Raw genomic sequence first — 143,015 nt, 5'->3', positions numbered from 1 at the left:
GGGGTCACGGCAGTGAATGAGCCAGAGGGGCTCTCCGCTTTCACGGAACTTACATTTGGGGCGTGCGGTGGGGGGTTCAAGGTGAGAGCAGAGAGTAGGCAGGGCCAGGCCTGGCGGAACCTTGAAGGCTGGGGGAATAGGATTTGCATTTTATTTGGTGTTATAGGAAGCCAGTGGTGGTTTAATCAGGGGGCCAGGAGGATCTGATGAACATCTTAAAAAGACCTCTCGCTGCTGAATGAGAAACAGAATGTTGTAGGACGAGACGGGCAGCTGGCCAGTCAGAAGGACATTGTAGGGGTCCTGGTGAGAGGGATGGTGGCCCAGGGGCTCAGGGAGGGGAGGGAGGAGGTCGTCTGGGGTAGAATTTGGCTCTGAAGGTTTGGATGTGAGGGACGAGGAAGAGGAGGTCCCAGCAGGACTCCTAGCGTCCAACACTCGCTCACCGTGTGCATGTACAGTCTGCTTCAGTTTGGAGAAGCCCCTAGGCAATAGGCTCGTATCCACTGCTACACAGAGTGACCCTTTCCGTGTGACGGAGTGATGGCCACGGATCGACGCAGTTTAATAATCACGGCAATCCTCAAGAGAGGAGCTATCATTATCTAAATAATTTGCTCAAGTCACTCAACTAGTTGCCCAGGGATCCTGGCTCCTCCAGAAGACGAGTCTCCGCAGTGGCTGTGGCCCTTTCCTCCGGCCCCCAGCTCAGAGGGAGCTTTGCTCGTGCCCAGAGCTAAGGGATCAGGTCCACAGTGGAGAGTGTGACATGTGCCCTCTGCTCCAATATGGGTTTGCAATTCCTTTATGAGCTTGCTGAAAGCTAAAGGTACCACTCCAACTGCCTGTCTCTTAAGCAGGAGAGGAGACTTACCCCGCAGAGGGCTCAGGGTGGCAGGGCTGCCTGGGACCTCCCAGGGGTCGGGGCTCCCCTGCTGAAGGGCCCACTAAACGATCTGGATTCCCTGACCCTGGAGACCCCAGCAGTCTCTTTGAGTCTGGAAGTTTCTGCAGAACAGGAGGGTTCTCCTTCAAGTGGCCCCGTCCAGATGCACAGGTGCAGAGGCTGCTCCGATTTCTTTGCTACCCAGCAGGGAGGGCTCGCTGACGGGGTCAGCTCACAGTCACACACTGCCACACTGGTGAGTGTCACATGCAGGCAGCAGAGGAGAGAGGGGCACCAGGTGATGAACGCTGGCCTCCAAGCCCCCAGGCCCCCTCCTTTATCTTACATTGAAGCTTCGCCCCAGAATGTCTTTGCATGGATCATTGGGCCAGGTACCCGGTCATAAAGGCCTGCTCTTCAAAGTACAGAGGGACGTGCCCGCTCAGAGCCTCAGGATGAACTGCGCACGTGTGTGTGTGCCCACACACGCTAAGCATTGGTGCATGTGTGGAAGCACCCACGGCTCCCCTGGGGACGGTGAGAGTGGGAATAAAGAGGCTGGCATCTGGGGCATTCTTGGCAGAGAATCAGATGGTGGTGATGCTGAGATCCAGGTCAGGGAGCAAAAGGGTGTTTTCTCAGGGTGGAACGGGGCACCGTGCACCTATGAGTTAGGTGCCATCATCTCCGCCTTCCAGAGGAAGAAACTGAGGCTCCGGCTGCCAGCAGCACCCACAGCAGGGCTGGCGGTGCACCCCGCTCCCCTGGCTTGCCTCTTGCCGTCACCCCTTGCCTCCCATGCAGCTATCCATTGTGTTAATTGAGTGTTTCAACAACGTTTGAAGGCTGGGTTTTGTGCTTGAATATATTGCCACATTAATAACTTCAGAACATTTCAGGCAGTGTCGATATAGTAAATTAGGACACGACGGGCCGTATATTCAGGGCAGAGAGCTGAAGTGCCATTTTATTACTTGTGCCACGGAATTAAAGGCTTAATTTTCTTTTAAAAGATGGCAATGCATCATTTCCTGCAGCCAGGTAAAAACAGTTAGCAGAAATGATTTATCCTTTGTTCCATTCAAAAATAGGGAACCGGAAACCCAGGATCTCGCTCTCTGTTATTTATCTCTGCCTGGAGGGCACTTGAAGTTGTAATCCGCCATTCTGGCTTGAAGGACACGGCCAAGCCCTGGGTGTGGTCAGGAAAGGGAGGTAGGATGGAGCGGTGGGTGGCTGTCTCTGTGGGTTGGGGGAGCGGGGCTTCAGAGAGAGGTTCAGGAGGCAGGCAGGTACGTTCCTCCCAGGCTTGGCCACAGGCTGGCTGTGTGGTGGGGCAACCGCCTCTTGGAGCCTGGTTTTCTCATCTACAAAGTGGAATAACGGCAGTTGGGGCCGGCCCGGTGGCCTAGTGGTTAAGTTCACTCTCTCCTTGGGCAGACTGTTGTTCGCCGGATTGGATCCCGGGCGCAGACCGACACACCACTCATCAAGCCATGCTATGGCAGGTGTCTCACATACAAAGTGGAGGAAGATGGGCACAGATGTTAGCTCAGGGCCAATCTTCCTCAAAAAAAAAAAAAAGGAATAACAACAGAGTTCCTCGTGGGGCTGTTGTCAGGATCTCATGAGATCACAGGAGGAAAGAAAGTGGGCCTCCAATGACTCTTGCACAATTATGTGACATTTGCAGGCAGAAATGTTTAGAACAGCTCTTTTACTCCCTGATCATAAAAGCAATACTCACTGAGAAGAATTTGGAAAATACAGAAAATAACAAAGAAGAAAATAGAGAACCTATTATCTTATGGCCTGGAGATGGTCAATGTTATTCTTTCCTTTTTTTGCATACTTTTAAAAACAAAATGAGATTCATATACATTTACAATTTAATATTCTGGTACTCGGATTTCCAGCTCTATATTATAATGTGAACATCTCCCTCATCATTAATGATTGCCCACAAACTCCTTTTCCTGGCTGCATACTATTCCTTTGGATAAATGCTCAGGACCTACCCTGATCCCATCTTGCTGAATCTTTACATTCTTTTTATGAATGCTTCTTTTTTTAGTCTTCTGTAACTTATAACTGCCAAAGGTAGATATTATTAACCTGTTTCATAGGCCACTGAACGTGTTTCCTGTGGCTCCTGGAACAAATTGCTTCTAAGTAAGGGGTTTAAACTGACAGAAGTTTTTTCTCTCACGTTCTGGAGGCCAGAAGTCCAAGTTCAAGGTGTCGACAGAGGCGAGCTGCCTTCAAAGGCTCTACTGGGGGAAGCTCTTTGCCTTTTCCAGCTTCTGGGGGCTCTAGGTGTTTCTTGAGTTGTGGCCAGATCACTCTACTCTCTGCTTCCATCTTCACGGCCTTCTCCTCTCTGCAGGCCTTCTCCTCGGAGTGCCCCTTGTAGGGACACTTTGTCAGCAGATTTAGGGCCCACCTGGATAATTAGGAGGAGCTCCTCATCTCTAGATCCTTGACTTACTTATGTCTGCAGACACTCTCCAAATAAGGTCCCATTTACAAGTTCTGGGGGTGAGGATGGAAACGTATCTTCTTGGGGGCCACCATTCAGCCCACGGCAGCCAGGAAACCAAAGGGCTTAAAGAAGTCCAGCCCCTTGTGTAGGGTCACAAGGCCTTGGGTAGTGGAGCTGGCATTCTAACCCAGGCCTTTGGCCTAAGCCCCTTTATTTTGTCGGAACATCTTCTTATGTACACGAGAGTCATCTTTTACAATTTTCGCTTTAATGAACTCTCGTCGCCTGACACTTGGTCTCTCCTGTCTGTCCTTCCCAGGCCTGGTCACCCTTGAAGGCAGGCGCTGCAGACCTCAGCCTCAGATCTGTCCCCATCCCCGGGCGGGGCCTGCCTGGACACCTGGACACCCAGCTGCTGTCTCCCCACCCTCCTGTGGGTGCCTGGGTTTTCGCATCAGTTCTAATGGGAGCCAACACTCGTAGTATGGCTGGCATGAGCCTTCCTCGCCCCTCCCCACCCCCCGGGTGGGATTCCTGCTGTCCCCACCCACCATCCACCCCATCAGATGCCTCAGGTATCGGCAGCACCACCTGGATCCAGACCATGTTCCCCAGCCTTGTCCTCACTACTTGTGGGCTTCTCTCCTGTCCCAAGGAGACCCGTGAGAGGTCCACCCTGCCTTCTTGCTCAGCTCTATGGGGCACCGCCCCAGATAGCGCCCTCCCCAGGCACTTTGACCTCCCCACGTGGCCAGAGTTTCCTGAGTGGCGTTGCCCTTCCACTGCTTTGCAAACCTGACTAATACACGAGAAAAGTTTGTGGGGTTCCCTGGGGATGGATGTGGAATCAGGGGAGGCGCCTCTGAGAGGGCATGGCCAGCTGGCTCGTCCCCTTTCTCCTGTGGGCCTGAGGGTCCAGCTTCGTAATCCTCCAGGGCGTTCCCAGCTCACGTTGTTTTATGGCTGTCCACGCCTGTGACCAGCTCTGGGTTCGAATCCCGCCTCTACCCTTCCTGACGGGGCCTGTGCTGTGGTCAGTAACATGGGGTAGGTCACAAGGAAGACGGCTGGATCCCAGGAGCTCGCTGCCTGGGTTTCTGCTCCCCGGCGGTGGCCTGCGGGGGCCTAGCGCCCACAGAAGGTGGCCCAGCACACAGATGAGTGGTGCAGGGGAAGCTCTCAACCCTAAGCAGCATCAGAGTCGTGGGGATGGGGCTTCTTTCAATCGGATCTGGGGAGGGGCCTGAGAAAGTGCCCCTCCAGCAAGGTCCCAGGTGCTGCCAGTCTGACGCCATGGGAACTGCTGGAGGGCATCAGGGCTGCTCAGAGTGGGTGCTCCAGAAGTGCATTCTCTTCCTGTCTCAAGTCCCTGGGGCTGGTGGGGTTCTGGAGCCTCCGTGGACCTCAGGGGTGACCTGGTGCATATTCCCAGCCCAGGTTGACAAGCTCCTTCAGCATCCAGGGCCTGGGGGCTGGCTGGAGGATGGGCCAGGGTCTCTGGGCCAGAAGCTAGCTGCAGCATGCAGTATGCACCTTGCCTGGTTCACTGCAGCCCCGGCCGCGCCCTCACAGTCAGGCCAGGCCTCCCGCAAGCTGTCATCCCACCTCTGCTCTGCCCGGCAGCCTGGCAGGGCCATGCCTGCGAAGGGCCTGGGAAGAGCATTTCCAAAGACCCCCCTGGGAGAGCGGATGCAGATGAAGCTGACGGACACCCACACGTGCGTGGGGAGCCCGCATCCAGCCGTTCGTGAAGGTGGAGGTTTGCAGATCGGGCTGGACACCTAGGGGCACAGCCCCTCCCTCCGCCTTCCTCTCGACCTGCTCTGGAGATGTACATGCGTGCGTGTGTGTGCACGTGAGTGTGTGTGTGTGTGTCGGGGGGGCCCTGCTGTCGGCTCAGTGCTGGTGCAGGGCGGGTGAGGGGCCGGCTCCTGGGGCTTCGAGAGAGTGGGTGCTGGGAATGGGCACCCAAGGGGGCGATGGAGCTCTTCTCTGGGGTGCTTGAACATGAGGAAATGGCGTCTGTTTCTCCAGTCTCGAGGTTGTAAGAAAAATCCAGGCTCCAAATGTACCCATTTTTGGAGCCCCCTGTGCCCCCCGCAGGCTGAGGGCAGTGTCCACACACGCACAACTGCCCTGCCATGAGGTCGCCAGCAGAAACTCTCCAGGCTGCCTGGCAAGGAGACTGAGTGCCCGCCCCATGGTAGCCTGGGAGGGGCAGGAGCCGGGGGGACCTCTAGGAGGCAGTGAAACAGCCTGGCAGGTGCACCGAGGGCCTGACCCAAAGCAGCGGCGGCGGGAGGCGGGGGTCTTAGAGGGAGGCAGCCAGAGGTCCAGGAGCAGGTCCTGACAGTCAAGTGGACGTCGGGGTGGGAGATGACTGGCTGACCTCCCACCTGGGTGCTCCGGAGAGTCAGGGACATGGTGGGGACGGTGTGTGTGGTGGGGGGTCAGGAGGAGGATCGAGTTCAGTTCTGCCTTGGTGGGATGGTGCTCCCTGGGCGGAGGAGTGATGGCATCTCCTCAGGCCCTGGAGAGACCGTGTCGGTATTCGCTGCCCTCTCTCCTCTCCCTTCTGGGAACATCAGCTTCCTCAGGTCTCCTGGGTCTTGGGTCCACCCTGAGCCACATCCCTGAACTCACGCAAGGTGGGGGCTCAGGGCAAGTGCAGAAGGGGGCCTCCTGCTAACCCAGCACCTACTATATGACGGGGGCCCGGCCAGAGGATTAATGATCAATGCCCTGTCACTCTGAGTCTTAGAGATAATTACACCCATGTTAAAGATGAAGAAACTGAAAGGGGAAAACGACTTGTCCAAGGGCACATAAGCAGTGTGGTTCGTCATGGACATGCTGGGTCCTCTCCCACAGACAACGCCTGATAGATGCTATCTTGCGTCTACGTCTACGTGAGCTTGACCCTGAGAAGGTCACAGCCGGACCTCTGCAGAAAAGAGGGCCTGACGAGGGAGGGAGAAAGACACAGGTCTGGTTTCAGGCTTGGAGTCCAGGCCCCCCGGCCACGACCAGCTGGGCCAGAGCCCAGAGTCAGGAGGAGAGGGTGGAGGGGCGTCTGTGGGCTGCAGGTGACAGGGCCCTGGAAGTCCCACGTGGCTGCATGAGTGTCCCCATGAGCGTCCCCAGAAGACAGAGGCCAGCCCTGAGTGCCCAGCGCTGCGCTGAGCGTCCCATGTCACCGGGCACACAGCTGGGGTGGACTGGGCCCCAGCAGCTCCAGCAGACTTTCTAAGGATAAGTTTCAACAGAAAAGAAGGTATCTGAAGAGCTGGAAAGGGAGCCCAGGTTCTGTGGATGGGGATTGGTGCTTCCGTCACACCTGCTGTCCCATCTAACCTCCTCAGCTGCTTGGTGAAGTGGGACTTATTATTTCCATTTTACAGAGGAGGAAATGAGGCTCAGAGAGGTCGAGTGACACACCCAGGGTCACACAGCAAGAAGGGGATGGAGCTGGGAATTGAGGCTTTTTGAAATTCATGCCTTCTGAACCCAAGCAGGTGAAAGGGTGCCCCCATTCTTCTTCCTGCTACAGCTGCTCAGTCAGAAATTTACTCCTACAGGGATATGTGTGTAAAGAAGCACAAGGCTGGGGGCTGGCTTCATGGCTGAGTGGTTAAGTTCACATGCTCTGCTTTGGCAGCCCAGGGGTCGCTGGTTTGGATCCTTGGTACGGAACTACACACCGCTCATCAAGCCATGCTGTGGTGGCGTCCCAGATAGAAGAACTAGAAAGACTTACAATTAGGATATACAACTATGTGCTAGGGCTTTGGGGAGAAGAAAAAAAAAGAGGAAGGTTGGCAACAGATGTCAGCTAAGGGCCAATCTTCCTCACCAAAAAGCAAAAAAAAAAAAAAAACCCAAAAAACAAGTACAAGACTCAGAGACGTGATGTGGTCACACATGTGAATGAGGTAGACCTCCTAGGTGGGTCAGAGGCTTCCCCTGCAGGGGAGGAAACCCTGCTGCTAGCTCCTAGCACCCCTGGTGCGGGAGAGCAGGGCGCACCCAGACGCAGGCCTGTGGGAGGGGCTGGGTAAGGCAGCCTGTGTGCTGTGACTTCCTGTGGACAGCTGTGTGCAGCATCAGATGGGCTGAGAGTGGACCCTGTCCAGCTCAGCCACTCATCAGCAGAGTCTCTGTCCACCCACAGCCCTGGCACTGCTGCACAGCTTCCTGCTGTCCGTGGGACAGCCCGGGACCGAGACACCCCCCCAGTGCATCCCTCCAATGTGGCCCTGCCCAGAGAGTGGCCTTTACAGTGAGAAACACAGGGGAGCACAGAGGCCCACTCACCATGACAGTGTCCCCTTCGAGGTGGCTGCAGCGTGGTGGGCACAGTGGCCACAGACAGGACGCGGGGTGCCCGCCCTGGGCCCTCACACTCCCTCTCTGGGAGCGGCAAGCAGGCAGTGGGAGACAATCCACTCCCACCCAGCCGGGCCTGCCCTTCACCCCAGACACCAGATATGACTTGGAAGCCAGCTGGACATTCCTGCCTTAGGCTGTTCAGGCCTGCACCATGGCCCCCTGCTCAGAGAGGCCCTGGGTGCCCCTTCTTCCTGGTGGAGCACAGCGCTCTTCTCCCAGACGCCCCCTGTCTCGACCTTGGCCAAGCCCTCGGCGGACCCTGCCCCCGCCCTCCGGCTCTGTTCATTTATAAATAGGCCCATTTCTCATCCTGCTCCGGCCCCACACCCCAGAGGCAGACGCAACCTCGGGATGCCCTGTCCAGCCAAGGGCAGAGCAGGAGCGCTGGACGCGTGGGCCTGAGCGATGAGGTCACACGTTCTCCTGTAAACTGCTGCTCGCTGCGGACAGTCAGAAACTCACGTCGGCTTGTGTGCTACTTTCTGCGGCCGCCCTGACAGAGGACGCACGCTGGGCCGCTTAAAATGACAGAAGTTCCCCTTCTCCCCGTCCGAACTCAAGGTGTTGGCAGGGCCCTCTCCTTCTGAAGGCCCTGGGGGAGAATCCTTCCTGCCTCTTCCAGCTTCTAGTGTCCCCATCCGTCCCCTGACTTGTGGACACGTCACTCCAATCTCTGCCTCTGTGGTCACATTGCCTCCTCTCTGTCTGTCTCAAATGTCCCTCCACCTTTCTCTTAGAAAAGGACACTTGTCATGGGATTTAGGGCCCCCCAGGATTCTCCAGGATGATCTGCTCATCCCAAGTCCTTAATTCTATCTGTTGAGACCTTTTTGTCTAAATAAGGTCAATTCACAGGTTCCAGGGGCTAGAACGTGGATGTATCATTCGGCCCAGCTTGTGGCAGAGGAAATTTACAGAGATGGCCATTGACAGGTGGGGCAAAGGAGGAAGCCTGAGAAAAGGGGTTAGCAACAGAGCGATGCTAACATGCAGGGGGGCCTGCGGGGCCGCCTAAATCCTGCTGATTCCGAAGGCGGCTCGGGACTAACACCGGCTAAGCCGAGGGCTCCGGAGCAGGCTGGGTGTCGTCTCGGGCTGGGTGGCGACGAGTTTGTGGGTCAGCCGCCCCACGATCGGCTGGCTTAGGGCATCGTCAATAGATCCGGTGGCGTGGAGACAGCTGGAGCAAGCAGACCACACAGACGCTTGTTATTTTGGCTTTCGCGGTGACGTGATTTGTAGCTTGGCCCTCGGCCACGGCCAACTCGCGAAGCCCGGTCAGCTGTCGCCGTGTCACGCTCTTTGCTGAGGCAAATGACCTGAGTGTAATTTCACGGTGCATGGAAAGGACGGGGCGCTGCAGTCACACAGACCCCCTGGGTCCGTCCCTCGCTTCACGCTGCCTGTGGGAACATCTCGAGCCTCCATGGTTTTCTCCTGAATATAATGGGGAGGGGCAAACCCACTTTGAGGCATTGTAGTCACGAGGCCGGATTCTAACCGGAGGGCCTCATCCAGTGCCTGGCACGTAGTAGGCGCTCACTGAATGGTTGTTTGGATTTCAGGGTGGGGGCTCCACCATCCACAGAAGCCTGACCTGTCTACTCCCTTCTCCCCCCCTTCTCCCTCTCTCCAAGTCCTGTCTTGACCTCTCCCTTGGGTCTCCTGGTTTGGGCCGTGTCTCCATTCCCCTGGGGCCCTGCAGCAGCTTCCTGATCGCTCTCTGCCTCAGGCTCCCGCTCTGGGTCCCCTTCACGCAGCAGTCAATGCTGGTCACAGCTCTGGTTTGGTTACGTTCCCTGCCTAAGGGTGTTGATGATTTCTCACCCCTGCTGGATCTGAGTCCCTCAGAATCAGCCCTGCCCACGTGGCAGCCTCGGGTGTCACTGCTCCTCTTTCACACCACACATCCCAGAGAGGCTGTCTCCTCCCCACCGCCTCTCTCTCTCCCATCCCTCTTTTCTCTCTCCTCTCTCTTCTCTTTTTTTCTCCCTCCCCTCCTCTCTTCTTTAGTCCCCTATCTCCCCTTCCCCTTCTCCCGTCCCCTCTGCTCCCCTGCCCATTGTCCCCATTGCCGTGGGCACCTTGCATTTCCTATACCCACACTGTGCTGAGCCTCTTGACAGACTGAGTGCTGTGCTAGGTTCTGGGACTTTGCTGTGAACACAGCACTGCCAGCCTGCTCTCCTACGAGATGCCGAGGGTCCTGGTCCAGAGTGTCTGGGATTGAACTGCTGTGTGACCTTGGACAAATCACTTCACTTCTCTGGGCCTGGCTTGCTTTAGCTGTGAGTTTCTGCATCTTGGGGTTGCCGAGAGATGGTCCACACAGAGCGCCGAGGACAGTTGTGTGTGTGAGCCCGTGTAAGTGTGAGCTCTTTCCATTGTGGAGTTTACAGCTTGGGGGACATCGGACAAGTCGAGCAATCACGATGCTGTTTGATAAGGGGAGCGTGGGCACAATGAGAGGATGAGGAGGGGCGCCTCACTAGCCAGGGACACTGCGTGTGGCAACTGCCTTCCTGGAGGGGCCACACGCTGCTCAAGGAAAAGGACTATGTCTCGGTCATTGATACCTTTCATGGCCTGGCGCCCCCTGCTTCTGTGCTGTTGGTCGCGTTTTGAGCACCACGCCCATCTGTCGGTCCACACCTTTGACTGTAGCTGTGGCTGCCTCGACCTGTGACAAACAAGCCCCAGGGGGGATGACCCGTCCCCTCCTGGACCCCACACCACTGCCTCTCACTTCCTATCTCAGGCCCTTCCTGAGGCCAGGGCGTGTGGGGACAGCTGTGGGAGCCCACTGAGCTCTCACACAGGTGCGGTCCCAAAGCACAGGGGTGTGTGTACCTGGGTCGCCATTGACCTATGGCAAGAGGACAGCCAAGAGATGAGCTGTTCCCCACCCACACCCCAGGAGGACGATTCTGAAGGCATTTCAAAAAGCTCTTAGGGAGGTTCCAGTCAGGTGGAGTAGCAGTCGTCCTCAGCAGCGGGTGACCCGTAACGCTTCCTTGAATTGTGTCTCATATTTTATCTGCCTACCCCGTGGTCCTACACGCCACATCCCTAGGGTCCTCCCCAAATACACTACCCGCATCAACCCTTTGACTTGCCCTCTGCTGGGACCACCCAAGACAAGATTCCCAACAAGGATTTAAAAAGGGCTGACTGGCTACCACAGCCAGAGAAGGTGGCCACCTCCCCCAGTGCCTCTTAGTAAGTAAGTCTGAACATGCCATTGGTGCCAAAGTGAAGAAGTAAGGAGGGAGCAGTTCAGGCAAGGAGAGAGACACTAGGCACTGGGTCCAGCCACGGCGGATCTGGCTGAGACCAGAATCCAGGTCAACGACTGGAGACATCCAGTTTAGACACAGTGAAGTGTGAGAGACCACCTCCAAGGGGCCAGTCCAAGGCCAGAGCCAGCACGTGGGTGACAGGTAAGGGCTGGTATCAGACAGATCCCAGCATCTGGCATCCAGGGGCTCTCATGACCCAGGTAAGAAGTGAGATCTTAAGAAAGCAGGTGAAATTTTCATCTTGCCGAAGGACCTGGCTTTGAAAGAAGGAGTGCCTTCTGGGAGGTGACCAGCTGGCCTCATAGATGAGGCTGTGAAGTGGCCTGAGTGTTCTGAGTTACCAGGGTCACTGTCACTGCAGGGTCAGAGGACCCCTCACGAGGTCAGGGCTGTGGGAGGGACAGCCCTCCTGATCCTAAGGGCTGGAAACTGACGTTGGATGAGGAAGGCGAGGAATTCTGAGGAAATGTGGACACAGACAAATACAAAGGGAAGACCATGTGAAAACAGAGGGAGAGGGCAGCCATCTACAAGCCAAGGAGAGAGGCCGCAGGGGAAACCAAACCTGGAGACACCTTTCTCTCAGACTTCCAGCCTCCAGAACTGTGAGATGATAAATTTCTGCTGTTTAAGCCACTCACTCTACGGCATCTTGAATGGCAGCCTGAGCAAGTTAATACAGGTATACCTGTGTGGGGCCACTTCTGGGTTGTCCATTCTGTTCCACTGTTTTATGTGTCTGTTCCTCCACAAATGCCACTCTGACTGCATTACTGTAGCTCTGCAGTAAGCCTTCATATCAAGTAGAGTGATTGCTTTCATTTTATTGTTGTTTTTCTTTATTGTTTATTTGGGGGTTTGTGTCTTTCAACATAAATTTTAGAACAACCTTGTCTATGTCTACAAAAAAACGTTGCTGGAATTTTGATAGGCATTCCATTAAACCTGTAAATTAACTTGGGAAGGACTGACATCTTCAATATGTTGAGTCCTCCGATCCATGAGCATGGTATACCTCCCTTCTGTAGGTCTTTGATTTCTTGCCTCGGCATACACGTCCCACGCATGCGTCGTCAAGTCTAGAGCCAGTGTTTCATTTTCTTTGGAGCAATTGTCAATGGTGTTGTGTTTTAAATTTTGGTTTCAAAATCTTTATTTGTGAATGTAAAAATGCAACTTATTTTTGTGTGTTGGTCTTATATTCGGCAGCCTTGCCAAACTCACTTATTAGTTCTAGAAGTTTCTTGTGTGTAAGTAACCATATCGTCTGCAAATGGGGACAGTTTTATTTCTTTGTTTCCGGTCTGTATGCTTTTTGTTTCTTTTTCTTGCCTTGTTGCAATGGCTGGAACTTCTGGTACTATTGAAGAGGAGTGCTGAGAATAGATATCCTCGCCTTTTTCTGAGCCTTAGGGGTAGGGAAATATTCAACTTTTGCTATTAAGTATGGTAATAACTGTTGAACTTTTGTAAATGCTCTTTGTCATGTTGAGGTGGTTCCCCTCTATTCCTAACTTATTGGGAGCTTTTTTCATTGTTGTTATTAATACTACCATCATGATAGAAGGGTGTTGGCGTTTGAGAAATGTTTTTCCTGTGTGAATTGATATGATCGTATGATTTTTCTTCTTTAGCCTGTTGATATGGTGGATTACATTGACTGACTTTTAAATGTTGAATAAGCCTTGCATACCTAGAACAAATCCTTCTTGGTCATGGTGTAATTCTTTTTATACATTATTGAAATAGATTTGCTAATGCTTTATTGAGGGTTTTTGCCTCTATGTTCATGAAAAGTATTGGTCTGTAGTTCTCTTTTCTTGTGATATCTTTGCTGGTTTTGGTATCAAGGTAATACTGGTCTCACAAAATAAGTTGGGGATTGTTCTCTCTTTTACTTTTTTGCCAAGATTGTATAAAATTGAAGTAATTCTTTAAATATTTGGCAAAATTCTCTGCTGAAGCCATTGGGCCTGGAGATTTTTTTTTTTGAATTTTTAATTGCAAATTTGACTTGTTTAATGGTTGTAGGACTATTCAGGTAATCTATCTTATCTTGGTCGACTTCTATAGTTGTGTTTTTTGAGAACTTGGTCCATTTCTTCCAAGTTGTTGAGTTCATGAGTGTGAAGTTGTTCGTAGCCTTCCCTTATTATCTTTTTAGTGGCTGCAGAATCTGTAGTGGAATCTCCTGTTTCCTTCCTGTGTTGGTGATTTGTGTCTTGTCTCTTTTTATCTTTATTGGTCTACCAGAGGCTTATCAATTTTATTGATTTTTTTAAGAGGTAGATTTTTGGTTTCATTGACTTTCTTTATTGTTGTCCTGTTTCAGTTTCATTGATTTCTGCTCTTGTTTCTTTCTTTCTTTTTTTTTTTTTTTGGTGAGGAAGATTGTCACTGAGCTAACACCTGTGCCAGTCTTCCTCTATCTTGTATGTGGGACACTGCCACATCATGGCTTGATGAGCAGTGTGTAGGTCTGCACCCAGGATCCAAACCCATAAACCCTGGGCTGCTGAAGTGGAGCATGTGAACTTAACCACTACACCACTGGGCTGGCCCCTCTGCTCTTGGTTTTATCATTTCCTTCCTTCTACTAGCTTTGGGTTTATTTTGTTTTTCTTTTTCTAGCTTCTTGAGGTAAGACTTAGATTGTTGATTTGAGACTTTTCCTCCTTTCCGATGTAATCCTTTAGTGCTATAAGTTTTTCTGTGGAATAGTTTCATTGGATATAGGATTTGAGATTGACAGTCCTTTTCTTTCTGCACCTGAAAAATGCTGTGCCACTTCCTCCTGGGCTCCATATTTTCACACGAGAACTCTGCTGTCATTCAAGTTGGTGTTTCCCTATAATAAAAGCATCATTCCTTTCTGGTTTTGTTACAGTTTTTCTATTTTTAATTTTCTGAAATTTACTTATAGTGTATCTTGGTGTGGATTTCTTTTGGTTTGTCCTATTTGGAATTTGCTCAGTTTTTGAGTCTGTCAGTTTATGTTTTTCACTAAGTCTGGGAAGTTTTCAGCCACTATTTCTTTGAAAACTTTTCAGCCCCACACTCTTTCTCTTCTTCTTCTGAGACTCCAATGATGCAAATGTGGTATCTTTTGTTATTGTCCAGCAGGTGCCTGAGATACATTGCTTGATTTCTTTGTTTGGCTGGAGTGCATTCTCAGGCAACACATAAAATAGAGTGTGAGGCAAGCACAATTTCTAAATCGTGGCATCCATAAAAAATGTCTTTATTCTTCTCTCATATTTCACTGTTCGTATGAGTAAGGAATTTCAGGTTGAAAATAAATTTTTCTATCAGGATTTTTAAGGCATTGCTTCATAATCTTTTAGCACCCAGTGTGGCTGATGTGTGGTCAAAAGCATGGATGGTTTTCCTTCCTTTGTCGGCGACTCAATTTTACTTCTCCTTTCTGAAAAGTTTAAGGTACCCTTGTTTATTGTTATGACCAAACCACACAGCATTGATTACTATAGCTTCATAGTAAGTCTTGAAATCTGATAGTGTAAGCCCTTAAACTCTGTTCTTTTTTTTTTTTCCAAGATTAACCAACTACTCTAGGTCTTTGCATTTCTATGTAAATTTAGAATCATTTGTCAATTCCCACAAAAATAAAACCTCCTGAGATTTTACTTGGGCTCAAAGTAAATGTACGACTCAATTTGGAGAGAATTGATATGTTACAAAGATTGAGACTTTCCCTCCAGTAACAAGGCATATGCCTTTATTTCTCAGGTTGTCTTTTATTTCCTTCACTAATATTTAAGAGTTTTTAAAAAATATAGGTCTCATACATTTCACTTTGTTAATTGATAAATATCTTATAGTTGTGGTTTTGTGCGGAGCTCTTGACCTTTTTGCATTTTCTGACTGATTATTGAGATCTTGCCAGGGCCCTGGGAGCTCTGGGCCCTTCTGAAGTCCTGGGCAGTGAAATAGACGTGTCTCATGAGGACCTCTCAACCCGGGCTCCCCTTCATCAGGGCAACTTGACTTGGCACTATGACTTTCAAGATGCTGCAAGCAGGAAAGGGACATGGCCCAATCTAAGTTGAAGGAAGAGTCTTCTGACTAAAGTGTGTGTGTTCAGGGCTGTGGGGGAAGGGACCATGCCAGAGGCAAGGACATTAGTCTGGAGACCATTGTCAGAGCAGTGGCCCTGCCTAGATTACCTTGTAGTGGGAGGAGGGGCCTCTCCCTAAGGAGGTCAGTTCAGCGATCCTGACTATGGCTGCTCCCCGAGCTGTGGACCCTTTCTAAGTGCTGGAAGAACGGGCAGAGCTCCTTCCCCACTAGAAAACTCCATTCCCCACTGGGATGGTTTGCTCTCCATCCCCAGTGTGAACCTCCATGACTCTCTCCTTTCCTTGCCCCCTCTGTGTGGCACGTTTGCCTCCCTTGTCACATCGGACCCAGTCACATCGGCTGTATCTCTGAGCTTGGCCCTTCACCACCAGCTCGGCACTGCTGCCCCACATGGCATGGCTGGTGGCCGCTGATGCTGGCCGTGCCGAGCTTGAGGTCATCACCTGTCCTTGGACTCTGAGCTTGGGAGAGGCCCACTGGGGAACTTAACTCAGCGTCTGTCAGTCGTTACCCAGCAGTTCCACTCAAATCCAAGTCTCGGCCTGGAAGAACAATGTACCTAAGATACAGCAGATTCTCATATAAATCCAGATCACTTTCCATTGAAGCTGGGCTGGAGACTTTCCAGAAGCAGGCACGATACAGTTTCATCGCATGACAGTTTTCTCTTGCTTCCCTTTTCCATTGGAGAAGCAGAGAAAATACAGAGCTGGTGGAATCCACTAGCAAGTGCCTAATTGGTCTGCCATGCAACCAAAGCTGCTCTCAACCCACCATACCCAAACAGGTAGCAATGTTTAATCATTTTTCATAGCCTCTAATGAAAATAGCGCTCCGTCTGGCCAGGCAGTGCAAAGTGCCCGACAAATGAATTTTGAGTCCCAGGCGAGAACCCTAGATCTGGAAGGTCTTGGATCAACTAATGACACACCTTGTGCAAATTTTAAACCTCCCAGTAATGTCCGTGCATGCGGCCTAATGGTACTATCGAGATTTTAGGATTGGTACATATATTAGTCACTGTAATTAAAATCCTGGAGTTATATTATATGTTATTTGTATGGCAGTTTGTGATGTGTTTAATGCTCCCAGTTTCGAAATTATTAAAGCTACTGTCCCTGGGCTGGCCAAAGTGATAAGCAAAGTAACAATGTGATCTTATTCCCTCTCGGTGGGGTGGGTGGGGAGGAGGACGCGTGTGGGATATTCTTATAAAGGGACCAAATGCCAAATAAAAGAATTCCAGCTGTGCAACAGGAAAGTTGAAATGGTTTGTTAGGATCATTAATATTGCAATGAAAACTAATTAAACCTGGAGCTAGAAGGAGTTCATTAGTGGTTTGGAGGCGAGGATTCTGCTTCTGCAGCGTGGGTTGCAGCACTGGGGAACTGGGGAGGCTGTCAGCTGGGCTGAGGGTCGCTCTCTCCTTTCTCTGGCCTCTGGAATTGGCTTGGCTCTAACCGTAGGCACCTGGCAGATGTGAGCCCAGAGATTTCCCTGAAGTACCCCAAGTACCCTCAGCTCCTGTCCCTGGAGGGGACCTGGGCAATGCCACACCTGTGTCTGGGTGGGCTGCCCCTTGCAGGCTACTAAAAATGGGCTTTTGAAGATTGGGGAAGGGTGGAATCGGCAGGTTTTCTTTGCAAGCAATGAGAGACGTTTTCACGTTGCATTGACTCCCTTTGAACCACCAGAAATAAAAGTAACCCAAAGCTTTGGCAGTAGATCTGTGCGACCAAAGTACTTACATACACGTCTCGGTGGCTCTTCTCGATGGTCCTCATAACATTGCTTTATCATTTTCCCCCTGAGGTGGTTGTCTGAGAGACAGAGGACTGTGTTGTTGCGGGGCGGGGTCCCCAGGCAGCAGATTCTGAGATGGGGCTTGGCGGGCAGGAGGTCTATGAAGGGGGGCCCTTGGGACCTACCCCTGTAGAAAGGAGTGTCCAGAAGCAGGTGTGAGTGGAGGGAGAAGTCAAGCTGTGATTCCACCCAACCTTGGGAAGCTTCAGAGCTGGAGTGGCCCTTCATTGGACCTCCGAGTTGGGTTGAGATGGCAGGTTTTACATACTTGAGTTTTGATGGGTCTGTAGATGGGGTTCGCCCTGGGAAAATGGGACCATGGACCAGGTGGCTCTGGGCTGATGTGACCCATGAAGGTGCCGACAGCTAGAGGCCCCCGCCCACAGCATCCCCAGCAGCTGGGGCAGCAAGTCCTTCCTTGAAGGGGGTTCTAGGCAGCACATGGCAACATCCTTTGCAGTTTTGTTCATCATGATCTCCCTTGACCCGAGCATAGTACCTGGCACATAGTAGGTTTTTACCAGATATTTATTAATGTAGATAGAATATTTGCATTTCACACAGAGAAAACCAAGTCTTAGGAAAGCGAAGAAAAAGGGGGAACGAGAGTTAGAAGGAAGGTCCCTGACTCCAGAATCCCAGCCCCGGCCACTGTCTCTTACCCCTCTCATGAGTGATGAAGTACAGGAATGGGGTGATGGTCATCTGGCCTCTGGTGAGAACAAAATCAAGTTCACCTTTCAATGCCCAAAGAAGATAGCTAGGTTTTCTCTCTTTCAAGGCTGTTCCCTGAGTCTCCAGCCTAGGCCAGCCTTTGCAGGTCTCAAGAGGAAGGACAGGGGCTTGTCCATCAGGTTGAACAAACTTGGCCTTGAGTTCGAGGACCCCCAGAATGAAGGGCAGGCCCTGCTGTCCACACTATGGCTCGGCAGCTTTGGCCAACCCAAGGGGCCGCCTGGGGCCAGGGTCTGGGAAAAGGGGCCAGAGCCTGTGGACACAAGGCCCAGGGTTGCAGGGAAGTTGCCCTGAGATGCCTGTGGATAGTCTGTCACCAGGTCTCAGCCCCTGTGCTTGCATTTTAGGAAAAACCAAAACAAGCAAGTCAATCTGATAACCAGACAAATAAGGCAAAAATGTTTACATTTCTTGATTTTGTGGTCGTTGAATTCGGCACCTCTCAGCGTGCCATGAGTGGGTTACGGAGGTGCCAATATGTTGTTCCCCTTGGCCCTGGGAACAGCAGGCACACAGAGAGGGGCGGCTGGTCAACTCCAACCACTGGCAGCCTCTTCTGTCTATTCCCATGTGGTTCACGTGCCATAATCTAGAAAGGTTGGGATGGCCCACCTGAATCCCTTTGCTGGAGGGAGCGTATTTTGAACATTGGAAGCAAAAAGTGCTGGGCATCTCTGAGAAGGAGATAAAACCACTTTCACATTGTGGTAAAAATCTTTCTCAGTTTTCCAAGTCAAATCTCACGTCCCAAAGGAGATGGCCTTCTTCTCCCAGGGTCATGCTTCAGCTGCCAGATCCACAAGATCCAAAGGCTCCTGGGAGCATCTGGCTCAAGCCCGTCATCTTACAGATGAGGACGCCGAGGTCCAGGAAGACAAACCTCTGGGCAATGGTCATAGAGATGAGGGAGAATTAATTTGACATCGTTATTAACCCTGCTCATTATCCTGGAGTGATCCCATAAGAGCTCGTGAAAAATGGTAATTATTTCATTGCACACTTTACCTACACGGTATATTTTCCGCACTGTATAATTATGCCACCATAATTAATGGTGGTTAATTCTTCTGTAGCTGAAAGCGGTCTGCTGAAGTGGGTGTTTAAATATCTTTTCTTTTCCACTTCAGGGTTAAGCCTAGGCATCCTTTTGCTTTTAGTTTAACCACAGGAAGCAGAGAGAGGGCACAAAGAACACGTTTTCGGGACATCACTCGCAGACCCCAATTCTTGATGGTCAGCCATCATTTCCCGCCTTCGGGGGAGGAACACATCTCTGGGACACTTCAGGATGCTCCACAGCTCCTGGAGACTCAACCTGACTTCACTGTAGGCCCCCAAATGCCACCATGGCAGAGGAGCAGAGAATTCAACAATCAGTTCTGAAGCTTCCTTGTCCACCTTTCAGGATTATTGACATAATTTATAATGTTTTGGATTAAGTTCAATGGCAATAGAATAGAGAAATCTAAAATCTCAGTAGCTTACAAAAGTCTGGATCCAGGCAGCCCAGCGGCAGAAATGCAGTTCCACGGTGTCATGCTGGTGCGGGCTCCCCTCTTTCTTCTTTGCACCCTGGTATGTAGCTTTCATCCTCAGGGTCACCTCATGGTCCAAGTTGGTTGAAAAGTTCCAGCCATCATGTCAGCATTCCAGGCTGGCAGCAGGAAGGAAGGTGGGGGCCAGAGGGAGACTGAAGGTTGCTCTTCCCGGTTGAATAGATTTTCCAGCTTTCCCGTGGAACAATTCGTTTCCATTTCATTGGCCAGAATCAGTCACAGATGACCTTTAACTGCAAGAGAGGGAGGTAGATAATGATTTAGCAGGTGTATTTTCCTCCAGGATTCTATAACTATGGAAGAAAGGAGGTTAATGGTTGGTGTAGACGATTACCACCTCCCTCACGAGGTAACACATGTCAAGCCTTTAGCACAGTGCCCAGCACGAGTTTAGGTCCTTGTTTATTTAGCCGTTATTAACGGAGCGCCTCCACCTGGGAGGGCAGAGCCGCAGAGAGAAGGCCGTCCCTGTTCTCGGGGAATTCTTATCTAGCGCTCAGCCAGCACACGGAGGCACAGACATTCTCTAAGTGGACAAAGCCTCTGATGGATCTGCTTCCCGTCGATGGCACCTTTGTGATTTCCAAAGCAGGAGGCTGCAGAGCCAGTCAGCCAGTGTTTTGAGGGTCCCTGTGGTCTGCCAGGTCCTTTTGCCATAAGAAAGTTTTGGGAGCTGCTGACAGAGGCTGCTCGTGTCGGGCGGCATAGTTTGGTGGGAATGGTACAGGTTGCGAGCCAGAGAGTCCTTGTTCAAATCCTACAATGATGCTGATGCTGGCCCTCAGTGTGGCCAACCTCAGGTTCCTGGTCTGCCACATGGGGATAATGACCCTTACCTGGAAGGACCATCACGCAAATAGTGCCCAGCCCAGCTCTTCTTGTTAAGATTTTGCTGTTGTTATACCTGGCAGGGCCACTCTGAGAACCCCTGATTTAGGGAAAGTGCTTACCTTTATAACAGATTTCCTCTTCTGTCAAAGGGGAACACAATTCCTACATTTGAGGCTGTTTGCAGATCGAATGAGAAGATGTGTGAAGAGCAACCTCATACAACAGATAATCCATACATGGCCCCCTATTCGAAGCTCCTGCCTGATGCAAGGATGCTTTCTTTGACATTCCAAAGCGAGGGCTTGCATCCTCTGTTTAAAACCTTCTTAGGTCAGGGAATCCAGGGGCAGCCCCTGAGAGGAGGTTTTGTTATGGAAGTGCTCCCAGGCGAAACTGGTAAGGGAGTTGGGAGAGGGCAGGGTAAGGGAGGAGGCCAGCCAGGGAGTGACTTCAGGTCAAGTCCTGCCAAGTCAGGCGGGGGTAATCTCAGCCTGATTCCAGGGGGCTCTGGAGGGTTCCATCTCAGAGTTGTTCCAGCCTAAGGCCAAGGGGCTGGGCTTCCAGTCTCTTGTACCCCTCAGCTCCTGCTAAGGGGCACTTTGGGTGCTCCCTGTGCTGGCACAGGAGCTCCAGCAGCCTGAGGGCAGTCTTCCTTCAAAGGCGCAACTGAGTTGGGAGGTGGAGCAGAGATCTGGTCAAAGAGATCCGAGGGGCTCTGGGCGGGGCGCCGACCTGTCCACGGTGGGAAGTTAAACATGCTTTTCTGTCTGGGTCTCACCCAAAACCACAAAACCAAAAACAAAGGTGTGAAGTGCACACATATTCTACCGCGAGGGTCTAGACCTATCCACACAGACTTGCCATGACCACTCACAATGGGTCCTGGTCCCTTTAGCCAATCACCAACCTCTAGTGCATGTTCAGGCTGGGAATGGCTCAGAGTAAGGATTCTTTGAATTCGGAGGTTGTGGGGTTGGCCCTCCCAGAGTAGGGTACTCTCCTGGCTCAAGACAACTGAAGGGTACTCGGGCATACTCCCTCATGTGGGGAGTGTGTGCAAGAAGGGAAATTAGGGGCCAGCCCGTGATGTAATGGTTAAATTTGGCATGCTCCTCTTTGGTGGCCTGGGTTCCAGGGTTTGGATCCTGGGCAGGGACCTACACCACTTGTCAACCATGCTGTGGTGGCATCCCAGATACAACATAGAGGAAGATTGGCACAGATGTTAGCTTAGGGCCAATCTTGCTCAGCAAAAAAAAAAAAAAAAAAAAAAAAAAAAATTGACATCTCCCCTCTCCCACCTATCTGGGTGCTTCCTAAGCTTAGAAACTCCTAGGCCCCCCTCCCTGCTATAGGAACAGACCAAAGGTGGGGAGAGAGAAGAGGTTTTAGGAGAGCTTGTCCTGAGCATCCTGGAGGGCCTGGGGATAAGGCACACAGAGAACAGCAAGAGGAGAGGGAGGGGGAGAGAGGGGAATAGGGAGGGAAAGGGAAGAGAGAGACAGAGAGACAGAGAGAGACAGAGAGTCCATGCACGCCCACAGCACAGCTGACAGGAGGGGAGGGCATCAAGAGACCGCATGGAACCCCACAGCAGTGGGAACGCTGTTCCTTCTTCCTACCCCCAGCCCTGGAGGATGCAGAAGAAGCAGAGCCTGAGCAAGAAAAGATGCACCAGGCCCCTCCTCCCACTGAGCAAAAGGGAGAAGATTTTAAACGGATGAGAGATGGAGTTTGATTTCCATTGGACAAAACTTTTTAATACCCAAAACACAGATGATGGAATGCCTGAAAGTGATTGAAATGCTAAGGGACGTGCTCACTGTTGTTTGGGGCAAGCAAGGGAAACCTGACCTTCCCTTCCTGAAGGCAGTGGTTGAAGGGAAAAAATCATTTTCTGTCTGTACCTTTGAGCCTAGCTCATTGAGTGTGCCAATTACACATAATTTTTAATGACATTGAAACATCAGTTAGCTAAAATTTATTTGATTATTTCCCTATTGTTGGACATTTGAATTGTAAGGTGTTTTAATTTTTTTTCCTTTTAGGAATAATACTGCAAAACCTGTACGTAAATGTTCATAGCAACCAAAAACTGGAAACAACCCAAATGACCTTCAGCGGGTGAACAGTTAAACAAAATGGTGGTCCATCATACCGTGGAATCCTACTCAGCAATAAGAAGGAACGAAATACTAACACTTGCGGCAACTTGGGTTATCTCAAGGGAATTATGGTGAGTGAAAAAAGCCAGTCCCAGAGGGTTACATACTGTCTGATTCCATTTACATAATGTTCTTGCAATGACAAAATGATAGAGATGGAGGACAGAGCCGTGAATGCCAGGGGTCAGGGCCCTGAGGGGAGGGAAGTGAACATGGTTCTAAAAACACAAGGGATCCTTGTGGTGATAGAACGGTGCACAACTTTTCACTGCTGGTGCCACTGGTCTATGTGTGATGACGTTGCATAGCCTTATACATCCATGCAAATAAGCAAGTAAAGCGGGGGAAATGCGGATAACAGTGGTGTTTCAGTGTCAATTTCCTGATTGTGACATTGTACTACAGTTACACAAGATGTTGCTATTGCGGGAAACGAAGTGAAAGCAACACTGAATCTCTCTATTGTATCTTCTTATAACCGCATGTGAAGCTCCATTACCTCAAAATAGAAAGCTAAAAAAATAAAATCTTCTAACTGAAAAATGTAAATCGATGTAAAGAATGTATTAAGTAATTAAAAGTAAAAGTATTTGGAAAAAGGAAAACACTGTATTGATGGTTCCTGTACTTGTATCTTTTGGTGTTTCTCGGCTTGTTTTTTCTTAGGATAGATTTGTAGAAATGGAATTATCGAATCAAATGGTATAATTTCTTTAAGGCTCCTAAAATATATTATCAAATTCGTTTCCAGAAAATTTGCAGTTTATGGACCCACCAGAGTTTGTGCCCACAGCAGTGTTAATCATCTCTCTCAACATTAAAAACACGAACAAAAATAACTCCCTTCCTTGTTGCCAATTCCATATTCACTAGGAAGCATCTCATTGTTTTAATTCTCATCCCATTGATTATTAGTGAGGCTGTACCTTTTTTTCATCTTTTTATGGTTTATTGGCCATTTGCCTTCAGACTTAGCTCATATTTCTATTGGGATCTTGATAAGTTTTTACTTTCCGATTTGTAAGAGTTCTTTAAATTATGAGACTATTAACTCCTTTATCATATTCGTTGACAATATTCTCTTTTAGTTTGTCTTGGCCTTTTAATTTTTAAATGTGGCATTTTTGATATAACCTATATAGGATATTCATACATAGACTTTGCAGTTTAATCTACCAGTATTTTCCTTTGTGGTATTTTTAAGAGCTCATCTCAGAAATGCCTCCACCATCCCCGTCTCAGTAATTATCGGCATGTATTTACTTCTTTTTTTCTAAAGTTTCATTATAAATAAAAATCCCATTTGTTGACTAATCCATTCTTTTCCCCTTGGGTGTGATGTTCCCTTTGTCTTCTCAATTCTATATATTTTTGAGATTTCTTTCTGTTCTTACTTCATCTGTTCCATTGATCCGTTTGAAATTCTTCTGCCAATAAAACACTTAATTGTTGGAACTTTCAAATACACTTTAAAATTTGGCACAACAGTTCCCCTTGCTTTTTAAAAACTCTTCCAACCTTTCTCACTTGTTTATTTTTTAGATAATGTTTAGAATTATTTTATAAATATTTCTTTCATTAAGAAATTCCTCTGGCATATCGATAGCAATTGTATTAACTATTTAATCGGAAAGCAGTTAACATTTATTTATTTATTTTTGGGCCTATTTATGGGACCCAACGGCAACTTTGCAATATCATTGCATTTTTTCCTCCATTTGTTAAATTATTACTTTACACATTTCAGTAAACTGTCATGTTGACTACGCATGGATTATAATAGTTATTTGTGGTTATTTTACGCTTTAAAAATATCTTATGAAGAACTCATTTTCTTATTATTCCTTTTTAGTAGTCGTCACTGGTATTTAGCAATTTTCTTGATTTATGTCTATTTATCTTGCGCCTGACAATCTTATTGATTTAAACTATTTTTTTTTTTGGTCCATCCTCTTGAGTCTTCTTAGTTTATAATCATATTGTCTGTAAATAACATAAGACTGCACATTTCTTTCCTGGAGTCCTTCCGCCTTTCATTCTTCATGCTTCTGGCACAGCCAGAATTTCCCAGCCTGAGTTCGCCAGTCCTGGTGGTCGCCAGCTTCGTTCCAAAGGTAATGAAGCTGCGTATTAGCAAATTAAGTATTATTTTGGCTTAAGGTTGGTTTTTACCGTTCAAGAACGGATCATTCCATTTTTAAAATCCTAAGAGTCATCTTTATGCTCAGTTTCATCAAATGTCTTTTCAGTATCTGTTGATACTGAAAATTCAGCATGAATATTGTCCCCCCAAGGTTTCCTAATTTTCTAAAGCCAATTTTAATCATTTGGTTTTTCTCCAGAAAATTGGTTAACTTTATCTGGATGGATCTTTGTACTTTTTGGAGTAAATTTCAATGTAAGATTTCATAATCATTTATAAGTGATTATGAAATTTCCTTACTTTTGCTATATCTCATTTCACGTAACTAATTATATTTATTTGTCGCTCTCTTTCCTTGAGTAGATTTACCAGAAATTTCTCTATTTCCCTGTGATTTTCACCCACCCCCACCCCTACACACAAAGAGCCCCCTTGAAGAGGATTTATTAATTAATTCCTCTTAGGATGGGAGCCTTTTCTGCTTTTTTGTCTTATTTGCTGTATTGATTTCTGCTTTTATCTCTATTGTTTCCATCTACCTGTTCTCCTTGGGCTTTTGTTTTCTGCTAACTTCTCACTCTCTTGACTAATCTTCATTTTTACATATACATAATGAAAGAACTTAAGATTATAAACTTGTTTCTGCTTCCACTTTGGGCTACATTCCATATCCTTTGAAATTCAGTGTCTCTGTTTTTGCTGTTTTTTTCCCCAAGATTCTGCAATTGCAAATGTTACCTCTATGATCCGAATTAATTAAGAGCCTCCTTCTCTTTCTTAAATTTTCACATTTTTAAAAACATTTCCATGGGCTAAATTTCGTTGGTTTGTTTAAACTTTGTTATCAGCTTCCAGGTTTGCTGTACTCTGTTTTTAAAGCAGACTTTTGCATGCATAATTTCTGCTTTTTACGTTTTTTTGTCTTCATTTATAAATGTCCTAGGATGCTTGAAAAGTAGCAGTATTCAGTGTAGGGCACAAAATCTAAACTCTACCTGTTAATCCAGTCTTATTAAATACAATCCTTATTTCCATGTTCCTGATTTTTAACTGCTTGGTTTGTCGAAGGTTAAAAGATGTTTGTTAAAATCCATTGCAATCATTTTCCCTTCCAGTCCCTATTTCCATGTTCCTTCCAGCGCTTTATTTCTGCTGTGCTATGTTATCCTGCAGATGAAATTTCATGGGAGTTACGTATTTACCCGGAATAGTTTCTTTCGTTGGCTCCAGCATTTTCTTCCAAAGCGGCTTTTTCTAAGCTGGCACTCTGTTTTCTTTAGAACGCTCTCCGCCATTTATGATCCATCCCTCACTGAGTTCCTCATTGGCCATCTCCCCCTTGATTCCTCACGGGTCCTGAGAGCAGAGCCTGCCTGCCGTTCACTTTCTCCCTGCGCCCACTTGGCCCTCGGCACGTTTGGTACCCCCGATAAACATATAGTCGAGCAATGGACAACAAATGACAGTCTTTGACACGTGAAATTGTTTTATGTTTTAACCGCAAATTTAATCTTATCTAGAAATAATCTGATCACCCCTGCTTGTTCTTTCCTTTCCCTCCCGTGGTTCCCAGCAGGAGAGGGGGCGGTCATCGGGCTGCCCCTCGCTTGGGGTACTGCAGCTGTCCCCTGTGAACAGCCCCACTTTCTCCTCCCGTTTTCCTCCCCGCATGTCTGCCTGCCATCGCCTCTCTGTTCCCTGCAGGCAGAAGGCAGAACGGAAGGAGCACTGGCTTGCAGTAGGTGACCAGGTCACAAACCTGGCTGGGCCTGCTGAGTGACTTTGAGGACACTATTTAACCCCTCTGGACCTCAGGCCTCATTTGTGTGAGGATAAGCAAGATGCTGTGTGGAAGGCACGACGCTGCTCAAAGCGGATCCTCCGTGGTCCTTCCAATCCCACTCTTTAGGGGAAAATGGTAAACACCACCTGCCGGGAGGCTGCTTGCTGACCTGTGGGAGGGCCTGACATCTTGGGACTGTTGGCTGTTAGATGTGCCAGGTGCCACTCCTGGGCCTGGGAAGACAGACATAAGTGCTGTCACAGCATCAAGGAGTGACCCAATCCTGGAGTAACATGAGCCATGAGCCCATTAGCTTGTCGGGCATCTGCCTTCCACACGGTGGCAAAGTGACAGCGATGGTTATCCCCAGTTTATCGTTGGGAATGGGGTTAAGAGGTTCGTTCTGCATCACACAGCGAGGGGGGTGGAGCTGCTGTTATTAACATTTTCAATTAACTCAGGGCCCTGCTTCGGAGAAGCTGAGTCCTCTCATCTGTGCTGAGGTTTCTTACTTGCATCTGCAGCATTGCGAATGCTGAAGGGACCTTGGGTCACGTCTGACACTGACGCTTCTTGGGAAGACGGTCTGTGGACAGGACTTTTGCTGCCCCTGCTCATGGTGAAGAAACCCAGGCAGGGGCCTTGACCTCTCTGGGCTCTCCAAGGAGCAGTGTCAGAACTGACGTCAAGAGACCCAGAGTCTCAGTGCCTGGGGCCCCCCAGTCAGGCCCCCTCCATTAGGAGTGTTCTAATGCCCAGCCTCTTCGGGCCGACCACCCCTGTCCTGGACATCCCGACCTCCGGCCCCTGCACCTGAGCCCCCTGCAGCAGCCTCTCTGAAGGGTGGGTTCGTGCCCTGACACCTGGAAAGTTAGGCCTCTCCTGTTTCGCCAAGCTCTGCCTTCCTGGCCAAGGTCATGTTACCAGCCCTGTCTCAGGAGGGCCCCTGAGACAAGGTCCCATGGACTCAGGAGCATCCATGAGGTGCAGGAGTCCCTGGGCCTACGTGGAGGTGGCTGAATTCAGTGTCCTCTCCCTCCAGCCACCCTGCACGGTACCTCCCTCCTTGGCCTCTCCCCCGTCAAGGCTCTGGAAGTGTCCACCGTACTCAAAGGCCACGTGCCTTGAGGACAAGAGGTCATTGTGTGTTTTCCACTGCCAGCTGTGTCTGTTCATTTTCCCATGCTTCTCACTCTTCGGAGCCATGGCCTTCAGCTCCAGAGCTGGACAGACAAACGCCTGGCCAGGGCCGTGGGCACAGGCTCGCTCTCAGCCCCCAGCAGCTGGGCCAAGCCCGGCCCCCCGTGGAGGGCCACGGCCATCCCAACTTGGCTGCGCGAGGACTCCTGGCTGAGCATCCCCAGCAAATGTTGGCTCTCGATTCCTCTAAAGGAAGAGGAGTACTTTCTCGCTTCCCCGGGGTGCCCTGAGGATGAATTATTTACTATTTGCAAAGCACTCTGTAGGGTTCAGTGTCATTACACAGGGACCACAAGGCTCCGAGGCGGTCCTGGAAGCGTGACAGGGAGGTTGTTACTATTAAGCATTTATATAGCACTTTGCATTTGCGAGTGCTGCCCACTCATTTATTAGTTAATTCTCGCAGCACTCCGGGGCTGTCAGCAGCCATCGGTCGCCATCTTCTTCCGCCTGGAAATGGGGTTGCTGAGGTCAGGAGAGGCCAGTGGCCTTGCCCAGGGTTACCCGACACGGGTGGCTCGGAGCTCAGGCCACACCCTGTGCGGGCTGGACTCGCTGGCTCTGCCTTTGAGCGCTGCGAGCTAGCCGCAGCTTTCATTTCTGACAATCTTGTCATCAACCCACCCCCATCCACCAGTCGGGAGCCCTGCAAGGGATTGCTGTAATTTGTGACCTCGGCGACACTCCCAGGAACGCTCTCAATTTACGACCTACTGTATCGTGAAGGAATGAGCACTGGCTTTGGAGTAAAAAATCTGGCTGTGCAACTTACAAGATGTGTGAGGGTGAGCACGTTTCTTAATGCTTCTGAAGCTCAGGGCCCTTGATTATCAGTGAGGGATAGAAAAGCCAGTGAGCCATTTCTGAGGATCTGAAGCATTAGTGGACTCGGCATGAGATGAAGCCTTAGTGCTTGTGAGCTCCAAGCCTCTGATCACTGTCACGGCACACACAGAATTCAGCCTCAAAGACGACTCAAGCAAGCCCGTGGGAAATAACATAAAGGAGAGCTTTGGGTCAAAGAGACTCACTGGAACTCTACGCGGTTCCTGCCTTTCGCTTGGGAGACTGGGTGGAGAAAGGAAAAAGCTGGAACTACTGCTATTCCCGTTACACCTTATCTACTGCTCTTCAATAAGTTTTTTCATTAATTAACAAATGTTTACTAAGCACCTACTATGAGCCAGGCATGATTTTAGGAGAGAAGGATTGGCAATGAACAAGAGAGACAAAGAAAGAAGGAACACCTATCAGGCAATGAGTAGGGGGGAGTGTGTATTAGAGGGATGGAATGGTATGTGCAAATGCCCTGGGGAAGGGCAGACTTCAGAACGCCTGAGGAACTGAGAGAAGACGACTGTGGCTGGAGTCAGGGAGAAAATGGTGAGGAGATGAGCTGGGTGAGGACAACAGGAGCAGCTCACACAGAGCCCTGAACCCCAGGTGAGAGGTTGGGATTTTATTCCCCATGCAACACCTCTGAGGGGCCGTGTGCAAGGGAGTGACGCGATCCTTCAGGTTGCCATGTGCATCATCACACCTTCAGCAGACAAGAATCTCAGGACCCAGCTCTGTTAGATCGTTAATTTCTCAGCTCCGAGAAGTCCAAAGTGTGTTTTCTTAGTGATATAGCCCGAATGTTTGTGCCCCCCCAAACTCACATCTGAAGCCTAATGCCCAATGTGATGGTATGGGGGGTGACGCCGCTGGGAGGTGATGAGGTCATGAGGGTGGAACTCTCGTGATGAGATCAGTGCCCTTAAGAAGGAGACCCCCGAGAGTTCCCTTGGCCCTCTGCCGTCTGTGGACAAAGCAAGAACACAACTGTCTATGAAGGAGGGAGTGGACCTGCCCAGATGCTGAGTCTGCCGGTGCCTTGATCTTGGACTTCGCAGCTCCAGAGTGTGAGAAATAAACACTGGTTGTTTATAAGCCGGGCCATGTGTGGTAGTTCGAACGCACTAGGCCCCTCGGAATGCATCTGAAACACCGAGTCCAGGTTGGAAAGCCCTGCATCGGGCTGCTCCTCGCCCAAGCCTTCGGCCACCGAGCTAAATCACCACTTTGGGGATGTCCCCTGCAAAGCCCTCATGTCCATGATCCCTGTGAATTCTCACAAATACCCAGCAGGCTCAGGGGAAGGAAGCAACTTCCGTGGGCCCCGCAGTTCCCGAGCGCTGGGCCAGGGCTGACCCTGCGTCCGAGACCCGTGGGCTCCACCTCGCCGCACGCGCCAGTCCCCTCCTGCCTCCCTCTGGGGGATTTGCCCACGGGCTGGTTGTGGAGGCCTAGTCCAGCTTCCTTCTCTTCCTGGGGTCTGGGGAAACCGTGCTACCTGCCAAGGTCCCCGCTCATCTCAGAGCTCAGACCAATGCCTGTGTGTCCCAGATCCCCTCCCTGGGGCGCTGGCAGAGACCCTGCACGTAGGGCAATCTGTGTGGGAGCCACAGAACTTTCTAAGAAGGGGATCCTGGCCAGCTAACATCTTGCGGTCTGGTTGGAGAAATAAGACTTCAATGCTTCAGAAATCGTATTTATGAAGCTGTAAAATACTGTGGCTGGAGAGAATCTTAACGTCTTCAGATTGCTCAAGATAACGATTGTAATCACCAGGTCATACTTAATTAATTACTGGATGCCTCATCCTGACCACGGGTGGCTGAGAATGGGTGCCCAGCCTGTGGGTGAGTTTCCTTGAAACCTCGGTAATAAGGGAAACCATTGTTGAGATGCTTTTGAGAAAAATAGGGCTGAGGCCTAAGCTCATAAGTGAACCCACGAGGCCCTTATACACATATATATATTTTTTCCTTCAATACAATGAAACAAAGGCAGCATACTAAATAAAGACAAGATCGCTGGCCTCTTACGCATCGTAAATTTGTAATAGCAGGAAGTTTATAATTAATTTCCATTTACCATCCCTTCTACTCCAGAAACTTTTGAAATCTCTTCCTCACAGTTTCAGCAAGATGCTTATAAGTTCACTTGGCTTGCGTTCAGAGAACATGTGCAAGGGGATAATATTTTTGAGATATTATCATATCCCGTGGCCCTTCATGCACTGGGCTCCCCACCTGTGTTGGACAGAGTTCTTACCGGCAGACAACAAAATCCATACTAGTCAGTTTCATCAGACGGGGAATTAAAAAATCCTATTAGTTTGCTTACAGGATCTCCCAGGAAACCAGGGAACGAACTCAACTGCCACACAGCCGGGAAAATTGCCCGGGCACACACAGGACGGTTCTTGCAAAATACCACCGCTGCCACCACCCACTGCTTGCCACCTATGACACCAGGCACTCAAAATCCCATTTCAGCAGTTGAGAAGAGCCAGCTGCTCTGCAATCAACCTTTCTGGAAGATACTATGTCCTGTTGTGTGGCCAGAGCTTTCTGTTGTTTGCTTCATTTCCCAAGTCTTGAGTGGGTGTGGCGGCTTGGCGGACGCTGGGTCGTACATGGAGCTCTAGCTGGAAACGTGGTGTCTAGCCCTCGGTGTCTACGTAACGGGAAGTCCAGGGGGAAGGGAGCTGGCAGAGCGGCCAACTTACAGGATCCCCATTGCAGCAATAAGTTTCAATGCTTGAGGCAGAAGGCAGATAGTAGCTAGAACACCACGCCATTGCTCAGCTCTGACTTTTCAAATTAAATGCTTTTTTGAGTCTCTAATGGGACACTAGTCTTCAAGGCCAGGATTTCCACAGAGAGAAAGCTCCGTATAAATTCTGGAAGCTCCCATTGATGTGTTAGCAGCCAGGTCCAGCCAACGGGAAATGAACATGAAATCAAGGTGACAGTAACATATGGGGTAGAGAAACTCATGATGTAAGCTAGTCCTAGACCCTGCTACACAGACCCTGAAGAAAGCTTGCCTCTCCCAATCCAGTGGGCTACAGAAGGAGAAGGGAGAAAACGGATAGGACAAATCCATCAAATGCAGGGTCTTCATCTTCCCTCTCTTGGGCCTGCAACTTGGCAGGGGTATCGGAGCTTCAAAACATTTCCCAACCTCCAAAATATTGGGAGTTCCCAGCTCACTTTCCTGCAGTGATCCTAGGAGGCTACGGGACTTGGGAGAAGATAGGTGTCAATTCATCCCCATAGTTAACCTGCGGAGGGAGCAATCGTGTGCCACTGGCAGAAGAGGCAGCTGGGTGGGTGCGCCAGAGGCAGGACACCCTGCCAAAGGGTGCCACGCAGCCCTTCAGGGACCAAACTCTTTCCTCTAGTGGCTCTGGTGCCCACTCAGCTCTGAGTTCTCTGCTGTATCCTCTCTACCTGCAAGGAAAAAGAGGAAGGAAAGCCCCTGGAGGATGGCACAAGAGATTTCATGGGTCTGGCTGGCCAGTGCTATGCACCACTTCCACCTGCATCTGGACCAGAACTTAATCACATGACTCCCCTAATTGCTGGGGAGGCTGGACCATGTCGTTTGGCTGTGTATCTTGGAGGAGAAGAATGCATAGGAGGGTTTCTGTCCCATGCTAGGGAGGCAGAAGTGTTGTGTGCCTTGGTGAGAAGACATGAGTTCTGAAGGTCCAGCAGGCAGCACAAGGAGGGGCTCTAAAAGATGTCATATGCAGGGCCTGCATGGCCAAGTGAAAACGGTGGAATCTGGAGCTCAGCACTGAGTGCCACAGGATGCCCGAGGGCCAAGTGGGGTGCGTGGCTGCCCTGTGGACCGCAGGCCCAGGTACAGACCTGACCAGCCAGGCTGCAGCAGAGGTCAGTGAGGATTCAGCTGGGGTCCGACATCCCATCTCCCCTGCTGCTGTGAGGTCACGTGAGCCCATCACAGGTCCAGATTCCATGTTGGTGTGAGGGCACGGTCTGCCATCTTTCACCTCTCTTTTTGCACCCCCTGTTGGGTCTGCTTCCTTTAGGATTGGAGCAAGGAGGATGGCTGAGGAAAATGGCAAAGCCTTTTAACCTAAGCGACAGGCAGTGTCTTTTCTGTTGGGCATTGCTCTTGCTTCTCTGGTGGGTGTTGAATTGCTGTTGATGGATTTGGCATGATTGGTGTCCACACTCTGGTGAGTGTGAGCTCTTCGGGGACCTCTCTGCAGGACCTTTCCTGAGGTGGGACACCAGCCCTGGCACAACCTCCTTCACCTCTCTCCCCCAGCTCCCGCAACTTTGGTTTTCTCCACGGATCCCAACAGCCTCTTGCTGCTGGCATCCCATCTTGGGGTGGGCCAAGCTCTTGGGTGGAGCATCAGCAAGACAGCTCAAGCCTAGCCATCTTTTGGGGCATTGCTTGACCCACAGAAACTTACGCACTCTTGCTACTCAGACGACAGGGGTGCAGTCTGCTTGGCTGTCACCCTCTTCTTGGCCATCATATCTTCTTTCCATGCCATTTTCTCTAGGTAGGGTAGGTGTAGGGAAGATGAACAACCCCAAGCAGGATCCAACCGGAGGATGAAGGGCCAATATCTTTTTGTGGTCCCCCCTCACTTACTCGGCTTGTGGGGTGGAGGATGGAACCTTTCCCCAGGATGGGTTGGGGGGGGGAGATTCTTCCTGAGGCCAAGGGCACATGTCTTCCTCCTCTCTAGTCCTGATCTTCTGCTTATATGGACTTTAATGGGGTTAAGGTAGGTTAGAATGAGGGTTAGTGTATTAGTCAGGGTTCTCCAGAGAAACAGAACCAACAGAATGTGTGCGTGCATATATATATCAATATATATACACACTCATGTATTACAAGAGATTGGCTCATATAATTATGGAGGTTGGGAAGTCCAAAGTCTGCAAGGGAGAGCCTCCAGGCTAGACACCCAGGGAAGAGCTGAGGCTGCAGTTCAAGTCTGAAGGTTGTTTGTTGGAAGATGTCCCTCCTGTGGGTGGGAAGTCAGTCTTCTGTTCTATTCTGGCCTTCCACTGATTGGAGGAGGCCCACCCACATTATGGAGGGTAATCTGCTTTACTCACAGTCTGCTGATTTAAACATCCATCTTGTTGAGAAACATCCTCACAGGAGCATCCAGAATAGTGTTTGACCAAATATCTGGGCACTGTCCCGCAGCCAAGTTGACACACAAAATTAATCATCACAGTTTGGGTAATGGAGTGATTTTTGTCACTTAATAACCTCTGAAGGAGCAGTCTGCTCCCAATTGCTGGCCGCTCCCTTGCAAGTCCTTGGTGATTCTTCAGAATGTTGGACCCTTAACACCTCTAATCCTTAGCTTTTGTCCACAGACACAAATTTGGGGGCAACGGAACAAGTTACAGTAAAAATGAAACACCCTCCCTGTATAATTTCCAGAGGTGTCAATTACAGATGACTTACAGACTTTTAAACTTGTAAATAACACATATTCTCTCTCTCTCTCCCTCCCGATTGCATCTATATGAGCATCAGTCTCTATCTACTTTTCATTTAAACAGCTTTATTGGACATATTTCACATACAATAGCAATTGACCTATTTAAAGTGTATTTTCATGGATATGTGTAGCCGTCACCACAGTCAGTTTTAGAACGTTTTCTTCATCCAACAGAACCCCATACTCTTTAGCTCTCACTCCACTATCCCCCATCTCTATTCTCCACTCTAAGCAAGCACTAATCTACCTTCTATCTTGATAAATTCCCCCATTCTGGACTTTATATGAATGGGATCATGTAATATGTGGTCTTTTGTGACTGGCTTCTTTCAGTCAACATAATGGTTCCGAGGTTCCTCCATGTTGTAGCATATGGAAGTATTTCATTCATTTTTATGGCATATGGGTACATCATATTTACTATTCATTCGTCGCTTGATGGATATTTAGGTTGTTTCTACTTCTTGGCTGTTATGAGTAATGCTGCTATGAACATTCACGTACACGATTTTGTGTGGACAGACGTTTTCAGTTCTCTCGGGTGTGTAACAAGGAGGGGAGTTGTTGAGCCATGCGGCAACTCTATGTTTAATCATTTGAGAAACAGCTTTGTCTGCATGGTGATGTGGCTGCACCATTTTACATTCCCACCAGCAGTGCATGAGGGTTCCAATTTCTCCACATCCTCAACAATTGTTATCATCCAACCTTTTGTTTCTGGCCATCCTGGTGGAAATGAAGTGGTCTCTCATTGTGGTTTTGATTTGCATTTCCACGATGACTAATGATGTCAAGCACAGTTTCATGTTTGTTGCTGCTAAAATCTGGGTTAGACTATTTGGCTGCAGCCAAATTCTCCTTAGCTTTGCTAGAAAAGTCCAGAGTACAGGTAACGCCTGGGGTTGAAGGGCAGGCTTAACTGTCAGATCAAACATTTCTCTCATTGTCTTTCCCATAGAGATAATTTTTCTAGAACCTCAACTCACCTGGCTGAGTAGAGCTGGAACCCCCTGAATTTGCAGTGGGCCTGTAGTCCAGCTCTCTGCTCTGGTCCTCTCCTCCACCTGCTTTAGAGTTTTTCTTCTCCTGCACCGCAGCCTGGCCTCCCCAGACGTCCTTCTATTATACCTCAGGACAGCCAGAGCCTGTTGGCTAATGCCAGAGGGCTGATCGAGTTCAGGGATCCGGTTCTGTTGCATTGGGCCACGCAAGTTATTCCGGTAAGGGCTGAGCATGCCTGTGAACAGATTGCACGTGATAATGTGTTTTCCTTTGCTTATATATTCCTTCTTGCCGCCTCCTGAGAAGCATGGGGGTGCTAACTGGAAGGTCTTTTGTGTGCTGTGTGTAAACAGTGATTGTGCTCTGTGTAATGGCTTCCATAGGCTTGAATACGATATTGATTTGGGTGTGTAGTTTACAGGCAGAAACCAGAAAATGGTAAATTGCTCTCCTTAATGAGAAAGGAGTGGCAAGTTGAGTGGTGCCGGGGACCATCTAGGAGCAGGAGGGAGTCATAGAGGAGATTTAGAGCAGAAGTTGGTACCTTTTCTCCTAAGGGCCAGACAGTAAATATTTTAGGTTTTGTGGCTCCTCTGGTCTGTCCTGGCTACTCAGTTCTGCCATTGTAGCACAACAGTCCTAGATGAGATGCACTGGTTGTATTCCAATAAAGCAGATGGCTGTAGGTCACTGACCGCTGGGAGGATGGAAGGGATAGGATGGAGAGAGACAGAGACAGAGGCGCAGGAGCTGCACCTGGGGCAGCCAACATACGGACTTCTAGCAAAGTGGTGCCCAGCCCAGCTCTTGGGGCCCAGGAAACTCTGACCGTACGTTCATCTGACTGTGACCGGATCAGCACTGTGATCCAGATGGCAGAAGTTGCCCTCCGTGTCTGGAAGGCCCTGTTGTTGGCAGACAAGCTTGACTTGTGAAGCCTGCCTCATCTGCCCATCTCAGAACTCCAGTGGAGACACCCGTTCAGATGAAAGCTTTGCTTCCCCATCAACGCTAACTTTGTCGCACGTTGGTACACGGTTGCCTAGTAAGATTGGAGAGATGAGAAATGGAAGAAGAGGCAAGACTGAGGCAGGTGGGCCCTGGAGCAGGAGATCTTGGTTATCAGGGGAGGGAGGGCCACCCTGGTTGGTAGTGTGGCCCAAGCATACATCATCTACTTGACGAACATGGGCTGCTTACGGGACCTTATGGGTGTCAGACCCTGGTGCTCTTTCCTATCATACTTTCAGGTTGATTTATTTAGAAATCTGTTGCTAGAGAAATAGATCTATATTTTTTTTCCTGTAGAAATAGAAGATGTGTCACCTTTTTTCTATGGATAGCTTTATTTGGCTACCATGATGTCCTACTTTTACTAGTCATGGGACTGTTGACGTGGTTGTTAAGAAAACAGTACAAAGAGCACATCAGCCATTTTTAAAGCTAGTTATTTTGATCATGAAGACATAGCCAGGACCTTTGGTCTGTTTTGTCGTTTTTGGCAAATTATCTCAAGAGAAAGTGCTTTCATAATATTTTATGTTCTAGATAAATATAACTATTTTGTTTTCTAAACAAATGATTGCCTCACCAGGATATGGAGCTCTTCTCGGAGAGAATGTGAGAGGTGGCGGGCGTAATGGCTGTCGAGTTACTAAGACATAGTTACACATTCTCCCTCCATTTAAAGTGAGTTTTTCAGGAAAAACATTTGAAGCATACATGATATGAAAGCTAATATCTTTATTACTCAAAGAGTTCATGCAGTTTTTGAAGAACGTTAAGATCCCAACAGAGGCATCGAGACAGAATAACTCATAAAAGAGGAAGCAAGAAGATGTGAGTAACACAACGCCAGCACCAGTGAAAAAATTAATGCTAACTCTCAATCTCATATGGTGTAAATTGGTGCTACTTTTTGGAAAGGAATTTGGGAAAATGCTTCAAGATTCATAAACGTGATCATGTCTGTGATCCAGAAATCCCATTTCTGGAAATCTTTCCTAAGAAAAGATTCCAAATAGGGAAAAAGCACTATTTAGTTGAGTGCACTGTATTAGCAAGCTACAAGCTCAGCAATAGAGGAATGACCTAGTAAATTATCTGGCTAATGAATTAACACACAGCCATCAAAGAGCCGATGACGAAGACTTCAGTAACATGAAAACCAAAATGGGCAGGATTTAAATTGTGTGTACAACAAACTATATGCATCGCTCCAAGGACTAGAAAGGAATACACAAAAATAGTATTTTCAATAATTTTAAATTTCAAACATCCATGGAGGCAGAGAAGGTAATAAACTCTCATAAAGGCACCACCTAGATTTCACAATTACCAACTTTTTGCAATATTTGCTTCATATATACTTAAAAATCTCTAACAGACAATAAGTTTTTGAAATCAGCATAACCAAACACCATCATCACAACCAGCAAAGTAAATAATTTCTTTCATGGATGTGTCTTTTGAAAAATTTTGATGTAATTTTACACTTAGAGAAAAGTTGCAAGAATAATACAAGGAATTTCTGTATACCCTTGAGCTAGTGTCTTCAGATGTTAACGTTATGCCTCATTTGCTCTCTTCATCCTCCCTGCTATACACACACACATTATTTTTTTCTAAACCATTCTTTTGAGTCTGTCTAGGTTGCTGTGACAAAAAGACCATAGACTGAGTGGCTTAAACAATAATTATTTGTCACAGTTCTGGAAGCTGGGAAGTCCAAGATCAAGGCGCTGACACACTCAGCGTCTGGTGAGAGCCTGCTTCCTGGTTTATAGATGGTCGTGATCTTGCTGTGTCCTCACATGGCAGAAGGGGAGAGGGAGCTTGCTGGGGTCTCTTTTGTAAGGACACTAATCCAATTCATGAGTACTCCACCCTCATAACCTAATCACCTCCCAAAGACCCCACTTCCAAACACCATCACATTGGGGGTTAGGTTCCAACATATGACTTTGGGGCACAAACATTCAGTCTATAGCATCCTTTGAGAATAAGGTGCAGACATGATGCCCCTTTATCCCTAAATACAACAGTGTGTATTTCTAAAAACAAAGACATTCTCCTGCATAACTGTAGTCCAATGGTTACAACCAGAAAATTGACTTACAATCCTCTGCAATGATTGCCAATGATGACTTTTCTAATTTCAAAGTTCCTTCTACATTTATTAGTTGGCTTTCTACTAAGGAAGAGCTTTTTCTTCCTATTGATTCATTGATTGACATCAGCATAAACTCGCAGATTCTTAATTTATTCAATGGGTTATTTTCCATTATGCCATTAGTTTTCTTGATGTTGTAATTGTCCCAGATTTGGCCACTGAGAGCCCTTCATGCTGAATCCTGTGTCCTTTTGACATGTCCCTATAATATTTTGAGCCTTTCTAACTTTCTAACACAACAAGATGTCCCACTTTTATCTTGTACGCTCCACACTCCAGCCCTGGAATTAGCCATTAACCAAGGAAAATCGGCTCCTTTTATTAGAGATGGTGTTTAGACACCAAGATCTGGGTGCTAGGTGTGCTCATTGTTTTTGGGGTATCATTGCTTCTGGGGTCTCCCCGTGGGCCATGCTAGGAAATATATGTATGTACACACTCCCACATCTGCACATACACCCACATGCACGCATGTCTTTATATCTACCTAGCTGTTATACACATGCACACATGCAAGTATGCATAAATTTACATAAGTTTATACCCATGCCTCTAATTCCAATCCAACACCACAGATTTCATTTATCTTCACTTTCCATATTTGCAATTCCTCTCTCTGATGATAATAATAATAGATTTAGCTCCTGTTAGCTACAATATATCTGTTTATTTGTTCAATCAAGTAATTTGAAGTTTGGACATTTTCTGTCTTTCAATTAAGTGGAGAAGTACCGGTTTTATGTAGTTTTATTTTCCCTCCCTCCCTCCCTCTCTCCTTTTCTTCCTTCCTTCCTTTTGGAGGTTACGCTGGGAGATTTCAATGTAGTCATTATTATCATCTTGGCCATTGACAATAATTTCTTAACATTTTCTAATATGCTGTCTGTGTTCAATTTTCCCTGATTTTCTGTAAAGCATCTTTTTACTGTTGACTTGTTCTAATCAGGACCCAAACAAATTTCATAATTTTTGTTTGGCGATAAGTCTCTTAAGGCTATTTCAATCATCCATAATTTATTATGGAAAGCACCCCTTGTTCATGCCATTTATTTGTGGAAGAACTGATCAGCTGTCCTGTGAATCTTCCACATTCTGGATTTGGCAGATTTTATCCTAAAGGTGTCATTTAACCTGTTTCTCAAACCCCCAGATTCCCTTGGATGAGCAGTTAGACCTAGATACTTGCTCATGTTCAGGTTCAGTTTTGTTTTGTTTTGGAAGGAACCGTTGCTAGATGGTGCTGTGTTTTTCCTATTGCGTCACACCATAAGGAGCATGGTGTCTGGTGGAACCACTGTGAGTGATGACTGATCAGTCCTCGCTGACAAGTGATGTCAGCTTCTACACTTATGAAGTTCTCCAACAATCTTTCACCCAATGGACTCGCTGCCATTGATGAGTTATTGCCTAGATTCATGGTCTTGAAATGACAAAACGGTGACTTCTAAGTCTAATATGAATGGCACTTAATCTCCTCCCACACTTTATGTAATGTTATGCTATACTTGTAATTAAAAATATAAATATCTAAGAATGAAAGTTTATATCAATATCAGTAGTAAGCCGAGGCCAAATGGCATTATCCACTTGAAAGATTTTTAATCTAGTTTCTCAGATCGTCTCTCCACTATTCCTCTTGAGCACGCACTGGAGTCTCCAAGGGCTGAGGGGTTTATTTTGGGAACGTATGTGGCCAGTTAAATCCCTTCACAGAAAAGAAGGAATTAAAATGCATGTACCCTATCACTCAACAGTTCCCCTTTGGTATCAGCCCCAGTGAAATAATGATCTTCTCACCGTAACGGCTTCCAAAGCCTTGAAGACAGGAGTGATTTGGTGGGTCAGGTTAGAAGCAGGGACCAGGAGAGATGCACAAGGGTGTTCACTGATCGATGTTTGCAATGAAAGAGAACTGCAACAACCTGAAGGTCGTGTGACGGGGGAAGGACAAGTTAAACGTAACCACGCAAACATAAGAACACCATACAGCAGCCGAAAGGTGCAGATTTGAGCTCCCGGAATCAACGTGGGCAAATCTCAAAAAGCTAAAGTTGAGTGAAAAAACCCAAGGTACAGAAAAATCCATTTGCATGCCAAGTATGAAAATAGAAACGTGCCAAACAATATTATTTATTTTTTATGGATATATATGTAACAGTCTATGTAAAACTATAACACTGAGTTGAAGGCAACGGGAAACTCACGATAGAGGCAGCCACTGGGTTGAGGTGAGGGTAAAGAGTTTTCATTTTAGCCGATGTGTTCTAACACTGGCTAAAAAAAAGAGTTAATATAGTACTTGTGCAACTATCTAAAAAGTATTTAAGCACAGAAAAAGATGGAGAGGAAAAGACCTGTGCCGCAGTCTCTGGAGGGATGGTGGAGCGTGAAGGCTCTGTCTGGACAGGCAGCTCTCCCCCGGTGGGCACCAACCCTGGGAAGGCGGCGTCTCCGCGCGGGGTTGGGGGGGTGGGGCTCACAGGCACCTGCAGTCTGAGGCCATCTCAAGGCCACAGCCGGCTCCTCATACAAACCTGTCTGCCATTCTCCCTGGGGCAAAACCCCAGACGCTCTGGCCTCTTTCTTTCCTTCTCCCTCCCTCCCTGCAGGCAGTCACTCCCGGGTATAAAGATTCTCCATAGTCACTTATGGGGGGGGGGGGGTTCAGCCTAACATCTTGGTCCTCTCTTGAATCAGAGCCTAGGCCCTCTTTCCCTCCTCATCCCTGTCCTTCCTTTTCTCTCACAGCCCCTGCTCCTCCCTCCGCCCCCCAACTCCATTCTCCTGAAAAAAACTTCTTGCCAGAGCCAAATAGTCCACACAGTGTTTCTCAAACCTAGGGCACACTGCCGGTCTCTGGGTCTTTGTTTGTGGCAATCCCTGGCCTGGAATGCCCTCCCCACCCTCTCAGCTCTCATCAGCTCCTCTGTGAGCCCCCTCTGGCTCTCAGTAATCTATCTCCCCTCTGAGTTCCTGCGCCATGTATTACCCACGCCCCATGCATTTCTTCCATGCCCACTATAAAATAATAATAAAGTGATAGCTGCTGCTTACTGAGTCCCTTGATGTCAGGTGCACACGGAGTTATTAACCAAAGCCATTAGTTTGATGGAGGGCCAGAGAGATGAGAAGCCAGGAAAGGGTTGGCAGGGTCCCAGCCATTGGTTCATGGCTGGAGACGGGCTTCCTTGCCTGGAGAATTCTTTGGGCCCAAGAGAGCCAAACAGAAGAGGGTCTATTTGAGACCATTCGGGGAGCCTAGGTGGGGAGCAGGAGAAGAGGTCATTTGCAGATGTTGGGGAGGAGATGTGCCCAGTGGCTGTAAAAATGGTCCTTTGAAAACCAGGATAGCAAAAAGGAGAAGGGAGCAGATGCCAGCCTCATGCCTGACTCTCTCCCTCTGGCCCCGCTCCCCTGCATGTGGGCAGCAGGCTCTGAAAAGCAACGAGCCCTGGAACCTGGATGCTTTGCTCTGGCCCCCTCCTGCATCCAGCTTGGGTTCTGCCTGGCCCTGTAGCTTCCTAGCCTGTTGTTCCAAGCTTGTGTGGGTGAAGCCCCCGTCAACCCAGGTTCCACCGTTCTCCTTCTAAACAGTCTACAGAGACATCCTCTGTTTCCACCATCACAAGGGGATCTTGAGTCCTTTTCTCAAAATCTTCGCTATGTTAGTTGTCTCCGGGCCCCAGATACTCAGCAGCTTGGTAGGGCAGGTGGGAGCTCAGGCCCTGGGCTAGAGGCCTGAACAAGCTCTTTTCTTTCGGGCTCTGCCTATCTGTCCAGGTGGCCCTCAAGGCTGGGCTCTGAGTTCTAATCACCAAACATCCTCACAGAATAAAGCAAGAACAGAATTCCCAGATAAAGCCAGAGGACATGCTCCCGGCTAGACCAGAGAGCCAAAGATGGACACCCAAGGAGGCTGCAGGAGCATCTCTAGGAGAGCAGAGGGCCACCTGGAGATCAGGCTCCTGGCCTCAGTGTGGATGTGGCTGTTTACAAGTGCCCAGCCTCCTGCCAGCAGCTGGTGGCATCAGCCACTCACCAGGAGCCTTGGGAGAGGCAGTGCAGTGGAGGGAGCATTCAGAATGCCGTCACCTTCTGGAATGGATGAGGTGGAGTTTGCACACGGGTGGTTTTATTTTTACTCCACGTTTCTGGAGAAAGCTTAATGGCTTCGAGTGCTCCTCTCTGTTCATGAAATTTAAAAGGGGGAAAAGGAACACGCGTAATTATAATCCCACAGCAGGGCAATTGGCGTGCCTCCGACTATTAGGTCCCATTAAAGATGTAATATTGTGATGTCTCAGGAGAAATTCCTACTTATTTATGCTCAGTATTAGGGCAAATATTAGTTAGCATCAGACCAGGAGGCAGTAACGTCTGATCTGATGTCACCAGCAGAGCTTGCCTTATAAACAAAATAAGTGGCAATTACTTTTGAGCTGAACTAATAATTTTTTCAAGTGATTCCATTTCGTGTTGATCAGCAATGTCCAGCGAAGGTGCCTGCTTTTTAACCACACTTTCTTTAAATGTACAAAGGAAGGCCGGGGGGCTGGCTTCTCCTCCTCCTTCTTGCTAGGTTTTCCTGTGGGACAGTAATTAGGAAATACAAGCCAATATAGGAAATGAGTATGGTTGCTTTTATGGGGATTTTAAACCAAATGGCTTTGCTCCTATGCCTGAGGAGCTGCTCCCTCAGGAGCCCAGCAGACCACTCCGTCCTACCTGGTGCTTCAGGCCTTTTGGAAAATGGCTCCTTGGCCTCCTGGAGAGGTCCTTCCTGAGAGAGAAGGGGGAAGGTCCACAGGGCGACTAGGGACGGGTCCCAGAGCTCAGCCCCCCTGCAGAGGACCTGGCTGGCTCTCCAGGTGGCAGTTTGCAGGCAAATGCCTTCCCTTCCTTTCCGCAGTGCGGTCTTCCCTGGCAGCTAGTGTCTTCACACACTCCTGCTTTACCTCAGACTTTAACAGCTGGGCTTCTAGAACATTCTCCCAAGGCAGAAGCTCCTTAGCCCAGGCTTGTTTGCCAAGAACTTTCTCAGATTGCTAAAGCTGCCCACACCCAGGACTCTCCCTGTGCCTTGCTGATATGCTCTTGTAGTCTGAGCACCCCAAGATGCCCACGTGAGAGCGTGTGGGGCTCCAGGAGGACTGCACCCTGTCCCTCGACCAGAGTTCTAGTCGTTCTGGACAGACAGCGCCATGTCCTTCTGGGAGGGGCAGCTGCTCTGACTCTGTGGTCCCACCCATGGGCTTTTTCTCTCCAACGGAGAGATGGCCCCAACCTCTGTGCTGGCAGGCACTTGGGGGCCACGTGAAGAGCTGAGCATCCGAGTGCAAGCCGGGCTTTGCAGCATCTCCCGTGGGACCCTGGTTCCACGTCCTCGCCTCTGCCCAGCACAGCCAGGGCTGGCCCAGGCCGTGAGAATGTCTATGAGAACTTCAGGTTCATTTCCCCTCCCAGGTCCCATCCTCTCTCTGTGTTCTCTTCCATCGCACAAACACTGGGCATTCTCCATGGATCAGGCCTGGCAAGGCCCGGCGGCAGGTTCAGAGAAGAACGAGGCCCAAGTTCTGCCCACACAGAACCTGCAATTCTAGTTGAAAAAGCTGGTACAAGGTAATTCCCTGAGACCGCCAGGCTGAGTAAGGTGAGCACCGCATTGTAGGTAGAAGGCGGTCTGAGGAAGGCACCCAACGTGGGAGAAATCACATCGTCTCGGGAAGATCAGGAAAAGCTCCAGGAAGGAGGCAGCTTCTGAGGCCTCGAAGGGTGGATCCAATCTCACCATGAGGAGCTTGCTTCCAGGGCTGACATTCCAACCAGAGGGAGCTGTGGGCGGCAAGGGGAGAAGGTGGGAAGCAAGGGGTGCTTGGACAATGCTGGGTTTCAGCTAAATTAGTTAAGTTTCTTTCATTCAAGTAATAGAAGCTCGGTGGAGGCTGGTGACACAGATTAGCATGCCAGCTATCATGAGCCAAGTGTCGGGGTACAGCAATACAGATGTTGGGGTGAGGCGGACGCCAGACCCTCCGGGGCACTGCTGCGAGTGCCTCTGAGCTGTCAGGGGAACAGCCATGAGCACATTAGCATGTCCAGTCTCTCCCCTGCCAAAACCCACTATGGCTCCCTACTGCAAACAGGAAAAGCCCAAATGCCTTTGCTTAGCATGCCCTGAAAGTCCCTCCCTGAGCTACCTTCTTGCCTTCCACCTGCTGTTTCCCTTTAGAGATTATTTCCTCTGACTATAGCAGACGTTCTTGTGGATGACCAAGCTCACTGCAATCCCCTTGCTCTAGGAACACAGGGCTGACACCCTGGGGCCGCCCTGCCTCCCTCACCTGACCAAGTGCACCTGATCACGTTCTTCCTAGGAAGTCAGAGAAGGGCAGAGCTGGCGCTGGTCCACAGCTGGGCTCTGGAGGGGGGGCCAGTGAGGTCCTGCCGGGGTCGCGGATGTGGTTACTGCCAAGTTTCCTGTCTTCTGAGTCATGGCTGTTCATGTCTTTCTCAGATTCCAAGAGATATCAGTATATGTATTTTCCCTGCTCTATGACTTGAAAATAAGTACTTAAATGCTAATCGCTTCACTCGAGACACTGCAAGGTTTCTTCTAGGAGTAAGAGTCTGGGACGTTCTCATGTAGGAAAAGGATTGGGATTGGCCTGGAGGCCGGGTCTCAGGAGCTGGCCCGCTGCTGCCCTGAGCCAGTCGCTGAGCCCCTGCTTAGCTACAGTAGAGGGGGCTCTGTGTATCTCCCCGACCCACAGAGCATCACGAGCTCTATTGTTAATCTCACCCATCCACAGGAGCAGGTCACACTGGGCCTGCTGGCTGCCATGTCCAACTTTCTTCTGCAGCCCAGGGGTGGCAGGCAGAGAGCCACTAAGAGGGCAATGTCCAGTACTAACAGAGAACCAGCATGGCCTTGCGAGGTTAAGGAATATGCCCAGAAAAAAACCTTGTAAGACGTTCTGTATACGGTCACGCGTGTTTGGAAACATTTTGCATGCCAGGTTGGGTTGGAAGAAATAGAATGTAATGAAACAGCAGAAATCCGTGGATTTCCGAAAACACGCAGTCAGCAGGAAGAACGTGTCTGGGTCAGCAACACAGCAGGAGATGCAGGGCTGATAAAGAGGGAGGGCCTCCACCGAGCCGATGCTCTCCCAACCCGGAGAGAGGTGGGCCTGGACAGGGTGGGTGAGAAGCTGTGTAGGAGAGGGAGATGGACTCTCCTGGGGTAGAAGGGGGCTCAGGTGGGCCCTGAGGTGACCCTGAGCCCCCCGGCTGGAGCTGGCCCTGAGTGGGGTACTGGCTGCATCTTGGCCACTGCGTGTGTCAGTCAACAAACACCATGAGCACACACTGCATTCGCTGCATAGAAGGAGCACTGGGCGGGAGCTGGCGGCACTGCTTTCCTTGGGGCTCCTGGGACCACAAGGCCATCTGCTGTCTTGCCTCCCCTCCCAGTGCTGATCCTTTCCCAAGGAGCCACCCAGGGTCCCATCCCGTCCCCCTCTTTACCCTTTGCTTTGACACGTTCGAGAGTCACAGCATCAACTTGACAACTATTTTAAGAGCCAAGTGGTGTTATCAGAAAGCAACCATAACAAAGTGGGCTGCCTGGAATTCTTCCCTGCTGTCTGTCTGGGAGCTGACCTAGGGGGCATTCCAGCGAGCTGCCTCCCTGGGACGTCGTCGCTTGCAGCCCCTAGGCAGGAAGGATGACAAATAAGCAGGCAACAGCTTTTAGGTTTGAAGCTCAAAGCTCTCTGAGTAGAAGAATAGAAGTATTATGTTTTCAAGGTAATATTTCATTGGTCACTTAGTCTTAAGAGGAAGGGCCTTCTTTTAGAAATCACCTAATGGCAATGGGGCTCAGAGAGGGAGACTGGCCCGCCTGGAGCCACTCAGCAGGCAGTGAGGATTCTGATCCGAGTCCTGGGTCCTGTGGCTCCAGTCCACTGCTCACCTAGCAGTTCACGTGTCTGGTGTTATTCTGTCTGTCCAAGAGGGAAGCGACACTGCTTTAGGAGCGGACATTTTGTCAGATGTGGCTGGAAGATCTGGAGAGGCGAGCTGGCCACCAGCCTCATTTTACAAACCAGGAAGCAGTTTCCAGGAGGGGCATACAGCATGTCAGGGAGTCATGGTACTGAGGCTGTGAGCAGAGGACATTCTTCTTGTGACAAATAGCACCCTGGGGGTGGGGCAGGTACCAAGGCTGGGGAGATGATGAAAGCCTGCCTGTCTGCACCGGGCTGTCCTGAGTTGTTCCCTCTCATCTCCTCCACCTCTCCAAGTCTGCACTCCCCTGGGGCCTCTGCTTGACCTTGACCATGCTGGGCTGACCCTCATGCTCCGCCCTCACTGTCCCCTCTGAGGCTCACACTCAGCCCCCCGGGCGTGGGTATCCTGTGAGAGAGCAGACAGATGTGCTGTCGAAAGGGCATGGAGCGCTGGATCCAGAAGAGATTTTGTATCATGATGCGGGCGTCATCAAAGGAAGTCACCTGCACCAAGTGACAGGAGGCTCCGCGCCAGCTCCACGAAGGCAGGCAGAGGTGAGAACAGATGACCGTCTACCTCGGGGGAGGGCTGAGAACGATAACCTAACGCTTCACCCCAGACAAGACGCTTCGGAAGACTCCCAGAGTCTAGAAGCCATGGGATGGGAAACCCTGATCCACCGGGGTTCCAGTCCTGCCTTCCCGCCTGGGTCTCCCTGTAGCCGCTCTCACGAGGGTGGGTGAGCCCGTGCGAGATGCACCCCATCATTGGGCTAGCGGCACCCCCTGTAGTACTGGCCAGAGTCTGTCCCGGGCACCAGTCCCTCTGCCTGCCTGACACCCTCTCTTACTCCCAGGGAGCAAAGCTCGCTGCTTTTCAGGTCCCAGAGCTTTGTGTTAGGGGGCAGGATAGTGGCATGACTCTGAGTGTGTGTGATAGTGTCACACGGACCTGGGTTCAAATCCTGGCCTGACTGCGTACCGCTGCTTGACTCGGGCAGTCAGTAAAAGCCCTAATCCGTGCTTCCCCTGAGTGCGCATGGTGATAATTACAGTCCATACCACATGGCGCTGTCACGGGGACTAAGTGGGATGATGAATGTGCAGCTCGTGGCACTGTGCCCGCTACAGAATACAGAGCTCCGTGGCTGCAGCGACTTCTGCTATCGGCTGCAGACACTCGTGGGCAGTCGTGCAGAGGAGGGCAAAGAAGCTTTGGAGTCCAGAAGATCTGAGGTCATGTCCCATCTCTGCCAACACGCAGTAGCTGTGTCCCTGGGCAAGCCACCTTCCCCCTCAGCCTCAGTTTCCCAACATATAGGTCAGCTGATGTAGTTGACCTATAAATACCTTGCCTACTTCAGGCATCCTGCTACTTAGGAGAAATTTGGAGGATTGATGTGAATACATAGTTTAAAACACCCCTTTTATCTTTAATTTTGTGAAACAATGCCGATGTTAATATTAGGTAAGGTTTGGCTGATTAAAATCAAATGCTAAATTAACCACATTTGCCACATGTATTTGGAAATATTCATTCAAGCTCATCCATGAAGCTTTTAAAATTCGAATTCATTACGAGTATGTTGAGATTTATGTATTTGTCTATTTTTGGTTCCTAAGTATGGAATAAAATAGGCACTTCAGGTTTGACTGTCATGGAAAAAGAAGGATCATAAAGATGATCTGGCACAGAGTTGTGGGAATCATTTCCCTACATACACAAATCATCACCTTGTGTGCCTTAAACTTAGATAATGTTGTATGTCAATTATATCTCAATAAAGCTGGGGAAAAATTGAGCTTGAACTTTATGCTGAGTGGACACTGTTAAAGGGTTTTATGTGGGAAGTAACATGAGATGTTTTGTGTTTTTGATGTGTTTATGCATCACTGTGGTTGCTGGGTAGAGAGGAGCAGGAGCCAGGAGACCAATTTAGGGTGTTGAAAGAGTCCCAGCAAGAGGTGGGGGTGACTTGGACCAGGTTGGTCACAAGGGAGGAGAGCAGCGATGGCTCTGGGATTTGCTGTGGTGTGTCACGGTGTGTCAAAGGGAGGGAATCAACACATGCACAGCAGACAACAAGCTTGAGCAGGAGAGCTAACTGGGAGAGCAGGAAAGCAAGGATGGTGTGGTACACAGGAGAGAGGCACGTGTGGTGTGGAGGAGGTGTGGCCCACGGTGGTGCTGTTGCGAGATCAATAAGAACAGGAGGGAGACACGATCTTGGGATTCGACTCTGGGCCGGTCTTTGGTAACCTTGACAAGAGTAATTTCAATAAAGCAATGAAGATGGATGCTCCCTCCTTGGCGTGAATCAAAGAGTCCAGGGCAGATGAGACAGAGTAGAGAGCCAGTGTAGACGACCTTGATGAGAGGGTTTGCTAACAAGCGGAGTGGAGAAATAGGGCAGTAGCTGGAGAGTAAGAGGAAAGTCAAGGGAATTTGGGTTGGTTTTAAGGTGAGATACTAAAGCATCTGTGAGCTGTTGGATGGTCCACTAGAGAGGCAGAGGCTGATGCTCTAGGAGAGAAAAAGGATGGCAGAAGAAAGAAAACCTTCAGGGGGTGGGAGGGGATGAGACTGAGAACATAAGAGGAGGGACTGACTGTCCACCTGAGCCAGGACACTTCTTCACTTGTGAGGAACCCATCATGAGATGCTCACCATCTTTTTCTTCCGCTCCGTAACTGTGAGACATGGGGCTGCCCTGAGCCCCAGTGGGGCTTGTCAAGTTGATGCCACAGGTCGTTGCTCTAGCTTGGACTGTAGGTTGGAAGTCTAGCTCTGAGTGTAAGCTAGAAAATCTTTGCAGGGAGATGTAATCCAGCCTCCTGCTCTCCCGGTTCCCTCCCCAAGACTATTCAAACACCCTCCGAACTGAGATGAAGAAGAGAGTTTGGAGTGGAAGGAAGCAGAGCATGCTGGGGATGCTCCACACTCTGCATCCCCCTGAGAAAGTTTGGGACCCGGGAGTAGAGAGGATTTATACCATACTTGCTGCAGTGTAGCCCAGGAGCGAGCTGGTGAAATCACTTGTGATGTTCTGGGGCAACAGAGGAGAAGTGTGGGTATAACATATCTAGGTATGAGAGGGTCAAGCATAGTCCCCTTTTCCCAATATATCCCCCAGTTTCCCAAGGCTCAGTATAGCATCTCACCTTTTCAGTGGGTTCCTGGTGGAATGCGGGTGTTAAGCAGAGACCTAGACAGACTATGGTGGATCCATACAGAGTCCAGCAGCTGAGATGAGGGGATGCACCTGGGACAATGTAGCTGGGACAATCTCTACCGTGTAGCAGCCTGCCATCTCCAGGGAGCTGCAAGGGCCTTGGGTCCATGCCCCCAGACTAGACGAGCCATGAGTGAGGGGAACGCCATCCGCTGGCTGTGCCACGGACCCAGTGGGATGAGTCCTATTGAAAGTAGCAGGCCACCTCGGACCTAATAGAGATCGACACCAACAAGAGGGGAGCTTCCTCCTTTTTCTCCTTTGCCTTGTAAGTCACCAAGTTCAGCATAAACTTGTGAAGCAATGGGAAACTGTGAAAAAGGGGGGAAATCCTGGAGAGGGAAAGATCCTGATTTGAATGAATTTTAACCCTCAATGGATAAGAAATTACACATGTTCTGTGTTTATAGGAAAATACGATAGGTTAGCTGACTGTAAAAGATAGAACAGGGGTAGGGAGTCAAAAATTAAGTTGAATTGTAGAAAGTAAAGTTTCATTTTTGCACATCTGTGCTGGATGTCTTTCTCCTGCCCCTACTCCCAGCTACCCTACCCCCGCCTGTCTCCATCCAGCTTTCCACCCAGGGAGGCCAATCTGTAGGGACCGTATCAATGGCTTTCAGTTGCGCTTGGCCACTGGGGACCCTGGAAGGAGACTGAGGGGTCAGAGGGAAGAAAGTGAGGATGGGTGTTTATCGTTCTAGAACCTCCCTTGTGCTTTGTGTCTGGCTGAAGGTCACAGCTCCTCTCTCAAGGTGACCCTCTCCACATGACTCTCTCCTTCTGGATTCTTGTAGCCACTCCCTTGTCTCCTCCCTTTAAGCCTGGGGTTGGTAACAGCCTTGAAATACTGGATGCCATACTCTATATGAGCCAACTGGGTCATATTTTTTATCCATCGTTCAATCTTTCTTGTTGTTTACTGACTTTATTATCTGCTTTTGTCAGTTGCTCAGGGAGATGTATTAAAATCTCCCACTATGATTGTGGATTTGCCTATTTACATTTTAATTCTGTCCATTCTTCTTGTATATACTTAGAAGCTACGTTGTTAGACATAAAGTTTCAGGATTATCATATCTGCCTGGTGAAACTTTTCTTATTATAAAGTGTTCCTCTTTATTTCTAATAATACTTCTTGCCTCAAAATCTGATATTAATATAGCCAGTTCAGCTTTCTCTTGGTTAGTGTTTGCATGACACATCATTTTCCATTCTTTTACTTTTAACTGTTCTCTACCATATGAAGTGTGTATTTTATATGTAGTATAGTCTTTTTCTCCAGTCTGATGTTCTATGTCTTTTAATTGAAATATTTCTTATATTTATACTTACGGCATTCCCAAATGTATTTAGGTTTATAACTATCTTTTTTCCACTCGTTTCTTCTTGTTCTGCCTGTTCCATGTTCATTTTTCCTCTCCTCGCTCACCTTCTTTTGAATTAAGTATTTTGTCATTATTCCGTTCTTTCTCTTTCGTTAGAAAGTTTATTGCATAAAATGTTACTAATTTTGCTTGTTACCCTAGAGATTGCAACATGCACCGCTGACTTCTTAACGTCTGCTATGGATGAACACCTTCACCACTTCCCATACGATGTAAGGATATTATTCTTTAATTCCATCTACTCTTCCCACCTTATGTGTTTGCATTTCAGTTCTATACCTCTTTAAATCCCACAAGGCATTATTGTTATTGCTTTATGCAGTCAAGAGTCATTTATACTTATTCACATATTTTCTTTCTGTTGCTCATCATTCTTTTTTGCACCTCTCTGCTTCTATTTGGATTCATTTTCCTCTGTCAAAAGAAAACCTTTCAGTATTTCCTTTAGTGGTCAGTCTCCTGGTGATAAATTCTCTGTCTTTGTTTGCCTGAAAACATCTTTACTTTGCTTCTATTTTTGAAGGATATTTTTGCTAGATATAGAATTCTAGGTTGGCAGCTGATTTTCCTTCAGAACTGGGAAGATATAATTCCGTTTGCCTCTGGCTTCCATCATTTCTCTGGAGAAGTCAATGTTTGGTCTTATTGTTGTACCCCTGAAGGTAACGTGTCTTTTTCTCCCCCTTCTGGTTTCTTTAAATATTTTCTATTTGTCTTTGATTTATTAGGTTTACTTTGATGTGTGTAGGTGTGGGTTTCTTGGTATTTATCTTGTTTGAATTAACTCCCCTTTGAGTCCATCCTTATTGTTCCACTTTAGAGATTGGGAAATTGAGCCAAGACAAAGATGAAGGATGGCTGATGGTAACCTAGACCTCTGGATCCTTCAGATCAGTATTTACCAACCCCTACCTGGCAGCATCCGCCCCTTCTCCACGCTCCTTGATGAACCTCAACCTCACATGCCTCCACTATCTTCTCCGCTACTCCAAGGGTTTTTAGTAGAGAACGTAAACAGTTTATCAGATTGGCAATAATTTGGGCTGAGAAATATTCTTCTAGAACATCACTGTGCCCAGGCTGGCGCAATGGTACCAGCCATGTATTGATAGCCTTTCTAGAGAGAGTCTAGAATAGCAATTAAGATCCAGCTTCTAGATCAGACCGCCTGGTTTACAACCCAGCTCAGCCACTCTTTCCCCCACTAGCTGTGTGACCTTAGGAAAGTGACCTTTCTATCCCTCAGTTTCTCTTCTGTAAGAGAGAAGGCACTAATAGTGCCAGCTCACAAAGGTGCTACTTCAGAGTGGGGTTTTTTTTGCCCTTGAAGAAGCAAATTAGTTAATACCAAGAATGTACCAGAACAGTGTCTGGAACAAATGCTCTCACAGTTGTTACTTATTGTGTTTATTATGTGCAAGAATTTGTCCCTGCCATCAGGGTACACACTGCCATCGAGGCTGGTGAACACTTAGAGTGGCAGACAATGCCACAATCCAGGGACCCCAAAGTGACAAAGGGTCAAATGGGAATCTCCCTAGGGTCTCTGTGCCCTGAGTCCAGCAGAGCGGTCTGCACCCTCCAGACCACATCTGTGTGTAGCATGTGTGGAAAGCCAGGCCCGTAGGTCAGCTTGTCAGGCATGTTGGTGACACACTTCCAACAAGAGAGACTTCTGTTTTGTGCAAACAAGATCATGGGACCAGAAGTGTGAGCCACTCACCGTCTCAGCACTAATGGAGCCACAACAGCCATTTGGCTTCATTTCTGCATTCACCACATACTACGACTCTCATTTTCCCCTTGGCCAATTAATGGAGGAGACATCTAGAACTATTTCAGGGAACGTCAAGAGCCATTCGAAGTGGCCAAATTGTTAGCAGCTGTGTTTGGAAAGACGACATAGAACTAATGCTTCATTCCAGGGCAGCCACCCTTCCTGAGCCCTTAGGAAACAGATGCTATCCTCAGGCTAACCCTGGGGCGGACTTTGTTGGTAATAGTTTTCCTTGGGAGCATCACAGTGTTGTGAAAGGCACAGGTTTTGGAGACAGACATGCCCAGATTTGGATTCCGGTTCCCCCTTGGGTTAGCTGGGACGCATCCCCCAGTCCTCCCCTGCCCACCCCCAACGTCTTCAGTTTGTTCCACCCAGGATGTTAGAAGGACCTCGGCTGGGCCGTGTGGGGAAGAGGGGCTCATTGCCCCCCAGGCTCTGAGCAGGGTGGCTCAGCCCCCAATCCCACCTGCCCAGAAAGCTTTACACAGTTCCAGATGCCAGCTTCCCAGGGCCTTGCGTTTTCTTGACCACTTTGCCTGGAGTCGCTGACCTCCTTGGTGTGGGCATCTCTCCGTGCATAACACGGACGCGGGGTGAGACTCATGCTTGCACTGAGCTCCAGACAACCCACTGGCACAAACTCTGTGGAGACGGGTCAGGGAGGACCCACACAGAACACCATGGTGCAAACAGCGGACATCACTGATGGATTCCTCTTGGTCAGAATTTCCTTCTAGTCACTTCCCATCTCTCGGCCTGTCTCCCCATGGCCCCCACTGGCTCCTCACTCCTTTTGTGCTTCTATACCTTTCTCCTCCCTTTTGGCATAGATAACACAGGAACTCCAAACCCTCCTCCCTAGATTCATATCCAAGCCATTTTGGGGGCTCAACAGGCAAAATGGCCTTTCATTAAACAGCATTCACCTCCTGAGAAGGCAGCTAAGAATATAAATGGCAAAGTTCATTCTGTTGTTTGAGTTGCTTTGGTTTGTGTTTGCTCCAAGCGGAGCCTGAGACAAATCCTCCGGGCGTAAAGAACCCTCTTGAGAGGTGAGGCCAGGAAGCAGAGTGAGCGAGATAGGAGGGGGCCCAGTGAGTATGCAGTGGCAAGTGCTTTCTACAGACAGCGGAGACTGAGCTCTGCGGAGCCTCTGAGAAGCGTCGCCCAGAACTGTCTGTTTAAGACTCAGGAAGTTGCACTACGTTTGCTCTCGTCTCCCATTATTTGAGTTATCCAGAAAGTAGCGATTCCCCCATATTTCCAGGCTGCCTACAAGCTGAGTGGATATCTTCAAACAAAGCTCAGAAGCAGAGAAGCGAAGAGACCCGCGGCTCAGGCTGGAGTCGGGATGCGCGCTTGGAACTGTCCACCTGCTGTGGCTGAACGTGGTGGTGGCCAAGTCGATGTGGAGCAAGACACTTACGGCGTCTGTCACATCGTGGAGCATGTGAAGGTGCTAGCACAGTGCCTGGCGCTCGGCGAGAGCTCCACAGACCTTCCTCCCCTCTCTCCCTCCCATCCTCTGACCCTTCCTGCTGCTGGCTCGCTATGAGAAGGTGACGGGGCCAGGACTCCAGCCGGGGCTGTCTGACTTAATTTTAGCTCCCTCTTTCCATGACCTCAGCTCCTATTTGATCTATTTAAGAGCTGATGCAAAGTTCAGTTTCAGTTTTCAAATTGTTGGTTTGTGTCTCTGGGAATTAGATATTCGCCAACTTTGGCGAAAGGAGACAAGAGATCCCGGATCCGGCAAGCTCGTGTCTGTCTGTCTGTACGACAATACCAAAACAAATCTCTCCCTCTCTTTAAGCTTGTAGTGTTTCAGGAGAGAAAACAAACAGAAGGTAGGGGCAGGACTGTGCATGGAAAGAGAGAAAGAAGAGAGAGCCCCTTACAATAAGGAGGATCCTGAGGGACAGGCGGGATGGCGAGGGGCGAAGCTGGGGACCATTTTGTGCTGATCATTTCAGACACGTCAAAGCTTCTGAGCGTGGCCTCCATGGAATGAGGCGGAGGGGGGGACAGGCTGGTCATAAGGAGGTCATGGGAAAGATTCATTTAACCTCGTGGCCTTTTGCCAGTGACTGCTCATCTAGTATTCTAGACCTGACCCTGGCTGAACCTTAGCTCTCTTCCCAAATCAAATTCAGTTTTGGAATTTACCTCCTTTGAAGACAAGCGGGGGAAGTCACCTAGACATGGGCTAAGAGAAGGCAGACCTGAGCCAGGCCACCTGCCAACAGTGTGACGTGAGCAGGTCCTTTTGTATGTCCAGGCCTTGCGTCTCCAGGCAGGTGGACTTGGGTATTCTCTACGGTTGCATCCTGCCTAATCAGTCTGTGCGTCCTCACCTGGGAGGGTTTTTATGAACATCAGTCGCCTGGGGGTTAGACGGCCCATGGGCGATATGACACAAAGAACGCAGTCAGTTAATGCGAGGTGACATGGTGGACACCAAATCATAGTGGGAAATGCTTTCAAGGATGGAACACATTTGAACAATCAGAGCTTTCGCTTGCCCCACCCAGTCGTGGAATCTTATTGCCTCCACCAGAAAGGAGTGGGACCCCTCCATCGTCTTTTTTTTCTTTTGTATAATTTTGTATATTCTGAAAAATAATACAATCAAATAAAATCATTCTAAGGAGAGTCCTGTATTAAGTCTGCCCTGGAACTGATATCAATTTCCTTCCTAATGGACCACTTGATTCTCAGGAAGGGCGTGAGCCTGCGCTCAACAGCTGCTCTCCGTGCAGAGAACTGAGCTTAGGTCTCTGGTTTTCTTGCTCAGACAACCCTCTACCTAGTCTGACATGACTGACTCCCACCCTCCCAGGCTGTCTCCTGCACTGAACTGGAAAGTGGTTTCTGCAGACCTGACTCAAAGGCCACTGGGTAAAGGGATAGCTCAGACAATGATAGGGCTAAATTAAGCTAGCAACCGCTCCCTCCCCAGTAGCAAATCAGGCTCACGGCCATTGCTTCTGTGCCACCCCCTCTTCCAGGAAGAAAGGCAAGGCAAAGTCCACACTGAAACGCCTGCCAAGACTCGCACTGCATGTGAATGGCTTCAGGCCCTGAGGGGCGCTTAAGTGATCAGAGGAAGTGCTGTAGGCATTATGGCCCCCAGGATGGCCCCCTCCATGTGATCTCCATTGTTGAGGGCCTGCCATTGTGCTCAGGCCTTGAGGACAAGAAGAGACTTTTCTTCCATGAGAACTGTGTGGAGGACACGTGGATGTGCTCCCACGATGCTTCCTGTCACCAAAACAGCACCAGTTGGTGACAGTGGCCAGACAATGTCTTTTCTAGACTCCGCGGGTATTTCTAATGTCTCATTGCCCCATCAGGGGGCATTTACATCAAAGCTGCCTAGGAGAAAACAACCCCACAATGGCCAGTGGGTGACGTTTGCAATCTAGAACACCGGAAAGGACTATCGTTCCTAGGTTTTCTGCTGTGGAAGCAGGAAGGAGGGCAGGACTAGGGAAATCTAGGCTCTTCTCTGGGCAGAGGAGAGACCCCATTCATGGCTGTGGTTGCAAAGTTGGGAAGGGAACCACTTTGCTCTGCAGTTGTTCAGCTTAGGGGCGAGGCTGGCCATCCCTGCCTCAGCCAGGCAGAGTCTGAGGGCCACTCCTGGCCCAACAGCAGCCCCCAGATGCCATGCTTATTCCACGCTGTGCTGAAAAGCTCTTATGGTCCCTGGATCCAACATCATGACTGAGCTCCAAGCTTCCCGTGAGCAGCACGGGGAGTTTTCTAGCAAGAAGAGCATGGGCTTGGGAGTCAGCAGACCAAATTCCAGTCTTGTTGACCCTGAGTGAGCTGCTCAGCTCTCTGAGAGTCAGTTTCCTTATCTGGAAAAGGGGTAGCCATGCCAAGGTCTTTGCTTAATACGTTTATAACAGCTGCTATTGCAAATGGTAGTTTTGAGGAGCAGCAAAGACAACGGGAGTGTGGGGTCCCAGAGGGAAGGGCTCCTGCCACCCAGGCCCAGAGGGATGGAGAATTCTTTCTGTGCCTGTGAAAGCCTCGGGGAGAAGGCAGAGGCCCAAGAGGCAAAATTTTCTAGAGTGTTCGCTTCCCCCATGGCTATTCTCACAGGAAGGGCCATGGCTTCGTTGTGGCTCCTTTTTGAAAGCAGGGTCTGCCATCATCCTGGAATTCCACCTCCCTAGCGGGCTCAGAGCCTGCATGTGCAGAACTTGGTGGAGTGTCCAAATGTGTGCCGGCTTCCTGCTGTGTGTCCTGTGCTGACACCAGGAGCAAAGCCAACGAGACCAGGGCCCTGCCTTCGGCTCTCCTGAGGGAGGCGGGAAGGGCCAGGAGGAAGTCTGCTCTTGTGCAGCCTGGGGGTGGGAGGTGGCCATGAAGAGCCAACGGTAAGCCTTGCGTGCTGCTGTGACTGCAGGCCCGGGGGGAGGCGAATTGAGGGAGGATGTGGAGGAGCCGGGACCCAGGGTGTCTTTGTCACCAGCATTTGGCTGTCTGGTTCTGGAGAGAAGGCTGTTGGTGTCGAGGCTGAGCCAGGCCTGGCACAGGGTGTCCATAAACCTCCTGTTTCTGGCCATCGAGGGGTGTAGGGGGGTGGAGATGAGGGCTAGGTCAGGCAGCTGCAGGTGGGCCCCATGGAGCTCGAAATGCTCAGCTTGGGAAGGTGGGAGCGCAAGGGTGGGTCAAACCAGGCACAGCTGGATTTGGGTCCAGAAAGGACCAGGGGACAGAAGCACAGAAGTGCTCTGCTTCTGAGATGGGAGGGGAGTCAGTGAAGACTGAGGGCCTGGAGCATCAGTGGGACGTGTTCATACCATGTGCCAGACACCGTCCTGGGTTAATGAGTGACCATCTGGCTGTGGCAGGAGTGGTCCTGATGGCCTTCGTGTGTCAGCTCGCTCAACGCCAGGCAGGTCTTATGGTGATCATCACCTTGATCTTACAGATGAAGAAACTAAGGCGCAGGGAGATTATATGACTTGCCTTAGGTGACACTGTGTCTAACTGGGGACGCAGAGACTGGGACTCAGGCAGCTTGGCTCTAGGCTGGAGCTCCTAGCCATGCACGGCCCTGCCTCCCTTCTTGAGCTGGCACTGTCTCACGACCACCCTGTGGGCTGACCATGATGGCTCCTTCTGCTTCTCTGTGAGCTCCGTTCCTAGGCACAGCTGGTAAGGACAGAACCAGAACTCAGAGCCAGCACTTTCTGGCTCCACAGCCTAGGACCCTACTTTGTGCCTTAAGAATGGCCTGGACCCCTAAGGTCTCAGTAGCTCAGCTTCCTCTATTTTTTTCAGAGAGCCGTTTCTCTAACCCAGCACCGCTCACTTCTTCCTGCCTGTCTATTTCTGATCATGGGCTCTACATCCTCCCCTAGTAGCTTCCCAACCCCCAATTTTAATTAGTGCTCATAAGCCATTCGTGATCTCGTTGCTTGCATCTGCTCCCCTGGCACTGACAGCGCTTGTCTCTTGTCTCCTCACAGAGAGGGTGGCCGGAGGAGCGGGCCCATGGCTTCGAGCTCAGGTAATTGGTGAGATGAACCTCCAAGGAGAGCAAGGGATAAGCCTGCCCCCGGAACCACAAAAGGCACACTAGAAGATGATGTGTGATGCTGGAGAAAGCTCTCCCCAACTGCTCAGAAGCAGGCAAAGCTCAGAAGAGGATGTGATGAGAACACTAAATTCCAGCGGAAATGACAGAAGGATGCAGATCGGCAGTACATAATGGTCCCGACTGGGACCCAAGGCAGAAGTTTGACAAGAATGGAGCCTTGGTGACTTGCATAGAATAAAATGGAACAAAATCTTGAAAACAAGCAGAAGATACACAAAGCTTTGTTCGGCTCCGTCACTTAGAGTGGCTGTCTATTTTCAACAAGGTTGGAATTAGGTTTTTGTGAGCAGAAGTCATGGCGATGCTGAACACAGGAGACAGTTCTCCCGTGAAAACCCCACCAGAAAATCTCCCGGGAAGGTCTCACCACAAAGCCCGCTTGCTAGTCGGGTGACAGGGCCTGCAGGTTGGCTGGTGTTTGGTGGCAACTGAGATGAATGGGGCTGAAGACTCTTTTAGAAGTGGGACCACTGCTGTGGCATTAATAAAAGTTTGGAAAATGCAGAAAATCTGGGAGAAGCAGACATTGATTCTCCCACGGGCTTCTAGCCCAAACCCAGCTATTCTTGTCATTTTCTTGTTCCATTATAGTCTTTTTTTTTAATGTATTTTTGTGATCATGCTGTGTAAACAAATTTTCTATACTGTTGTCTCTTCAAATGGGCTTCCCTATGTTATTACTTTGTAAAAATCCTTCTTATTAATTGCACTATATCCCTTCAAGTGGGCGTGTCCTGATTTGGTGTGTTTCTCTGAATATTTGGGTTATTTCCAACTTTTTATGATTATACGCATATTTGTGCATAAGGCTATTTTCCATCTTTGAGGTTATTCTCTTAGAAGAGACCCCCAGCAATACAGTTTACATGTCAAAGAGCATACCGATTTTGAAAGCTTTTGTTGAAAATTACCAACCTACCTTCTCAAGGAGGGAGCCCATTACAGCATTACCATCCACCTGCGAATGCTGAGCCTCCATCAGATCCCAACTTAAGGCAGACGTTTTGGCTTCTCTTTGCTGTCTTCTGATCCTGTTCATTTGTTCATTCATTCATTCATTCATTCAACAGTCTTTGAACCTCTGCCGTATACCAGGAATTGTTCTGTGTGTAGTGGAAACAAAGATGAATCTTACACATCCTGCTGCTCCGAGAACTCAGTCTAGGAGAGGAGGCGGATGATAGACCAGCATGTTTGTGAGGGGTGAGGTGGAGCCTGGAGCCATGTTTTCCTGTGTCTGCCGCAGAACAGGGCAGCCCTTGTGGAGATTTCTGCAGCTCTGCTCCCACCAGGCCCAGGATCCCATTTCCTGATCCCAGTGTCCCCGGGAGCTCCTTCACACTTCTCCTTTCCCCAGAGTCCCTTTCTTCTCACCTTCTTTGCAGTCTCCCTTGGACTTTTGTATCCGTGCCACGGAACTCTCAGCTCTCCTGAGTCCATAACTGTGTCTTTAGCTTCCTACCCAAGTTGCCCATCTTCTTCAGATTGACCGCGTAGTCGGATTGTCTCATCCTTTTTACCTCCTAGTGCTTCTGCATTCCTCTCTCTGTATCCTGGGGACACCATCCAGAGCCTCTGGGTTATTTTCTCTATACTTCTCAATCCGCCCTGAGTTTCTCAGCCCCCAGCCTGAGATGAGAAAAGGATATTTGGGAAGAGGCAGTAGGAGCGTGACAGAACTGTCTGGAAGCCCCTTAGAGCATTTCTGCCATCCACCGTGCTTCTTGCATGGCCTTTGGGAAAAGACGCGGGTGATGGCCCTTCAGAGAATTAACAAATGTGGCTCTTTTGGGCAACAGCAGAGTGTCTCCTTGCAGCTTCGTTAGGTGCAAGCTGTTGGCCTGAAGTTTTAACGTTCTTTTCATTTTTGTCTGTGTCATCACCCGTTTTGAGGGACAAACTGTTCATTCAGTTGGATTCCTTTTTTCTTGGCCAACTCTTGCACAGAGGCAAAGTTGCTAAGAAGGAAGTAGTTTCTCCCCAGTCCCGGAGGACTACAACAGTAACACTTTAGCTTGCCTCTAATTACAGCCACCATGACAGTTCATATGTTGTAGCAATAAAAATAACCATAAACCTTACATAATCATTAAAGTTAAGCAAACAGCCCCTCACTGCATCATAATGTACAGGTAGTTGCTAATAATCCAGGAACAGCATTGGGGCATTGAAGGAACATCTTTCCTATCTCCACAGTTTCTTAAACAACTTTAGAGACATATTTTTATTAAGTATATGCAAGGCAGATGATCTTAAACCTCAAGAAGAGTGTGCATAATAATTGTGTACTCTTCTAATGCTCTCCAAAGACCTATTCAGAGTCCGTTCTGAAAGACAATAATATATCAAGAAGTTCTGCAAACTTCCTCCTAATGAAGACATGCCAATTGGAGACCAAGAATGTGGCCTCGAAGGACAAAATAACCACCACTCTCAGTCTCTTGGTGTTTTGCTACTTTATTTCAGAGTGATTCAAAATCTAATTAAATTTCTAAACTCTAATGAAATTACAGAAGAAAAATCATTTAGGATTATATTATGTACAATTACTCACAGCTGAAAATTACAGTTAGCCTCTTTCACCACGATGGAGTCTCCCGGGAAAACCCCTGTTATTTATCCACCATATAAATCTGACACTTCTCCCACGATTTACAGGTTGGAGGTAAAGCTGAATTAATTAAATGTATATATCCTGAGCTCCAGCAGATAGATGGGGAGGGAGTCAGGGACAGGGAGAAAGCGTGCGGGCTGAGAGTCCCTCATGCGAGAAGTCTGGGTTTGGATGAGTAAAGGCTGACAGTAGACTCCTTCTAACTGGGAAGATGCTCAGAGTCTGAGCTCTTCTGGGAGCAGAAGCATTGCACATGGAAGAGGAGGGCAGAGCCTCAGATGGCGAGCTTAGGGTGTGAGATGCTCATTCCAAGCTCTGTTTGGCTTTGAGAATCTTAGCTTATTTTTCTGTAGGTAAGAGAAGACCTTGCCGCCGGAAGTTTGCTTAGGGATAGTGGCTTGAATTTCTATTTTAAGAGAATTGAATAACTTGATCAATCCATGCTAACAAAAATAATCAGGCTCTTTTGAGTCTTCAGCAGCTGGTTAGCAGTTTCATGAAATCCATCTGCTGGAAGTCTTTAATTTCTGTGAATAGAGAGCTTTGAAGGTGTCTCCATACTCACAACACAACACTTTTTGTTGTGGGAGCCTTGGACTTCCAGGAATATGGACTAAGTAATGTGGATCTTTCCTCTCATTGAGAATGAATAGAAAAGCTCAACAAAATATTTTAAACGTCTGTTTAAAGTTATCAGAGAGCTAACGAGACATTGAAGAAACATAAGAACAAGATCTGGGAGAAGAAACTCTGAATGAGCCTGGAATTTGAAAAGTTTTTCACCCAGAGTCATCTTTCAATCTCAAGAGAGGTGGCCGAGATGCTAAGAAGTGTGGATAGCTGACAATAGCTTTGAGAGGATAGAACTCAGAACCTGCTAAGGAAGAGAAACCCTGCTAACCCTCCCAACTTTGTGTCCAGTCTCTAGGAGAAATGATGAACCAGAAACAAAGCGGCCCTCCAAAGGACTGAAGTCCAGCTTTAGTTCATCTTAATCTCTGCATTGTATTTAAGCGGTACAGTTTTTGCTAGTGAAACCTGGGTATCAAAAGCAATATAAATCCATTTGGAGGAAGATAATATCATTCTTGGCTTAAAATTATTTTATTTCTTTAAGTTTTCATATGTAATATGAAAGATTCAATGAAAAACAGGCATGTGAAAAGATGATAAAACACACTGGAAAGAAAAAAGCAAGAGGAGCGATAGACAATAGAAACAGACCCATAGTGTCCAGGAGATTGAACTATTGGAATATAGACTTTGAAAGAACTATACTTATTCTGTTCAAAGAGATAAAAGATAAGATTGTGAATTTTGGCAGAGAAGTGGAAAGTATAAACAAGATTCAAATGAAAAGTTTAGAACTGAGAATTACAATAACCAAAATTAACTCAACAGACGGTTAAAAATCAGATTACATGCAGCTGAAGAATTAGTGAACTGGAAGATAGGTTATAAGAAAACTATACTGAAGCATGGCATAGCAAAAGGATAAAGACACTAAAGATGTTATACCAGACACAGGGGGTACAGTGACGCAGTCTAACACATGTGTAATTGGTGTACCAGAAGGAGAGGATAGAGAGAATAAAACAGAAATATTTGAAGAGATGATGGCTGAGAATTTTCTAAAACTAATGAAAAACATCAAGCCACATATTTAAGAAGTCCTAACAACTCTAAGCAGGATAAATCAAAAGAAAACCACACTTAGACACATCAGAGTAAAACTGGTAGAAATGAAAGACGAAAGAAAAGCTATAAGCAGCAAGAAAAATTATCTCAAAAAAGCAACAGTAAGATAGACTGCCAGAGATGGAGTTCTGCGACACCAATGAAGCTTAAACTTCGGGGTTTCTTGCTTGAATGGAACTCTTGTGAGGCATCTGTTTACATGGTCATAGGTTTTTATAAACATGCTAGTAAGATATTTTAACGAATTAAGTAAGATTGCTCTTTATTTTTTTTTTCACTTCAATTTCCTTCGACACACTAGCCACGATGATGATCATGTTTGAGTAGTTCCAGGATTTGAGGGGATCAGACCAAAGGGAAGTTGAGTTAGAAACTCATCTAGCTTAGTTTAATAGGATATAATTATGTGGCTCTTGGTCACTTTCACATATATCGTTACGGTATAGGCACAGTTTTCAGCAACACCTTTTTACTCCCTATTATAATAACTTGCCATGCCGCAAAGGTGTAGGGTTAAAGGTTGCATCTTAGTGTGGGCATGCTTATGGCGACTGCCCTGGGAATATGTGGGGAGTAGAGAAAAGTAAGCAAGCAAAGAAACAAAACATTTGAAACATACAGAATCCAGAAGCCTGTCTATAAGAAATTCTTCCAAATCTTACAGCTCACATATGAAGGAAACTTGATATGGATTTTCCCAATTTTGACAACAAGCAAAAACTTTTTTTTTACTGAATTACTAATAAAGAATGATGCTAAAAACTTTTATAAACAATCAGTAACAAAAAATAAATTTCAAACGTGCTAGAGGAAACTCTCTCTTTTTCTTTTTTTTTTTTTTTGTGATTGGCCCTCTGTCGCCAATCTTCTCCTTCTTCTTCTTCTTTTTTTTCTTCTTCTTCTTCTCCCCAAAGCGCCCCCAGCACATAGTTGCGTATTCTAGCTGTAGGTCCCTCCGGTTATGCCATGTGGGATGCCACCTCAGCATGGCCTGATGCGCAGTGCCATGTCCATGCCCAGGATGCAAATGGGCAAAACCCTGGGCTGCCGAAGCGGGAGCACGTGAACTTAACCATTCGGCCACGGGGGAAACTTTCTCTTCTCTTAAAAAAAATAGTTGTCATATGAAAAGCCATGAAAGAATACATAGCAAAAAAAACAGAGAAAAAAGTATTATGGAATTTTCTCAGGCAATTAATAAAAATATTATTCTGTTTTTCTAGATTTTTGATGTTTGTGGTATTTCTAGCTTTTTATAAATTTATAATTTTCTGTGATTTCTTCTCATTCTAAATAAATATCCACTATTGAAACTAATTTTGTATTCTCTTTTTAAATAAGCACTTCTGAATTTTGTAAGCTTCAGACTACACAGAATCTGGATATTCTGTTGCTTATAGCGGAATTTTAAACAAAAATAATAAAAGTCAATGAAATGATATTTTTTAAATGGTAAAAGAAAGTTATTACTTATCTTCAAATCCAGCAATATCCAGCAAAAATATCCTATCAAAATGAAAATGAAGTAAAGGCTTTTTCAGAAAGAACTGAGAGCATTTGTCACTAGTGGACCCACATTGAAAAGTACACAGAGGGTGTTCCTCCAGAAGAAGGAAAATGATCCCAGATGGAAGCTAAGAGATGCAGGAAGGAATGAAGGGCAGTGAAAAGGATGTTTGGTTGTATAAAGAAACCACCGTCATCAGCAGCATCACCTCCACCATCATCATCATCGTCTTCTCATTACTATCACTGTTACTTCATAAGTACACATTAACATCTGTTGGGGCAAGTTCCCTCCCCCAGCAGCTCTCATCTCTGTCCTGCCCTCATGCTCTGCTTTTTCAAAATCTTCTAGCTGTTCTTGGTCTTCTATTTTACCAGATAAGTTCTAACATCAGCATGTGATGCTTCTGAAAATTCATCTGGAGTTTTTGTGATTACGTTGAATCTATACATTAATTTACAGACAATTGTCATCTTTATAACGTTAACTTGCTCCATATACAGACACGATGTTCTCTGCATTTATTCAGTCTAATGTCCTTTACCAGAAATTTATGTCTCCAAAAATGATTCGTGCGTTCTTCATTAAGTAGTTTTCTAGCTAATCTATAATTTTTGTTGCCATTGTGAAGAGTAGTTTAACATTTGAATATATTTTTCAATTTATTTTTGCTGCTGTAGAAGAAAGCTATTGTTTATACAGTTGCTTTGTATTCAAATATGTGGCTTAGCTGCTTTATTAATGTGCACAATTGTATATTCTGTGGAAGTTTCTATTCAGAAATCATTTCATTTGGAAGAAATAACAATTTTGTTTCTTCCTTTTTAACACCAGCCGCTTTTTTAAAAAGCATACCAGATGTTGGACTTTATTAAATGCATTTTCTTTATCTATTCAGATGACCATGTAATTTTTCTCCTTTGATCCACAAATATAGTGAATTATATCGATAGAGTCTTCTGATTTTAAACCATTCTTGAATCCCCCTAAATAAACCCTATTTGGTCATAGTTTATCAGCTTTTTTTTTTTTTAAGTAAGCAGTTAAATTTGATCTGTTAATATTTTATGTAGGAATTTTATATGTATATTCACATGTGAATGTCTTTTTGTACTACCCTTATCCAGTTTGGGCTTCCAGGTAATATAAGCTTTCATTAAAGTCAGAAGGCCAGATTTTAGTTTATTTTTTTCTGTAAAAAATATATAATAATTATTTATTCCCGTAAAATTTGGTAGAACTGACTTATTAGGCAATGTAAACATGGACTTTCAAAAGGAAGAATGTTTTTGATCACTTTTTAAATTTTTTTGATTGCTATTGGTGTCTTTAATGTGTCTATTTCTTCTTGTGCTAATTTCGGCTTTTTTTTACAGAAAAAATTGACTAAAATCTGTCCTTCTCATTTTATTTTATTTTACTTTTTTTTTTTTTTTTTTAAAGATTGGCACCTGAGAGGAGAGGAAATGATGTGTCACAAAATCTGTATTCTCTCTTTGTTGAGTATAAATATACTGGTATGAGCTTATTTATGATGTTATTCAAACTGTCTACTTCTTGCTTATTTTTGTCTACTTGATATCTCAGTTTCCAAAATAGATGTATGACATTCTCCAACTGTAATGAACTATTGTTTTATTTCTCCCTGTAATTCTTTTAGTTGTTGCGTTATGTATTTTGAAATTATATTTTTAGGTACCTACGTACATATGATCATTATATTTTTTCTTTCTTTTTTTTGCCAGTATAATAATATCTATCTTTTCTCCTCACGGTATTTTGCACCCTTAAATTCTGTTTTATTCGATATTAAAATTGCTACCATTTTCGGTATTTGCTATATTTTTTCTTTCTTATTTTAAACTTTTATGAATTTCTTTTTAAAATATGTCTTGGACAACATATGGACAACATATGCAGAATTTTAAAAAGCCCAATACTAGTGTTTCTGTGTTATAAGAGTGAGTTATCCCTATTTACATATTTAAATTTTTTTTGCAGTTCAATATACATACAGAAAGTTTGTATATCCAAATATAGAGCTAAAGGAATTTTCACTAAAAGAAAGAGCCTGGGTGAAGCCCCCAGTGCATTCCCAGCACCCTTGAAGTCCCCTGTGCCCCCTCTCTGTCACTACCCACCAGGGGAGGCCACCATCCTGACTTTTAAGAGTGTACATGAATTTGACCGATTTTTGTACTTTACATAAATGCATCTGACATCTTTTGCTACATCATGTTTGCGAGATCAGTCTATATTGTTGTGTGAAGATGTTGACTGTTCATGTTTATCACTGTATAGAATTCTGTTGTGGAAATATACAATTTATTTATCTACTTAGTTGTTGGCATTTTGGTGACTTCCTGATTTTTGCTATCACTAGTTGGGCTGCAAGGAACATTCTGGGGCAGTTCTCCCGGCGCACACACACGTACGCACGTGTACATTTCTCCCGGGTCTATACCTAGACGTGGAATTGCTGGTCGTAGTGTATGCATGTTCAACCTGAGTAGAGACCGCCGGGCTTTTTACACCTGTACCAACGTACACTCCCATGAGCGCCAGAGGAGCCAGCCGGTGGCTCCACGTTTTCACCAACTCGGCATTTTCCGTTTTGATCATTTTACCTACTCTATTCTGGTGGGTAGGTAGTGGAATCATGTTGAAATTTTAATTTGTATTTCTCTAACAAATGTAACTGCGCACCTTTCATATGTTCCTTGCCATTCGTATGTCCTTTTTGCAGGGAAGTACCTCCTCAAGTCTTTTGCCCATTCTTCTAGTGAATATTTGTCTTTTTTATTGATTTATAGAAACATGAAAGCCTAGAAATGGGGCCTGGGTCAAATACACGTATTATCAACATCTTCTCCCATTCCATGAGTTGCATTTTCATTCTGTTAATGACTTCTTTTGATGCATAGAAATTCTTAATTTTAAGGAAATACAACTTACCAATTTTTTCTGTTTCATGATTTGAGAAATCTTTGTTTACTCCAAAGTTAGAAAAATATTTTTCCATTTCCATTTATTTTACTTATTTTGTAATTACTTTTTATTTCAATTTTTTTCTGTCGTGTTCTTTTACCTTTTACCTTAGTCTACTTTTTGTTGTTCTTTTTCTCCTTTCTTACATTCCATTGGACTAGCTGATTTTTCTTCTGTTCTTTTCAAATTTAAAGTCTATTTTTAGTATTCTGATATTTATCCCTAACCTCTCATGATCCATCCCTATGGTTTTCTCCCCATCGATTTCTTGAGCTTATCAATACCTATGTCTTCCTTGCAATAAGGCATTTGCTTTAGCATTTGCTTTCCTCCATCTGCTCTCCTCCCAGTCTTTATCTTCATCCCTCCCACCCCACCACTTATTAGTATCACCTAGAATTTTAATTCTGAAAGTATGTCTGTGTGTGTGAGTGTATCCATAATTATTTCAAAAATCAAAAGAAAGGGAAAATGAAGAATGGAGAAAAGAAGGATTTAAATGTAGAAATACGTTTCTCTCTATTCTTTTGACAATTCCATATTTAAGTAGCAGACTTTTATATTTTTCTTTTTTAATCTTAACTTTCAGTATCTTTCATTGGCTTCTTAATTTTTTTTCTTGCTGCAATATTTCTTGTGAGAGTTTTGAAAGAGATTCTGAAATTTTGCATGACTGAGAATATCTTTATTTCAACTTTGCATTTAAATGAGAGCTTAGCTGGATGTAAAATGCTTGTTTTAAAGTCTTTTTCCTTCAACACTCCACCTTGTGGTTGCATCCATTGTTTCTGTTGAGATATTGAATATTATGATGCTTTTTCCTTTGCCATTTTCCTTTGATGTCCATTTTCTCTCTTGAAGCTCTTAGCATTTTTCCTTTTTTTGCGATGCTATTAAATGTCAATAAAATACACTTAGGCCTTTTTTCCCTCTCACATATCCTTTTCAACATTCCTTGAGTCATTTCAGTCTCATATCTTTAATCTTTGTTTCCGAGAAATTTAATTTGTTGTTTCTCCAAATATTCCTTCTCTCATTTTTTCCTCTGCTGCCAATACTCCAATTATATTGATGTTGACACTTTCCCCTCTACCTTCTGAGTTTCTTAACCTTTATCTTATTAATCTGTTTCTCATTTCTGACGTTGTCAGAGAGAATTTCTAAACCTGAGCTTTCAAAGCCCACTAATTAATTTTTCTGCTGTATTTTCCTTCCATTCATCTCCTCTGTAGCGTTTCTTATTTACGTGCTTTCATACGCAGTGACTCCATTTTCAGTCTTTTTTCATAACCGCTTGTTCCTGCTTAATGTTTCCAACATTCTCTCTTACTTCTTTGGGTACATTTTTTTATGTTTATATTAAACGATTGTGTCTTTTTCTGCTTCATTAACCGTAATTCCTCTGTCACCGTGTGTTTAGCTTTTCTCCTTTTCTTACTCAGCACGTGTGCTCCTCAGATATCTCATTATGTTCGCCCGTGAACTCCTGACTGTAGGACGATCAGCTGCTCTGGTTTGCGATAAGGATGAGGAGCAGGAATATCCAGGATCTGTGTGTGCCTCACTGAGAGGGCTGGGGCCGCGACGGTGGCGGTTCCTCTGGCTTTGTGATCTGGGTTCAAGAACCCCTGTCTGCACGACTTCCTCTGCTCCAAAGCCATAAAGCTCAGCAGCCCTCGTAGGCTGCTTGATAATTTGGTCCTCCTCTTGGTTCTAAGTATCAAGTGGCCTCTGAGCTCTAGGGTGCGTGTACTGAGGGTGGGGAAGGGTGGAGGTAGCGAGCATTAGAATGTGCTCGGGGCAGGCCAGTCCATACCCACCTGTCGTCATTGGTTCCCTCTCTTCCGGCGCTGCCCTGCTGATAATGCACCACCTGCAGCGGGCACCGGACTGGCTCTGCTGTTCTTTTGCTTCATCCAGGCCATCTGGGTGAGGGTGAGTCAAGCAGAGAGCTCCCCGTGAGCATAAACCTGGTCTGCGATGCTTGGGCCTTTCAGCTCCAGGCTGCCATTTCTACATGACCCCACTGCCTTCTCTCTCCACAACGGTTTCTTGTAATTTTCAATTTAGACCCTAGGAGCTCTCTAGTCTTCTCACTCCTCTGCCAGAAGCCCTATGCTGGCCTACAAAGGACCTTGTGCTAGGCTGTGAGTGACCGTGTGATGTCTCCATTTATTTAAGTCACCATTATATCTCCCAGTATAGATTTGTAGTATTCATTTTAAAAGACACTCACAAGTGGGCTCACTTTTTGTCAATCAGCATCACAAAAATTACATCAACCACTTACACTTACATTGACAGTGCGCCAATCATTGGTTTAGTAGGCTCACGTGTATTAATTCACTTACTCCTCATAACAACCCTATGAGGACGTTTTAATTTCTCTTTCACAAATGAAGAAACTAAGACACACAAAGGTTAAGTTTAGGGTCAAGACTCTGATCTCTGAGTCTATGCTCTTAATCATTGACTTTAAATAGACTCTAAATTTCTTTTTAAAAAGCCCGACTCAATCCTAACACTGTTTCTCTCTCCAGAAGTTTTGCTTTCTTCCCCATCCCGTCTCATTACTTTAGTAAGCGTTATCCCGGTGGGAATATTACCCGAGTAGGTAGGTCTGTGGGTTCGTGTAGGTAAGAAGAGATTTTTCACGGAGATCCATCTTCAGAATCTTTATTCATATGATGACATTTGTTAATGCAAAGGAAATTGGTGTATGGACTAAACTCCTGTGATTCCAGGGCAGAAACCCATTTGCAAATTGAGAATTTGTAGATGCTCACTTCCCAGGCAGAGAAGCCAGGAAAGATTTTAATTCCTCCTGAGAAAATGAGGCAGAGTGTGAGGCCCCCAACATTTGCTAGTGTTCTCTAAGAAGCTTCCTGCAACCCCTGAGATGCCCCGACAGTAGACAATCCTTCCTCAAGGCTGAAGTCAAGAAACAAGTCATCTGGCTGGCTTGCGTTTTTGCACATTTTCAAATTTGATGCATGCTAACTTTGGCAACCTTCTAAAAGGTATGGCCTGAGAATGAAGTTCCCCTTTTCAGTAGTGAGGGAAATACTGCATACATCAGATTTCCTAGTTCTCACACAGCCTGCAGATGGCCAAGTGTGGATGAAACTGGATGCCCAGACTGAGAAACACGCCCTGTTCCCTGAGCTGCCTTTGTACTGGGCTCTTAGTAGACCATGCCCAGGTTTCTTTGGCCAGGAGCCCCTGAGCCAAAGGGGTTTTGTGCTGCTGGACATGGCTTTGGTCCATGGCTTCCCCAAAGTCACATCAGTGGATGCCCAGTTCCTTAGCTCCTAGGGGGCACTGGAAAAACACTTGAGAGTGAAAATTGCTTTTGGGTTTTGGCGATTCATTATTTCAAGTTTGGTTACTTTAATAATGAAATTTGCATCAGTACCTTAGATGGACTTTATACTTTTTATCATGACCTGGCTGTATTTGAGAAAATTGAGAATCACAATACTATTCTTGGGTCAGTAACAGAACTGTGTACAGCCATGCAGAGACAGGGAAAGAAATTAAGCCGTGTGTACGTAACGGCATAAATATAAGTTTTGTAATCAGGAAAAAATATTAAAACAACAACAGATGTATATGTATTTCTGGTAAGGTTAGATCACATTTATAGATATGCTGTCCTGTGGCCCCCTCAAATGCACACATACCCTTTCACGTTATTGCTTCTGCATAGTCCAAGGTTGCACTTTCTTTAAACTTTAGTTGCAAAAGGTTTTGGACCAGTGGGCTGCACCACTGACCACATTGGCCTACAAACTGTATCTTTCTTCTTTCTCTGGAAAGGTATCTACAGTAATTTGCTTATTGAAATACAGGCGAGGCAACGAGGGTAAAATATGCACTTACTGGTGTACACTCTCCTGTCTGCTTACTATTTCATTATAGACGTGTGCCAATTTAGATTGGTTCCTGTCTTTTACGTGTCGTTCTGATTTTTAATTTTCATTCATTGTCTGTCGAGCATCCTTATACATTTGTTCAATTATTTCCTTAAACTATGTTCCTTAAAGAGGAACTAATGGGTCAAAGCTTGTGTAAAGTTTTAAAGCTGTTGGTACTTATGACTAGAATGGTTGAAACAATTTAAATTGCTATCAACACAACTGTGCTGGTATTCATATTTGTTTTAATTACATGTTAATTCTGCAATCTTTAATCAATATCAAATTCACGGTAACATATGTGGATCGTGAATAAGGAGACTATATAATTATGATCCGAACCTTTAGGCCTTCGTCAAACCTGTGGGAGTGAAAGGGGATGCTATTATAATTGCGCTAAGATAACGGACACAAACCAGGACTTACCTGGGAAAAACTCTGCATACGATCTTCCTATTAATAAAGTATAATAATAACACAAATACCCATTCACCCAACTTGCAATTAAAGAACTAGAACATGACCTCTGCATCCTACCTGCATGTTCCTTTCCTTTCCCCTCCCTGTCCTCAATTTTGTGTTTTTCATTCTAATGATTTAAAAAAATATTATTCAATGAAAAATATACACGTATTCCCCAGACTCTTTCTTGTTTACTTTCACTTGTTTCTGCGCTTCCTGAAAATGGTATCATTCTGTTTGTAATCTTTTGCCATTTGATTTTTCACACAATATCCCAGCTCGAAGATTTATCCAAGTTGTCTGTGTTGCTGTAGTTTATTCATTTTTATAGCTATATAATATTCCATCGTAAAAATTTATCATCCATTATTTATCCATTCTCTTGTTGATGAGTTTTGTGGTTCTTTCAAGGTCTTTTTTGCTCTTACAAATCATGCTCAAGAAATATCCTTTTCTGCATCTCTGAATGCACAGGCTTCAAAGTGCGCTGGTTATATCTCCAGTGTAGAATTGCTGGATCACACGGTAAACAAATCTTCAACTTTACCAGAGAATGGACGATTATTTTCAAAGATGTTACATCATATTTTCCCACATTTTTGACTTAACTTTAGCATTACCCAAGATTTCCCCCCCATCCTTCTTGAGGTATAATTGACATAAAAATTTTATACATTTAAGATGTACGACTTGATGTTTTAATATGCGTATACATTGTGAAATAATTGCCACAATCAAGCTAATGAACGTATCCATCACCTCACATAATTACATTTCTTTTCTTTTTTTTTTTTTTATGATGAGAACCTTAGGATTTACCCTCTTAGCAAATTTTAAGTATACAATGCAGTATTGTTAACCACAGTCACACTGCCTTACGTTAGATCTCCAGAACTTACTCATCTTGCATGACTGAAACTGTTACTGAAAGCTCGGTCTCTGATCTTGATGTCAATCCAAATAATGAGAACAGAGTCTTGGGAGGAAAAGGAAAGGCTTTACTTTGCCAGGCAGAGGGAGAAAAGCAAGGGCTGGTGCCCCCAAAATTGCTAGCTCCCTGTTAAGGAATGGGTAGGGGTTTTTACTTGGGGTTTTAGGTAGGGGAGGGGGGACCATCAGCGTTTTCCCCTCGGCCTGTGTCTGGGGCTGCTTCCAGTGGAGGAGACAAAGGATTTCTCAGATAAGCGTCCTTGGCTGTGTATCTCCATGGTGGAAGGTAGACTCTGACGTCAGGAAGCCAAGGAGTGGGGCCTGGGAAGCTTCAGTTTCTTGATATTCTCTGGACATTAGTTTCTTTGTGAAAGAACTTCAAGGTCCCGTGATTAGCCACAGCGGTTAGTGGGAGCCCAGCATGAGGCCATCCCGCTTTAACAATTTGTAACTTCTACTTGGCTCCATAGATCAGGGAGTCAGAGGTTAAAGAAACAAGCATTTACCTATGAGTGGAACCAAAGACCCGGGGAACTAGGAATGCAGGTTTTTACTTTTAACCCCATACATGCCAGCTTCACTGTGGGGGAACCAATATCAGGGCGGATGTTAACCAAGAGCTGGTAACAAAACTTTGTACCCCTTGATCATCCTCTCCCCATTTCCCCCTCTCTCCAGCCCGGGACAACCACCATTCCACTCTCTGCTTCTGTGAGTTCGACTGTTTTAGATTTTACGTTTAAGCGAGATTCCGTGGTATCTGTCTTTTTGTATCTGGCTTATTTCACTTAGCAGAGTGTCTTCCAGGTTCCTCCACATTGTCACAAACATATTACCCAAGATTTTTATTGTTACCAGTCCTTCCTTCATAATTAATTACATGTGGACATTTCCCTCTAATTATTACTTTACTTGTATTTCATAAAATCTGATGTGAAACAGTTTCATTATCATTCAGTTCTAGCTATTTTTAATTTTCCCTGTAATTTTTTCTTTGACCTACGAGTTACTTAGAAGTGTTCTAAATATCCAACATATGGAAATGTCATCTATTTTTGCTGCTGTCTGACTCAGCTGCGCTGCGGTAAGAAATATGGTCTCTATGTCACCCATTCTTTGAAATTTTTGAGAGTTACTTCACGGCCCAGAGGTGGTCTTTTTTTTTTTTTTGGTAAATATCACGTTTGCTTGACAAGAATAGCTATTTTCTTGATTTTTTAATTCAAGAATAATTGACCTACAATATTACAGTGGTTTCAGGTGTACAACATCATGACTGGACATTTGTATACATTGCACAGTGATCACCACAATGTTTAGCTACCCTCTGTCGCCACACAAAGTATTATCGACTATGGTCGTAACCCCATGGCTTATTTATTTTATCACTAGAAGTTTGTGTCTCTGGGTCCTCTTCACCCATTTCGCTGGCTCCTCAACCCCCTCCCTTCTGGCAACCCCCAATCTGTTCTCTGAGTCTATGAATCTGGTCTTGTTTTGTTTTGTTTGTTCGTTTGTTTTGTTTTTTAGATTCCACACATAAGAGAAATCATATGGCGTTTGTCTTTCTCTGTCTGGCTTATTTCACTTAGCAGAATACCCTCAAGAACGGCTATTTTTTAATTGTTGGGTGCAGAGTTCTAGTTAAGTCTGATAAATCAAAGTGTGTTTCAGATCTTCCCTATCTCTAATTTTTAAAAAAATCTCCTGTAATGGTGGTGGGTTTGATGGTTTCTCCTGACTTGGACTCCAGACACCTAAGACGTGAATCTGTGTGCTCTATGGCTGGTGCTGAGGTGCTGGGAGAATCAGAAGCTTCTTCAGCATGACCTGCGTGACCAGCATGACTGCGATGGCTCTGGAGGAGGGACAGCACCCTGCAGAATATCAGAGCTACAGGGCTCATTGTCTTCTGCCTAGCAGAGCAGGTCATCTCCCAACCACAGGTAAGGTCCACAGCCTTCTTGCTCCCAGGCTGGAGGCTGGGCTGGCTCAGCCTGGGTGTAAGCTAAGTCAGTCAGTTGATTGCATATTCAACAAACACTACTGAGACCGTGTGCTGTGTCAGGAGCTGGACTAGATGGTCCAGTCCCTCCCTCGCAGGCTCCTGGTCTAGTGGGAGCCATCCCAATGCCTGTGACAGGAAGAGCCTCAGGTTAAGACCTGGGCATTCACTATAGGAGCATGGGGTGGGGCACCCTTTCTTGCTGGGTGTCTTCACACCACAGTGAGAGGACCATTCACACCCAGGTGCACTGGCTGGATGCCAGGTCATCCTTTCAGATTTTAGCTTCTGGGACAATTTTGAGCCTCTGTATTTCCCCCTTCTCCATTCAAGTCTGTAGCAGACGCATTCTTTTCCGGTCTCAGGAGGTTGTGGCAGGCTGAAAAGCAGAAGTTGCTGCATAAACTTCCCTTCCTGGGTTTACATACGAAAGGTCAAGCCCTGGAAGCGGTTTCGAGGGGTCTTCTAGAGCAGAAGTTACACACTGGTGTTTGGTTGGACCCACCACATGTGAAGACATTTTAAAATCAGTTGCCAACATTTGAAGACGGTTGATTTCATGTAAACGCAGGACCTCTTTGCTCACCTTGGAGCCCCCGGATGGCTTGCTCTGCCCTGGTGCACTTCCCTGCGGTCCCCAACCGCTGTCTACAGATTATCGCGTGTTTCCGGGCGTTTTCTCAGTTTGTTTGGGGAAAGTGAAATATTTCTCCTACAAATGTTGCTATTAAGTGGTATAAAAATTTTAGAAGTCCACATGTTTCAGGGGAAGCAAGAGAGAGTGTGTTTCCTGGTGCAGGCAAAGACTGACTCAAAGTGTTTAATACCAAATAAAGTGTATCTGGGTGGAAGAATGGAACCCTAAGGCACCAAAAGGAAGAAAACTGCTTTTCTCGTGAACACCCTGCTCAATGCTTGTCCATCGTTTACATGAGACTCAGAAGGAGAAAAGTGGCCAGGCTGAAGGGGCCCAGTAAGTGTCGGTGGCCACCAGGCCAACCTCACCACCTCTGTCCGGACGGCTGGACCTCAGCAGTGGGTGGCGCCCACACATGGAGGTCACAGCACAGTGTGAGAGGCATGGGTGGCCAGCTGATGGCCTGGGTTCAAAGCCCAGCTGAGGGGATTTGGGGGTGCCACAAGTGACTTGGTTTCTTCCTCTGTCATGGGAAGGCCCGTGCTAATACCTAACTCATAGGGTTGTGATGGGGGTCAAATAAATGCCATATTCTAAGAGAGTGCCGGGCCCAGGGGAAGTGCTCAGTGAGCTAGTGTCTTTGGGATTTGGCCAAAGGAGCCCAAGAATGAAGTTGCATTTCTGCCAACTCAGTTCAGTGGGGCTCAACAGTTGTCAGTAAGTTGATTACATTTTAAAAAGTGACATTTCTTGCACACTTGAGGTGGTGGCTTGATGGTCAAGCAGATGTCAAGGAGAAGTAAAGAAACCTGGCCCCATATCTGCTGGTCGACCCGGTGTTGACAACCAAGAGTCCTCCAGCGTAGGGTACTTGACCTGGGGTCTGTGAATGTGGCTGGGAAAAAATCACATCTCTGTCCTGTGATCTGTAATAGAAGCCTAGCATTTCCTTCTACCGCGAGTACGGCCGACAAACCACAGTGGTGTCACCACACAGGTGACTTTATTCCTAGTAGGAACTGACGATGTTTTCATCCACATTCCAGTTGTTACAGATCACACTCAATATCCTTCACATTTATCACCACGTCAAGACTGTGGCAGTCATGTCACCTGCCATTAGATCTTGCTCTTTACTGTGTGGATAAAGAAGCACACATATTCTATGTCATGTCTGTTTTCTAAATATTTTGATAACTGTATTTCAATATAACTGATTTACTTTATAATCCATATGTACTTTATTTTGGGTCTTTAAGAGCATAATTCTGGGGGCTGGCTCCATGGCCAAGTGGTTGAAATTCTGTGTGTTCTACTGTGGTGGCCTGGGTTCGTGAGTTTGGATCCCAGCTGCAGACCTGCTCCCCTCGTCAGCCTTGCAGTGAAGGCATCCCACATACGGAATAGAGCAAGATTGGCATGGATGTTAGCTCAGGGCCAATTTTCCTCAAGCAAAAAAAAGAGGAGGATTGGCAATGGGTGTTAGCTCAGGGCAAATCTTCCTCACAAAGACCAAACAAAAAACCCCTCCCCAAAAATCATGTAATTCTGAAAAGAGAGTCATAAGCCTCCCACTCTTGAAGGATCCAGGGCCGAAAAGAGTGACTGAGCTGCTCTGTGGGCTGGGGAGGGGGCTTCCTGTCCCTGGTTAAAGGCCATGGGTGCTACAGCAGGAGCCGGATGGCCAGGCCAACCACGTTCCCCCCTGAGACTTATGAGCCTGGGTTTTTGGGCAAGAATTTGTCCCGTGCTGTGTGGGGAGGATTACAGGAGATATTGCTGGGTTGTAACTAGGACCGCAGCACACCACAGTGAGCCCTCATTGGGGGCCAGCTCCCTTCCACCGCCCGGCAGAGGCCAGGACCACAGAGACTTCCCTCAGCCCTGCCCTCTGACGGGGCTGAGAGGAAGGGAGTAGCCTCCCGGCCGTGACAGTGACTTCCTTCCCCGTCACGTGGAGCTTGGCTCCTGTCCCCTGAACCTTGGGTCGCACAGCCGTCCGTGCCTGCTCTGCAAGGAGCCAGGAGTGGAGAGCCAGCATGAGCTTGGGGGCCAGGATGCTGAGAGCCTTCCTCCTTCTCCTGGGTAAGTCAGGGATGCAGAAATGGGGCAGACGCTGCTGTTCCGTGGCAGGGGCGTCGCAGTCGGGGGAAACTGGGGGAGTGTGAGCCCATCGGGGCTTGATCCCTAAAGTGCAGATATGTCCCTTTGGACAGACGGCTTTTCCCACTTTGGCCGAACAGTGAACAATGCTCTTGTCTGTTTCGTTCTGGCTGCAACTGACAAATGCTTGTGGGCCCGGGGAAAACAGGAGGGATCGCGTGGCAGAGGTATCTTTGTTTTTTAAAGCCGCCTTTAATCCTGTGCATCAAAAGAAGGGAGAGACACAGAGGCAGAGACTAATAAAGTAGAGCCAGATAGAGAGGGAGAAACCTAAGTCTAGAGAAGCAGACAGAGAGGAAGAAATGAAGAAAGAGACGGAGGCCCAGAATGAGGGTTAGAAATATGCATAGATAGAGACAGAGAAGGAAAGAGCCATGGAACTTCGCAAAATCTCCTTTGACATCAATTGCTATTTCTTAAAAAGGCAATGGACGTCCCTCATCTACGCAAAGATACTTGTTCCCAGGACTTGCGCTGGGTCAAGACTCAAAGGCACTCATTGTGTTTAATCTTCTGTTTCCGGAGCAAAAGCTTGCATCCCATACATGGGTAAAGTGATTCCCACGGGCAAGACTCTGTCTGAAGCCTGCACCAAACCCAGGAGAGAACAAAGACCTTGGCTTCTGGGAGTTAGCATGTCAGACAGACGGACAGCCTGAACACCTATCAGTTTGCACGTGGAAATGGGTGCCTGACTGTGACAATGAGGGGATGGTAAGAACAGGATGTGCAGGACAGATAATGCAAAGCGTGCCCAGCAAAGTGGCAGAAGGTGGCCAAAGTTCTGACCCTTGTTTCTGCTCTTGACCTGTCTAGGTATACAAACCAGTCTGTCCTGGGGGATAAAGGAAGTTACATTTCAGAAATCCAATGAAAAGCGTGCAGATTATACAAACACACAATTCATTGAAGAATTACAAACAATGAGCCTTGAAAATGCTCAGGTTCACAAGTAAAAGAAATAATCACACCGATCATTTTTGAGTGCTTCTGCTGTGCCGCCTACTCTGCTGAACACATCGCATTTGCTCCTCCAGTCCCCACGATAATTCCACGGCGTAGGTTCCATTATTATCTGCATCTTATGGATGAGATCTTAATTACTTGGCCAAGGTGTCACAGCTAGTTAGCACTTTCAGGTTTTAGTAGTACAGATAGTAGTGGTAGGAGTGGGTGTCTGGCTCTAAACCCTCTGAATGTTAATCTTACTCTGCTATTTACCAGCCCCGAGAGCGTGGGCAGGTCATTCATTCTGGCTGCGCTCAGTTTTCTCATCTGTAACTTGGGGATCATGGTGGCACCTACTACATAGGGCTGTTGAGAGAATTCAGTCTGTTATCACATTTACAGCATGGAGCCAGCATCTGAGATGAGGCAAGACTCACTATTGGATATTCAGGTGCTAATTGATCTGATCTTCTCAAAAAGCCATTTGGCAATAGGTAGTAAAATGTAAGCTGTTTGCAACCTTCTACCCAGAAATCCCACCTTCAGGAACTTATCCTAATGCAATAATAAGGTAAAAGCGCCCCCCCCCCAAATATTTAAGAGGAAGTTATTGACCAATGCTGACCATAGTGGAAACCAGAAACAAGTGATGATCAGGTGGAATCTGGCTAAATCAGTTATGTTCTGTTCCAATGACATCCAATATGTTTAAATGAAAGACAAAACTTTCTCAGAACTGACATGGACAGAAGAGAAGTGACAAAGTGACGGTTATAATGTTACCGTTGTATAGTTATAGTTACATTTTGCATGTGTTCACTGACCTATCCAAAAATCGATGGAAGGCAATACAGCAAATGATGAATAGTATCCATTTACTCTTTTCAGAAAATGGGATGGTGAGGCATCTTTTAGTTTCTGTGTATGGAAATTTTTCGTGGTAATCATACATATTGTTAATTCCAATAAATAAATTTCTATGAATGAAAATAACATGACAGCCTGTTAAAAGCTGTAGGAAAAAATTGGGCTTTTCCTTTATGGGCTGGTAAAAGGGACTGGGGACATATCTAGTATAACTTACTAATGGATGGCTTATGAGGGTCGGTGACCAGGTTAGCAGTCACCCCAGGGTGTATACGAGAACTGTGTGCGAAAGGGCTCTCGGGAAGACGGTGGGAGCGGATTGCCACCTTGTCCCCCAGGTGATGTCCAGGCTCACATGGGACCCCGGAAAGCAAGGCCAGGTCCACTATTTCCCATATACAGAGTAGTTGGAGAGTTTTTGAAAAACAAGATTTTGAATATTTTAAGAATACTTTTAAAAACTGAGATTAATGTAACAAACATTCATGGACTCAACACCCTGAATTAACACTTGAAAAATTTGTGGGTGTTTTTAGATATATTATTTCAAAGTAGATGGATAAATCGACATATCCATCGAAGAAACAGAACATGAGAGATGGAGACAGAGCTCTTTGGGCGCCCCTCCTCTGTCCTGTGTTCCTCCCCTCCTCTCCAGAAGAAACAGCACTCCTGCTTTCACTGGGCTTCCTTCCTGTGTTGCTTTCTAGGTGTTAAAAACTTGATGTGCATGCCACCACAACGTACTTAAAATGCTCCATTATCTACCCATTCTGATCATATGAATCAGACCAATTCATCCCAACTGCCTCTACGATTCTGTTGAAACGCTGTATCAGGATTTAGTTATCCATTCCTGTACTGATGGAATTTAGGTTGTTGCTAACTTTTTGCATGACCACCGATGCTGCAATGACCCTTCTCAGTCCTGTCTCCCGGCACCCACATGCAACTGTTTTGGTGGAGACACACCTGGAAGAGTTGCTGTGTCACAGGCATGCATGATTCTCCTCTTATTGGATATTGCCAAACTGTTCGCCATCAGCGAGGCCTGGACTTATGTCCCCCTACAGGTTCACTAATGCTCAATATTGTTAGGCTTCTCATTTTTTGCCAATCAGGGATGCCAAATACCATCTCCAAGTTTTTAGGTTCTGTGTTCCTGGTTACTAGTGAGAATAACCATTTTCCCTCTGTTTATCAGACAACCAGCTTTCTTTTGCTGTAAATTTCCTGTTATTTACTTTTTGTCCAAATTTTATTAGGTTATTGGTCTTTTATATATTTTTTCGGGGTATTCCTTATTCGCCTGTGTCAAGCGTTGCAAATATCTTCTCTCAGTATGTTGCTTATCTTTTATCTTTGTGGCCTCCTTTGTTCTGCAGAAGTCTCTAAATGCGATACAATCATATTTATCAGTCTTTTCCTTTTTGTGTGTTTGGTTTTTCTGTTTTGTGTAAGAAACTTAAAAAAATTGTTTTTTACTTTAAAGTGGCTGCATTTTTCATGATTAGGTCTTTTATTTGCAATTTATTTTTGTGTATGACCTAAAGAAAGGATCTAACTTTAGTTTTTTCCATATGGAACATCAATTGTCCTGATATCATTTATTTAATAATCTTTCCTTTCTCCCCTGCTTTGCAATGCTTCATCTATTCTGTATCCACTGCATCTATGTTCGAACTGTTAATGGGTTTCCTATTCTGTGCCACTTTTTGGAATCACCTATATTTGAGTCATATTGTACTGTTCTATTTATTATAGTTCACGCCTCTTCATAACTTGTAGGTAAGATTCCTTTTCCTTCACCTTCTTCTTCTTTGGTCTTAGTCTCATCTTGGCTCCTTGAAAGCATCATAAAAGCCCGCTTCCCAAGAGCTGATTCTGGGCATGGTGCCGCTCTTTGCTCTTCCACGCGGACCTCATTCATTTCTCACAAACAGCCCACGAGGTAGATGCTCTTATCATCATCATGCCCATTTCACAGATGAGCAAACTGAGGCACAGAGTGATAAAGTAGCTACCAGAGGCCACGTAGCAGGTAAATAGGAATGCTGGGATTCAGATGGAAGCATTTGGATGCCCCGAAGCTACATTTTTAGCCCTAACACCAAAATGCCTCTCGGTCGAGAATACAAAGTGCTGGCATCATGGAAAATCTGCTAAGACTTTTTAAATTGTCCTCTCAAAATAATTTCAAACTTAAAGAAAAGTTGCAAGAGTAAGAACAGCACAAAGAAAACCCATGTGGGTTAGCGAATTCTTAAACAAATCACCTCATTTGTTTTATCATAAGCCATCTGTTTATTTATCTATCTATCCAGAGAGAGGTCTTTTTTCTGAGCCACTTGAGAGTAAGTTGTAGACATCATGTTTTTTTTTTAAACCCCTAGATATGTTAGTTTGTATTTCTTAGAAACAGAGATAATCTCTTACACGACCACAGCACAGTTATCAACTTCAGGAAGTTTGTCACTGACACAATGATTTCACGTAGTCTACTGATTGTAGTCTGGTATTTTCAGGTAACCTGCCATTGCCCTTTGCAGTCCAGCAAAGGAGCCAGTGGAGGGTCAGGTATTGCATTTGGTAACCGTGTCTCTTTAGCTTTCTTTAATCTGGAACATCCCACAACCTCTGTTTGTCTTTTATGACGTTGATACTGTAGAAACTTCTATCCCCTTTTTTTCACAGAACATTCCTCATTTGGGGGCTTGCCTGATATCCTAAGATTAGATTCTGGTTATTCATTCCCCACCAGAAAACTACATAACTCATTTCGTGTCCTTCCCTGGGTTCTGCATTTGGAGGTGCAGGATATCCATCTGAGAAAGGCTGATGTACATTTTTTGTTTTTTTGAGGAAGATTGGCCCTGAGCTAACATCCTTGCCCATCTTCCTCTATTTTATATGCGGGACGCCTGCCACAGCATGGCGTGATAAGCGGTGCTGTGTCTGCGCCTGGGATCCGAACCTGTGAACTCCAGGCCGCTGAAGAGGAGGGCGCGAACTTAACCACTATGCCACTGGACCAGCCCCAAGGCTGATGTACTTTTGACATAATGATAAAAGACTTTCAACCAGGCTTTGGATTACGGTTGTCACAATTCTAAATGTATTATTCGCCTCTTAACTACCAACTGATCAATATTTTTAAATTTTGCTAAAATATTGCTCTAAGAATAGCTATTGAAAACATCTGGTGAAATTTCTAAGCATTTTATTAGAGGCTTGCACCTTCCTTTTTAAAAAGCTGCCATATAAAATATTCCTATGGACTCTAATTCCAACCAAAATGTCAGCCATCTGTCTCCATTTTAATTCTCTTGGAAAGCACTGCTGAAATCTATGTATTATTATAATCATGATAATAAAAAAATACAATATCACTTTAATTACATTCCAGTGCCTAAACCATTCTTCACTGGAGGAGCCAGAGCTATCGAAGACAGCAGAGGCTTCTTTTCTCCTTAATTTATAATGAAAAGATGGCAGAGGCCGGGGTAAAGAGAATTAAATTCGTTTTTATCTTACAAGTCAAACTCATCACTTTATTCCTTGGCTCTTGGTCCCTGAGATCTTTGTAAAAATCTTCCCTGACAGCTTTTCCCCTGTTCCGGATTGCTGCCAACGCAATGGTTCAGAGTCACGTGGTGTGTGGATTCCAGTGAGAAAGAATTCTTGATGTATCCGTTTTCTTTTGCTGTGTAATAAATTACCACAAATGTAGCAAAAGAAAACAAACACACCAGGGTCTCTCAGAAAGTAAACAGAGGGTACAGGAAGAGGGTAAGACCCCAGGAAGGCTAGGAGAAATTTTCTGAGACAGCAAGAATTTGCTTTGCGACTTTCACCACTTTTCTAACTGGATTGTTTGCTTTTTTAAATTTTACTATTGAATTTCAAGAGTCTTTAAGATATTCTGGATGTGAGTCCTTTGTCAAATACGTGATCTGTAAATATTTTCTCCCAGTCTCCAGCTTGTCCTTTCATGTTATTCACAGTGTCTTTCGTGGAACAAAAGTATTTATTTTTTTTTATTTTTTATTTTTTTAGATTTTTTTTTTATTTTTTCCTTTTTCTCCCCAAAACCCCCCGGTACATAGTTGTATATTCTTCGTTGTGGGTCCTTCTAGTTGTGGCATGTGGGACGCTGCCTCAGCATGGTCTGATGAGCAGTGCCATGTCTGCGCCCAGGATTCGAACCAATGAAACACTGGGCCGCCTGCAGCGGAGAGCGCGAACTTAACCACTCGGCCACGGGGCCAGCCCCCAAAAGTATTTATTTTTAATTGTCTAATTTACTGCTTTTTTCTTCATTTATGGAGCCTTCTTGTGATATCATGTCTGGGAAGTTTTCACCAAGCCCCGAGTCTCCAAGATTTTGTCTTATATTTTCTCCTAAAAGTTGCCTCTTTTTATATTTTACGTTTAAATCTATGATCCATTTTGAGTTCATTTATGAATTTAGATCAAGGTCCTTTTTTTTTTTATGCCTATGGGTGTTCAATTTTTCCAGCACGATTGGTTGAAAAAATTACCCTTCTTCTATTGAATTGATTTTGCTCCCTTGCCAAAAATCCGTTAGTCATATAATTTCTGGGTTATCTTTTCTTTTCCGTTGATGTCAGTGTCTGTCCCTCTGCCAATACCACACAGTCATGACTTCTGTAGGCATATAAGTTTCATGATGGTAGAGTGATCCCCCTTACTTTAAAAAGAAAAGTTTTTAGCAATTCTAGTTCCTTTACATTTCCACGTAAAATTTAGAATAATCTTATCTATATCTACAAAAAATCTTGCTGGGATTCTGATAAGAATTACGTTAAGTATAGAGATCAATTTGGGAAAATTTGACATCTTTATTACGTTGAGTTTTCCATGAACTGGGTATGTGTTTCCATTTATTAAGATCCTTCTTGATTTCTCTCATCGGTGGTGTAGAGTTTTTAACAAATGAGACCTGTTCCTGTATGATTAGATGTACAACTAAGTATTTTTTTGAGTGATTGTAAATTGTATTGTATTTAAACTTTCTCTTTCTGTGTGTAATTGTTAGTACATAGAAGTACGATTGGTTTGTGTATGCTGATCTTGTATGCTGCCACCTTGCTGAACTCACCTATTAGTTCTCAGAGTTATTTTTAAGATCCCTTCAGATTTTCTACACAGACCATCATATCATCTGCATATAGGGACCGTTTTATTTCTTCCTTTATGAACAGTATACTTTTAAATTCCTTTTCTTGCCCTATTGGACTGGCAGGAACTTCCAGTCCCGTGTTGAGCACGCATAGTGATGGCAGATATCTTTGCCTTGCTCTCCACCTTAATGAGAAACTATCTCATTTCTCACCATTAAGTGTGATGTGTGTTGTAGGGTTTTTGGTAGATAGTCTTTATCAAGTTGAAGAAGTTTCCTTCCGTTCCTAGGTTACTGAGCGATGTTGTCGGGAATTGGTATAGAATTTTGTCAAATGCTTTTTCTTCATCAGTTGATATGATCACATGGATTTTTTCTTCTTTAGCCTGTCAATATGGTGGATTACATTGATTGATTTTTGGATATCAAACGAGGCTTGCATCCCTGAATGGGGTCCACAGGGTCAGGATGTATAATTCTTCTTTTGTCTTGCTGGATTCTTCTTGATAACACTAGGTCAGGGTTTTTGAATCTGTATTCATGAGGGATACTGGTCTGTAGTTTTCTTTTTTTGCATTATCTTTGTCTTGCTTTAATGTCAGGGTAATGCTGGCTTCAAAAAATGAGTTAAGAAGTGCTCCCCTTCTATTTTCTGGAAGAGATTGTGTAGAATTGGTGTTAATTTTTCTTTAAACATTTGCCAAATTTACCTGTGAAACTATCTGGGTGTGCAAGATTTGTTCTTTGGGAGTTTGTAGATTATGAATTAAATTTACTTAGTAGTTATAGGGCTATTCAAAGTATCTTTTTAATATTGGGTGAGTTGTGATAGTTTGTACTTTTGAGGAATTGCACCATTTTATCCAACTCATCAGGCTTTTAGGTGTAGAGTTGTTCACAGTATCCCCTTACCATCCTTCTGATGTCTGTAGGGTCTGTAGTAATATCCCATTTCATTTCTAATGTTGGTAATTGGTGTCTTCTCTCTTTTTTCCTTTGTCAGTCTTGCTAGACATTCATCAATTTGATGGATCTTTCCAAAGAACCAGTTTTTTGTTTCACTGAATTTTCTCTATTTTTCTGTTTTCAATCTCATTAATTTCTGCTCTTATCTTCATTATTTATTCCATTCTACCTGCTCTGGCTTTATTTTTCTGTTCTTCTTCTGGTTTCTTCAAGCAGGATATTAGATTATTGATTTAAGACTTTCCTTTTTTCTAAAGTAAGCATCTAATGCTATAAATTTCCCTTTCAGCACCACTTTAGCTATGTCTCACAAATTTTGATATGGGTTTTCATTTTCATGAGGTTAATAGAGGTTTGATTTTCCTTGGGACTTCTTCTTTGACCCATGGATGATTTAGAAGTGGTGTTAATTTCCCTGTTATTTTTCTATTATTAATTTCATATGTTGATTTCATTGTGATCAGAGAGCACATTTTTTTATTTCAGTTCTTCTAAATTTGCTGAGATTTGAACCAGAGTATAGCCTACCTTGTTACATGTTTTACGAATGCTTGAAGACAATGTATATTCTGCTGGCGTTGAATGGAATGTGCTATAAAAGTTGATTAGGTCTTGTTGCTTGATAGTGTGGTTAAATTTTTCTCTATCAGTCCTGAATTTCTGTCTAGTTGTCCTATCAGTTGTTGAGAGAGGCTTGTTGAAGCCTTCGACTATGATTGTGCATTTGTCTGTTGTTCCTTTCAGTTTTATCAGTTTTTACTTCACATATTTTGACGCTATGTTGTTTTAGATGGAGACATTTAGGATTACTGTGTCTATTGGGTGGATTAACTCTTTTATCATCGTGTAATATAATATAATGTAATATAATGTCTCCAACCTGACAGTTTTCTTTGCTTTGAAATTTATCTGATATTAATATAGCCACTCCTTCTTTGTTTTTATTAATGTTTGCATGGCACATCTTTCTTTTAATCCTTTTACTTTCAACCGACCTATACAGTAGTCCTCCCTTATCTGTAGGGGATACTTTCCAAGACCCCCAGCGGATGCCTGAAACTGCAAATAGTGCTGAACCCTACATATACTATATTTTTTCCTGAACATACATACCTATGATAAAGTTTAAGTTATAAAGTAGGCACAGTAAGAGATTAATGACAATGACTGATAATCAAATAGAACAATTGTAAGAATATTATATTGCAATAAAAGTTATGTGAATGTGGTCTTGCTCTCTCTCAAAATCTTATTGTACTGTATTCATCCTTTTTCTTCATGTGATGATGTGAGATGCTACAATGCGTACGTGATGAGACGAAGTGAGGTGAATGACGTGACACAGGCATTGTGATGTAGCGTTAGGTTACTGTTGACCTTCTGACGACAGAAGGAGGATCTTCAAGCCATGACAGTGTTGATGGTTGGATGTCAGGAGCAGATGATGTCCGTGGGTAACTGAAATCATGGAAAGCAAAACTGGATAAGGGGGGGACTGCTGTATCATTCTTGGAGCGAGTTGTAGGCAGCATATAGCTCAGTCACTTTTTAAGTTGACTTTGCAAATCTCTTTTTTAATTGGCAAATTTAGGCAATTTATATTTAATGTAGTTATTGACATGTTAGAGCTTTCACTCTGCCATTTTATATTTTGTTTTCTGTTTTTCATTTCTCTTTTTCCTATCTTTCTGTGGGTTATTGAAACATGTTTTTAAAATTCCATTTTAATTTATCTGTAGTGTTTTTGAGTCTATTGCTTTTCATAGTTTTTTTTTGTGGTTGCTCTGGTATCATGTTATGTATACATAACATATCACAGTCTACTGATGTCAACATTTTAACAGTTTAAGTGAAATGTGGAAATTGTGCCTCTATATCCTTTTACTCTCTTAAATTTCTTCTAAATATATTGAGAGCTACATCAGACATGTTACCATGTTTTAGCTTCAGCTGTCAAACATAACTTAGAAACCTTAAGAGGAGAATGAAAGTCTATTTCATCGATTCCTATTTTTCTGAGCTGTGACAGACACTGACCACTCAGACACACCCCAACCTCAGGCCAGACGCTGCTTCTACTGGTGTTGCCAAGTCCTCAGCCAGTTTGCCTTCCTCTCTCCACCTTTCAGGATCTTCTTACATTTGTTTTTCACATAGTGGCTGTGGTTTTTAGCGATACTTATTGAGAGGAATAGGAAAAAGTAAGTCTATTCCATTTTTCCAGATATGGAGTCTGAGATGAGTTTTTAAAGGTCCGAGGAATGGATGATTTGGAGAAATGCTCTGTGGGGAGGGGTCTGGGCTACCTAACATCTCAGACACACCCGCCTCATCCTAGAGGCTCCTAAAGGAGAGAAGAGGCCCCTTGAGGTGAAGGCAGAGAGCCTGCCGGGAGATCCCCGTGGTGCCAGGACCCTGGGTGTGAGCCGACCTGGCTGACACACAGATCAGCAGACTTTTCCGCTCGCTCTCAAATTAAACGACTCGTGTTTCCTCTTTAAAGTCACCATAAGCATCTCTGTCACACCCAGACCCTCATTTATCCACCAGAATTGCTTGAACTGCTCCTTTTATTAGATTTGATTCCATTAAATAACCAGCTAATGGTTCTCAGTAAGACGAACTGGCTTACTCTCTCCTGCTCATCTGAAGGGAACAGATGAGAAGCTGGAGCCTTTCCGCCTGGAACCTGCTGCACCCACCTCAGAGACTTGTGCAAACCTGTGCAAACCTGCGCAAACCCTCGGGCCACATTGTCAAGTTGTCACTGTCCAGGTGAAGAGGCAAATGGCCCATAACTGGTTCCATAGGCCCAGGGGACTGGGACAAATGAGCATCTGGGCTTTCTCTTTCATTAAGTAAATTTTGATTTTTCACCAGGCTCTGCTGGGACACAAAGATAAGTAGCTTAGGCCCCAACCTGAAGGAGGTGACGATCTATGCGGAGGGCAGTTGCAATATGGTGTGTTAAGTGCCAAAATGCAGGAAACATGGAGGGAAGCAGAGGAGTGGCTGATCTGAACCAGGGTGTCCAGGAGGGCTTCCTGGAGGAAGAGTCGTTCAGTGCACTTGTTTGTGAGTTGATGAGTGCACGAAATGGAACCTCTGCTTCCAGGAGCCAGTCTGTGGGAACCATGTGCAGGAACGAACCTGGCTGGGACGGGAGGTATGGGAGCGAGGGCAGCAGGACCTGAGGGGCGAGCCAGATGTGGCTGAGAGGCGAGCTCAGGCCAGCCGGGGAGGCCTTGGTGAGCCATGCTGAGGAAGGGGGGCTTCATCCCGCAGGGCATCTTCTGCAGCCTTGGAGGAATCAGTCCCCAGCTGCGGTACAGCAGGTGGGCTGTCGGCAGGGAGACCTCCCAGGAGAGATGGGACAGGCTGGATGGTCTAGGGCCACACCGGCGGGGTCTATTCTGGCTTCTGAGGCCACACTGCACCCCTCGCATCCGTGTCCCCACTGGAAGCAGCATGTGGCATGGGGTCAGGGGTGCAGCTGTGGTGCTGTGTCTGTCATAGCTTGTGGTGGGCTCATGCTCAGCTCCATGGAAGATAATGTTGAACAGAGCAGCTAAGCTGACCCAAGGAAAGCTCTGGAGACACTCAGAGGGGTCTCTGAGCTGACCTTGGGGTACCAAGTACAGAGACGTCCCAAGCTGCAGACAAGCCCTGGTCATTGAACCACACACGACACATTATGCAACTGGGGTCAACTGGGAGCTACTGTCTACCCTGTGTGCTGGTGTGAGACCCTCCCTTGCAGCCAGGCCAACCCAGCTTCAAACCCCAGAATTCTCCTGTTCAGTGTGTGACCCTGAGAGGACACAACACCTGCTGGAACTTCCTTGTGAAATGTGGACCACGGTCCCTGGGGGAGAGGCCCCTGCGCCCACACATGACACACACGGATGCATCCAAACGCAAAGATGCCGTTTCGTTTTGGTCTTGCCAGGAAGTCTTCTGAAAGTTCAGGGACTGGGTCAGCCCACAGATATGAGGGAGAGGGACTTATGCATGCACCTGGCAGCTAAAAGTGATGGCGGTGTGGCCAGGAGGGGAAACCACAGCGCCATGGGGGCCTGGGAACTAGACAGTGAGGGGGAGACTGCTTTTATTTCAATGACCAACAGGCATTCCTAGGCAGACCCAATTCCCAGATGACCACGCTTCCTCCCTCCACTTGGAGGTCTAGCTGGGGAGCTGTCCCCTAGTTTGGCCCAGAAGTCCAGTGGGGAAAGCGAGGTGTTGGGTAGGAGGACCCACAGGAGCTGACTGGCCAGGCCCCATCTGAATCTTGGAGGGTCTGGGTGCTCCAGGAGGCCCAGGCCATGCCCGGCTTCCTCCTGCTCTGCCCAGAAGACCTTGCCAGCCCTCCAGCATGGACGTCGGCTGGGCTGAGCTTTCGCAGGGGGAGGTGACCCCGGGGAGTGGACTGCAGGGCCCTGGGGGGAAGTGGGCCAGCCCTGTGTGTGGCTTGATCTCTAACTTTTAAATATTTAGCCGTGTGGCATTCCCTGGGCTCTGCAAATGTTAGGAGCTGACTTAAAAGGGACATCTACGGTGGAAATGCCTGGCACAGACCCTGGCACATGGTAGGGCTCAGTGAGCCTCTCTCCTGGTAGATGGTGGCAGATGGCTCAGGGTTGCCACGGGCCGCGGGCTCTGGGGTTGGCTGGGTGTTGCCCTTTCCTCTGCGGCGTCACATCATGGCCCCCTCCCCACAGGCCAGGCCAGCTGTCATCCCACAGCCCCCCCCAGGCACATGCTTCCCTCGGCCAAGCCCCAGAGGAGTCCAGAGCGAAGCTTCCTAGAGACTGAAGAGCATCGTATGAATATTGCATGAATAATAATAACCCCACCACTTAGCGGTTACGGAGCGCTTTCCTCTTCCACAATCCTTTACCATCATTAATTAGTTATTCCGCTTCCCGCCTCCCCTGCTCTTTCTGCAAAGCCTTGCTCTTGAGCACAGGCCTTCTCTGGGCTGAAGCCCCAGTGTTGAGTGGGTGGGCTGTCCGTCACCTGGAATCAGGCAGCCTCCTGGGGGCCTCGGCGGGGCTCAGCGACTTCTTGTCACAGCAGAGACCTGAGCCCGTGATGGGGAGCACAGTTTCCTTTCTGATCTGAGTGCCACCCTAGAGCCACCTCCTGGTGTGCTCTTCTCCCCACATCTCCTGTGACCCCCAGGAAAGCTGAGGACCCGTCTCAAGCGGGTGATGGAGTGCTGGTGGAGGTCGGGTCCCTCCGATACCTCCATCAGTGCCCACGGCCCTTGAGGATCCTTCCAGCCATGGCCAGTCCCATTGCAAAGAGGCCACTGAGCTGGGAGCCATGTCACATCTGGCCTGAGGCCACTCGATGAGCAGTGGTAGAATGAAGACTCAGATGTTCTGGTTCCAAGTCTCATTCCTTCCACCACGGGGTCGTGGAAAGGTTTCCTGCCCCCACAGAGATGCTCAAAGATGGAGCAATCCCCCCACCAGGGAGTGTAGGTTGTCTGGGTGTACCGTCTATGAGTTGCCCACCAGGACCTCCCTGGACACCAGCGTCCACCTCTCTAGGGCAGCCTCAAGCCCTTCCTGGCTTCCAGCACCTCTAGCTCCCTCGAGGCTGCAGCAACATCTCTGCCGGGTGACACATCAGCTCCCCTGCCAGGTATAAAAGTACTTGCATGTCATCCCTCCTGGCCAGCATGGACCTGGGACACCCTGCGGGGCCCCGCCCCATTGGGAGCGCTCTCGTGCCTGGAGCTCCCTCGGCTCCACCTCGGGCCAAAGCCGGCTCCCAGCCTCCAGCTCCTCCATTAGCGTGGAGGGTATTGATCAGCTTGGCTTCTGCAGCTGAGTGTTTTAATCCCAGTGTGTGAATCTTTAAGAATTAATTAGCAAAGATTGCTCGGGAAAAACAAAGCGGGCACATATTTCGATACCGTCTGGTCACCCACCATTATTGTTTTCCTCTTAATTACGATGCTATTTCTGGAAGCTAGAGGCCTTTTCCCTTGTGTTTCATAGCCTCGGGCCGCCCTCTCCATCTTGCTGGTGGCCTTCCATGGCCTCCTGCTTCTAGATCCTGCCCAGGGCGGCCGTGTCCTGGCCGGCTGTCCAGTCTCCATAATCTGGAAAACCCCAAGAGCCTCAGTTTACCTGTGTCCCCGCGCTGCTCTGACCTGCCGAGCTGCCTTCTTTATTCCCAAGCCCTCATGCCCCCTCAGGCCGCCTGGCCTCTCCTGGCACCTCTTCCTCTGCCTGCCCCTTCCTACCCCTGCCCACCACTGTTCCCATTAGCTCCCACTTGTCCTTTTGGTTTTAATTTAAATAACACTCGCTCCCGGGAACTTTCTCTGACTTCCCCAGGCTGGATTAGGTCCCCCTGGTGCCCTGGATGGCTAATGGCTGTGTACTTCTGCGTGTTCACAGGCACCCCATGCACGGAATTCCTGACTCACTGCCCATCTACCCGGCCTTAGGGCCACTGCTGGCCAGGGGCTGGGAGGTCCCCAGCTAGGTTTTTGGGGCGTCTCTGACCATGTTCTCTTGCTGTGGAAGGGGATCCATGGAAACCAAGGAGGTGTCCCAAGGCCCCCACGCCCCCTTGGAGCCGTCTCTGCTTTGCTCTCCTTCTCCTGTTTCCCTTTTGCTTGTCATCTCTGGAGCCTGCGCGGCTCTGGCAGGTTTGGGTTCTGCCCTCAGTCTCGGTGCTGTCACGGCCCCAACAGCCGTGGGAGAGGGGTGGCGACATCCTGTTTACTCAAAGTTTGGCAGCTGCTGTCTCTTCTGTGAGTCTGGAAGAGGGGATGGAGGAAGAGCAGCTTCAGCCGGTTTCTAGGCTTGTGAGGAAAGAGGCTGAGGTTTCAGCAAGTCGCAGCCGTGTCGGAGGAAGCCTCGAGATCTGAGCTCAGCTCAACCCAGGCCAACTCAGTGGTGCTCCCATGTGTTGCTCAGAGACGACAGAACCTGGAGTCTGCCTTTGGGCTCCACGCCCTTAGTTCCCAGCACCTGGTGTGAGGCCCCACGGGATGGCCCCCTTTCTCTCTGCACCACCAGCTCCCTTTGCCATCCTCTCCCAGGGGGACCCCAGCTCGGCTTTACTCGGCCCCGGGCCTCAGGCAGGAAGCCAGAGACATCACAGCAGCAGCAGCCACGTGTGTTGTATGTGCGTTCCACGCGTGTCCCGGTCTCAGAGCTACAGGAGCTGTGCTGTCACTCGCTTGTTTCTCTGTGGCTGAGCTTTACTTCTGTCTCCAGACCCGGTTATCACTCAGTACTAGAAACTCGATCTTATCACTCTAGGCCACTTCTGGTTCAACGCTCAGTAGTTTTGGGGTAACTTCCCAGTTGGTTCAGGATTCCCCCCTTCCACCTTCTTGCCTCTCCCACGGGGTGAAATTAAGTTCCAAGGAGTCTCACATACCCTCCTGGTCCTGGAGAGAAACAGCTCACCCTGGGCTAGCTGAAGTGTGTCCTTCATGCCACAGAACAACATGCGAGCAGTGCCAACAGGACAGGCAGAAGCATGACAAGCGGCAGAGGTGGTCCTGGACCAGCAAAGAGGCAAGGGACTTCCAGAGGAGGTGGCTTTGTGCTAAGCCTTGAAGGATAAGTAAGGGCTTCCCATAAAGACAAGGAAGGCATTACATCAAAGAGAGAAGCATGTGCAAAGGCCCAGAGGTGCACAGGTTGCTTAGCTTGCAGAGCCTAGCAGGGTTTATTTTGAGGCTGTGCTGTGAGCTCATTTGCAGGCAGCATTCTCTGCTCCCATCCCCACCTCGCCAACCTGATTTCCAGTGATGCTGTATGGAGGACCTGCCACCTGAGTCATCAGGACTCTCCAGACTGCAGATGACAGTTACTTAGCTAAGATTAAGATAAAGAAGGTATTTCCTTATCAAGGCAACTGAAAAATTGAGAAGAGGTGCTTCAGGTACAGCTGGATTCAGGGGCTCCAAAGCTATCTTTAGGACTTGGTGTGAGCTTGACCCTCTTCTGTGGGGTCTTCTGTCTCATCAAGTTCCCTCCACCCAGTGGGCCTCCCCCAGTGCCACAGTTACCAATTCCAGAAGACACTCCTGTTTCTCAATATTTTCTCCAAAGTCTCAGAGTTGAGTCTTACCAGCCTCAGTTGGATCACCTGCCCCATCCCTCAACCAATCACTGCTGACAGGAAGAAGGAATATGCTAATTAATCAGGTATGGTTCACACATCCATCCTAGAGTCAGCCCGAGGGAACCCAGTGGTGGTTGGCTCCCCAAAGGAAAACCGAAGTGTTGCCAACAGCCAAGGGGTCTGGGGAGGTGGACAGGACACACAGCAGGTGTCCAGGCCACACCCCCCAGGTCAGACTTCCTCCAGTCTCCTCGTGGAGACTGAGCTTTGCAGGAAGGTGCTGGACATCACCCATGACACCCTGATCTTTTCTTCAGTGTAAACCTTGTCTCCTGTCTTTCATTGCTCTTGGACGCTCCTGGGTACCAGGGCCGTGGGAGCACACTGCAGGTACTTCATTCTGATGCGTGGGCTCTGTTAGGAGATGACGGAAGCCTGTTCTAGACATACAAAACCCCTTCCTCTAGCTGAGAATGGAGGAATTCAAGAGATCTAAAGTTAGGAGCCATTCTGCAATATTTAAGTTCCAAGATGGAAATGGCCGGGCATCAGTTGACAAACACTTAGGGCGGCCTCTCCCTATTTTTAGTTCCGATACTTATAGAAAGACATCTGAATGCATGCACGCCCACTGCCCCACAACTGGAACCACACAGCCTGAATCTGCCCAAATAAGGGTGCTGAAGCCTGCCAGCCCCCGTTGAGGGTGGGCCCAACAGGTGTCGTGGACGGCACGGGGGTCTGAATGTCAGGGACCGGCTCTGGGCTGGCCAGATTCCAACTGAGATGGGGCAAGGCCTTCAGCTCCCTGTCTTAGACAGCGGGCTGCTGCTGCCTTCCTCTGAAGGCTGCCCTCTCATGTCCTGGGGGAGGGGACCCAGGGAGCCTTGAGGCCTCAGAGCGATTTACTCTTGCAGGGGGCTCCTTCCTGTTGGGAAGCCACTTGCAGAGAGCAGGCTGTGCTCTGCAGGACTGCGGTGGGAGGGGCTGCAGAGAGAGGGGCTGGCAGGGAGGGGTGGAGCATCTGGTCCTCTGGCAGCAGCGGGTCCAGATGGGGCCGGGGGAGGGAGCAGAGACTCTAGACTCAGAGCTCGTAAGTGCCTTTGTACACCTTAGAAAAAGGCACCGTCTTCCAGTCTCCTAGGTGTAGGCTCCAGTGTGTGGCTTGGTGACAGCTCCTGGTGCATGCCACACGGAGACTGTGCGGTTGGAAGCCACCCTGGAACCTCGGCAGGCCCGTCTGGAGGCAGCCCGCCTGCTCTGGGTTCCAGGGCTGTGCTCTGAGATCTTTGCTCCTGCCCTGTGCCCCCGTCCCAGTTCGGACAGTCTGAGGAGTGCCAGCCTTCCAGTCCGATTTGGCCAACCTTGTGCCTACCACTGCCCCAATGACCGGCCATGGGACAGCCAGCCCTGCTCGGCCGCCTTGGCCTCTCCTCTGGGTCTGAGAGCCTGTCCTCTGGATGCTGAGCCCCCTCCTCCTGTTTGCCAGCGAACCCAGAGAATTCCAGCAGAAGAAGGGCAAAGCAGCTCCCTCCTGGGTCTCTCACAGACCTGAACGCAGGAGCTGTCTGGAGGCCTCTGTGCTCACAGACGGGCCCTGCCAGGGCCATCCCTCCTCCAGCTACTTTGCAGAGCCAGGGGAAATCAGGCTGGGGGCTTGCGGGGGCTCTATGGCCCAGGAGGGCCGCCCCCAGCTCGTGACCCTCGCGGGAGGCCAGGATGGGGTCAGAGTGTCTGGTGTGCTCATGACCAATCCTTGCCCAGGGCCTCCTTAGAGCCATTACCCTCCCTGAGGAGGCGAAAGGCTGCCCCCAAGTGGCCCTGGGGCTGGCTGGCAGGAATTAGCGGCACCGGATGTGGCCTGCTGGAGTGCACAGCATGCTCCACCGCCCAGGCTCGTCTGCCTGTAGCTGTAACAGCAGCGGCCCCACGGAGGTCATTCACTCAGTCCCTGACCTGGGACCTGCAGCAGGACAGCCTGAGGCCCAGAAAGCCTGTTGGAGGCCAGGGACCGGGGGCAGCCTCAGGGCTTGGGGCAGACACAGGATGGGGCTTGGAGAATGGTGTCTAAGGGCCAGACACTGTGGGGAGGGGGAGGTAAGGAGTCAGGACTGAGCTGAGCCCCAGCTCTGGGCTCCCTGCTGGGGAGGTGCAGAAAGAGCTGAGCTCTCAGGATGGCGCCTTTGGTGTGCGAGGTTGATGAAGGATGTTGGGCAGACTGGTAAGCACTGGGGTCTGGTTCTGTGGGGAGCACAGGGCCAGGCTGCTCTGACCCTAGACATGCGTGCTTTCCCCTCTCCTTTTCGGCCCTCCTGCCAACAGTCTGATTCTGTGGCCTAGCCCCCGGGGGTGTCCCTGTGAGCACGTCTCCTCGTGTTCCTGTGTGTGTCTCTCTGTATCTCTTTCCATCCTCCTCTTTCTCCATTCAACTCTCATCTAGGGCTCTTATAAAGTTTCTATGCCACAGGCTCCACATGGAGAGGGATGGTCAGCAGGGGAGGCCCCCCCGAGGTGGAAGCCGGGAAGGATGTCAGTGTACGAAGGGGCGGGGGGGAAGCTGTCCCTCAGTGGGCCTGGCCCACTCACTGATGGCCTGCCCTGTCCCCTGCCTCCTGCTCAGTAAAGGCAGAGAGAGGCCAGACTGGTGTCAGGAAAGGACCCCGGGTGAGCACGCAGCACATACAGCTCTAAGTTTCAGGTGTCAGTCTGTAAGTCACCTCGCAGACACATCCACTCCATTTGGCGGACCTAACAGCCCAGCCCCACCAAATGCACAATACAAGGCTTTGTCCATCCCTGGATCGGTTTGCAACAAAGCCGGAGCAGCAGGAGGAATGCAGATAATTGATATAAAGAAGCAATGTTGCTCAGTGGGGGCCACACATGGGCACACGCATGAGAGAAGTCACCCAGTGTCCAAGAGGACCTGTGATTAGCCCAAGCCTGTGTACTTTGCTTAAGAATCTCCTGGCTTTATCTGTCTACCAAGTGAAGCCTCCAGAAAATCTTCCACCATGCTACGACGATGCCTTACCCACCAAACGACGATGAGGTCCCCTGCAGAGCGTCAACCCAGCGTGTCCCCGGGCGGCCCTGAGCATGGCCAGCAGACATGGCTGCGTGGAGAATGTCTTTGCTGCTTTGACAGCGAGTGAGTCCCTCAGCCGCTATTCAGCCTCCAGGAGGTCCAGACTCCCAAGGTGGACTTCTCTTGGAACAAAGCTGGGGAAGATCTGGTCCCTCCCAACAAAGTCACCTGCTCCTTTTAAGGGTTGTGGCGCTTCCTGCTTCTGCCTTTGCCTGAAAGCTTGAACTTGAGAGTCAGACTTGGGCCTCACCATCCACCCACCCCCTGCCCGAGCCCCTCCAGCCTGTAGCCTTAATGGTTTTGGCATCATTCTGCTAGTTAGCTCTCTGGGGTCCAAGTTCGCAGGGCTTTGTGGGGCTCTCAGTGTAGACAGTGGGGCTAAGCCCCTGGCCCTGCCACTTGCCACTCCTCTTGGTTCCTGGGCACATTATCAGGTCCTCCCTGCCTCCAATTCCTCCTTCATCGAGTGGTCGTGATGGCAGCGCCTGTCTCACCAAGATGTTGGAGTGAGTATTAAGTGTATTAACACAGACGCTGCACCCAACATCTGCCTCGAAGTAAGTGGTCAATTAATGTGTGCCTTCCTTTCCAAGGCCCACGGCTCTGCCTTGGCTCTCCCAGGGCCTGTCTGCTGGGCCCACGGCCCCGGCTTGTGAGCTACATTTCCTGTCTTGAGGTTTCAAGTCCTAGCCAGAAGAGTGAGACACCCCTGAAGCGTCCTCTGTCACCATCTTTCGCTCCTTCATTCATTCAGCAAACATCTATTAATGCCTCCTATGTGCCAGGTGCCAGGTCAAACGCTGGGGTTAGAACACTCCACAAGGAATGGAACAGCCAAGTGGGGAGACCGGCAAGAAGACACATTCAATGGGATAATAGCCGAGAGGCTCTTAGGGGAGCGCCTGGGCACACGGCAGCACTGTGTGCTGTTAAATAAACAGGAGAGGTCAGTTATGATGGGTGAGTCCAGCTGCTGTGGAGCACACGGGGTGAGGAGGGGGGCAGCCAAGCCAGGAGTAGGGAGTCAGCAGGAAGTCACATGGAATCAAGACTAGGGGAAGGAGGAGAGGGGAGAAGATGGGCCAGGCAGAGGGAATGGGCCAGAGGCAGCAGAGCCCCGGGCTGTGCGGGGAACTGGGAGCAGTGCGGTCTGGCTGAAATGGAGGGTCTGTGGGAGAGATGGAGGAGGCTAGAGAAGCAGGCAGCGGTCAGAGCCTGAGTCTTGGAAGTCGGGTTAAAGAGCTGGGGTACCTGACTCGACAGAACCTGGCTCCTGGTCTGGGTGCCAGTGAGGCTCTGAGTCCCACCCAGAAAGGCTCCGAGTCGCTCCGTGGCAACCAGGAGCCCACCTCTGTGCTCCTGAAGGTGGCGGCCAAGCAGGAGTGGAGCCTGCGCCAGGCTTTCTCAGATGCGTGGGAGCGGGTGGCTGGGGACAGGGCTTTGGCCCTGGACCCCTGGCCAGATGGCAGCCAGAAGTTCTGTTCTAACCACGCTCTGGGTCTTTCTCCGCAGATGCTGGAGGAGCTCAAGTGCTGGCCACGGGCAAGTCCGCTGGGGCCGAAACTGGTAGGTCACTAGGCAGCTTATTCTGTGTGTGGGATGGAGCGGGTGGGGAGGGGACACTCAAAAGACGTGGGCAGGTCGGGGCATGCAGGCATTGGCCTCCCACCACTCATCTCAGAACAAGGCAGCGCTCACCTCCAGGCCTGCCTGAGTGGCTGACACAGCTTCATCCCAGGGCGGGGTGGGGGTCCTGCGCGATGTGAGCCATCAGGGCCGCCTCTGTCCGCTCTCTGCGAGATGAGCAGTTCCAGCATGCATGGTGCCCTGTTCTGCAGGCATGAGGCCTGGAGAGCAGGGTCTGCCGTGCTCCTGCGCCTTCGCTGGTGCCTTCCCTCTGCTGCGCGGTCCAGCTCCTCTGCACCTCAGGGGCTCGCCTCGTGGGCAGGGTGCAGTTTGCATGTCACCTCCTTGGGAAGGCTCCCGCCTCCCACGCCAGCCCAGCCCACCCCTGTGACCTGGCATTAGAGTGAGCTCTACTCTTTCACCCCAATTGCGGGCTCCTCAGCACGGAGTCAGATCTCATTCATCTGCCTTCAATGCTCACCAACGTGCAGGCAGTCGACACAGACACAGTAAATGAATTAATGAAGGGCTAAATGAGGAAGGAGGGCTGCAGGAGGCCAGAGAATGAGCCATCAGCCACTTTGAAGCGATCTCCACAGCAGAAGGGACCAGGGATGGAGTTGCAGGAGGAGGGGATGGGATGTGGGCGGAGGGGCAGGGAGCGACGTGCTCCCAGGAGAGCGGAGAACTGGCTGGCTTCAGCGGGTCGGAGTGTGGAACTTTAAGGTCCACATGTGTGACTTTAGACTTCATCTCACATGTAAAGAGAACTGTGGAAGACCTTTGCAGGGTGGTGATGCAGTGAAGACCGCTGTTCAATTCCTCCCGACCCTTCAGATATCAAATACGCCCTCATCGGGACGGCTCTGGGCGTCGCCATATCGGCCGGCTTCCTGGTGCTGAAGATCTGCCTGATCAAGAAGCACTTGTGGGATAATGAATCCACAGACCAGAGGAGCACGAACCCGGACCCCAATGGTAAGGGAAGGGCGACCCTCACTCTCAGTTCTACTTCCGCTTGGGACAAGGATGTGGTCTGGGCGGCCCCCCCGGTGCAAGGCGCCGAGGGCCACTCTGTAACCCGGGATGGAGAAAGAATACAAATCTGTGGGCCGAAAAAGATGCAGTGAGCTCTGTGTGTGTGTCTGTCTGTCTTTCTCCCTCCCCCCTTCTCTCTCTGTCTCTCTCTGTCTCTTTCTCTCTCTCTCTGTTTTTCTGTCTTGACGTTCCTAAGAATCAGTTTCCTGGAGAAACGTGTGGAAGGGAGCTGAGCTAAGATCAGACAGAAGTGTCTATTCTCTTATCCAAATAATGGGATCAGCTAAGATGGATCCCAGGAGGTGTGGAGGCTGGGCCGGTGGTGGGAGGTGCTGCTGCCGGCACTGGTTGTGTGGGCCAAGCTGCATTTTTTTGGTAAATTGGGCAAGTCCTCTTTGGAGCAGCGCTGGGTGTGTCCTCATGATCCGAGCGGAGCTGGGCTTCCGCGAACCCCGGGAGTTCTCCGTGTCCTGCACGTCACGCACAGATGCCCAGCAGTCCATTTGTGAGTTTTGACAGCAAAATGCAACATGGATTGGCACCCCCTTTCTCTCAAGGCGGGACTCACAAAACTGCTCCCCGGTCATGTAAGAATGCTCAAGGGGATAATGCTGTTTTCCATGATATTTTCCAGAGGACGAGGAGGAGGGAGCCTCACTATATCTCTGGAAAACGCAGTTATTCTCTGTGATGACATGCAGAAGGGGGTCTGGGCCAGGGAGAGGAGGGGCCTCAGCGCTGGGGGCTTCCTGAAGCCAGTGTGTCCAATTACGCGAGAGGCTGGATTCATCACAGGAGTTTGCTTACCATTGATTTTGGATCCCTATGAATAAGGGGGGAGAGTAAACAGCCTCTTCATCACACAGCGGGAGAAATGCTGGATCTCCTGAGGACCAAGGGCCCAGGGTCTGCAAGTGGAGGGGGGAGGGGAGGAGGGATGGGGGTGTCTAGGAAAGACTCAGTCTGGTCTGTGGGCTGGGCTAGGGGGCTCAGGGGTGGGACCTGGAGAGAGAAGCTCCCACAGCACCAAAGGGGAGGGGGGCAGAGCACTCAGCCCAAGACCACCCCCAGTGGCCCCAACCGAGGCAGGTGGGCTCTGACCCCTGCCCGCTCGCCTGGCACTGAGCAAGCTTCACACCCGTCACTGTGCCTCCTTCCTAACACCCTGCTTTCTCTGTTTAGACACCACCGTGCGAAAGAAGAGAGGCCCAAGGTATGGTCGCAGCCAAGAAGGGACGGGTGTCATCCTCCCTCCTGTTTTATCCATCCTGCTCCTTGACCTGTTATCCCAGTCCTTTTCTCCACTCCAAAATGCTTCCTAGGGGACTAGAACGCACCCCACCACCCCCTCTCCCACAGGGTGCAGTAGCCAAAGGGGGCTTGGGTTTGCTTCTGTGCTCCCTGGGTTAGATTCTGCCTTACCCCTCTATTCAGAATAAGGCCCGCAGTCCCTGCCATGACCCACTTGGGAGGCCACACGTGGCCTGCTCCAGGTACCTGGCTTCCCTGCTGGCACCCAGCCACACTGCTCTTCTTTATAGAGCTCATGTCCTCCAAGGACAATCCTGCCTTAGGATCTTTGCACTTGCTGTTTTCTCTGATATAGACTCTTTGCCCAGGTTGCTGCAAGCTTTGCCCTTCATTTCCTTCACACTTCTGCTTCAGTGCCACCATTTCATTTTGGATGGTCTGTTTAAAAGAGAACCCCCCCCCCCACCCCCTGCCAATCATTCTCTTCCCCTTAGCTGGACTTATTTCTCTTCATAGTACTTTCCACTCACTGATCTTATATGATATCTTGATTTGTTAATTTTTCTTGATGGTTTTCCCCTTAAAATGTAGGGTCCTTGAGGGTGGGGTGTTCCTTTTCATCTCTGTAGCCCCCACACTTAGCACGGAGCCTGGGACAGAGTGGGTACTCATATATGTGTTGAATGAATGAATGAATGAATGAATGGGCATTAGGCATGGCTAGATGCTGAGGATTAAGACAAGTAAGACAAGCTCCTTTAGAGTCCCCAGGGCAGAGAGGCACATCACAGGGGCTCGTGCATGGTGCTGCGGTCGGGGGCTGCTGTGACAGGGCTAAGTGTGTGCCCCCTAGTGCCTTGTGGTGCAGAGGGGTGCAAATTCCAGCCGGGAGGCAGGGTGTCCAGGAGGGCAGGGAAGCCTGGGTCTGTGTATGGAAGGACAAGGGGGAGTTCACTGGGGGCGGAGAGAAGTGCACCCAGGCAGAGGTCACCCTGACACGTGCAGGCGCTCATGGGATAACCGTGCGAACATTCGGGGAGCACCGTCCAGTGTGGCAGGAGCCGCTGTTCATGTGAAGCTGTGGAGAGAAGAGGCTAGAGAGAGAGGGGTTTCTACTTGTGGAGGGTTGGAGGGGCTGGTATGCTGTGTGAACAGTCTGCACCCCAGCCTGAAACTTCTGGTCACCACTGAAGGACTGAAGTAGGAGAAGGATGGAATATCTTTATGTTACAGTAGCGTCGGGGGGGGGGGGGGGGGCCGAGGGGGAGGGGGGCCCTGTCGGGGAGCAAGGATCTGGGCGACACTAAGGAGGCGGCCGGCCAGGGCCTGGGGGCTGAGCGGAGGTGAAGCCACGGAGGACTCCGGAACAGTGTAGCGTTGGTGGTGGGTCGGGGGATCCTGGCTGCGTGGTGCCCTTTGAGAAGCAGGTGGTTGGACAGGGTTGGGCAGTGGGCTGTGGGGTGAGATGCTGACTACTTTTTGGACACAGTGAGTCTGATGCTTCTGGAGAGTTCCAAGTAGAGAAGATGCCCAGTCAGCTGGTAATCCAGGCAGAGGTCTGGGCTGAGTTGGGTGGTGGCTTTTGGACGGGGCCGGTGGCACGATGTCCCCCCTCCAGTTCTTCCCTGGGACCTGGGGCCCGGTAAGTGCTACATAGTGCCTATGGAAGGAATGAGTGGATTCGAGAATGAAGGAGAGGCGATGTATGGCGCCCCGTCCTCAGGGTGATGCCCTGGGGGCCAGCTGGTCTGGTTTCCGGCAATGGGTTCTGATTGATTTAGGCCCTAAAGCATAGGTCATCAACCCCATCTCTAGGCATTGCCTGTCTCTGTTTCTGACTCACTGTTGCTCTGTCCTGGCCCCTGGCTGCCCCTCCATCTCCTTTGTGGCCAGCTTACAAGAAACACCATGCTTTTTGGGGGGAGACAGGTGTGATTAGGGTGACCATTTACATTTTCTTCTAAATCAGGATTTCTGGAGAGTGGAGATGAGGCACCACTAATAATTGTGTCAGGCCAGTTGGCGTAAAGCTGGACTGTCCCAGGATAAACAGCTCTCAAGGGCCACCAAGTCCCTGAGGCCACTCGTGCAGGAAAGGAGAATTGCAAGTGAAGGCTCTGAAGGCCCCTCCCTTCCCCCACCCTAAGGGGCCGTGCCCCTGGGTCAGCGCTGTCTTCTCCCAGCCCTGGGGATTGGCACCATGCCGGGCTCCCTGAGTGTGCATCTGTGGCCCCGGCCGGGAGGGGCAGCACAATGGCTGGGCTGGGCTGGGCACTGACTCAGGCCCTCCTGAGACCCTGCAGAATTAGGGCAGACTGAGCTTCATCAGGAGTTCAAGGAGGGCTTTGGGCAGACAGGGGCGCGGGAGGCCATGCATTGGGCCTGGAAGCGTGAGAAGGCTTAGGTCTTGATGGTGGGGGTGAGGGGACCAGCAAATGAGTAGACAACCCCCAGGCCCAGAACCCACATCGCCTTTGGGGGTCCAGCGGGCTTCTGTGGTGGGGCGTGCAGGATGCGAGTGGGTTTTGGAGGGATGGGCTGTCTGCAATGGCGAAGACTCTGCCCACAGCATGGCCTCAGGGGCCCTCTGCTGGGTGGCTGAGGCACCCAGACTTGTGGCTGCAGCTCCTGCGGCCAGATCTGGCCCTGTGTCAGGACGACGGAGTGGTCAGGCGGAGATTCTAGCATAGTCATCTTCTCACCACCTCGAAGTGACGGATGCTACCCCGGCCATCCAAACCGCCCGGATGTGTGGAGGGGCGCTTTGAGTGAAGGCACTTTTCTTGGAAACTGCAGCGCCCCTGGACGTCTCCAGAGCTTGTTGCAGACTCTAGGATGTCAGGGACATCTTAGTTATAGAATTCACAAAGCCCAATTCTTAATCCCAGTGTGTGCGTGTGTGCGCATGCATGTGCACCTGCTGGGGGATGAGGGGATGTGAGAGGCTGTGACGATTCATGATGACTGACTGACACACGTATGTGTGTGTGAAGATGCTGCTGTAAATAATACAACACAAGCCAATTTAAAAGCATTGCTGAATGAACGGTCACTGTGTATGTTCATTTCAGGGGAGTTGCTCAGTTTTGTGGGTGTTTGGAAGTCCTGGATTATTTTGATACATCGAGGCTATAGGAGGCAATTTCCATAATCCAGGCGAGGTGGCTGCAATCGTCATTCAGCAATGAGCACTATGAAAGTGAAGGACAGGAAAAGGAACGTGAGGGGTGCAGGAGGAAGACAGGAGGGTGGAGGAAGGGAAGGAGGAAAAGAAGGGTGGGGTAGAGATGGGTGACTGGGAGTCAATGGCTGAATGAGAGTCCCCTGCCACAGCAGGGGTGCATTCTCACACCATGTGCGTGGAATTGCTTGTGGCACACGTCATGCCAGAGCTCCTCTACAAATAGAGGGATTTTCCAAGAGAAGGGAGTTACAATTCAAGTTTCCAAAACTAACACTAGATGGAGTCAGGCTGGGTCAGGAAGAAGTTAGATCGGAAAGAAAAAGCTGAGGATGAGCAAGCCACTCTCCTGGAGCAAAAGTCTGCATGTGCTTTCTGATATCTAGGAATGATTTCGAGAACATCTGGTTCTCCTGTTTTGCAGGTCGAACCTCCATTTTTCTGAAAGGTGAGTTGGAAGAGTCATCACTCCTACTGAAAGGAGGAAGGGCTGGTGGTCTCCCACGTTGGCTGGCGCCTCCTCTGCGTGCCCCACGCAGGACCGCAGGGGGACTGCTAGCCGTGGGCCAGAAGTCCCTGTGCCAGGATGGCCGTGAGACCAGCAATCAGCATCTCTTTGGGACAGCTGCAGGAAGTCCTCATGTGGTAGTACTTTGGCAAGATTGAAAATGAAGCTGTGGGGCATTTGTCCAAGTAGAGCTGAGAAAATTGGGTTTTAACAGCAAGATAGTTCATTTATTTTTTCATTTACCAAGACCTTCAGTTTGACAGAGGCCAATCAAATCATCAGCCAATTTAGCTCATTTGATGAAAAAAAAACCCTTTTCTTTGTGTCATCAAGCTATCAGTTTGGTGGAAGTGTCTGCTTTTCCAGGCTGCTTTGGGGTCTCAAAGCGGACAAGGCCAGAGTGTGCAGGACGGGGACAGGACCTGGGCCACCCGGCTGAAGGAGCCCTGCTCCCAGGAAAGGAGGCGCCTCCCCCCCAACCCTGGTTTATCCGAATCGTTCTATCACACCTCACCTTCCCGAGGCCAGCTTTGCCCCACCTCAAGCACTGCCCACGGGCTCTTACCTTCCTTCTTTAGAAAAGTCTTCAAATCCATAGAGAAGTTGAAAGAACAGTGCAATAGAAACATATACACCTTTCACCCAGATTCACAAATCAACATTTTATCCCATTTGCTTTCTCTCTGTATACATATATGTTTTGTGATCCACTTAAAAATTAGTGGAGACATCATATTTCATCCCTAAATACAGGACAATTTGTCTCCCACATAATCATAATACAATGACCACCCCTAAGAAGATTAATCATATTTCAATAATATTACACAGCACATATTCAAATTTCTGCTGTTGCTTCAGAGTCATCTTTTATAGCTCTATTTTTCCAAGCCTGGATCCATTGTCCTCGATTTTGTCTCTTTCTTGTCTTTTTCACAGTTGGACAACCCCTCTGCCTGTTCATCCACAGCGTTGTCAATCTTGAAATACCTAAGCCAGTTGTCTTGTATGATGTCTCATTTCTGGATTTGTCTGATTGTTTCCTCCTTAGCAGATTCAGATTAAGAATTTTGTCAACAAGACCACAGAGGTGACAGTGCCTATGTCTTATTGTGTCCTCGGGAGCCACATGGCGCCAGGCTCTCTCTCTGTTGGTGATACTGCTCTTGAACCCTTGGTTAAGAGACCAACGTCTAGGTCTCTGCCCTGTAGAGATAAAATTTCCCCTTTGCAATTAGTAAATCATCTGATGGGTGGCACTTTGAGACCACATGAGCATCCTCACTCCCAACAATTCTTCACCTAGTGACTTGACATTTATTCATGATCCATTTTTGAATCAGTGATTGCACTGGGGTTTACGAAATACTGAGTTTCTAATTCCAGCATTCCCTCTACATTTAATAGCTGACATTCTTCTAGAAAAAAGACTTTTTCCTTCCTCCCCCTTTTCTCTTTCTCTTACTTGTTGGACATTGTTCCTATGGCCTTCAGTGCATTCTAATCCATCACCATCATGGAGCTTTTTGGCGCTCAGATTGTCTCAAGTTTGTCCAGTACAAGTCACTTCTTGGTGGTTTTGGACAAAAGCCTGTTAATCATTGAGTGTTTCCTAGATTTCCGACACCACAGAGTATCCCAGGCTCACCTTTTTCTGTCCCTGTTCAGACGGGGAATCGCCCATTTTCCCTAGGATCCCTGTTTTTCTCCTCCTCCTCCTCCTCCTCCTTCCCCCTCCCCCACCCCTTCCCCTCCCCCTTCCCCTCCTTCTCTTCCTCCTCCTCCTCCTCCTCCTCCTTCTTTTTTGATGTGGAATAGTTTTTAGAAGCCAAGATCTGAGCACACTGTATGCTCATGACTATTGAGGCCTCATTGCTTCCAGGCCCTCTCAATGGACAGTCAGCAAATGTATATTTGGATCAAAAACTCAATACCATAGGTTCTTCTTAAGCTGTCTTTATTCCATATTTCTCTCTTCCTCATCCAAAGTGAAAACACTATTTCTCAACCATCTGGATATTTTACCCGTTTGCTCTATTCTGTAATACAGACAAAATACTTCCAGAATTACGACACTATACGGCTGCAAACTTGCTTAGCAACTTGAAGATTTCTTTGCAGTTTTTTTTTGTTCTTAAAATTTACGCTCTATGTGTGCAGACTATATGTTCAGATTGAATTAGTTATTTTCTCTGTGTGGTTATGCTATCAATCTGACATAGCGTTAGAAACATTTGTTTCACTGTATATGCTGTGTTAACCCTTCCTTTCTTAATCCTTTTAGTTTAATTTTATTTTTTGAGTTTATAAAACATGTATGTGGTTCAAAGCTGAAGATACATAAGCAAGGAAACTCAGAGAAGTCTTGTTCCCTCATCTGTCTGCTCCGCCCTGCTCCCCTACACTGACTTGAGCTGACTTTTTTAACAGCTCCTGCTTTATCCTTCCTGTGTTCCTTTTACAAAAATATATTTAATTAAAACATTTTTATATATATACTTTTTTTATAAAATTAAAGAAATGTTTATACATGTACATAAATATAAATTTTTAAAGAAGTCTTGTATGGGTTTATTTTTTTATTTGGATCTCTGATCCATTTGGTTTTTATTGTGGTGTGAGGTATGAGACAGAGATCCAATTTTATCTTTTTCCCAAATGACAGTCCAGTTATTTCAGCATCCTTTTTAAAAACCACCCTATTTTCCCCAGTGCTTTATTTGCCATCTTTATGATGTTCTAAATTTCCATATGTACTCGGACTATTTCTAGATTTTATATTATTCTTCGATGGTATCTGTGACCTTTGTCATGTCCTAAATTTCCATGTGAAGTCAGACTGTTTCTACACTTTCTATCATTCCCCAGCGATATCTGTGGTTAGTCATGTGCTAGTCCATATTCTTTCTTGTGGAAGCTTCATGGTACGCACTCTCATCTGGCACGGCTGGTCCCTCTGCACTCCCCATCAGGCTTCCTTTGCAGGGGCACACTCTTGCTATTCTGTTCTAGAAATTCTTGCATATTTGTTTTTCCATACAAACTTTAGAACAACTTCAGAACCTATCTCTGAAGACAGACATCTTGGTATTTTTATTGGGGCTGTGTTACGTTCATGTATTAAATTGAAGACGATTGACTTCTCTATGATGTTAAGCAGTCCTTCATGATTTTTCACATTTTTTGTTAAATTTATTCCTAAATAGTTTATGTTTTTGTTGCTTCTGTAAATGGAGTTTCCTATTATGTCTCTTACTTGGTCACTGATCGCTTAAAGATTTTTGGGGGGGAAGTTAACATTATGGCAGCTGCCTTATTGAATTTTACTGTATATTATTTTATTGTTATTATTTATTGTTTCTGTTTGTTTTCTTTTTGGCCTCCTTGAGTTGTCATCATATTGTGTCATCTGCCAAATTGTAGATTGTCTTTCCCAGTTCTTAAGCCTCTAATTATTTTCTCCTCTCTGATTGCATTGGCTAAAACCACCAATGTTAAATAATAGTGGAAGCAGTGAGCACGCTAGTCTTGTGCCTGACCTTGGTGGGGAAACCACCAGTGGTTTTCAATAAGTGAGTTGCCAACTTTGGGGCTAAAGTACATACCGTACCATGTTAAGGAAGTATCCATTCGTTCCTATTTTATTGAATTTTTAAAATATGAAATCTGTGTTGGACTTGGTCAAAAGACTTTTCAGCATTAGCGGGCATTAACTCATCCTCCGCAGATATACGCTGGGATAGGCCTAGGCAAACCAGGACATATAGGTACCCTGGTGATTACTTTAGCTCAGGTTTGCTTTTCCCTTCTCTCCTTGTTGGTCTGTGTGGTTTGGGGAGGATGTGGTGGAAGATTTGGGTTTAGGCAGCCACTGTAATCCTTGGGTCTCCAAAAGTCTCTTTCTCTTTCTCTTGATACCCAGCCCAAGTCTGCAGCCTGATTCACTTACTAGTCTAGCCAGCAGATGCTATCTCAGTCTCTGCCCAGCTTATCTTTTCCTGAAGGTTGTGTCTGGCTTTCCAGGGGCTGATAACACACCCACCTACAGAGGAATCGCCGCCCTGTCAGAGAACAGCTTTGTCCTTGGGGAATCACAGGTGCCCCTTTGCAACTCAGGGACATCAGGGGTGAGAAGCAGCTGCTCTCCTGGTCTGCCTGTCTTCTCTGGGCATCAGTGTCTCAAGTGCAAATCCTGGCGAGGTCCAGCCATTTTAGATCCTCTCCTTAAGAAGACCTGAAGGGGGCCTTTTAACTCAAGACTTGTTAGAGATAACAGGACGGATGCACTTTCTGTTGAGCTCCTGGACTCGCAGACCAGCCAACTCAAACTCTATGTTCTGCTGGACCCACCATCCTTTAAAGGAGAAGCACAAACATCTGACAGCATTTGAGGCCCTCTCTTGGAATCCCTTCCTCCACTTCTCTCTCTCTCAGCATCCTTGCTTGTTTCCAGCTTGCTTGTCTTCCATTGTTGGCTCTGCTGCCATCAAGCTCTATACCCCTGACCTTGACCCATGCCCTTGGTCCTCCACACATGGCATAGGTAGGTACATGCTTCCCCTTTTATGGTTGTTAACTTGGCTTATCCCATTGATGCTTCACTCTGTCCTGTCTTTCTGCTGCCCCTTCTCCCTAGTGGAGATGTTAGTTAGAGATCAAGATATTAGGACTGAACATGCACAATGGAATGACATAAACAAGTACGGAATGCAAGCATAAATATGTCGTTCTGTTATAACCACAGATAATGTTGATATGAAACTACGGTGAAGTGTTGGTGGAGGTGTTGGTGAGGCCCTTAGCTGAGAATGGCCACAGCAGCATCTCTGTCCTACCTTCAGCTCAAGCTCTACTGTACCGGGGTCTGGTTCAGTGATCTCGTCCTTCCTGCTGTGTTCCTAGTCTTTAATATATGTCTATACTGCCCCTCCCTCCCATCAAGACTGATACGCTAAGTGACCCTCCATAACAGTGTGTAGTTCAGACTCGAGGATGTCAGTTTCCAGTTCCATTCCCATAGCTCTGTCATTCCTCGTAGCATCTGCCCAGATCTGTGCAAACTTCTCCAGTACAGAAGGTGGCACTTTCCCCTAGATGAGCCTATTAACTTTGGGGAATGACTTCTTTCCTTTTTGTCACCACAGTGGACAGGGTTTTGTGCCCTCGGTTTGGCAGGCAGAAAACAACCTCAAGGTTGACTTCTATCTGAAAAACTCTTCCCTTTACTTAGAAGCCACTGGTCTTCAGGTGCCTCTCTGTGTTTCATGAGGAAATGCCCCGCCTTGCTAAGATTTGCCGATGAACTCTTTCATACCTGTTTAATTGTGTGTGTCCTGCAAGCATATGACGTGATTAGTTAGATCGTAGTCATTCTGTCAATAAGTCTTCCAGATGGTTCTCTTCCTTTCCAGAGATGCACAAGTGATTGAGCTGTAAGTGAGCGGCTTCTTCAGGAGGGGTTGGCAGTCTGGACAACTGTCCACATTTGCAGCCTTGGGGACATCTTGAATTTGAGTGTCCAAAGCTGGTGATAGACCTTCATATGGAACTCAGTGTCCAGGGCAAGTAACAGAATGAACAGAAGCTACGGTACCTCTGTCCTGAAGGAAACTATTGCTTCTCTCTTCAAGAAGCTGAGTGTATAGAGGAAGGCATGAGGACTTGATCCAGCAGTAAGAAAGGATGGAAGCCAGTAAATCCTCACTGCCTATCCCGGTCCCCCATGTTGGAGCTGTTCATGCTTCTGCGATGGCATTGTGTCCATGTCAATGGAACCTACACACAGCCAATGGCTCATGGAATGAGAACCAACTCAAGACATAGCCTCTTTAGCACCACCATCTTAGCAATGGTAAGCAGCATTTTCTAGAGCTGTTGGCCTCGCTTTCTTAGCTGCCAGAAGAATCCCCCTGTGAACATTCAGGGCCCTGAAACATGGACGCCGTGAGACAGTCTCCATTCCTATAAAAGAAAGACTGACTTTCCAAAGGAAGGAATAGCAGGCTGGGCTGGAGTGAGAGGAAAGGTCTGACAGCCATGGAATGAGCCTACAGCTCTTCGATTGATGGAGTCCACAAAGGATTAAATGAGACAGCAGACGCCATGCCTTGTAGAGAGCTATACAAATGTAAGTGACTCTTGTTATGATTAAAGAATGATTTTGTGGTTATTATTACAACGTGCATGCCTTATCATGGAGGACACTACTGGCGGAAGCTTAGGAAACCCACGTCTTTTTATTATTGCCATAAACCTAAGGTTCTGTGGCATCAGGCCCATTAACATCTCTCTCTCCTGTAATATTAACCCTGGATTTCTGGCGCTGCATCACAGACTGCTCTGTGCATTTCCATTCAACGGAAATCTGGGTGGTTGTATGGACTGCTTCTCCTCAGATTAGGTTATTCTGCTTGTGTGTGATGAAAGATGAGCTATATTTCAAAATAAAGTGCTGTGTTATAATAATTTGCCTGGATTCCCAGGACGTCTTTTATCTGACTTGATAACAACGTAGTTCATTAGCAGCCTTTGCTAACTGATAACCTAAAGCAGTAACACAATACTCATAAGCGATTTTCTGTGTGTAAGATAGAATAAACCATCTTGTAAGGTATCTGTTAATTGATTTGCTTCTTTTAGCAGCATTTTAATTAAGACATCTGGGTTGTGAATGGCAGAGACACTTGTGAACTGAAGGTGAATACTTCCGGAATCTCAGTCATCATTTTATTTCCTATAGACTCAACGGAACCATGGGTCCTCTCCCCCATCCCATGTCACGACACTTTCTCCCAGCTCCGCTCCTGGGCTCTGGTTTCGTGTGAGCCGCACACAAGGTCTCCTATGTGAAGAACCCAGAGAAATACTCTGAAGCCTTGTGCTCTCTGTGGGTTATAAAGACTGACATGCCCTGTGAGGCGGAACGGGCTGGGGGGGCGCTATGCTACAGATCTCCTTGGCTTACAGCCCAAATCCAAGCCCAGTGACTTCCGTCTGTGGAAGTCCTACTGGAAGCTCTCTGACGCCCCTTTTGACAGCCTGTCCCCTGGGAGTAGCTCCTGAGGATGGAGGTTCCAAGGGGCAGGCTCTCTAAGACGTGTTTACAGGCAATGACAAGAAGTCATTGTGACTGTGGGTGCAATGTCTTGGGTGAAGGCCATTCCGACTGGCTTGCCCTGTGGTTTGGAGTATGTTAGCAGAGGCCAGGGCCTGGGACAAACCCTGCCCTCCCAGCCCAGTAGGCCCTGGGGTTATCGGAATACATGCAGATCCCAGACAGCCCATCTTGGCAGGCAGACAGGCTGCAGACAGCAGCAGCCAGCCAGGGTCTGACAGTGTAGCTGGGGCTTACTGCCTCCAGGATTCAGTACCTGGAGAAGGAGAAGGTAAGATGGGGACAGGGCTATCTCGCAAGATCAAGAAATTAAAAAGTACATATCAATCTCTATATGTACAAATTAAAAATATATTCACATTGAATCTATAAATTACAATCAATACATACAATTAAATAAATATACTTGTGTGTACTCTTCTATGTGTGTTAAAAGTATACATATCATAGAATTCTGATAGATTCTACATATTCTATCACAGACTATATGGGGATTTGAGCAAGTAAATAAATGACACCCCTTTCATCACCCAAGTTTGGCAATAGCTGAGAGGCAGACAATAAGTTAAGCAGTTGGAGACTAAAATATCAGAGTTATTGTGATTTTCAAATGAGTCACGACATGTCAGTAGCCCTTTGCAGCCCCTAGCGTCCTGCTCGGCATCCTGGCGCCAGTCCAAGCCAGAGGCAAGCTTGGGTTGGAGGGCTGGCAGCCAGGGTGCAGAGGATGCATGGGTTCGGGGCGGGGTTTAGAGGTGGAGATGCTAGGATTTGCTGACAGATGGCTTTGGGGATGAGGGAAGGGGCCACTCAGCATCATTGCCCCTGGGGTTTGGTGCCGTTGACTGGGGTGCGGAAGACCCGGGAGCACCAGCCTGGGGAAGGGTCTGCAGCCGGCCTTGCTCTCTCGATTGACTGCTAGGGAGGCAAAGGATGGGCTGCATTTGGAGAGAGAGTGAACCCCACGTTTCTGCGGGTGTTCAAGCTGGAACTGGGGTGAAAAACACACATGTCAGAGGTTGCTCCAGAATGCGGTCCGGGATCCTCGAGAGAAAGCAGGGAGAGTCAGCCTGGAGGATTTGTAAGGCTCCTTTCCCGGAAGATGGAACGCGCAGAGACTTGCTTAGACAGAGGGAGGCGAGCGGAGGAGAGCCTGAGACTCAAGCAGAGCAAGTGGGGCTGTGACATGTGTCTAAAAAGGGCAGGTCCAGGCTGTGCTCAGGGCCCATCCCGCTGACTATTCTTTCCCTTCCGAGTCATTTGTCATCATCTCAGACTTGTCAGATGAATTAATCATCTTTCAAAGAATGTGATTTTTCACATGTACGTTATCATCAGATGACAAATGAGTGGCACGTCTCCCAGGCTGTGTATGCAGAGGACAGGGAAGTCGCTCAGGCCTCAAACATCCCAGCTCACTTATCAGCACATTTTGGGTCCAAGTGTTCAAAGTCCTGGAATTTCAACTGACTTGCAATTTTCTCTTCATTTGCAATGCCCTCTCTGTGCAGAATAGGGCGGTGATGGAGTATGTTGGCTCTACAGCCGAACACTGCTTTCTGAGCTGGACAAGTTACTCAACCTTGCTGTGCCTCAGTTTCCTCATTTGTAAAATGGGCTCATAATTGTCCATACCCTGGAGGATCTATGTCAGCCTTAAGTGACGTAACGCACGTCAAGCTCTTCAAACACTGGCTGTAGCCAGCACTCAGCAAACTGATCTGGTACTTTTCTTCAGTTTTGGCCAACTTTTACCCCATACCCAAATTCAGAGAAGGTGAGATTCAGGAAGTTTTCGTTCCTGTAATTAATTTCTCTGTTACTTTTTAAATAAAGCTTTTATTTCAGAAGTTTTAGATTTTCCTAAAAGTTGTGAGAGGCGTTCAGAGAGTTCCCATATGCCCCACACTAATGTAACATCTGACATTGTGTCGTTCATTTGTCACAATTAATGAGCCAATATGCTCACATTATTATCAACTGAAGTCCACACTTTATCTGGATTTCCCTAGTTTTTACCCAATGTCCCTTTCCTGTCCTAGGACCAGGACACCACATGGCATCTAGCTGTTGGGTCTCCCTAGGTTGCTCTGGCTGTGATGGCTTCTCAGACTTTCCTTGTTTTTCATGACCTTGATAGCTTTAAGGAGCACCAGTCAGGCATTTTGCAGACTGTCCCTCAACTGGGATTTGTCTGATGTTTTTCTCATGAAGATAAATTTCTCTTAAGCTAAGTTTAACAGAAAATTGATTATAACCACATGATAAGCCAAGTGGTCAATGACCTTTACCATTGTCCATCTAGAGAAAATGAGCCAGATAGTTGACAAATGTCACTTAAGTTTGAACAGGGAAGGCTCAGTCAAAAGGAGGTGTTCTTTTTTAAATAAACCAAAGCAGGTGTTTCTAATTAATGAGAGACCCCCCCCCCCCCCCACCTCAGGTAAGCATCGTGCAGCCACTGTGTGTGTTAGATCAGCAGCCCAGACCAAGAGAGCTCTCGGGCCCCTGTTCAGGGCAAGTGTAGATTTGACACCGCCGTCCTCCCCTACCCAATGTCAGATGAGTCCGCCTCTGTCGCTGGACATGCACAAGTGCTTGGCAGAGTGGCCTGAGCTCTCCAGGTGGCTCAGAGCTGTGCATTATTTTTCTTAGCAGAAAATGACCCATAAGGAAGCCTTACAATGTGGTCCTGATTTTTCATCCTTTCCTGAGTTTAAATCAGGAGGCGGTTCTTACATGCGGGCAGCAAACTGTAAGTCAAGCACAACTGCTGATGGGCCAAAAAGGCATGAAAACCGTGTCCGAGAATTACCCCAAATGTGTTCTGATGGGGCATTTGCAGACAGCAGCAGGGGCTCTGTCAGCAGGGAGAGACGTTTGTGGTCTCTGCCCACATCGTCCAGAAGGTCTACCTGCCACTGTCGTAGGTGATGCTCCTCTCACCTCCATCAGGTTGGGCTGATGCCTCCTCCTCCCCATCAGGCCTTGATCTGGGTTCATTCAGGTTGGGCATCAGTGGGACTGCCATCCATCAGGAAATGGCTGGTCTCAGAGGGAAAATGAGACTCAACAGAACAGGAGAAAACTCTCTTGGGCACTTGCCACCTTCCTCCAGACCCTGTGGACACTTCGATCGTTGGAACTGCGTGTGCACCTTCAAGCCCAGCGTCCTTAGGCACGGGTGCACTGGCCATCACAGCCGACGTGCTCCTTCACTGATGGAATCCTTCAGCCGTGTGGTTCAGCGTATGGGCTCTAACCCGGATGGCCGACCTCAAATGCCGCCTGCCTGCCGCTCACTCTCTGTGTGCGAATCTGACAAGTCCCATAACTTTGTCTTAGTTTCCTTTTCCAGAAACTGGGGATGATGACCACAGAGGGTTGCTACAATTTTCCAATGAGTTACTGCGTGTAACACACTTTGAACAGTGTCCAAAACTTGTAAATTTTCTCTAAATGTTATCTGTTATAAGATGTGGCTCTAGACTCTGTGGGAAAAACACAAGGAGACAGAGATGTGGTCCTTAAGTAGAGGAAATTGCAGACAAGCAGGGGAGGCAAGTACTATCAGGGATGTGAACAGAGTGCTGTTGGAGCCCTGAAGAAAGGCAAATCACAGCTGTTAGTAGAGAGTGATGGCTCAGCCTGGACGAGTTCGAGAAGAGGGCAGGGCACTCTGGAACCTGATAGGCCAATACCCAGGAGAATAAAAGAACACGGTGAAGCTAAGGAATGGCAAGAGAATCTCTGTGCCCGGGGCTCAGGCTGCATGAGGGAGCACGAGGAGGAGGGTCGAGAATTCTGTGATGCAAGCAAGGTGTTAACAGGTTCAGCCACTTGGTTGAACCCATAAGATGAGTACCGTGTAGCCTAGGTGTGTAGCAGGCTGTACCACGTAGGTTTGTGTAAGTGCACTCTGTGATGTTTACACAATGATGATATTGCCTAATGATGCATTTCTCAGAACATGTCCCCGTTGAAGTGACTGTATATGAAAAAGAAGTTTAGAGACACAGAGGAAAGATCCAGAAGTTCTAATACTCATTTAATAAGTGTCCTAGAAGGAGAGAGCAGACAGAACAAATAAGACATATCAAGAGTGAGAACGGGGCCAGCCCAGTGGCACAGCGGTTAGGTTTGCACATTCCACTCTCAGAGGCCCGGGGTTCACCGGTTCAGATCCTGGGCACGGACATGGCACTGCTTGGCATGCCATGCTGTGGTAGGTGTCTCACATATAAAGTAGAGGAAGATGGGCACGGATGTTAGCTCAGGGCCAGCCTTCCTCAGCAAAAAGAGGAGGATTTGCAGCAGTCAGCTCAGGGCTAATCTTCCTCAAAAAAAAAAAAAGGAGAAAGAGAAGGAGAAGAAGAAGGAGGAGGAACAAATAAGAAAGCATCATAAACAGATAAATTAGTGTGGCAAAAATAAGTATAAATACATAAAAAATAAATGTGAATTGGTTAAATTCATTTAATTCACCCATTTAAAACAAGTATTTATTTTGATTTAAAAAAATTCAGCTACATGCTATTTATAAGGGATACAGCGAAAATAAAACTTAAAGTAAGATGGAAAATCAAGGGATGAAAAAATTATGCCAGGCAAATGCCAACAAAAAAATATGACAGATGTAGAAAGAGTAATATCAGGAAAAAAAAATGAATTCAAGTAAAAAGCTTGACGAGAGCCAGAGAAGGATATTTGATATTGATAATAGCATCATGAAGCTTTATACACCTGACAACATAGCTGTGAAATCAAGTGAAGCTTGATATACTCACAAGAGAATTATTAGAAGGTTTTAAAGCAGCCCTCCAAACATCCACATAGTAAGTTTGGAATGTCTATCAGGCCACAAAGAAACAAAAATGATCTCAACAAATTGCAAAGGATTGAAATGATGCACTCGACCTTTACTGACCCAGTGAAATAAAAATCTGAAAAATTTAAAAATGTTAGTACTAAACTATTTCTTAGTTTGGACATCTTCAAATACTTAAAAAAAAAAAACTCGAGGTTTTCTGAAGCTGGATGTGACAGAGTAATGTATCCTTTTCATCCTTCTCCCAGTAACAGTTATAAATTCAGTACAAAATACAATATAACAACTGTTTAAAGGCGCTGAAGAGCCACCTAAAGCAGGCAAAGGCCAGAGGGAAATTGATCCTCGAAAGAAGAGAAGTGGGTGAGCTCCGTGTTTATCTGGCTCTGTGCCCGGGGACACATCCAGTTTACACCACACACAGGGCAGCAGAGTTTAAGTGGAAAGTGGCGTCTTACCGGGCCGAGAAAACCAAGGTTGGGATTTGAAGGTGTCATGGTGGCTAGAAATGTAGGGGGGCAATTCCAGACAGGAAGTAGCCGTGGATGGGGAGACCCAAAGGCTGCTTAGAAATTTCCCTTAAATGCTTGGCTGACTTCTAAAGTAGGCGTGCACAGCGTGAAACTGCCAAGGGGCTCAATGGAAAACAACAGCTGGAAGGCAAAGGAGAGCTGAGCAGAGACCTCAGCAGCTGCCCTGCAACTGAGAGACGCTTTGTGGGTCATATCCTGCTAGATTAGAGACATGGGGTGTGACGGTTAATTTTATGTGTTAAGGTGGCTGGGCCACAGGGTCTGGATATGTGGGCAAACGTTATTCTGGATGTTTCTGGGAGGGCGTTTTTGGATGTGATTAACACTGAAGTCAGTGGACTTTGAATGAAGCCGATGTGGGTGGGCCTCGTCCAAGCAGTTGAAGGCCCGAATAGAACGAAAGACACGTCTCCTCTAAACAAGAGGGGATTTTGTCGGCACACAGCCTTGGGACTTCAGCTGTGACATTGGATCCTCCCTGGTCTCCAGCCTGCTGGCCTGCTCTGCTCATCTGGACTTGCCAAGCTCCATTCTGTACAGTAAATCTGTTTCTCTATAAATACACCTCCTATTGGTTCTGTTCTCTGGAGAAGCTTGACTAATATACTTGGTAAACACGCCCAGCTTCCCAGAGAAAACAGAACTAGGGGTTTCGCCCTAGGACTAGAGGCCAAACTGAAACAGGCCCTCTCCGTAAGCCCTAGGACCAGGATTCTGTAGAGTCAAGGCGACTGGCTAGCAATTTAACTTCACAGACTAATGATTTGTGCCCAGGTCTTAATTTATAAAGGTGACTAAGTGATGACGCAGAGAGATCGGTGCCATTTAAAATGAATTTATTATTTACATTTCTCAAGAGAAGGGGGAATGTAAACCCCGCACTGCACAGAGCCACAGCGAGGAGCATCAGTTCGATCCGGAAACAGGAGAGAGTCGAAAGCACAGCCCAGAGCCTTATAGAGTTTCCCACAGGAGCGGCAGGGCAGCACAGGGCAAACAGCTTGGGATTGGCTGGTTTAAATAACGTTGGCGGCTCCAGACCATAGGGGTGGTCTCCAGTTGCCTCCTATCTGGGTCCGGGTGACTTAGTGTTAGGGAAACCTTGGCTTGGTGTGAGAGTTTGATCAAGGAAGCGCTGGGGCTATGGGATCAGGATAGGTTGGAGGGTTTATAATGTGATTTTCGCTTGCCCACAAAAGCTGGATGATGGGGAGGCATAAACAACTTTGGCTGTTTGGCCCTGTGAATAATGGATGCTAAATAGACAAATACAGAACCTAAGGAAACACAGTTAGAACAACTAAAAATCAATGCTCTTCAACCGAAGATAACGGAATCCAGAGTCTCCACAATGTGGCATCCACAGTGTCCATTATTCAGTGGGACAACACCCGTACCCAAGAAGCAGGAATATGTGACTCTTAGGACTAAAGAGACAATAGAAGTGGACCCAAGATACCCTCTTATCTATAGTTTTCCCCCACGGGAATACCAGCTTCTTCTTTTTTTTTTTTTAAGAAAAAAGATTGGTACCTGAGCTACCATCTGTTGCCAATGCTTTTTCTTTTTTTTCTTCCTCTTCTCCCCAAAGACCCGCAGTACATAGTTGTATATTTTAGTTGTGGGTCCTTCTAGTTGTGGCATGTGGGATGCTGCCTCAGCATGGCCTGATGAGCAGTGCTATGTCCGCGCCCAGGATTCGAACCAGTGAAACCCTGGGCTGCTGAAGTGGAGCACATGAACTTAACCACTCGGCCACGGGGCCGGCCCCAAGTGCCAGCTTCTTGAGGAAAAGGATTTTGTCTGTCTCGTCCACTGCTGTATCCCCAGGGCCTAGAACAATGCCAGGCAGAAGGTAAGAGTATAATAAACATTTATTGTTATTGGCCTACAGACATTGAAAATATTAAAAGAGTATATAGCAAAGAATACTTTTTAAGAGAAGTAAATTTGAACATCTAGATGAAAAGGGTAATTCTCCCAGAAAAATTTAAATGACTATGCTTGTTCAAGAAGAAAATGAAAAATTGAACAAGCTAATTTCATGGGGAGGGAGAATTGAAAATTAAAGTTGTAGTTACAGGTTACGTCTTCTTCAGCGCGTCTCTACCAATTCACTCTCCACTAACAGGATATGGGCAGTATCATTTCTCCACACGCTCACCAATGCTTTTCGTTTTTTTAAACATTTTCCTTTGTTTTAATTGATTGAAATCATTTCCAGTGTTCTACTCAACTTTTTAATGTGTGCCATTTCTAATTTTTTGTTACTATAAAACACACCTAATGAAAATTTTTGTGTCTGTTCTTTTGACACAGACATGAGAATTTCTCTAGAGAAGATAGGAGTTTTTCTCCTAAAACCACAGTGTGCATGTGGCATGGCCAGCGTGAGAATGGTCTGAGTAATAATATTATGGGTATTAGTACTATCCCTTAGTATTATGGCGAGCCTGGTCTCTGAGGCCGCTGGCCCCTGATATTGGAACGGAAACCCATCCCTCTCTGGCTTCTTTATCCCAGTTTGCAGCTCAGATTTGGCTCCAATGCCAGGCTGCCCTCGGAGACAGTGAGAGAGGAAAGAGCTGCATCTGGGGGTGGCCTCGGGTCGTCTTGGCCAAGAGAGTCCCCAGGTAGGGAAGTAGACAGAGTGAATTATGATACCACTATGGCAGAAAGGGCAGCAACATGGTAGAAACAAGATTAGGGGACAAGGACAGCCCAGTGCCCGGGTGAGGCAGAGGGTGGGGATGCTGTGAGGAGAGCTGTAGGCACAGGCTGAGTCAGGGGACACGAGGGTGTCAGGAGAGGCGGGATGAGCAGGAGGAGGAGGAGTACGCTCATTTCTCTTCTCTGGGAGTAGCGAGCTCACAGGTGGCTGTTATTCCCGTTAGTTGGTGAACTGGTATGAGACTGGCCTTAAATCAGAATAGGAAGCTCTAGGTGTGACGGCGGCACGGAATCCAGACACTTAGCTCGTCATGGTGGCCGTGCGTCTACTACCAGCTCAACCCCGACAGAAGGATGGAAGGCGCAGGGGACCACCTGGAGGCTTGTACTCACCTGAATTGCTGGGGTGCCTCGCCTCCCAAGATGGTCCAGGTGGAGAGGGCCGACTCCTCTTCTCTGGGGGCGGGGGGGTGGGGGTGGGGCAGAAGAGCAAGATGGCAGGACAGGAATTAGCCCTCAAAGAGAGAGTTTTTTTCATGTGAGTGAAACATTTTAGAAAGGAAATAACATCTAAAGAGGATTTTTTGGAAGTTTAGCCACGTAAAACCCTTGACGTCCCTGGAAGGCTGCCAGCCAGGATGGGCATGACTTGGCCTCAGTCAGGCTAACTTCATCTCCTTTGATGGGCTTCCTAAATGAGGATGCTAATGACTCACCCAGATGAAGGAAGAGAAGGTGGGAAGGGGTAGGAGGAACTGGGCACATCCTAGGAGGTGAGGACACCTGCAACCTGCCTGTGGGGGTGGTCACTCTCTTAGGCGCCATCTGGGTCCTAGAGGGAACCCTCCCACTGCCTCCCCCATTCTGAGTGGGGAGCCTGTGTCTGGGCTCCAAAAGCAGTGAGGGGAAGCAACAGAAGGTCGTCCTTAGGCCAAGGCCAAGAAAAAAAACTTAAGTGGTGGTGTAACTTTTAAGCTCCAGCTATTGCTCATGAAATCAGCGAGGCGTTTTGTCTCCCAAAGGGAAACGTCTCTTCAAGTTAATGAGAATTTACAGTACATGCTTAGCGTTTGCCTGGCACGATTTTAAATAAACATTGTAAAGCTGCCTTTACAGGATGGAAATGGTGCCAAGCCTGGGGCTCACACCAGCTCTTCCAGGCGCTCGGTTGCTCAGAAGGAGTGGTGGACGGCTGTGGGTGGAGGAGCTGTGGGTCGGGGTAGGAAGGGACATGGGGAGGGCACCGGGAGGACTCTGGTGGGCACTGACGACAGTCTCACCTGCTGAGATGAGGAAGCCTGTGCTCTGTCGATGGACAGGGGCCCTCGTTCGGACGCCTGCTGCACAGCACAGCAGCTACCTGACCTTGATGAAGTTAGACTAGAAAACTGGGTCGGGGGAGGACGGTCTCCTCTAGGACCATCTTAAGGATTAAATGATGTAATGGAATGCCCTACTCTGTGCCCGGCACATGGTTGGCACTAGATAAATGCTGATTCTTTTCTGTTCTAACCTTGGGGCTGAGAAGACAGAATCAGAGTGGGTCTTCTTCCCATCGGGATGACCGGAACAGCTAATTCAGGTCCCAAAGTGCCCGAAGCCCAATCATCCCCAACTTCCCAGGGCTGTGTTTGTGTTCGGGGCCACACTCCCCAGGGCAGCCCCCAGAGCTGGAGAGGCCGCCCTGCCTGCCCCCAGGCCCACCCCATCCCGCGCTGGGCGCCTCCCTCCCTGTGTCTCCCTTCCCAGCTGGCTTTGATCAGACCCTCATTGAGCCAGTTCTCCCTCTCCGTTTGTCCTTGTTTATGTTTCCCTGCAAACAAATGTCATGTCTTTCCCATAGGGCTTCTCTCTAGTCAGTTTCTTTTAACCCCGTGTGGACAGGAGCAGGTTTCTGCTCTTCCCCCCAGCGCCGTTTTCTGTACCCACTGAGCCACATGCCATCCGCTGACCCAGAAGCTGACACCAGTCCTGATGCCCTGGGCTGAGGGACGTGCCCACTGGACCTGCTGTGGAGCATCCTAGGGGTGAGTGGGCAGGAGGCATGTGGCCTTGCAAAATCTTGCTTGTGGGCCTGTATTTTATTTTAGTTTCATTAGTATTCGAATAAAACCAGAAGTAAATTAGTGCTTATTTTCTTCCACGTTTATTGTAAGGTTGAGGGAACCCCTGTTCTGAAGATAAATGTTGTCCACGTTTTGGTATGTATCTTCCCAGACCTGACGTGTGTGAGTGTGTATATATACATACACTAGGTTTACATAATTGGGATCGTACATTCGGTATATGTTTTTACTTACTATATTGTGAACACGTTTTTCCGCGTTCTTCATGAACTGCGTTATATTCCTTTGTTTTAGTTGTCCCATGATTTATTTAACCCAGGGCTTCTCAAAGTCTAGCAGGCATCCAATCTATCATCGGGAGGACGTATTTCAACACAGATTGCTGTCTGCACTGGGGTGGGACCCAAGAATTTGCATTTCTGACAAATTCCCAGGTGAGCCTGGTGCAACCAGGTCAATTTAGCTCAACCCCTTGCCTGGGACACAAGTTGCTTCTGAGTTCAGGAGTATAGATAATGCTGTCTTGAAAATGGGCCAGCGAAATCTTGGCACACCCTGAATTTCTTTCAGGATAAATCTGTAGAAGTGGGACTGCAAGAAAGTGTCACCTGTTTAAAGTTGTTGTGACATATTGCCAGAAAGTTTGCTTCCATTTAATTTTCCCACCAGAGTAGACCAGTTGTGGATCTTGTGTTTATTTAATTCTTCTTCTTTTTTTTAATAAAACGTGCCCACCTGACCTAGCTAATTTTGTCCAGAAAGCTGGATTCCCATCCTACAGGCTGTGTGACCCCAGAACACCGCCCTCACTGCTGAGGCTCAGTGTCCTTGTCTTTTAAAGGAGAAAGAATATCCCTTTGGCCACAGTTCTAGATTGCTGTGAGGATCATAAGTTGATGGATGGGGTGGGGGTGCCCTTTCTAAATTGCGACCCTCATGCAGATGGGAGGGTCCTGAGCACGTCTCTGATGGATTAAAATACAACCTGCATTGTGGAAACTTCTGGGAACTTGGAGTTACTAGGGGGAACTTGCCTAAAGGGATTGTCTTCACAGCCGGAACTGTGGGCTCTGGTAATCGCCCATAGGAACCTGCGGTGGTGTGATGGTAAATATTTAACAATGGATCTGGCGTGGGGGTCATGGTGGGGGGTGTAGGAAAGGCGTGACTTTAGACTTTGATCATCACCATGGTGTAAATACTCCCTCCACGCCCTCTTAGAAGTTGCCAATGTTGTCATAAAACGTAGGAAAATAATTGGGAATTGATGAGTTCTAAGTATTTATTACTTTTGTGTCTAATATAATTGATTTAATTGTAAGTGTACATGATTTTAATTTTGATAATGACTGTGTTTAACCACTGACTTGCAAAAAATTATTGAAAGATTTAACAACGGGCTCTCATAGCCAGTACTAGCTGGCCCCAGCACACCGCTGGACGCCCCTCTGGGCCATGAACTCATTGAAAATGCAAGTTACTTTTCTGTCCACATTGACTTCATTTTTTTTTTTTCCCCGAGGCCGATTAGCCCCAAGCTGCCAGTCCTCCTCTTTTAGCTGGAGACGATTGACTCTGAGCTAACATCTATGCCCATCTTCCTCTACTTTACATGTGGGATGTCTCCCACAGCATGGCTTGATAAGCGGTGTGTAGGTCTGCGCCTTGGATCCCAACTGGCGAACCCTGGGCCACCAAAGCAGAGCGTGCGAACTTAACCGCTGCGCCACTGCGCTGGCGCCTGACTTAATTTTTCACATTTGGCTGAGGGCTGCACACCATCAATACGAATTATTTTGGTTCCAAATGTTTGGCATTTGTATATTAAAATAATCCAGTACTAGGCTTCGCCAGAACTGAAATTTGGGGTCCTGCTAAGACGCCTGGCTCTCATGCGTGTGGCCAGGCTCCCCTGTGCGTCTCGTGCAGAAAGAAACCCGGTGATCTGGGGGAAGTGGGCTTTGTTTCCAGAACCTCATCAGGGAGATCTTGAGAGATCAGTTTTCAGTGGCTGCTGTTCCTGCCTTTTAACTATCTTAGTGTGGTTTTATTGTGATCAGTTTAATTTGTTGTGGGTTGCGTGGTACATCCTACAGGGTGACCGCTCCTTATAGCATTACTAATGTCTGTGGCCTGTAATTTCCCAATAAGCCGACTTGAATTTGTGTCTATCTTGCGGTTCAAATAAGAGCCTTCATACCTCTTTCACTAGGCAGGTAAATAATATAAGCATTATTTTTTGGCCTGTTCAGTGGTATTTCACTGTCATGTACCACAGTCTGTGAATTTGTGCTATGTAAATAAGCTATCCTGTGTTGTATTCCATAAAGTAATAATAAATTCGCTGGGTCGTTTTCAAGTTCCAACCCCTAATTCTTGGCCTTGGGTTCCTTTCTTGGGAACTTTCCTGTGGGAATTTTGCACAACCTGATCCAGCCTGCCCAGAAGTCCCGCACCTTACCCCTACTTCATTCTCAGAGGTTCTGGGATCAGCCACAAGGCTTTGGGAGGTGTGCTAGAGGACGGACAGTGGCTGGCCTTCCCAGGGCCACCTCTGCCATCCGTTGAGCAACAGCATCATCTCACAAAAGAGAGACTTTCTCTGAGGGACTGGAGGGGAAGGAGCTAATCTTAAGACAAGGCCCTGTAATAGCTCTTCTAGTTGTGGGGATGGAAGCAGGTCATCTTGTTTCTGCTTGCTCTGGTTATCTGTGAGCGCATGCGCGGCTTTCCAGCGGTTGTTGCAAATGCCCTGGATGTGAGCTGAAAGCTGCATGGGAGTACGGCCAGCACACTTAGAAACCGTGGGAACTCACTGTTGATCTTTGGGGTTCTGAGATCTCAACCTCCAAATTGGAGCTATGCTTCCAGAAGGTTCCCTCAGGATGAGTTAGCAACTAGTGGCCTGAGAGCTGTGTCCGGGGTGGCCTGTGGCCAGCACATTTTGGACACAGAAAAAGGGAACACCCAGCCTTTTCCCCAGGACTGCGAGCCTGGGTCTCTAAGAACGTGAGAGGGGAGTGACCAGCTGCTAGGATCTTGGAGCTCCTGGGTCACATTGTGTGGCCTCCAGCTGAGATGTCCTTCCTCCCAAGTGAGATCACCCTTCGGAGGAAGCATACGTTGGAAAAAGATTCTTTTGCATCCTGCAAATCTGGTTGAACATTCGTGGTCCCGTGGAGCCAGAGCTGGGCAGGAGGGAGGCAGGCGCTGGGCCAGGCTGGGGCTCTGAGGCCTGGGGCACAGCCACCGACATGCCCGAGGGCCCAGGCGGTTCCCCGATGACAGAGAAGGCCTAGGCTATTTGTGTGGGCGTCCTGAGGTTGAGGTCAAAACCCCGAGACAGCTCCAAGCAAACCACGGAGAAGCAGCAGCCTGTTATTAGCCTGAAGGAAAACAAAAGCACAGCTCCCTTCTCCATTCGTCTGGGGAGCCTGAGGAAGCTCTCTTCATCTTACATTTCTCTGTGGCTGAGTTTTTCCTTCCGTGGTCCACTGACTCACGTCTTTTTAAATAGTCACATGAAGCAACAGAAAACGAGCCCAAAAAACAATACTTCCCTACTCTGATCCTCAACTTGTCTGACATCTTCTGGCACTTTCCCTTCAGAGTTAGCATAGGGCTGAGGCCATCGATGATTCCTGGGGGCTGACCTGCACTGGGGGAGACTCTGTACCCTGGAGCCCACTGGACACCAGGCCAGCAGCATCTGAGCAGGTCCCCACTTCTTCCCCTCCCTCGGGTGCCAAGTCTAATGATAGGGGTTCTTTGGGGGGCAGTGGCAGGGTGATTGGCAGCCCCTGGAGGGGCCCTATTTTCTATTGTGAAGAAAGGAGTGTTGCCCACTTGAAACTCTTCACACAGTGGCCGAGCCACAGAAAAGCCGTGACCAATGCACCACCCCAGGTGGCGTCAGGCTCCCGGGCCCAGTGGACGGGCTATTTCTGGATGCTCATCAGATCTGGATGAATGATCTGATTGCCTAGATGGTGGCACAAGCCAGGCTGTGGCGTTTGAAGGGAAGGGAAGCGAGAGGTGGCGTCTCTGCTTCCTGCCAGGCCTTTGGCTGGTTTGCTTCCTGTCAACCCTTTCCCGGCTGAGAAAAACAGGGGCTGGGAAGAGCAGAGTTTGGAGGAAAAATTAAGACTGGAAAAGACTCCAGGCCTTCTTGATGAGGTTTAGGGCTCACATGCAACGTGTGAAACGAGTTGGCCAGCAGTCAGAAATCCAGGAAAGTGCTGCTCTGGTCCTTTGGGGGTTTTGCACACCGACCCTGCTGGCTGCAGCGATGGAGCACAGAAGTTCTTGGCAAGGCTGGAGAACCAGCTGGAAAACTGCGGGGGCTGGGGCACAGGGGGCTGGGCGGGCCTGGGCCCATCCATCCTCCTCTCCCTTCCTCTGGGAGGGCAGCAACCGTGTCTGGGTGGCCTTAGCTAAGTATCTGAACAGAGCCAGAGGAGGGGCTGGGTCAGAGGGCCTTCCCGTGGACAGAAGCAGTCCAGAGGCCACGTGAGCGTGAAGGAGAATTGCACATCTTGGCTGGAGCTTTCCTCTAAGCCGCTCCCTGGGAAGCAGCCCATGAGGGCAGCCCTGGGGCAGCCTGGCACAGCAGCCCTGACTCCAGGCCCTCATCCCTCCCACCCACGCCTCACCCAAAGCCCTGGGTGCCTTACCTCCCTGCATAAAGTAGGGTTAACTGTGCCTCCTGGCGGGCTTGTCGAGACGATTAGAAAGAACATATGTAGATTCTGGGAGAATAAAGGCGCTGACCCAAGTAACTTTTGGAAAATGGTGTTTTGACTAGAAACTGTAAGGCTAAAGGCCAAAACAAGTGTAGATAAACCTTGTAACATAGTTGGTAAACTAGTTTCCCCTGGGGGTGCAGGTTAACAATTCTGAAACAGCTCTACAGGAATACTGGGACTGAACAAATAAGTACCTGGATGGTGGGTGGTGGGAGCCATCCTCCCAACTTGTCCTGGGGGAACCACAGTGCTCAACTGGACCAGGAAGGAGCACTATGGTGCTGACGCTGGTCAGTGAGCTGTCTCATGGAACATCTTTAAACAGTAAAGGGAAAAGCAAGTCTGTTGAACTACTATGGCTATGTAACAAAGTGCCCCCAAACCTAGTAAAAGATGGATGTTTTACTTATGTAGTTTCTGGGGGTCAGGAATTCAGGCAGGGCAGATGGTTGAATTCAGAGGGGATGGCTAGTCTCTGCTCGAAGACGTCTGTGGCCCCAGCTCCAAGACTCAGAGGCCAGAAGGCAGATCATCTGAAGGCTTGTTCACTTGCACATTTGACAGTTGGCTGGGACCCTTGCTGGGGCTGTCGGCTGGAACACCTCCGTGTGGCCTCTCCATGTGGCTTGGGCTTCCTCACATCATGGCTGCCAAGTTCACAGGAGAGTGGAGACAGGGAGCCAGGAGGAAATCATATTGTCTTTTATGGTCTAGCATCAGAAGCCTCGGAGCATCACTCCTCTGCATTCTGTGGGAGGAGGCGCTTCCCAAATCTGCCGAGAGAAACCACGTCTCTAGACGGAGGAGTGTCAGCTTCACGTTGTAAGAAGAGTGTGTGGGGTGAGGGACGTACTGGTGTGGCCATCTTTGGAAAATACCGTCTCCCAGAGCCCCACCCAGTCCTCCTCCTCCTCCCCGAGATCACCAGGACTCCCAGTTGGGGATTGTTGTCTTCAGACCTCTTCTGTGCCTTTACGTACGTAGACACACAGAACTTGTGGGGCTTTTGTTGGGGGCGGTCAGCATGTTTAATTTTTATATCAGTGGGATTCCCTTGCATCTTGCTTTTACCACGTGGAGAGGGGCGAGCATGTTTAATTTTTACATCAGTAGAATTCCCTTGCATCTTTTTTCGCTTAACACGAGTTCATTTATTAGTTATGTAGAACTCTTTCTCTGTGTTGCAGTACAGTATTCCACAGTTTGCTTATGCTGTGATTTATTTAACCATTTCTTTGTTTTCGTGGACCTTTGAAATGTTTCCTCTTCTTTTTTCTATTGTAAACAATACTGCAATAAATATTTCTCTCTGTGCTATTTTGTGCACACAGCCTAAAGTGTGAATGTTTCCCAGGGAAGAAATGATAAGTAAACTGCTGAGTGGAAGACCATACACCCACTTGGAACTTTAGTGGTTTCCATCAAATTTCCTTTGAGGAATGCGAGTCACATTGTTGCCCGTAGAGGGTAATAGGGCTCATTTCCTCGTGTCCTCATCAGCACTTAGTTCTGTCAATCTTTCTAACTCTCACTTACCTTATGAGTGAGAATGATATACTGTATATCATGTATTTTTAATTTGTAGTTTCCTTATTCCATTAAGTTGAACATCTTAGATGTTTATCAGCCATCTGCATTTATTCTCCCGGGAATCGCTTGTTCATTTCCTTTACTGAACAGTTCATTTCAGTTTCACTAAAGAGTAGAGACATGCAAATCGAAACAGTGAGATTTTTCTAAGCAATGGAGTAAAAGAAAAGATGACAAAGCTTCTCAATGCTTGCCAAGATTGATATTATTTAAGTTTAGAAAAGCCACTCTATATTTATGAATATTAACTTCTATTTTCTTTCTAAAGATTTTTTGTTAAAACACGACCCTGGACCACAGGAAAATATTCTTAGTTGTTTTATATGAGGGGAGACCAAAGTTGATTTTTTTAAAGTGAATAAAATTTTCCAGCATCATTTAATGACTGAGTCTTTTCCTCTCAGCCTTTTGTTATTTACTTTATCCCTTAAAAATATGAATATATAATGTGATCTTTTTCTGGGCTAGCTTTTATCTTCCATTTTTCTACTTACTTTTGCTGGTACCCCCTTGTTTTTATAAGGCAAGCCTCTGGATTTATTTGGTAAGAAAGGACACATTTACAGTATTTCCTCTTTCCCCCAGGGAACGCTGCCTCTTCATTGATGCAAGTGTGACTTTTCATCACCCTGTACAGCTCTGTGGTGTTTTCCTTCACGTAGGGGCCTCTCCTTCTGGAGAGGAATATGTTCTTGGGTGCTGGCTGGGTGGGTGGTGGTGAGGTTACTGCTGGAATATTGGGATTACTTTCAATTCATCACCTTTTGGAACTGTCTAGAATTTAGGATCTGGAGGAGTTGGTGAGGCTGAGCAAGTGTTGGAGGGAAAAGGTGAGAAGTGTGTTGGAGGAAGTGTGTTCAAAAGCCAGGACACCCCGGAGCAGAGACAGACGCAGGTAGGAAGCCATGCCAGAGGAATCTCGTCTAGAGGGAGGTTTGTGCTGGGGGAGAAGTGGGTGGGGATTCAGAGTCGTGGGGTGAGAACCAGCCCGTGTCGGGGCCACAGAGGCCGAGCTGCAGAGAGAAGGCGGCTCCGCTAGGAAGGCAAGGAAGGCGCGCCCTTGTCAGCAGCTCCAGGTGTTCATCGTTTATTTATTCCTTAATTTGTCAATTATTTCTCGAGTGCTTGTTAAAGAGTCAAACATCATCCTAGGTACTAGGGAAAATGAACAAACTCTCCTCACGGAGCTTACACTGAAGGAGGAGGTGAACATGGAGAAGCCCATTATGCACACACATGTTATAGGGTCTGAGCGTGATAAACTCTACACTGAAAATAAAGCAGGGCAAGGCGACAGAGAGATGGAGGGCTGGAGCGTGCTGTTTCTGTTAGGGAGTCGGGGCAGCTGCCCTGACAAGGTGCTGTTTCAGCAGAGACTGAAGCGAGAGTGATGAGTGAGCACATGGGATGAAGAAAGGCGCTCCCAGCAGAAGGAAGAGCAGGTGTAAAATCCCTGGGGTGGAGCATCCTGGGGTATGTGAGTCTGAGCTGAGGAAGGGGCAGCTAGCGGGACAAGAGGTGAGAGAGGGCCTGGGGCTCCAGGCCGTGGACGGCTGGAGGCCTAAGTGAGGCAGGAGAGGGGAACTGTGGACCAGTGGGAAGGAGGCAAGATGTTCGGTCACCCGCTATTTCCCCGGTACGAAGTGGGCTCATTTGCTGTCTAGCCATGAAAGTGTGAATGCGGTATGTGTGGTTAAGTGAATATGGTGTGAATTTGTGTGTTGTATGTGTGAGTGTATATTGTGTAAGTGTGTGTGCATATGTATGTTTGAGTGTACGGGTGTCTGAGTGATTAGCTATGTGTATGTCTGTGTGAGTATAGCTGTGTTTATACGTTTGTAAGTGTCTATGTGGGTGTGTTTAGGTGTTTGTGTCTTTGTGTGTCCGTGTTTTGTGTTTGTGTGTGTCCCTGACAGTACACAAGGCAGAAAAGGTCCCGAGGGGAGATGAGATCCCAGTGGAAAGCCTCTCCTGGAGTCCTGGCTGAGTCTCTGTCCTTGCCATGGGTCATAGAACAGACCATTGTCACTGATGAGGTCACAGAATGCCAAGCTCCTAGTGACCCCCGGGCAGCCAGCGGCCGCTCGGGCCAGGCCAGTGGAGGGCTTCAGCACAGCCCGAGCCAACTCTCACCAAACAGCTGGAGCACCGAGGCCCCTGGGCGCTGGTGTCGAAACATGAAACGCCACTTCACAGACTACAGGGGAGAACAGTCAGCGACGGATGGGACCACCCTCAGCTTGACCAGCCCAGGGTCCACGGAGGAGAGCACGGAAGTGTGCTGGCCAGGTAGGTCAGGAGAAAGAGTGCGGCCAGGTGTGTTTCCTGGGAGGAAGGCACGGGAGGTGGGGGAGCATCGGGTCACCCCTTGGTGCTTTTACCAAAGTGTTGTGCTGGCCACAAAAATGGATGGTGGGTGTGACGAAGGCCCTTGTGAGTACATGAGGTGCTCTCGGGAGGCATGAGGATGAAAGTGTAAAATGTATATCATAATATATTTTAATATGCATTGGAAAAAACAGCATTGATATGTCAACCCTGTGATTTCAGAATGACATAAAAAATTCCTTTATAGTAAATTGATTAAAGTTCATCTAGAACGCCAATTTGAAGACCACTATGAAGTCACTGTGGGCAGCACCTATGGTGACGCTGGCTCTTGGGGCCGAGTGCCTGGCATCATCTCTGGATCCATCAGTCATTTAAATGCTCTGTGCCTCTGTTTCCTAATCTGTCAAATGGGAATCATAGCAATGCAATTTCTTAGGGTTTTATTTGTTTGAATATTCAAGGAGTTAAAGCACGTGGAGTGCTTGTAGGGTGATGCGGATACAATGAGTCGGGTAAGACAGAGGCACAAGACAAACGCTGAAGGGGAAGGTGGGGCTGGAGGGCCTGGCCACAGCACTCTCCTTGCGTTGCTTTTTAAATTATCTCTCTTGAGCTGTGATTTACATACACAAATGTCACCAATTTTAAGTGTACAATTTGAAGAATTTTGACACATGTGCTTTGTGTCCACCACCGTCATCCTGATGCAAAACATTTTCATCCTCCAAAAGTTCCCTTGTGACCCTTTGAACCTTGCCCACTGCCCCAGCTCCTGGTAACCCCTGATCTGTCCTCCCGCCCTATAGTTTTGCCTTTTCTAGAACGTCATCTAAATGGAATCACATACGATGTGGCCTTTTGTCTCTGGTTGCTTTCATTGAGTAGAATGCATTAAGGATTCACTGATATTTTGTGTGGATCAGCAGTTCATTCCTTTTTATCAATGGATAGGGTGGCATTGTATGGATGTACCACAATCTGTTTATTCACTAGCTGATGGCCTTTTGGGTTTAGTCAAGTTTTCAGATAGTACATTCATAAGCTATTTGATCCTTGTTTTCATATCCATAACTCCTAGATGCATCCGCCTATCTACACGTTATTTGATCTTTGTCACTGCTGCATGAGGTAGCCGTTATTGTCATCCCCGTTTTATGGGGAAACAGATACAGGGAGGTGATGGCACCTGCCCAAGGGCCCCAGGAGCCTGCCCCCTTTCAGAGCCCTGAAGGTGAGTTGTGGCACTGTCCCCTTGTGGGGCACTGATGAAAATGTCTCTCCTCCTCTCAGGGACCGTAAAGAGGGAGGAGGCATCTCCGAGGCCCAGGTCACCCTGTCTCCATGAGGAGGACATCTGCTTCGTCTCCAGGGCACGGAGGATGCTGAGCTGGAGCAGCTCCCCGTCGTCTCAGTCCTCCTCCGAGTACCAGTCCTACTCGCAGTACCAGTCCTGCTGTTCCTGCGCGTACCAGGAGGACGCTGCCCAGCAGAGTGTGTGTGCCTTCTACACCCACGTGCAGACCGTGCAGGGCGTGGCTGTGGCCTGGGAGACCGACACCGGCTTCGAGCCGGTCAGCAGGAAGCCCCGCATCCACGAAGCCGAGTTCACCAAGAGGCAGAGAAGGAAAGGCTCCTCCTTTGAGATGGCTTCCAACACCGACCTGCACTGGGACCTGGAAGCCAGCAAGAATGGCTGCTGCCCGGAGCCGGAGGAGGCAGAGCTGCTGGTGCCCCTGGAGTGCTGCGTGCAGGAGCTGCGGGACACTCCCGACTGGCTGGTCACCACCAACTACGGGCTGCGCTGTGTGGCCTGCTGCCGGGTGTTCCCCACGCTGGAGGCGCTGCTGCAGCACGCCCAGTACGGCATCCAAGAGGGTTTCAGCTGCCAGATCTTTTTTGAGGAGATGCTGGAGAGAAGGCGGGCCCGGGACCAAGCGCAGGAGCAACAGCTGGAGGAGGAGGAACAGAGCCCTTCGGACAGCAGTGAATATCCGAGGTACCACGTCGAGGTCGAGTCCCTTCCGTCGCAGCAGCAGAAGCAGTGAGCTGCAGGTGATGAGCCCAGCTCTGCCCTCACTTCTGTCATCTCCGTTGCTCCTTCCCCAGCCAGCAGGACCAAAGCCACCAGGGCAGGGAGTGAGGACGAGGGCCGGGGGAAGGAAGCAGAGGAACGTAGAGCTGGGAGGGCCGTGAGAAGTGAAGGGGAAGGAACCCTTCCAAAGGGCACAGCACTTCAACCAGAGTCCATTTCAAACCTGAATCCGAGGAGGAGATCCTCGAGCGTTTCTGGCAGCGGCCGCGAGATCGGAAGGCCCCAAGCGTGTGGCCACAGGGATTTCTATTTTTGCTGGTGGATCGAGCAGGTCATGACTGGCAGGAGAGCCAACTGCAAACGAAGCTTCAGCCCTATTTTTTTCATTGTCAGGAACCCATCCTATGCCCTACTTCTATGTCTTATTTTAGTGGGATTAAACTTGAAAAACTCAAAATTTAAGACAACGACTCATTGCGTGAACCATGCCGCGGGTCCACAGTTGGACACACAGGAAATTCCCATCTCTGCAGGTTGCATACTAGCACAGACACCTGGGGACCGGCAGAGGCAGAGATGGGTGCTGGGTGAGTCTTGCTGACCTATGAGTTCACACGTCCACTAAACCTTTAAAAATGTCGCTACAAAATTCATCTTCACCCTTCTATCCATTCCCAGCTCAGGGGGCTGCATTCACGCAGGAAAATCCATGGATGGGTCACTGTGTGTTAGGTACGCTGATGAAACATACCCTAACCTGCCAGGGAGAGGCAGTTAGAGCAGGCAATTGCAAAGTAAGGGGACGAATCACACGAAGGAAGTTTGGGGAGCCCAGAGGAGGGCCCCAAACTCATGCCGGTTGATGGGGAAGGAAAACTTTCCAAAAGAGGCGATGCTCACAGAAACTCGGAAGACAGGTGGCATTAACTCGGCCAGGTTTACTTGGGCACTGTTGACATTTTAGGCTGAATGGTTGTTTGTCTTGGGGGTTGTCCTGTCCACTGTAGGGTGTCTAGCAGCATCTCTGGCCTTCATCCACCAGATGCCCGGAGCATCCACTCGGCCACAATTGTGACCATCAAAAATGTCTCCAGACATTAGCAAATGTCCCCTGGGAGAAAATCGCCCTTCAGTTGAGAATCACTGAATCAGACAAAAATGAGGATCTTAGAAGGGTGAATGACACAGTATGTTTGGGAAATTGCCAGCCACTTGGCCTGGATGGAATGCTGGAGACGTTTATCCTTTCATATCATCCAGAGGATTTAAGTGCCTATGTGCCAGGCTCTGTACTGGGCACGGGGAATAAACCATGAACAAAACAGGCATGGATGCTGCTCTGTAGAGCTTATGACCAGTGGGCCTATATATATGTATGTATGTAAAATTAGAAATAATTATGAGAGTACCCATTTCATAACCTACAGGGCCCTCTGTGGCCCAGCCTTTGCTAGCTTCTCCATCACCATTTCTTAGTATTCACTGCTTCAGTCACTATGCTCCTGTCCTGTTGGCCTTCCTTCTTTCCTTAAAGACTCCAAGCTTTCATACCTCAGAGCCCTTGCACTTGCTCTCCCCTGTAAGTGGAACACAACCCTTCTCTGTCGCTCTTGTGACTGACCCTTTGCTCATCTTTGAGGGTTTGGCTTTGTCACTTTTTCGAAGGGGCCTTCCCCCATCACACTACCTTAGCGTATGCCTCCTTCTAACTGCAGATGGTTTTAAGAAGAGAAGAGACGTGATCAGATTCAGGTTTTAAAAAGCTCACTCTGGTCGTGTGTGGAATATGGACTTGCATAGTGGCAAAATAAGAAATGGAGAGCACTTAAGAAGCTGTTGCAGGAGTTCAGGCAAGGGATGCTGTGGCCTGGATAAGGCTGGTCACAAGCCAAGAGAGTATTTCCTGGGTGAATTCAGGACAAACTTGGGGAACACCCTGGAGGGTTTGGGGATGAGTGGATGTGGGGTGGGGGAAAGGGGCTCAACAAGGTGGACCCTCAGGATCCTAGCAGGAGCCAATGGTGGGTGGTTGCACAGGAACCAATATAGGGAACTTTGGAGGAAGATCAGTCATGTGTGTGTGCACATGTGTTGTTTGTGTGTGCACATGCATGTGTGAGTGCATGCGCGCACATGTATATGTGTGCATGGGTCTGTGTTTGGACGTACAGGCCTAAGGGCTGGGAGTGGGGGTGACAGAAGTCAGTCAGGACATGTCTGACTCTAAATGCCAATGGTGGACTCCCAGATAGAGATGTTGCATAAGAAGTGGTTTAGGATTTAGAACTCAGAGGACAAGTCTGGACTGGAGACGGAAATGAGGAAGCTAACAGCACTTGGATGGTGCCCTATTCAAAACCACAATAGTGGGTGGACAAGGCTCACCAGGGCCCTGGAGTTGAGTTAGACAAAAGAGTGTGGCAGTGAAGGAAGGAGAAACTAGGTGGGACGCATTTCTTAGGAGTTTTCTTCAAAGTCAACAAAACTAAGAGTGTTTCGAGGAGGGGTGAGCAGTGTCAAACGTGGGAGAGAGCGGGAGGGAGTGAGGACGAAACGTTTTTCGTTTCATTTGAGGCATGGAGGTTGCTGATGGCTCTGGGGAGAACAGTCTCAGGGGCTGAGGGAGCCGACGGGCACGGATCAGTAGTGGGCACAAGATCATGCACATAAGACAAGCAGAGACAACTCTGCTGGTGGGTTTGGTTAAAGAGCAGAGCAACCATGGTTGTAGCTAGACAAAAGGAAACTAAAAAAACCCACAAAGATGGGGGGGGAGAGCAAGTTTATCTGCTAATGGCAATGATCCCTTAGGGAGGGGGAGACGAAGAATGCAAGAGAAAGCAGGGAGGTCTGAGGAGGGGGTCAAGCAGGCAAGAGAGGGCTGGATCCTGAACAGCTGTGGTCAGTATGTTGTGTGTGTGTCTGTCGGGGATGTCTGTGTGGGGTTCTAGAAAAGGGGAGCAGCAGCCAGCAGGTGGGCACTGCCTGGGCATGGGGCCCTGAAGGAGGAGGGGAACAGGGTCCCCACCTCCTTCCCTCTCAGGCAGCGTGTTTAAATGTGAAACTCTGACAGCCTAAGGGCCAAGCATTGTTCTAAACACTTAATGAATATTAAGTGTTTAATATTAATATTCATATTAATGAATATTAATATTAATGAATATTAAGCCTGCACAGTCCAGGGAGGTGGCTCCCCCAATTAGCCCTGTTTTGTAAGCGAGGAAGCTAAGATCTTGCTGACTGAGTGAGCCGAGGTCCTACAGCTGGTGTGCAGTGGAGTTGGCCCTCACACCCAGGCAGCCTAGCTCCAGAGCCTGCGCTCTCACCATCACGCTGAGAGGCCAAATTTGAACATAAGGACAGATACGAGGTATTCAGAAAAGCGACCATGTCAAGTCCGCTGTGTTTTCTTTAGATTAAGTACAAGCAGCTGGAGATCAGGGGAAAGATGCTGGGCATTCGGGACAGATGAAAGATGAGAAGGACCTTGGGTAAGCAAACTTAATGTAGCGGATAACTTTGGCCCATGTGGATGAGGGAAGGAGAGGATGAAATTGTTCTTAAGATAGTGACTTGTTCTTAAAACATAACTTACGCTCAGCTGAGTTAAGTATGCATTTGTGGGTTAAACACATCACTTCGCAGAGACCTGGGACCTCCACCAAATAAGACAAGTATCAGAGTGAGTAAGGAGAACTCTTCCAGAAGGTTCAAGGGACCTCAAGTGTTTTAAATCTTGAACCACTGTAGACCTTTTATTTTCCCAAATCTTAGAAAAAGATGGAACTCATTTCATGAAACGTACAGAAACCTAATAACAAAGCTTGACAAAGATAGCACTAAAAAAGTAAGCAATATATAAATCTCACATAAACACAAAGTAATAGCTAATAAAATTTATAGAGTATGAGAAGAGCAATTTACCATGACTGAATTTGGGTCATTTTAAGACTGTAAAGACAGTTAAAAAATTTTAAATCTAGCAGTACTTCATAAGGAAAGATCTTATGATTATCTCAGTAGATAGTACAAAGACATACAATATTCAGAAATAAACCCATACATTTATGGTCAATTGTTCTTTCAACAATAAGCCAAGGTAATTCAAGGGAAGAAAGAATAATCTTTTTAGCAAATGATGCTGTGACAACTGGATATCTGTATGCAAAAGAGTGAAATTGGATCCCTACCTCACGTCATATATGAAAATTAACTCAAAATGAAAAAGAGCTAAATGTAAGAATTAAAATTCTAAAATTCTTAGAGGAAATCATGGGTGTAAATCTTCATGACCTTGGATTAGGCAATGGTTTCTTAGATATGACATGAAAAGCACAAGCAAACAGAGAAAATATATAAATTGGACTTCATCAAGATTATAACTTTTGTGTTCAGAGGACATTATCAAGAAAGCGAAAAACAATTCACCAATAGGAGAAAATACTTGTTCATCACATATCTAATGAGAGTCTAGTATCTAGACTATACAAAGAACTCTTGTAACTCAACAGTAAAAAGATAAATATAAGCCAATTAAAAAATGGGCAAAAGATTTGAATAGACATTTCTTCAAAGAAGATATACAAATGACCAATATGCACATGAAAAGATGCTCAACATCATTGGTCCTTAGAGAAATGCAATGAGATATCACCTCACACCCAGGAGGATGGCTATAATAAAAAATACATATATAATATAAAAAATATAATAAAAAAGACAGACAATAACAAGAGCTGATGAAGATGAGGATAAAGAGAAATTAGAACCTTCCATACATTTCTGATAGGAATGTAAAATGGTGAGCCACTTTAGAAAATATTCTGGCGGTTCCTCAGAAAGTTAGAGGTAGAGTTACAACATGACCCAGCAATTCTGATAATTGAAAACATACGTCCACACAAAAACTTGTACATGAATATTCATGGCAACATTCTTCATAGTACAAAAAAGTCAAAACAGTCTACATACCCATCAAATGATGAATGGATAAATAAAATGTGATCTACCAATAGTATGGAATACTATTCAGCCAGAAAAAGGAATGAAGTATTGACACATGCTACAACATGGATGAACCTTGAAAACGTTATGGTAAGTGAAAGAGGCCAGACACAAAAGGCCACATAATGTATTATTCTATGTATGTGAAATATCCAAATAGTTATATTTATGGAGACAGAAAGCAGATGAGTGTTGCCAGGGGTTCAGGGGAAGGGGATAATGGGAAATGACTACTAGTGGATATGGGGTTTCCTCTTGGGATGATGAAAACACTCTGGAATTAGAAAGTAGTGAAGGTTACACACCTTTATGAATATACTATAAACCATTGAATTGTCTGCTTTACAAAAGCTCAACTTTATTGTAGGTAAGTTATGTCTCAATTAAAAAAACATGTAATAAATACAACCATCATTCCTATTATAAATATTTCAGAAACTAAGAATAGAAAATGTATTCAGATGATATGGAGCATTTATTGCAAACCATATAAGCAAAAAATCTACACATGTTCCCACTGAAATCAGGTAAAATACGTCGTCTATTATAATTTTTATTTAACATTGTTCTGGAAGTTACAACCAATTCAATAAAACATGAAACAGAAATGTTACAAATATTGGACAGAAAATTGTGATTTTTCAGAAAAAAACAATATACTTACCTTGAAAGCTCAAAGGAATTAACTAAAAATTATGGTAAAAAGAGGTCTTCAAAGGATTGAGATATAAGATGGATATCAAAAGCTTTCTTGAGTATTATATGTGACTAATTAGGAAATAACATGGAAAATCTTCCACTCACTAGATAAACAGATATTCATGGAAATACTGTAAGTGCAATGAAATGTCAAAGTGAATATCTCTGGTTGAGAATTGTTGATAAATTTTGGATTTTCTGTAATGTGCAATATTTTTAAAGTTTTCTATGTTGAGGAAGTATGGCTTTTATAATAAAAAGGCAATAGAATGTTTCTTCAAACATTACCTCAGGTTGGAGGTGACTTTGGGGGCCTTCCCTGTCCACATTTGTGGTCTACAGACCACACTTTGAAAACCCCAGCTCTTGTCATCTTAATCCTTGGTCCTTTGGAATGAAATTAGCTTTAATTTTAAGAGTGCTTGTGATAGATGAGGACACAACCAACTCAAGATAGTCAAATTACAAAGCTCTTTTTGTGGAGTGTCCTCATTTAAGAAAGGAGGGTTGAAAGCTGTGAGTGACAGGGAGATCTTGAGAGAGGACCATGGTGGGAACTCAGTTGAGAGAAAGGGTAAAGACAGTGAAACTGGGAAAGAAAATAAGATCATGCAAACAGGACTTTGTAGGGAGAAGATGAGGAAGGTGTGACAGGATGAAGAAGGAAAGATGAGCAAGTTGGAGAAGGGAGACAGAAGGGGAAAGAGAAAAATGGCAGGTATGAAGGATAACACATTGAGTGGGGAATGTGATGTCCCAAAGGGGTCCAGGTAGGAGGCTGGTGGGGAAAGATGAGCGTCCTGTCAAAGATGGCCAAATCCTGACTGACCTTTCCTTGGGAGTCAGCAGTCTCTGAGGTGCTCAGTAATGGATGCTGTTATGGGCTGAATTGTATCCTCTCAAAATTCATTTGTTGAAGTACTAAGCCATACTACTTTAGGCTGTGACTATATTTGGAGATAGGGCCTTTAAAGAGGTGACTAAGGTGGGGCTGGCTCCGTGGCGTAGGGGTTAAGTTCACACACTCTGCTGTGGAGGCCAGGGGTTCATGGGTTCGGATCTGGGCGTGGACTTACACACCGCTCATCAAGCCATGCTGCGGCAGCGTCCCACATACAAAATAGAGGAAGGTTGGCACAGATGTTACCTCAGGGACAATCTTCCTCAGCAAAAGCACAAACAAACAGGTAATTAAGGTAAAATGAGGTCCTTAGGATGGGCTCCAATCAACTATGACTGGTGTCCTTATAAGAAGAGGAAATTAGGACACAGACACACACAGAGGGAAGACCATGTGAGGACACAGGAAGAAGACAGCTGTCTATAAGCCAAGGACAGAGGCCTCAGAAGACACCAACCCTGCTGACACCTTGATTTTGGACTTCCAGCCTCCAGAACCGTGAGATGGAGAATGTCTGTGGTTTAAGCCCCTCATTCTGCAGTATCTTGTTATGGTAGCCGTAGCACATGAATACAGATGCTGAAGGGCAGCAGGCGACAAGGCTCAGGGAGGTCCCTGTTTCCAGTGGGAACCTTCCTGGCCCCAGGTCCTGAGGAGAGCAAGCAGGCAGTGAGCGCTCCATCAGTGTCTGTTCATTTAATTGCCCGGGATGGCATAAATACATTTGGGGACAAGCCGCTGACTTGGGTGAAGAGTGGCCTGCTGGCCCCCAGCACTCGGAGTGCCTTGGGACCTGTCAGAGGGTTTTGTAGAAGGAATTTGATGTGTGAGCATGTGGTGGCGTGGGGCTTGGTTAAGAGACCACTGTAGGTTCTCTTCAATTCTCTTCTAAGTCTCTAATGCTTCCCCTTCCGGTGGACTGACCTGAAGGCCCCACTGGGAAATGAGCTGGGCACAGGGAGGATGGGGACCTGGATGTGCTGAGCTTTAGGGAAGATGGAACAAGAAGTCCACGAAAATGCCTTGTCCAGCTCTCAAAGCCTGGCACCAGGAGCCAAACACCGTGTGTATATGCGTGTGTGTGAATATGTGAGTGTGTATGTGTGTGTTTGCGCGTGTGGAACCTGCTGCTCTGCATTGGGCTGTGCTTGCTGTACCTGGCTCCGGGCAGAGAGAAAGCAGGGACCTGGAAAGAAGGTCCATGAATGATGCTCGAACCCCTGAGGGCTTGTTGGCGCTCTGCAGCCGGACTTCCTGCAGCCCTCCCAGGGCACACCCAGGAGCTGCCGAGCCCAGCCGAGGTACTGTCAGTCCTAGGAGAAGAGGATGAGAACTCCCCATAGCGATGTTTTGCAAACTTGAATAGCATCCTTTCAAAGGCCAAGAACGTTCTTACAGGGCCCGTGTTGACTTAAGTTATTGCTGCTTAAACAACGACTTAACACAAACACAAACATTCAAGTTTATAGTTGCTTTATAACTATAAAACAAAAACAAATGTGTAAATTAAATACAAACACAATTACAACAGCAATAAAACTCAGATTGAGAACATTAATTTTATGTGACTGTTGAGCTCGGTGCTTGCAAAACCAAGTTGCCTCCTAAGTGAATATGAGACTGAACGTGAGGCAGATTCTCCTGGGGCTGACAGGTCCTCACTGCCATGTGCCCACAGGATGCAGATTCCCAGCACTGACAGCATGGATATGTATTAAAGCCATCGCGTCACCATGATTGCCAACCTAAATGCAAAGAGGGCACAGGAGCCAGGTGCCACCAGGTGTTTATAAGGTGCTTTTCCAGATAATCTATGTGCTTTAAAATTTTTTCTAGATCTTCCTAAAGTTTTAAGAATTCCATTAGGGAGCATGAAGAGCCTTGGGGTTGTTCGTGGGACCCCTGTTTGAAAAATGCAGCCTGGGAGTACTCACGTGGAACATCCATCATTCATTCCACAGACACTCACCCACTGCTTCCCCCACACCCAGGGCCTGGGCTCAAGCAGAGGGACACAGATGACTGACGGCCAGTGTTAAGGATCAAAGATGCTGTAGGTAGGGGTTTGTATAGGAAACTGTGGGGCTCTGAAAAGGGTACCTAATGCAGCCTTTGGGGGCTTGGAACGCTTCCCGGAAGAGGAGATGCCTCTTCAAGCTGAGTCTTGAAAGGATAGCAACCTTGCAGCCCTATGGAGGGGCAGTTAGTACACACATACCATGCTGAGTTATGACTGGGTGCTGTATTTTTAGGATAAGGCTATGCTTATGAACAGGGAAAAGAAGGTTTATTTTGCCCCGTAGAGAGCTAACCCCTTGTCCCCAAAATCTTCTCCTTGGGCAGTTAATAGTTCAGCAATTTCACCATCAGAGTGCCATTCATTGACTTAAAATTTGCCCTGTCTATGTCAATAATAATGTTTTTGGAAAGCTCACATAATCAGACAATACCAGCCTTTTACACGTTAGCATGAATTAGTTCATCGGTTAGCTATAGGTTCAGAAAAAGTCCTGAAGGGATGGAAGTGGAGTTTGGGTGGGACTATGGAAGAGAAGTTGGACCAGATCTTGGAGTTTACCTGAGGAGGGGTGGGTGCCAGGAAGACGGAAACACACCCTGAAGAGGTCTCATCTCTCATCCATCCGTGTGTGGAATGGGGTGCACGCACACGTGCGGGGGGGGGTGCGGTGAAAGGGTAGGTAGGATGGGCAGCCTCAGCTTTCTCTGCCTCAGAAAGAGGTTACGCTGGAGGCTACACAAAGGGCTAGCTCCCTGCATCCTGCTCTCACCCGTCCAGGAAGGGTGGGAGGAGCAACCTGGCCTGCCTGTGATGGAGGCCTGCGCTTGGCCCAGCAGCTGCCCGGGGTCCTGCAGGCTAGCCCTGGCTCCATTCGGGCCAGTGTTTGGGAGGAGCCTGAGCATCCTGACTCTGACTTTCCTGTCCAGGTAGCTGAGAGCAGTGCTCAGCTGGCCCCAGCTACGTCCAGAGGGCAACAGCGCTCCCCTGCAGAAACAGAGTAGCTGCGAGAGGAAAGTCAGGCTGGCAGCGGGAGACTCGGCTTGAAGGTGCCTAATCCGAGAGCAGCATACAAGGTGGGTGCCAGCAGCATGCTGACCCGGAGCTGAGGTAAGACAATCAACAGCCAGTTTGCACTTGGGCATGACTCTGAGTCTCGTAAACCCTCTTCTCACAAAACCCCAGAAGCCCTCGGGTGCCCCAGAGCACTGCATCAGTGACTGCCACTCACCCTGTCTCTGTTTCTCGGTGGCGGCGTGATTGGCATTTCGTGTGGATGTTACTCCCTGGGCAGACTGCCCACTGCATGGTAGGGCACTCACGTCACAGCCTCTGTCCCTGAGTGCCAGTTGTGCACCCACCTCCAATATTGTTACAGCAGTCAAAAATGTCCCACACATTTCCAAAGACCCCTAGGGGACACTGCTAGGGGGCCACTGGCTGTCTCTCCAAAGATGGGCTCTGCCCAGCTCCATCACTGGCCCTTCCTTATGCATATAACCTAAAGCACGAAGCACCCACACTGCACAGGAGGGTGGGGCCGGGAGACGAGGATAGGCTGAGGGGTGTGATGGGGGCTGAGGGCTGGGCGGGGGGCCTCTTGGCAGGTTCCGGCGTGAAAGCTGCTGTCAGCTCACATCTCCCGGCTCAATAAGGGCTGTTATTCAGGAACGTCTGAAAAGCACCAGAGGGGAGAGGTGTCTCTTCCCAGACTCCTCTTCGTTTCTCAACCCCACGTTAGCATGAGAGGATTAGCAATTTTCTCGCTTCTCTCGTTGCCTGTTGTTTTAGCATCAGTTGCCCCTTTCTTTGGTAGCTGACCTGGGTGACTGGGCCTCCAGGCACAGCACAGTCTCCCACCTCCCCTCTCCCATCTCTATCTGTCCCCCTCCTTCATCAGCTCCCTCTTCAGCTGCTCTCTCAAATAATAACCCATCTTCCTCTTCCCTCCTCTCCCTCTCTTCGTCCCTTCTGTTCTGGGCTGAATTGTGTCTTCTCCAAAATCCGTATGTTGAAGTCCTAAACCCCAGTACTTCAGAAAGTGGCTGCATTTGGAGACAGGGCCCTTAAGGAGGTAATTAAATTAAAATGTGGTCCTCAGGGTGGGCCCTAATCCATTATGACCGGTGTCCTTATAAGAAGAGGGGATTAGGCCACAGACATGCACAGAGGGAAGACTATGTGAAGACGCAGAGAGAAGACAGCCATCCACCAGGCAAGGAGAGGACCCAGTAGAAACCAAGCCTACCGACATCTTGATCTCAGATTTCCAGCCTGCAGAACTGGGAGACAACCCATTCCTCTTGTTTAAGCCCCCTGTTTGTGGTACTCTGTTATGGCAGCCCCAGCTTCCTTTCTTTCTCGCTTACTAATTCATGGATGTACCCCTGAAACACTTATCGATGGCCCACCACATGCAGGGCACTGTGTAGGAGTGGATTTTCTAGGGCTCAGTTCTCAGCCCTTCTCTCGTCTCAGAGGATGGATCCTGGACAATGGCATTCATTTCCAAGGCATCTCACACCCGCTTGAGGATGTCAGTTGTCTTTCTCTGGCTCTCCCCTCACTGTGAGCTGTAGAGTCTAAAATTCAACATTTCTCTTAGATCTTCCGTCAACTGTATTGGACATATTAGATTCAATGTAGTCCCTTTCTCCAAGCCTGCTCTTCTCCTAGGGGTCCTCCCTCTGTGATAACTGGGGGACCCTTGTGACGTCTCCCCTCCTTCATTGATGGCACCCATCATCATTGGCACGGAGTACAAACTCCTGGGGTTGGCAGTTGGGAGCCTCCAGGGCTTTTCTCCTGCTGTCCCTCTTTCCACATCTCACTCCCTAGATACAACTGGTCTGCTAGGCCCCCAGAAGCCACCTATAGGACTTGAGAGTCCTGCGTCCTTTAGCCTCTGCGCTTTGACACAGGCTGTTCCCTCG

At 47.6% G+C, this 143,015-nt stretch overlaps 2 protein-coding genes across 5 annotated transcripts; both read left to right on the top strand.

Annotated features, from left to right (window-relative positions):
• The first annotated feature begins 34,644 nt into the window (after window positions 1-34,644).
• Window positions 34,645-110,381, top strand: TMEM273 (transmembrane protein 273). Of its 4 annotated transcripts, XM_046655341.1 has the most exons (7): window positions 34,645-34,928; window positions 73,782-73,974; window positions 97,461-97,514; window positions 98,412-98,552; window positions 99,795-99,825; window positions 103,469-103,492; window positions 108,964-110,381. In XM_046655341.1, the coding sequence occupies exons 2-7, from the start codon at window positions 73,854-73,856 to the stop codon at window positions 108,986-108,988; spliced, it is 396 nt and encodes a 131-aa protein (XP_046511297.1). In that variant the 5' UTR covers window positions 34,645-34,928; window positions 73,782-73,853; the 3' UTR covers window positions 108,989-110,381. The 4 variants fall into 4 exon arrangements, with proteins under 4 accessions (XP_046511297.1, XP_046511299.1, XP_046511298.1 ...); XM_046655343.1 differs by lacking the exon at window positions 99,795-99,825; XM_046655342.1 differs by lacking the exon at window positions 103,469-103,492.
• An 18,491-nt stretch (window positions 110,382-128,872) lies between these two features.
• On the top strand, window positions 128,873-131,606 carry FAM170B (family with sequence similarity 170 member B). Its single transcript, XM_046654925.1, has 2 exons — window positions 128,873-129,387; window positions 130,720-131,606. The coding sequence occupies exons 1-2, from the start codon at window positions 129,045-129,047 to the stop codon at window positions 131,472-131,474; spliced, it is 1,098 nt and encodes a 365-aa protein (XP_046510881.1). The 5' UTR covers window positions 128,873-129,044; the 3' UTR covers window positions 131,475-131,606.
• The last annotated feature ends 11,409 nt before the right edge of the window (window positions 131,607-143,015 follow it).

This window comes from Equus quagga, chromosome 2 (assembly GCF_021613505.1).
Source record: "Equus quagga isolate Etosha38 chromosome 2, UCLA_HA_Equagga_1.0, whole genome shotgun sequence".
Taxonomy (NCBI): domain Eukaryota; kingdom Metazoa; phylum Chordata; class Mammalia; order Perissodactyla; family Equidae; genus Equus; species Equus quagga.
The sequence above is the reverse complement of the archived record's forward strand: the minus strand, read 5'-3'. Positions and strand labels throughout refer to the sequence as shown.

Coding starts and splice junctions, on each gene's coding strand:
- TMEM273 (XM_046655341.1), top strand. CDS start 73,854: ATGACCTGCGTGACCAGCATGACTGCGATGGCTCTGGAGGAGGGACAG. Junction 97,515..98,411: donor GTCCGCTGGGGCCGAAACTG/GTAGGTCACTAG, acceptor CCGACCCTTCAG/ATATCAAATACGCCCTCATC. Junction 99,826..103,468: donor CGAAAGAAGAGAGGCCCAAG/GTATGGTCGCAG, acceptor CCTGTTTTGCAG/GTCGAACCTCCATTTTTCTG.
- FAM170B (XM_046654925.1), top strand. CDS start 129,045: ATGAGATCCCAGTGGAAAGCCTCTCCTGGAGTCCTGGCTGAGTCTCTG. Junction 129,388..130,719: donor CACGGAAGTGTGCTGGCCAG/GTAGGTCAGGAG, acceptor TCCTCCTCTCAG/GGACCGTAAAGAGGGAGGAG.